Source organism: Typha latifolia, chromosome 2 (assembly GCF_019914945.1).
Source record: "Typha latifolia isolate L0001 chromosome 2, TyphaL0001v2, whole genome shotgun sequence".
NCBI classification, from domain to species: domain Eukaryota; kingdom Viridiplantae; phylum Streptophyta; class Magnoliopsida; order Poales; family Typhaceae; genus Typha; species Typha latifolia.
The window spans coordinates 7,481,974-7,626,152 of NC_133087.1; the positions used below are offsets into that span (position 1 = coordinate 7,481,974).

Below are 144,179 nucleotides of genomic sequence, written 5' to 3' on the forward strand. Positions count from 1 at the left end.
CCATCATGTTTGATGACACCTTGCTAGCGAAGCAAGACACCCACTGTGTCAACTCGACTAGTAAGGAAGCCAAAGATGACCAACAGACTAGCTAGACCCAGTTGGGAGAGGGGAGAGCTATCGGTGATCCCAGCCATCAGTAATCCTAGCCAACCCTACCGACACCCTCCCTTCGACAAGTAGAAGCTAGTTGAGGGGGAGTCTACTTACCAGAGGCGGCCTACAGCGAGAACCACGCTTGCTAAGGTTAGCAGCCAAGGCAAAGGGCCACCCGATGGCTCTGACCATGAGGGCCCAAATATAGGCACCCCATAGAGACTCCTCATGAAGAGGAAAGCTCCCAACCAACCGAGGGGAGGAGACGATGACGGCGATGGATGAAAACCCCTTCGAAAGCTGATGGAAAAAGGCTACCTACTGCGGCCTTTCTAAGAGGTGATGAGAGCCCACGAATGGCCACAACCGAGAGAGCTTCATGAGGGGAAGCTCCCCAGACCAGCACGCTGAAGACACAAGGTCGTCGGTTGGTCAACACCTCCGAGGAAGGTCAAAGCAAAACAAAAAGGTATGGAAGATTCTACTAGCCATTAAAATTCAATTGAATAAAAAAAGGAAATAGAGGATTCAACCCCAGCGCAGTTCATGAGGTCATTGAGCTTTGGCGGTGATCCGGTGTGGCGAGAAGAAGAATGGGGGAAAATGAGTTATCGCGGGGAGAAGGAAAGAAAAGAAAAAGAAAAGAAAAGGAATGAGAGGGAAGGAAGAAAAGAGAGAGGAAAGGAAAGAGAAAAGGGGTGCACATGCCTCGCACGTGCGCGCCCTAAGTCACACCGCGCATGCTGGTCACATGTACCAGTTTTTTTTATGGGGTGTTACATTTCTACATTATTTCAATTATATCTTTACACCTTGACCTCAAAATCATGTTATTTTAAAGCCAAAAGATCCCTAACTCTCTATGCTACGACCCGTAAAAATATCAGAATTTTATTACGAATAGCGGTTTGTAATTAAAATTTATAAATTAATAGTAAAATACGGTCAAAAAAAGAAAAAAGATGAGAAGGAACAAGAGAGATACTAATTCAAATTTTTTTGACAGTTAATAAACATTAATACCTTGCTAATATACTCTTCTTCTTCTTATTCTTTTATCTCTTTGCCTTTTTTCACTTTGAATAATTTTATATAAGTCTCTCATATAAGAAAAATGTTGTCGTAGCACTTGTGTTCAATATATCATTTTCTAAGTTTATCTATTTGAGATATTTTATATAACTCTATAATCCACTCTCCTACTTTTTTATTTTTCATTTCATTGCTACCTTATACTTTTAAATACATTTCACAATTACTAAGTTTGTCGAAGAAAACTTTAAAGTGTGAGTTAACTATCACTAAGCTTTCCTTTTTAGAGGAAACAAACCAATTCGAATTAAGTATACTAACTATAACATAGATTTGCAACATCCATAAATAAATGTAAGCTTCCCTCGCAAAGCTTCAATTCCTATTCCATCTACCATTAGAATTATTAGATGAAAGAGCAAAGAAGAAGAAGAAGAAGAAGAAGAGGAGGAGGAGGAGGAGCGAGTTAACTATTTCAAAAATGCTATTGCTAATTTTTATAAAATATTTATATAATATTCCTAAAAAATAGGCAGTTAAATTCAACAAATGCATGTAAATAACTAAAATATCCTTCTTTCTTAAAGTTTAGGGTGTAAATACTTTTCAATATATTTTTACCTCGCATAAAATAATAGATTTATTTTCTTGTGTTACAACACTGGGTAACATTAGATAGCTATTGAACCATTTTAACAATTTATAAAAGTGTTATAAGCTAGTTCAATTTTAGTCGATCAGTTATATTTAACTAATGGGATGACATTTATGAAATAGCAGAGCAATTATGATATTTATAATAATGTAGTGGCTATTAGATTATTTTAAAAGTTCTCGTGCAATTATGTAAAAATTTAAAATATAAATTGCTTATATCCTTTTGGCTCCCGTTGGTCTTAGGATTGACTTCTATGGTGAAAGATTTCAGATCAAGAACCTAATGAATCTTGCTTAAGAAATTGTACGTAAAATGAAAGAATCCAATCTATATTAAATATTTTGTATTTTTCATGCTTCATGGTCATGCATGAACGCATAGGGTGGATCCGATAATCTTTTAACACATTTAGGTTTAGCAGGTGGAGTAGTGATTTGAATGCATGGTTGTGGTTAGTCTGTTACCCATGCATCAGATGGTGAATAAATCTCAGCAAGCCTATTTGTCAATTAGCATGTAAAATTATCACCCATTTAGTTTGAAAATCAATGGGTTGGACCTATTAACGTCCTACAAACCTATGGATGAAGGTGAAAAGGATGAAAATTAACTATTTTCTAATAGCTTAAGTTTCTAAGTCAATTAATTATCTAATATGGTACCAAAGCAAGTTTTTTGTTTAAAATATTATTCATTCAATCCTAATTAACTATTATTTTATCTTATCTATTTTCATGCGGTGGGGAGGGTCGTAAAAATCATCTTATCTATTGTTTAGCCGTACACATAAGAGCGTCGTCGAGTTACACATTCTTTTTATCTATAATTTATTCATTCGCAAGATACAAAAGATTGCAAATTGTGACTCAAGAGTTTTCGAGGAATGGTAGATATGAATTACCTTTCTTTCACTATTATAGGCATGTGATTTTGATTATCTAGCCTTGGAAATTCATATGGCTATGCTACTAGATCGTGATGGAGCTATATGTTGACGCAAGACTCACTATGCTTATGAATCTATTGGTTTATGCTATGGTTATTCTTCATCAATATTTTCTTGGTGTCCTTAGGCTTGATGCATTGGTTTTATTTGTTCTTCTGCTTAGTGTAGTCAACTGTGGAACTTGTATCAAAGAAGTATCACTCTATGTAATCTCTTATGTATGTATCATACACTCATTGTAATTATTTGGATCTTAATAAAAATTCTACAAAGCCAATGGTGGCCAACAGGCTTTCCCTAAAACTATAGAAACTATTGTTATAAGAGTCTCTATTCTTACTTTTAAGTTATGAGTGGATGAGAAATAGAAGTCTCAATTCATGTTTTTTATAATTAGGGTGGACGAGATTTCTTTGTAAAATTGATCTCAACCAGACAATTATCACACAACTTAGCTATATGAACTCATTGAAGCTTGTAGTTTTGAGAACAAAAATGATAATTTTTATAAATTGTGGGAATTTATTAAGTTCCAATTAACCATAAATCATTACTGAGGTGAGTTAAACTTTTGGCCTCTCATATAGAACTACATGTCTTAACTACTGTGATTACGAGTGAAAATGAGTCGAATTTTATGATTTTGTCATATATGAGTTATAGTTGTTCTATACGTCTTGATATTCGAATTTATATCCGTTTCCAAATAGTTTATATAGATAAAATATGGTTTGAAAAATAATATCAGAATCACAATCTGTATATCATTTAATTTAAAATATTATAAAAGTGGTGATATAAAAGATTATTTATACTTTATATGAACCTCTAATCTTAATTTTGTATATATTTTTTTATTTCCATATATCTCAATAATTATATCATAATTTCTTATAAATTCAAAAAAAAAAAGAATATGGACATATCTGAAATCTGATCCATTTTAGTGATTGTAATTAAGAAATATGTTAACTAAATTTATTATTCACTTTGGATCCGTATCAATATTTGAAAAATATTATTTGTATCTTTCTTTTATTATTGACGATATGAATTACCACTATCCTATCTGATTTCACCCCTAATTTGTGATAATTGTAAATTACAATTTAGGGCTAATTTTACTTAATTATAATCTCTATTAATTTATTTTAAAGTCTATAAACAAATAAAATATTTCTAATATTTCGAAACTTTTTTTATGCATGAGCATTTGAGATTAGATATTGGAATATAATGGCACAGAAGTAATACTTTCATAAATCTAGCATATCACATATCACATATCACATATGCAAAACTTCCACATTCAAAAAAGGAAAGGTGCTTTGGATAGTAGAAAGCTTTGCTATTGTTCGAAGTTGGAAGTTGGAAGTTGGAAGTTGGAAGTTGGAACTAGTATACAAATATTCCCTGGAATGTGGTAATTTTGAGGAGAAATATAATATTATGAAAAACATTCGAATAAACTATTATATGTTAAGACCTTTCAGTAGCAATAATGTAAGTAGTCCTAATACATGGAGACAAGACGAATATATCGTTTTCTTTGTTTCCACCTCTCGTCCTATCAATTATACTTCCATTTTCCTTAGGAGCTGTGAAAAAGTCAAAACAATTGCCTACGTTCTGATCAAATTATCTACTAGTTGAGAACAATCAATTGAAATTTCAACATCAGATTGTTCCAGCTTGTCCAAAGTGAACAGTAATATAAAACTCAAAAAGCCCCTTGGGCCCTTATCCATGGGAAGTTTAAAGGTACACCATTAGAAAGAAAGCTGGTTGAACATGGATCTATTTTTTCAAGAGAAGATTTTGAATAGTTAATCATCTGAGCACAATCACACACTTCTCATATAACATGGAACTGAGACACTAAAAGAGACAGACATTACTACTAGGCTAGGAAATTAAGTTTTTTTTTTTTTTTGGGTTAATCTGATTGACCACTAATAAATATGTGAAGCCAAAGTGGTAGTGCCATGTCCAACATGACAAAAGGATAACACCACAGTATCATCCCATAGACACTAGCCACCATTCACATAAAAGGAGCAAGTAAAGCAAAGTACAAAGCCACACACTACAACATCCAAACCCCTTGGCAACTGCAGGGTCCACCACAACAGAACCAAAAAGAAAAGGAGAAAAAAGAAAAACAAAGGAAAGAAAGAAAATTAAAGTGAGCATCCACCCTTTTGTACTGCTCCTTTGCCCCCACTTCCAATCCTTCTTTCTTTCTTTCTTTTCTAGTAGACAAGCACGATTCTTCCTTCCTACCATGCCTTCATCATGGAGCATAAAGCCACAAACAAATGTGGGGGCAAAAAAGGGTTGCACCAAATCATCACACTGCACCATAGCAACAGTTCGAGCTATCCAAATATAGAAGATGGCTTCTTTTGCTTTATGGAAAGTTCTTGCCTAACTAAAAACTCCCCCCCAGTTCACTTATGATGCTCTGATCACTAGTTTCAGCTGTCGGAGTTATTATGTACCCCTAGCTTCTTCACCTCTACTTTCAGTGATTTGAGGTATCTAACAGCTTCATCTAGAACAGCAGGAGTATCCATTTGGTCTCCTCCCGGGATAATTCCTTTAAGCGTTCTTACCATCTTCTTCATTCTCTCCTTTTTTCTCTCGCTCGACTTTGATTTGCTACCTCTTGACGAGCATGATGAGGAATCGCCGTTGCTGTCCCAGTATCCTGGAGTGCGTGCCGTGCTCACGACGTCGTCTTCTTCTCCTTCTTCTGAGCTCAACAACGCATCGATCTCTTCTGTATCCTCTTTGAATCGGCTTGAATATCCTTCGTTGTAATCATAACCTCGATCTGCGCTTGTGCCAGCTTCATGAGCTTGAGTTCCATAGATGTTAAAGTTAGGGGAGCTCAACTTGTGGGCCAATGAGGGGTGGAACATGACTCTGCTTTTGCTGTATGTCTGGTCAAAGATTACAAAGTTCTTTGGGCATGTATCAAAGGGCTGGAACTCTATTTCGTTAAGTGGACCGGGAAACTCATGATGCTTCCTGCCAATCAGTGAATCATCAAAGGTAGGGGCTGCAGGGGCACCATTAGTATAAAGAGCTCCTTCAAGCGAGTCGATGGCGTAACTGCCCTGTTCGTGCCCGTTACCCCTTCCAGCGAAGAATCTCGAGTCCCTCTGCATTAGTTTTCCTAATCTTTGAACTTTTCAATGTTGTTAATGCGAATGACTAGAGAAAGTTGACTGGAGAAAGTGCTGATCCTTTTATGTTCTCATATCACGCGAATTCCCCCTTTGGTTCTAATTGGAGGGAAGAAAAAGCTTGTCTACCACGCCCGCTCCTATCGTTTTCAAGACTTCGTCTCCTCTATATTTTTCTTGTAATAAGATCAAAGTGTGAAACCAAAAATTGATATGGTATATGACTTTGATGTAAATTGACTTAGGTCAACCTACGTAACAGGCTTAAGCAGCTGACGGAAGTATTCAGCCTACAATTATGAAGTAGATAAAAATGCTTAGTCAAACTTTCAAATAAGAAGGTAATATTATAACTATGCTTTTATATAACATACAGATGTAGATATATATACATACATATCAAAAGCAACTAATAAGTGGATAGTGTACATAAGCTTCTATCCTATATGCACATTGAGTTGCAGATATCTGCCCTTCCATTCTATCTGTTATTCTCAGCTTGTTTGTTTGGCAAAAAGGGAATGTCCTTGTTTGGCCTTATCCACTTCATTTAAAATGAGAGCATGCTCTGAAATTACATGAGCTATCAACCATATAAACACAGCACAAAAACCCATCTTTAGCCCATCAAACCCATAAGCTTGTGACCACTAAAATAAATCTATTTCAACTGTTTTCATTTACAGATACTATAAAGGCTGCCCTGCCTGCCCTGGAAAAAAGGGTTTTAAATAAGTGAATGAAATTTAGACTTGTCTGATATGCAGAGAGTTGAGTAAATATTCCAACAACCTCAACTTGGATAACTACTGTAGATAAAAGAATAAGCAGAAGTATGCTTGTCATGACTTCCATCTGAAAACAGAGTACCTAGAAGCAATCCAAGATAACAACAAAATATAAATCATCTAAGACCAAAACTCTGACCCAGCAGTTTCATACTAGATGTTTACCCATTTCGTCTACAGTTAGTCTACTTAGCAGCAAGAAGACACATATAATTGGATCAATTCATAAGGCACACACAAGGAAAAAGGACATCTTTGGAATAGATTCTTAGCAAAGTTGATATATTAATTAGTCTGAATCTAACTCAGGCAATAACAGAAACAGTGAGAAGAACATCAAAAGCATGCATTGAATTCTATTCTATCTCTGTACTATTCTCTAGCTATGGATGAGGTGACTTTGTTTGTAATTGTAAAGTTAGATAGAGTAGAACTACCAGAGTTGCTTACCTGACACACTTGCATTAACTGGTGATAAGCGATGACTCTAGTGCTCATTACAATCTCCCCAACTGACCTCACTCTGCGGTATTTTTGCAGATTGACCCCAATGTACATTCTCTTCCTCCCTCAGACCACCAAACCCAAAACAGGCAACTCCCAAGGCAATTCAAAATCACCCAACTCACCTGCAAAAGAAGATAATAATAATAAATCCATCCAATATAAGCCTCCATTGATAAATACATCCCACAACAAAAGTACAGAATCGAATCACGAAAGAAGCCCAAGATTAAGGGAGTGGAGCAAAGATCTCACAGAATGACACGGAAGAACACTACCAATCGAACACACTTCCCGTAGTAGCTTCCAAACGACCAGGCCAACGGCATATTGGGTGATCTTAATATCTTCAATCTCCAATTCTACAAACAGTAATGAATCAAGAATTGAGAGAGAGGCGAAGAAATAAGATACGATTCATGGACTATATATGAGATTCTTACGACTGAGCTGCTGCCAGAACCAAACGAAGACCAAGGAAGGGGAGAAACAACAGTGGAATAATAAGAGGGAGGGGAGGAATAGTTGGGCCTTGGAGTGGTGGCTCCAATAAGAACGCCTCGGAGGCTATAAAAAGAGTGCATATTTTTTGTCGAGGAAAAATAAAAAAAAGAAAAGTTCTTGCACGTAATGATTTATTTTTGCTTTTAATAAATGGGGGATAATTAATGAAGGCGTGGGCAGTGGATCATGGGTTTCGGAACGCGTGCCCCTACTGCACGAGAGAGAGAGAGAGAGAGAGAGAGAGAGAGGGAATCGAAATCCCCGGTCGCCGTCCGATCTCACGCCTCGGAATTCGAGATCACCGTCGGTCGGGGATTGGAGGACAGCCGTCGGATCGAGTGCGCGCGTGCCGAAGGATTCGCCACGTTGGGCCCCGCGTGATTCTCATGTGCCGCTGTCGGAGAGAGAGAGAGGAAGCGGGCATTAGAAGAGGCGAAGCCATCATCATCATCATATATCGTCATGATTATATCATCCTCGCGTTGAGATAAAGAGAAAGACAGAGAGAGAGAGAGAGAGAGAGAGAGAGAGAGAGAGAGAGAGAGAGAGAGAGAGAGAGAGAGAGAGAGAGGGGATTAAAGGGATTAAAAAAAAAGAAATTAAGTTGCTGGATACGGGAAGGCTACGGAGGGACAGCGAAGCCCACGAAGCACGCGCGGGCGCTTCCGTTTATAGAAACTGACTGACCGCACCAATTGATGGTCATCATGGCTGGCTCTCGATATTATGATTCCGAGCACAGGAGGAGTGCTCGTCGCTGCGCGCGATCTCTCTCTCTCTCTCTCTCTCTCTCTCTCTCGTCGCCTTTGCTGGATAAAATCTCTCGACTTCACGGATATCTTCTAAACTCCAATAAAGAAAGCAATTGGGTGGCAACTTCCGAGATCATAATTGAAAGTAAAGGAGAAGCGGAATGATGTCGAACGAGCTGGCTTTCCCTTCGAACAAGGCAGTCAGTCAGGCAGGCAGGCAGCGAAAAAGGGGAGGAAAAGGGATTATAGTCTATCTAACCATGTTTCAATTCGACCCTTCGATTCTGTTCCTTATGTCCAGAGATGAAGGAACAACTCGATTTCTTAACAAATTAAACAAGCCGACCATTATTATTCACTGGTCGGGTTATACCAAATTTATGAGACAAATTAATTACTTAATTAATGTCGGGGATGATATTAATTTGCTAAACCTTTTTCCTTTTCTTTTCTTTTTACATAAATGCTATATTCTCATCAAAGATTTTGATGGAGTACATTGTTTGAAAAGTGATATTTGCCTTCACCAATTTGGAGAACCAAAATCAAACCCAAACAGGATAAAGCTATTGTGTTTTTCAAGCCTCTTGGAGACTCTTCTACAAGGTATATATAGAAGGATTTAAGGTTTAAGTGTCTTTAATTGCATGGAAAGATGTGGTTTTTTTTTCTTCTTAAAAAGTCATTTAATTAAACTATCACCTCGGTAGTCACCTTTCTTGAATAGCCACGATCGATTTACATCTTTGTTGGGTGCTTGTTATTCTATAGCTTTGGCCACAAAATCGACAGCAGGTGACTTTTATTATAAATGTATTTCCTTTTTTATTCTTTCTAATAGAAGACTAATAAAGGATTTGTTTTTAATAGGAGACAAATCTTATAAGATTTATATAATAGTTTAATTTTGAGAAACCTTCCACTTGTTTAAATAATCAAACCAAGATGATAAATATTTTGCAAATTATATTGTCAAACATATGAATCGATCCGATTTGAGATTGTTTATGGTCCTAAATTGCTTAACCATCAACTTTTACTATTTATGGGAAGTTTTGACAAACCATAAATCAAAACTCATGAAATGTAAATGAGGTGACGTGGACTTTTGCATCATGAGACTTTTTTTTTCCAACTGAATATCGTTTTTTATAGAAATTTATGAGAAACATGGTGAGTTTTGTTTTAATTATCATTCACATTCTATAGGTATTTATAACTAATTTGATAGCTGCATTTTAGTTCCTCGAAAACACATTGACATTAGTTTTAATATTTAATATCCGCCCACAATCCAAGACATGTTATGTGCCCACATGGCACGCATGACGCACATGATATGACAGACAAGCGTTAAAATAGAAACATACGTGTACTTAAGATAATCTATTATAAAGATAAATTATATTATGAATAATTTTCTTTTCACCCCCTGAACTACCACTTTATATTTGGATACACAATGACTTCTTGAACTGTCAAAAATATCTTACATCACTCGTTCCTTTTAGGTTTTTATTAACTATTTTCATCCATAAGTTATCATGTGATAGTCATATGACAAAAATATGACATATTTATCCCCCATATTTGCAAGTCACATGCAACTCAAGAGATAATTTTATGTTGACCAAAATAGAGTGGTAATTTAGTTATTTCCTTAATTCTGTCTATGATATTAAAAAGGTGAGGTATTTTTGATAATAAAGGAGCGAAAAGATAATTATTTTTTCATATTATAATCCAAGTAGACCTTTTAGCATAAGAATTCACATTTATTTATCAGAGTAATACTAATCAATTATAAAGTCTAGTAGGACCCACACAAGCTAAATAAGCCATTAAGTCTATGGCTACTATATAGGGGTGAAAACAAGTCGAATTAAGTTTAACCCGACCTAGTATAACACTCACAACCCTAAACACGTGCATGGCACGAGCTCACATGGCACGTATGTGGCACTTGACCATTTGCTTAGTTACTACCAATCAAATAAACTTATATCAACATCATAAATTTATTCACAACATCTAAACTAAGAATAACAAAAGTTTAACTGTCAACAACACACGGATAACCCTACTTTGGCCCCACAGAGGCCATAACACATCATCAAAAACTTTTCATCACAACATATACACAACGATGGTATATACATAATTATACAAGTACAAAGTCACCAGCTAGAATATAAGACAAGGATAAAAACACACTTTGGAGGATGTCTATTAATACATCAAATAAGATAACTCATTTAGCGCATAACACTAACCACACACTACTCTTCACCCACTAGCAAGATCTCTAAAGGAGTATCATGCTCCACTCGTTCACTTGGGTTTTTGGAAAGGAGGAAACAAAGAGAGTCATGAGCTAAAGGCTTAGTGAATAGACCTTATCTCGAATTAGTGATGCCAAATAGAGAGTAAATCATGTACTAAATAATATGAATCAAAAAGCAGTATGATGCCATATATGAGCATGTATATACGTATCATCAACGACAGATATATGAATAAAGTCAATTCTCATGAATGAGCATATTATATCCTCAACCAAAAATATATCACATGATGAAATTACCATATAACATTACTGAATATAACAACATATCATGTATAACAATTATGATCCAATGATACTCACATCAATGATGATGCATGATGCATGCCAACCACTAGATAATCGTATATGTCAGAGAAGATATAATTAACATATTTCTCACTATCACAATCATTCGTTTCAACTCTAAATATCATCCACCCTATTGGACTACGGTACCCGACCCCAAACTCGATACACATCATGTTACAAGCTCAGAACATACTCTGTCATACACTAAGAGTATCTCTGTAGATAAATCATATTCTGTCATACGCTAAGGGTATCTCAGTAGATAAATCATACCCTTGTACCCTATCATACGCTAAGAGTACAACCATCAGCCATCACCATACTCTGCCATATGCTAAAAGTATATCTAGTACCAGTCCGAACTAGATACCGTTCTAGCCATCACATCATATACACATGTACTTTTATGATTTCCTATACATGATAGATCATATGCATATATCCAGTACTATAATAGATTATGCAACTTAGGAATTTAGGTGATAAAGAAGCCAAGAGAAAACTGATGTAATGCAGACTCCAACCATGTATCTAACATATGCGTACTCCTGCTAATCCATCACATGCACACTCATGATAGAGATCATCCCGATATAAACCCATAACAGTATAATCATCTCCAATCATCTCTATATATCTCCAATGTACTCAAATCCCAGATTAGCCTAATCAAAATGCACGATAAAATATGTTTGACTGAAATCATCTCTATATAAAGTCATATAATCATGTAGAAGGCCAAAATATGCATGTACATAATATGACATATTTATTCTAATTTGAAAAAAACGTCTAGGGGATAAGATTACTCACCACCACTGCAAATACCAAACAACCACTCGTTCACGTTGCTACGACAATGATCAAGCCTCAATAGCTAGGTCCACAGGGTCTTGAACAGGGGGGTCGGGATCTGAAATTATTTATAACAAATAATGTCAGTCTTTCTATTCATTAAAATTAACCCGGCTAAAAGATAATTTCTTGTTGTAATCATGTACTCTTCATTTCTATATTTATTTTGTTATTTATTAACCATAATTATATTATTTGATAGTGTATTAAAAATATAATTACCTGCATATTATTCTCTTTGATAATTAAGAAAAAAATAAGAATTAAGTTACTGCAATTAATTATGCAGGAATATATGTACATAACCCTAATAATTATTATTACTTACCTAGGATTAATATAGTAATTTATGTTGCAGGTATTTTATTAAACATGATATAATTCAATTTATTTACTAACTATGGCATAATTAGATTTAATTAATTTATATAAATTAAATACATTAGATTAACTAAACTAATTAAATAATTAATAACATAATCAAATATCATTAAAATAGTATCAATAATATGCATATAGTGAGAAAGAATGTTTGAGAGAGAGAGAGAAAGAAAGAATGCTTGAGAGAGAGAGAGAAAGAGAGAAAAATGAGAGAGAGACCGAAAGAAAAAGAGAGAGAGAGAGAGAGAGAGAGAGAGAGAGAGAGAGAGAGAGAGAGAGAGAGAGAGAGAGAGAATTAAAAGGGAGAGAGATGGTGGGGAGGGAGGTCGCGACGACGGCGACGGGGCCTACCACGCCAGCTGGCCCGACCAAGTTGGCCAGGCCGATGCTTGGGGCGCGTGGCGCATTCCCCAGCTACCACTAATGGCACGAAGCTATCGTGCCATGTAGTGAAGAAGTGTTTTTTTTTGGGTTGTTACACCCGGTACCCGATCCTAATTCAGATATGTATACAGATAGTCTTTTAGAAAAAATTCGGATCCAGATACGGATATGGGTATAGCTAATTTATCAGATATGGATTCGGATAATGGATATCCATTTATTTGCTTATATAAATACCCAAACCCAACTCATCCTAGCCCTACCCTCTCCATCTCTAATCTCTCCTAATTCCCAAATGCTTGTAGCCGCCTCCAACTTTAAAATCCCTCCTCACCATCATTGATCACTAAACTTTTGTGTTTGCCATCGTCTTTTTCACGCTTTATTTTCCGCATATTATTATCGATAGCGTGTTAATAGATCTCATCTCTTAGTGCGTTTCCTACATTTTTCAATTGGTATAATGATATTGCCATTGAACTGATGAGGCTCTTTATGAAATTAATTAAGTTTTATTCAAAAATTCTAAATATGAAAGGAGAAGACCTAGAAGCAATTATCAAGAAAGAGTAATTCAATGTTATGAATGCCAAGGTTATGGGCATATCACTCATGAATGCCATAATCACTTTAAGAAAAAGGTAAGACTTTGTAGGCCATTTGGGATGATACTGATGATAATGACTCTGAATCCGAAAAAGAAAATTATATCACTTTCACTACTTCTTTGTTATCTGTCGAACTTTCTAATAAATCTTTGAGTGCAGATGAACAAGATCCATATATGACAGATAATGAAGATAATTCAGAATTACAAAGAGTTTACAATAAATTTTACAAAAGCAAAAAGATTAATCTACTTGTAGGACAACTCAAATTGGCGAAAGAAGAAAAAGCTAAGATGACAGAGAATCATGTGAAAATGTTGAAAGATATGTTGTGTCTCAAAGAAGAAAACCTAAAGCTCCAAAAAAAAAAAAAATTGGATAACACTATTTTAATCTCAAACTCTTTAATTTCTAAAAATTCTTCTTTATATGATAAAATTAAATTTTTGGAGGTTAATTTGCATGAGAAAGTTTCATTTAGAGAAAGTTTATCTAAAAAGGTTAAGGTTCTTGAGATCAAATTAAAAAAAGCGCTAAGATCTCATTTGATAAATTTTATGTAGGGTCCAAAAATTTGAACGAACTCCTTAGAGCACAAAGGAAGGGAAAAGAGAAGGAAGAGTTAGGATAGATGCTAAAGGATCAAATACCTCTACTCCAAAAGTGCAATGTAATGTATATTCTTCTTCTTTTGTTCAATCATCTTGTCATTACATTAATACTTCTCATATTAATTATAAGACAAATGTTAAGAAATATAATAAGTGTAACATATAGGAATGGATCAAATGGTAGAATTTATATTCCTATTTGTCATCATTGTTGACTTAAATGATATATTAGGTCACATTGTAAGTTTTTGCAAAAACCTAAATATGTTCTTTTATTATGGACTGAAAACTAAGCAAGTTTGGGTTAGGCAAAAATATATTTTGACACCTCTTCGAGGTGGTGCTTTTGAGTGATCTCTTAGTGGGATATGCTAGCTAGAGAGAGTTTGATTGCTTATTGATATTCCATAGCTATATGTTTTTGTGTATATATATCATATTTTTAAGTTTTAGATATTTTTTGGATTGGTTGATAATTTGTGAGTTTTAGGATTTTGTTTTTGTTTATGGTTTCTGATTTTTGTTTTTATTTTGGATTGTAGTTGACTTTCTTTAAAAATAAAAACATGAGAAAATTAAAAACTTTAATGCACTTATTGAATAAGAGTAATTATTATGACATGAAGTAGTCTTATTATAGAGTTATGATTAGATTTATAGTCATTTGTGTTACCATTTGGTATATTATCTCTAAGTGGGAGAGTGATATATAATAGTTAGTCATTTCGATTGATATTGATTGCTTAATTTGTTTTTATAATCTCATATGTATTTCACTTGATATGAGGGTTGAAGTTGTGCGGAATATTTGATAGTAAAAAAATAAAACTCGTGCTATGCTTTATTATGATGTATACATTGTTATACGTGGATACTTTGTGTTTTAGAAAATCATGTTGTCACAAATTGTCAAAGGAAGAGATTGTTAGATTTATTTGTACTTATATAGGTAATAAATTATATTTTAAAACATAATTTATATTCATGTAATGTGTCTAGATTTCATGTCGGAGCATATACATAATGTATGAGATATTTGATGAAGAATATTGAAGTGGAAGATTAATTTTAAATTCAAAGTATTCAAAATAATTTTAGAATTATTATTGAAGTGCTTAAACGATATCATGATGGTTGAAGAAGTATGAAATTTTACTTAAAGTCATAGAAACAGACACTCTACATCTAACTATTTAGTCTGCCTTTTGAACAGGGTGTTCGAACGCACTCTGGTCCCTTTCGAACGCACTCTTTAGCTGTTCACACCATGTGTTCACACATACAAAGAGCTTGTTTTGGTCGATCGAACATACCTTGCAGGTTCACATATATAGTGGTGGCGTTCACATATACAGAGGTTCATATTTGGTCGTTCGAAGCGTGTTCACACTTCAAGTCATCGTATTCGAACACACTCGAGCCGCGTTCAAACACACTGATGTAATTTGCGATTTCTGGAGTTAGATGACACCTGATTTGACTTAGATTTATTTTATCTCTAAGAGATATTTATTTTATCTCTAAGAATATAAAAGGGTTTAATCTAACCTTAGGATTGATTGCTGTCAAGTATTAAATTAGAGATCATATTTTAGAAAAGCTCGTCATACATGATATTGAGATCATCTTTTGGAGGCCATTAGAGATTAATTCTCAGCTTTAGGTGGAACGTGTTTAATCGTTCTCATCTCAATGCATCTACATTCGACTTAGAAGAATTACGTCTCGAGGGTCACTGAGATAAAAGGATTAGGGTCACTAAGACGGAAGGATTAGGGTCACGAGAAGCAGTGTGTCGCGGGATCTAGTGAGTAAGGTTGGTATAGATTGAGTCGTGGGAATCGATAGGTGATCTGTAAGCTTCTTGTTAACTGCTATAGGTTTAGTGATTGGTTTCGATCCAAGTTTGGTTTTGTAGTTTTTTACCCAATTTTGGGTATTTCCACGTAAAAACTTTTGCTTTTGCAATCATCTTTTTCATGCTTTATATTTCCATATTATTATCGATAGCGTGTGATAGATCTCATCTCCTAATGCATTTCTTATATTTTTTAATTGGTATAAGAGCATACCTAAGTATTCACGTAAATTTCAGTTTTTAAGAGAAAAAGGGTGAAAAAGTAAAAGAGCACTTGTGCGCACGCTTTAGATTTTTTTTACTTTTTAAATTTTTTTGCGGGTTGTTACAATACCCTCGCTAAAAAGAAAATTTTGTCCTCGAAATTAAAAGGTATACCACAACCGATGCTAGATTGATCGACAAAATCCAAAATCAGAGTCTTAATAACTGACGTCTCGAGTTGAAGATTTAACCAGCTTATCACTATTAACACACTGTTTAGGACAAAAGGCAAAAATTAAATATACCAAAAATTTGATTCTTAGGCTATAGATGACCTCAAGGATACGAACAAAAATTATAAACTCTCTAAACTAGGACCTTAATTGAAAAATCGCTCCCTAGCTTGAGATACTACGCCACAAGTTATTAAACTAAACTTTGGATATAAGATCCAACTCGAACTCTACTAATCAAACATACTTAATCATCTACTAGGGATAAAATCTAAGGACCCAGAGTATCAAACCAACTAGATATCACAAGGAGCTGCAGTCACTCACTACCATCCAAAATTAATGTCATAAAATAAAATTGTACATTTCCCTCCACGCTTCAAGTGATCAAACTATTTGCAAACCTTGATTTCCACTTTTCTAACTTGCTTCTATCTATCTGCCTACTAACAACATCAAATTACTTTTAACATGTCCTCAATATTGTAAAACTTTTAAATAACAGTCCACTAAACTTTCAACAAAAGAAAGATTCTACTAACTACAATGAATTAAGAAAGAAGGGTACACTAATAATAAAATGATGGCCTTATAATAAGATAACAACATACAATGAGCACTTAAATCAAAAAGTTTCACTTCACCAAGATTAAAACTTGCATATATATCATCGCTCATGTTATTTCTAAACTCTTAATTTTCCACACGGTATTACTCCAATAACCTAAGCATTCCCAAAATTAATAGCGTAATGGTATTAATTTTCTATTATGATCTCTATGTCCACTACTATAGTCATTAGCCATATAAGAATCTGTAAAGTAACTCTATCACCACTAACAAAATGAAAATTCACTAGCAGTCACATAATTCTGAGATAACTAAGTCTCTAAATGAAAGATCAAACTTATGATATCAATCTTCATTCACCTCCATGATTATTCAAATGAATTACACAATTTTTTTAAGAAAAATAAAATAAAACAAATTTAGAAGGCATCGCTAAAATAAATATGGTGCACCATGAAATATTAGACAATTGACATTTGTGCCAACAATCAATTTACCACCTAATTTCTTTTACTCCGATCAACTCATCCCACAAACAAGATAATTCGCACAACTCAATAATTGAGATACTCACTAAACCTCCAATTAAAAAAAGTAAATGCATCAAAACATAACAAGGTTTAGATACATGATATGACAAATGAAATAATAATTTTATCAACGGAACTCAAGAATCTGGTTGCTAATCTACTCATCGAACCCCAATTACGCATCACACTAACACGAGGTAATTAGATCCACTTATTATAGAATAGAATTAGTATAGAGTAAGGTCGTCACCCTATTGAGGAACTCATAATAGCAACACATATGAAGAGCAAATGTAAACATTATTAATTCACAATTTTTTTAAAACAATTATTAGATCTCAGCATAAAGCTCGATATCATTTTTTACATAAATCACTGCGCATGAAAGACGAAATATAAATGATTCACTTTTACTTTCTTGCCCATTACACATATGCTTCCCTAGTGGTAACATAGTTAGCAAGCAAATTACCCGATTTAAATACATGACACCATATTAAGCTTACCAACAAAAAATTTCTAAGTTATTCAATCACCTTATGAATTTAAAAAGTAAAACATAGATGTCGCTAACGTAAATCACATCCAGTTATGTGCAGTCTCTAAGTTTTCCTACACGCAACTCATATGGATATTATTTTAGAAAGCTCGTCGAATTATTTGGTGAAACATGGGCTCTGAAAAAATGTAGTAACACTTTCCACTAAACACATGTGCCCCGCAAGTGGGTGAAACCCATGTAATTTTCATGTGACTTGCTGATCTATATTTCTACATAATAAACAAAAAAAAGCCTAGTATTTTAATAAATAATACAGATAAAAAAAAGCTTACAACACCATAAGTCACAAAAAGCCCAAAAATATATATTCATAAATAGATAAAAATGTCCATATAGGGGCTACAAGCCCTCTAGCTTAATTTAAATAAATAAATAAATAAAATATATTATTAAACAAATCTTCACCAACTTCTCTACAAACTCAAGCTCATTTATAAATCTAAAAATATTTGTACTAAAAAGTGGTAAGCATAAAACTCAACAAATATCCACTTCTATAGTCTAAAAATAGTGTAAAAAAAAGATACAACAATGTGATAAATATTAATATGTCTATGATGATCATAATCAATGCATCAATACCATATACTCATTATATTCATATTTAATGCGCATATGCATTAGCAATTTATAACATAACATGCATCAATACGGCTATCATGTCCTCAAACTCAAGCTCTCATAGAGCTCTACTCATAGGCCATGTCAACACGATATAATAAGATATGTATCAGTTCAGACTATTAAGTTTTTAACTTAGGCTCATGTAGAGCCATGCTCAAAAGCCGCATCAGCACTCAACCTCTGCCATACAAACACCCCCAAAAGAGGATAGATCATAGTGGTAACTCGCCCACCCATTGCCAAGTGAACAACATGACTAATAGTCTATCATCATAGATTGAGGATCTCAGTCGTAAGCCTATCATATGAGTTAATATTGCACATCGATACTACCATCTGAGCCCTCAACTCTATACCAGTGCACTATCGTATGAAAAATTATGAGTCTATCACTTAAGGATGCCCTAACCCTGCGATATTGGGTACCACTAGGTCTATATCATCATATCCTTCGCTCTCTAACTTAAATACCCTAAAGAGTTTAACTCTCATCGATCGATAATAAATCGCCCAATGAAATGACTGCTTAATTATCGAGGATCAATATATTGGAACCTCAAGCGTAAGCCTTAATATATAAATTTAATAATATCCCCCGTCCCTTTCCTTAGTTCGAGAGGTGTCGAGTATTGTCAAAACTTAGAAGTCACTCTCTTTTTGATAGTAAATATGTGATGGTAGCATGATATTATATAGCACAAATAAGCATAATGGAATACACATCATTATCATATATTATATGATATCATACATAATCATACGCATGTCCACATTTGCGGTTAGCTGAACGGGTGTTGCGTTCCATCCTCATCTACCCTTTCTCTCCCCCACTCATCACCCCATGAGTTATGATAAGTGTAATTATGTCATAAAATATGTAAGTTAACATGTATTACTAGCATTAATAATAATAAATAAATATTTGCATTTGTGTGATATTAATGTGATGATGCCATAAAGTAAGGCATTGCATTCTCTAATCTACTCCTAGGATATGAAAGTTTTACTTGCCTAATATTGCTTCCTAGATAACTAATTGCAACTGTGTCATAAGCTCATCCTTGCTTGGTATAAAATTCACCTCAATAATAGAGTAATAAAAATATAAGCATAAGATTTCTATCACAGTTTAATTAAATACTCTTGCTGACATTTACTATAGGCTTGGGTAAATTCATCTAATAATTTTTATATTTATTAATTAGGTAGAGTTAGTATAGCTGTACCAAGGTCTAAGACATTATTAAAAGTAATTAAAATAATTTATCTCAAATTATTAATCTACTAATTAATGCCGGTAAGCAACTAGTAGTGGCACTCTCATACATAGTCTTATTTAATAATCTTGATTTATAATAATTATTATAATTAACAATGATATCTTCTAAATATGATTAATATTAAGGCTCAAGTTTAATTTAATTGACTTAAAAAATTAATGTAAATTAAAATAGATTAAAGAACAATTAATCTACTTCGATCAGCCCAAGGCCTAAAGCAATGGGTAGGAATGCAACCAACCAAAAGACCACTATAAAACTCACCAAAGTTGGGCCTAAAGCCCAAACTCAAAATAAGTCAAACAAGCCACTTGGGCTGGGCCGCAGCGCAATCCACCACACCATGGCCTATGCCGCACCCAACTTGGGCTAGGCTAATAGTAGCCCAGCCCACTAGACATTGGGCTAGCTACACCCAACCCAAGCCAGACTTGGGTTAGGCCGATCGCGTAGAAAACTCTCTCACACACACACAAACCACACAAGATGGCGCATGGCTGGCCGAGGTGGCCAACAACAAGAAAATCCATCACCAAGGCTGGCGACCAAAGTGAGAAGCCACTCGACAACTTTGACCATGAGGGCACTACTAGAGGCCACTGAGAGCATCCATGCGAGGAGGTAAGGTTTCCCACTGATCAAGGAAGGGTGATGTTGGTAGGGACGGACGAAAAATGGATCGAAAGCGAATGAGGGGAGGCTGCCACGTGTAGCCTCCACTAGAGCACGGACAATCCATAAGGGGCACCAACAGTATGGGGATGACGAAGGAAAGCTTTCGGGTGGTGCAAGAAGGCACGAGGCTACCGGTTGGTCGGTCAACCAGCAGTACTGAAAGGAGGAAAAAGGAATAGGGGAAGGTTAAAAAATAAATTAAACACTAATTAGCTTTACAAAGTTGTAGAGGATTCACTGGCGGTGCAGGCACAGGGTCGGCGAGCTCCAGCGGCACTTCAACGCATCGAGAAGAGAAAGGGGGAAAGAGAGAGCTGTAGGGGAGAAAAGAGAGAAAATAGAGAAGATAGAGGGGGGAGAAAGAGTAAAGCAGTGAGAAGACAAAGAGGGGAGAAAGAGTAAAGTAGTGCATGTGCCTAGCACGTGCGCTCGCTTTTATTTTTTTTTCTATGGGATGTTACAGTGCAAGGTTATAACCCTGCATTATGAGAAAAAGTCTGCATCTTTCCACATAGCCTTATTTCACAAATTCAACAAAAAATATGCAATATAATAAAAATCAATAGTTCATTTACTTGCTTCAACTTGGCATTTTCTTGTGACTTTGGTTGGGTTATTCAAGCTTCAAGCATTGCAAGAGCAAAACAATCAAAAGGAGAAAGACTTCAAAGAGTTTAATGGGCAATGATTGCAATAACTGTAAAGAGATAACTATCAACTGCAATGCACTAGCCGTAACTAAATATAGGGTATTTCAAATGTCATTGATCGTGTGCAATGATTGAGATCCAGGGATGATGATAATTTCGACAAGACAACTACAACGGTGGCGAGGTTGTTGAATGGGTTGTGGGTGATGCGGGCAACTTGGTTTGGTGATGCAGGAATGTGAATTTACTTTTTTTACGGAAGAGAAATGATGTAATTTTCATGTATAGGTACTCAGAAATGTAGGTAAGTGATGCCAGTGTAGGAAAGTTTGTAAGAGTAAGTGTAAAGATGGTATTATGTTGGGGCGGAGAAAATTTAGAATCAATTTTATTTGCCTGTAATGTAGGGATGCTAGGAAATGTGAGAAGGTTTCTCTTTATAACCATGTAGTGCGGGTATATAAAGAATTTAGTTTGCACTTCTAATATAAATATTGCAATTATAGATAAATACTACTACTACTTTAAATCCCATGAAAGGTATTTGGTGATTTATATAAAGCATCACCGATTCATAATATAACATTCATACTCTTTAATATTTTAATATTATTTTTATATTATATAAAATGTAATTATTACTCCTTATACTATTATTTAATTAAATATTACAATAGTTTATATAAGCATTACCTCTTTTCTTCCGGTATTAGAAATTATAATTCTTTTTTTTTTACAATTGGCCTTATTCGAGTTCGAGGGGAGGGGGCAGAGAGAGAGAGAGAGAGTACTACAGCTGTAATGGACTCCAATGCTGGCGGAGCTAGCGACGACGTTGAAGAAGGAAGAAGAGAAGAACAAGAACAAGAAAAGAAGAAGAAAAAGATAGGAGGAAAAAAAGAAGGAAAAAAAGTTGTTGCTATAGTACGCTCAACACTGTAGTAGCAGCAGACTAAAGGCTAGCCTAAGGCTAAGGGTTTAAGAGAGAGAAGAAAAAAAGATTAAAGAAGAAGATTGCGTCGGTAGTTAAATTGTTGGAATAAGCGTGAGAGACAGGTTTTCTTGTTTATATTTTCTTTTATCAATTTAGAAAACTAGTAGTAATTTTTTAATTAGATAAAATCTATTAAAAGAATGCTTAAATGTTCTATACGTGAGTTTTATTGGTTTTACAAAATAGTGACATCATGACTTTCACGTCAAATGCTTTATTAATTTATTACTAGAGTAAATTATTAAAAATCAGAAAGATAATATAAGAATGAATCTTTTAGATACTCTGATAGATTTGATTATTCAATACTTATCTTATTTTTTCAAATAAATAAAATATAGAGTTGAGGGCTCACATCCATAGAGAACGTATTTTGTGCGTTCGAACGCAGTCGACCCTATTCGAACGCGATCGGCGAGAGTCCACTATTATTAGGGTTAATAATTATTATTTTGGCTTGTTGGTTAGCCTCTTAAAATGTGTGGATGACAATCAAAATTATTATGATGAATGAATATTAGTTTTTATCTTCCTCTATCCTCTCTCTAGTCTCTCTACCCTAATCTCCCTCCTCCCTCTTCACCAACCTGCCACATTCGTTTGTTGATTCCTCCCTCCTCCTTGGGATCTCACCCAGTTCTCCCCCTTCATCCTTATCTCTTAAACTACATCAACCATCTAGCCTCATCTACATTATCATCCATAACCCTATCATCATCTCTACCTGTCACCACCACCCTACTCTTGCATATTTTCTCCCCAGTTGTAGTTCGAATCTGTGAAGGGCATAAATATAAAAAACGTAAGTCAGGAAGTTACGGATCGACCACCCTAATTTTATAATTTTCTGACTATGCGAGAATATTTGATGAATATTTTTCCTTAGTTATGTGAACTATTTTTCTGCAACCGATCTAGATATTGAAGGGAACGTTCCGTGCTTATCATATTGTATTTTATAAGTTCAAAATCATTTGTTTCAAGAGGTGTTGACATCTACCAATTAATTTAGTTTATGCATAATAAACTCTTTTGTAAAATTAAGAATCTAAATGTTAAATGGTCATAACTTCATAATAGAATGACTCAGTATGACTTATACTGGTGAAAGTATATCCGAAACCCAATTCAAAAGATAAGTCTAGGAAAAAAATTCTTAGAATATAAAATTACGACGTGATACCAATTAACTCTCATTGGATTAGGGAAAAGATCATCGAATTTTCATCGACTTCAATCTTACTCAAGAACTACTCAAAAAATTACTAGGGCACTACAAAGGAAGTCACTATGGCTCTAGATGGATCAGCTATCTAAAAAGTTGCGGACATTAATAATAACTAGTAGTGAGATGGGGCCACGGGTTAGAGTACCCAATAAGGAGAATATGATATTTTTATTATTTTGATGATATCCAAGATATTGATTTCAATATAAATTCTATTTTTAGAGTGATTTATTCAGATATGCAAGTTAATTTAATATTCATAATTTATCCAGTTTGTTATGAATAGCATTGGAAAATCCAAAAACGATGTACTAGTTTGAGAAAAGGTCATATATGAGTTATGATCCATTTATACACTATATTATATATATTAATTAGTGATTTTTCTATCATTAGACATATCTATGAATATAGTGGCATTATTTGTTGAGCATCGAGCTCACTAAACATCTTCCTTTTTTCAAGAACAGATCAAAATATTTTAAAATTAGAATCTGGAGATCAAGCTCAAGAATGAAATCCTCCACATAAGAGTATATGGATTAGTTTTAGTTTATTTAAAATGTTATTATTGTCAGATTAATGGTTGTTAAACCTTATAAATTATTTGGACATTACTTTAGTTGAATTATTATTTAAATTAGAATTATTGACTTTATTTTAGTTATAATAAATTTTGTTATTATTGACTCATTTCTCTCGAAATTATAATTTCTTGAGTTACATGACGCATCATTACTCCAAGTGGGGCGTGACATACACCACTACAATCTAAAAACAGTATAATACATAATGCAACAGGATATATAGGTCACACTTAAAGGATAAAATAATAAATTGTAATTACAATAGCGATAGTTCATCATTTAAATATGAAAGTGAGATCATACATCAATATACTCTCTTGAAGCTTCAAGATAATCACATCATCATATGCTCTCCGAGGTGCCTCAAAATTATAATAAATAATAACATCACATGCTCTCCCAGAGTATTAAACAATGAAAGGAGATAGACATCTAGCGGTTATATTGCCTGCATATGCCTAGTGACTTTGCACATAACCAGTTATTTGTGGCTATTAGACTAAGGTTCTCAATCGTTAGCCCATCCTCACACTCTTCTCTGCATCCTATGTGGGAAATCATGAGCCCGTAGCTTGAAAGATGCCCTAATCCTAGGACATTACGTATCACTAGAGCAATATTCATGCTTATGCAAACCCGACAAATAGTTGTCCTCTCAAGAATAACAATCTTAGGCGTAGACCAACATTTATATAAATACTATATATACACTCTACCGTTAATCTTAGCTAAGTGAGTAAAATGATACTACTTAGACAAGATCTAACTACTTGGTAATACGTATGCATGGTTTAACATCATACATGGTATGATCAACGTACTTGAAATGCATATTTGTATGAAGTATGTATTTAATTATCATGAAGTAATAACACATAAATACTCATTATAAAATCATGAAAATGAATGTTTAAATATTATTACACTACTTGAATGCTAGCATCATCATAGTATGTCTACATTACCTTTACATTACAAAGGAGCTATTTGCTTGAAGTGTATCTAACTATTGCAATTGCTCTTTAGTTATCTTGTTCCTCCAATGTCTCAAGATGCTCCTCGTATGTTAAGGGATCGACAAGTTGCAAGAGGTTCAACGGGGTCCAAGGGTGCTCAGGTTACAAACTCGGCGTGACAAACACATTGTCGAAGAAAAATGAGAAGGGTTGAGGGCGACGGCTAAATGATTTAAAGGATGGGAGAAAGAGAGAGAGCATGAGATCAAATAACTTGAATACTTTTAAGGTTAGAAAAATTTCTCACCCACCATCTGGTGGTAAGTCCTCTCCGAATACAATTAGAAAAGATAGAGAGGAGGGAGAGGGAAGGGGGAGGGGGGAGATAGAGGGGCAAAGAGTACTGAAATATATAAAAAAAAATTTCAGTTGTTGCACCATTAAACTGAGATATAAATATAGATTATCAAAAAATAGTAATTCTTTTGTTTATAATTTATACTAAGTTGACTATGATGGAGGATATAAAAATTTATTGTCTTTTGCATGCAAAGCTATCGAGGATTATATTAGTATTATATACACTTAGTAACTCCTTACATTAGCAATAATATTATCATAATATTTTAAGGATCTCAACTAGACCTACTCAAAACTTATAACAATGATGCCTAACTTGATTGGCTAGTTAGATCCAAGTAGACATAACCACCATGTTTTGTTAAATTTATTATTTTGATAGATATGTTATTGTACCAAGAAAATCACAGAGATACAAGAGAAGCTAAATGACTACGAAGTGATTCCCGGTAAGTGAATCCTTTGTAATCCAAAGGTCCTGTAGTTATAATGTGATGATGCTATTATCTTAACATTGTAAAAATATTGTGACATTCATAATTATGCATCTTTTATTGTTAGCATTTATGAGTTGTTATTTTATGATGATAGAATACATACTTTATATATTGTATGCACTTTAAATATGTCGATCTTGTCATATATGATATTAGATACTGCACTACTTGCACGTAATACTAAGTAATTAGATTTCATCTCAACAACATCCTTTTACACACTTAGCCAGGGTTAGGGAGAGTGTACGTGTGTGTGTATAAATATCGACTTATACTTGAGGTTGTTAATCCTAAAAGGACAATTAGGTAAATTATACATCGAGTTTGACTAGGCATCATTACTACCAAACATGGACGCCCAACACTTGATGATATTAAAAATGATGATTGTGAGTCGTGAGATAAGCTTTATAACTCTAACTATACTCAATGAGTAGGGTTAGAGCACCTTTTCTTAGTTGGGGGCTCGTGTACGCACACACAATGCAATGGTGGTGAAATGAGTATAGACTTACGGTCAAGGTTCTTAGTCTAATGGTTATAGATAACTTGTCATACGTAGTATTGTCATACATATATAGGTAATATTAGCACTAGGTTTTGATCCCTCCTCATTATTTAATGCTTTGAGAGAGCATGTAATGTTATTATGTTTATGCTCTGAAAAGGTATGTGATGTTTGCTATTAGGGCATTGGGAAAGCATGCAATGTTATAATTTTGAAGCTCTAGGAGAGCATATGATGTGATATATGATTTATCTTTCATTATTAAAATAATAAACCATGATTATATTTATGAGCTTAGTATATTATCATCTAAGCATGATATATTGTTGTTGCATTATGTGTTACACTGTGTTTAGATTGCAGATGTGTATATTTGCTGAGATTTATGTTCACCATAATTTAGTGGAACATATTTTTAGATCAATAAACAACATTGAGATCATAGAGGAGCCGGTGAAAATTAGTTAGATTTTAGTTTAGCCTTCTTTTTTTATTAAATTTGTTTAGTTATGTTACCCCTGCATTGATATTTTATACTTTTGGTTTTGATATAGACATGTATTTTAGAGGTTTATTGCGGCCTATGATACTTTAGATATTCTTTGCTTAGATTATTTTTTAATAAAATTTGGCTTCTATCTTAAATACTATGTGAAAATATTAACAAATCAGTCATGTAATAACCACTTGTATTTGGTGGTGGGAATTTCAATTTGGTATCAAATTCAGGTTCGCCAAATAATATAGCAAGTCATTCATAATACATCCCATTCAGGTTGGTGTAGAAGATTTAGAGGAAAATTAATGACTTTGGGTTGTGATTTACATTACTGTGTGACATCAACTCAATCTGCTGTGATATGCTTAACGATATTGGACAAATTTAGAGAATTCAGCTAGAAAATTGTACTTTGGAGGACAAAAATACTCATATTTGATTAGGTGATCCACGGATAATTAATCTAAATATCTTAGTCTTTTGAAAGAACTTAGTAACTAATAACTTTAGTTATGAGACTTCCTGGTTAGCTGTTTCGCAATACAAGTAACTCTAGTTTTTTAGATATTGAAGAGCGGTTGGTATAATTTGGTACAAATATTTTGAGAATTTTTCAACTGAGAATCATATATTGGTAGAAATGGTTTTGCTATGTAAATTGCTTTAATTATGTAAGTGGTATTTCACTAGTTTTTTGGACTCGAAATGATGACAATACTATTCTCTGATAAGTATATAGATTCTGTAATACTTAAAAACTACTACATTTCTCACAGTGAAGAAAATAAAGCTCAAATAATTATTCGTGAACACACTTACTTCTATCCTCGATAATGGTCGAACAGCACTAACGAAATGCTTTTTCCATGAAGAAGATAACATATTCAATACTAGTTTTACTCTCTTAACAATTGTCTTCAAGCTGGTGCAGAATAATATGAGCTCCATATTGTGGCTGCACAGTTATAACAGTATAAGGAGCATGAGCATACGAAGGAGATAGCTGAAAAGAGAAATTTTGGAGAATAGAAGCCAAAGCCATCTTTGCTTCAATGATAGCAAAACTCTGGCCCAAGCAATGCATTCATTCGGAACTACTTTCGACGCCTTGGAAATGCCTTCCGAAAACCTCTCTGGGTTGAACTCTTCAGAATCTTCGCCCCATAATTCTCGATCATGATGGATAAAAATTGTGGGCAGCAAGATGTCAATGCTGGCAGGAAGAGTAAACTCTCCCAATTTAGTCTTCTTCGTAGTTTGTCGAACCAAACAGATTACCGGTGGGTACAATCTTAGAACATCATTCAGTATATGTATATATGTATCATAGTAATTTTAGCTTCAAAACGACATAGGGTTAATGAAAATCTAAAAATTGTAACTACTGAGAATTTCTACTCATATACTACCCCTTTGTTTGTTTCTATTTTTTCATGGATTTGATCCAGATTGATCGAAAACTATCCAAAGTTAGTGGAGTACTTGAAGTTACCAGTTTCAGATGGCTGTCAGACAGATCATGGCTAAAATCTATCTAACCTGGATTCAAAATGAATCGCTTTCGACCAAAATGATCCATTTCAGCCAAACCTCAAACCCATCAGGAATAGAGCCTACTAACTTGCCCAAGATAAGCTTGTAAGCGTCCTTTTGCCATAAATTCATCATATTATCTATCATATTTTTTGATTATTTACAAGCCAAAAGCCAACTCTCCATGGAGGAGCTCTTTTCCTTTTGAAACAGCCAACGTTCAAGTACCCCAAATAAATATTTCTATCCTGTTGTAAGGTGATGACATTTCTGACTCTGAATGCCCAGGTTGTAGGTGTGTAGATTTATTCACTAATAGAATGATTTACATCTCCAAAAAAAAATAAGGCTCAACTCAGATGTATAAATAATTTGCCAAAACAAACAGAATTAATACCAAGCCTGCAAAATTAACGATACAAAGTGTCAGGTTTAATTATCTACATTGCTACTAGCACAAAAATTTGATAAAATATCTAATCTGAATCTGAATCTGGTTCACCAACAACGATATCTGGTAATGAATCCAGTGACTCAGAGTCAGAATCATGCACCTTTCCCTGGCTGAAGGCAGTAGAGCTTTTTGAAGCATATCCTGAACCATCTTTAAAGTCAGACGTATTGAGTGATGGAATGGCATCTTCAGCTGAAGTTACCGACTTAGAAGGAAAATCACCATCATCTAGGCCTTTGGATGTATCAATCTTATTGCTGAGACCGCTCGGATTGTTTGTGACCAAGTTATGCACCATCTCATCCTCACAAACTGCTGCAGCAGCAGCTGAATTGGTGTTCTCCAGCTTATTCAACTTGACGATATTTTCTTTTCCCTCAATGCTTGGAGATGGCATTTCCACATCATCATTGTCCAAAGGCTGCTCAGTGCCTCCTACTTCATCATGATCCTTGAGCATGTCAGCTCCTGCATGCCTTCCTGCCTTGGAATTCTTCGTTAAGCTACCAACAGTTTGATCCTCTTCACCAGGGTCCAAAAAGTACATAAAATCATCCTCAGCATCATCTGTGGCTCCCAGGTCAGCACTTAAAGGGGGGATCAAGTAAGGTTTCTGATTGCCAAAGACTGTACCCTCTGGGACTTTATTGATGAATCCTTCAACAGATGTATGGCTCTTGGCATTAGGCAAGTCCATTAGTGAGAGGGCCCGAGGATGGATAAGAACATCCAAAGCCAATAATGCATGTGCAGAAAATGCTGCAAGCTGTGTTCCAGTTTCTAATTTACCTGTATAAGTAAAAATAGCAAACAATTTACAATAGAAACTAGGAACTGGTCTAGCAAAAGTAGTTTATTTAAGAAGCAATCTGCAGAAGATTGAATTCTAGACTTCAAGAAAATATCAGAATCTATTAATCATGAGCAGGACTTTCCATCTCATAAAAGGTGATGGAATTGCAACTGTGCTGCCATCTCCCAGCTCAAGTAATTATGTGCATGCATTCATACTTGAAATAGGAAAATTCGTGCTTTTGATTGTCTAAATGTTAAAGATGCAATTAGTACTTCCTCCAAGACATATCACCAATAATTTTCTGAAACAAGAAGACAAATATATAACTCCATCGCATGATTTTTAAGAGAAAAATCCAAACATGAGGAAGATGCCTCCCTTTCTTGGGGACCTTAGGAATGCAACAGAGGTGGAAATAAACGTTTTGTGCTTATACAAATGTATAGTTTAAAAGATAGACACAGGTTTCAAGGTTCTGGAGTAAGACCTAACTGAAATGTAATGCACAGCAAGGATAGGTGGCCCTAGATAGTTGAACGCTTATGCAAGGTACTATACACCTATTACCCTCAGCAATCTAAGCACAACTGAAGCTAGTTCCCATGTAGCCAAAAAGCATGAACTACTTCACAAAATATAATACCTGAAAAGAAAAATAAGTAACAAGAATATGATCCCTTCATTCCAAAAAGGGCAACACTTAAGAAATGGATATACTTTACTATTTATCTGTGCATGTCAGTTTCAGAAATGCAAATCTATTTGATAAAAGAGGAAACATGTTTTAAGCATATCTTGGACTGTTGCAATTAATCTGTTGGCTTTTCATTCATCCTTTATCCCAGTGAAAATTTAAAAACTTATAGATGTGTGCTACTAGTGTTACCTCTACGAAAAAGCTCAAGGCCTTGTGATAAATAAGGGCCGTGATGATCAGAGGATGAGAGCAGAGATGCTAGTAGGGCCTGTAATGCTGCAAGCTGAAAATCTACTTGGGAGACAGCTGGTTCCTCTGAAATGGCAGATTTTCTATCATAGCTCCAACCCGCATCAAAGGCATTAGTTGCAACATTTATCAAAAGGAGGTCCACATCTGACCTCCCTCTTTCCAGCTTTAAGGACCCACCCTGAGCAATAAGAAATGAGTCAATTGTTTTCACCGCCTCAAAAGAAACTAAATTCATGCAACAAAGCGCAGAAGGAAGAATAAAGTCCAATGTAACAATGAATAACTCAAAATTTCTGGCTGTGCAAGATTATACCAATGTTGCATCTAAATAATGTTAGGGCATGAGGAGAAATTAAAACAAATTAGTGTCTTCACAAACATGTCCTACGAAGAACCATCAAGAATTACATAAGACGCTAGCTACAATGATGTAAAGGAAGGATGAAAAATATTTGAATTTTAACCATACCACAGTTAAAAGAGTTTCCAATGCATTCAGTGCAGCTATCTTGACAGATAGTGGAGTTGTTGGTTTTCTGCTAACAGCCATTGTTTCAAGATTAACACCATTTTGTATCTGTGATGAGGAAACACGCTTCCTCTTCCTAGAGCACCTCTGCAGTGATGCCTCATTTACTACTTTTAGTGAGTATGTACTCGGAGACTTTGAATCGCTTCCAAAACCATCATCCAGATCAGCAGAGACATTGATCATTATTTCTTGAGCTACATATAAAGCCATCCCTGGTCAAGAGCCCAACCCTATGAATTAGTAACAAAACAATTTAAGTGCAAAGAGAGATACATGAGGAGAGAGATACGAGGAAAATAAAAATATCCGAGATACATAGCACGATGGAATATCCATAGATGCAAGGATTGTTGTGCCAGAGGCATGTCGTTCTTGGCTCAGCACATTACGTATTGTTGGCACATGCCATGCCAAACCGGCGTGTGCGAACTAGATAACTTTGGCATGCCCAAAGAAAAATCTATAAACCTCTATAGGCCTTAAAATAGGTTTTAGGGGCTAATTTAATGTCCTTAAGCACTAAACACATAAAATTAGATTCTAGTCTCATAAATTTTCCCATTTTAGGGCAAATAACTTTGTGAAAACTAAAAAGTTCCTTTGATTTCTAAATTTGAAGTGTAATTTGTATCGGTCAAGCACTAAAAATCAATCAAAAGATATGGAAAAGACTCCAAATTGGGTTTGTTTAAAGAATATGTTTTATTTTAGCAGCATGAGTAGACATGGGTGGACAGCCATAATAGAGTATCAATGTTGCTACTTTGCCTGATCCATATCTATTCATACCAATTGGCATGATGACATAATAGAGGATAAAGGAAATTGCCGTATTCATATACAAGAATGTGAATTGAAGGACAAATATACAAAATTACAGACTTTCTGAAGCACCATAACAATAGTCCTGAACAACGATTTAGAGTGAAATGACAATGTCCTCTAAATTTGGCAAAATTAGAGGCACAGGCTATAATTGGAAAACATAACTATGGTGACCAGAGGTTCAGGTGGTTGACAAGAATAATAGAATCTATTTTTAATGTAGGAAGTCCATTAGAACTTTCTAAGATTTCATTCAAAAAAGTGTGCATTGCTTAGCTACAATTCATATCATTCCATATCTGGCTTGAGAAAGCACGGCTACCAAGGATGCATTTCAAGCATGAAGTCAGCTATCACACCAACATTTTAAGCAAACTATGGTAACATCTAATGCCAACAAATGGCACGGAATATTGTCTTGTACTTCTTTATTTCCTCATTTCTTCTCTTTTTTCTTTCCTTTTCCTTTTTTTCTTTTTGGCATAATCGATAGCATCCTTGAATTACACTTTTCCATGTCACTAATGACAACAAGACGCTAGCAATCTAAATGTTTAGCTGGGTAATAATTTCCTTTAGAGCGTGTTTGGTTGATAAAAAATGGCAAAATAAAGTGGTAAAAGTTTCTAGTGAAGTCACTTCTAGTAAATCACCATGACTTACAATGTTTGATAAAAATTGAAAGATTTTGATGAAAGTGAATAATTGTAATAATTAATGATGACATACAAAAAAAATAAAAATGTGAAAAGTCACTCTCCCGTGTTTACAAGATGAAGTGAAATGAGCCATCAGTGGACATGTTTAGTTGCAAAGAAGGGACGGGAAGTGGATAGTTTCAAAAATTACCCCACTTTCTATTGTTTAACAGCAAGAAGTGGGTAAGGAAGTGATTTTTCTAACTTTCCCTAAATTAACGGACTTCTATAATTTTAGCCAAATCTAGTTTCTCTCTTGAGCAGGGGAGTCACACTTCCTAACTCTAATTCCCTGATCATTAAGTTCCCCATCTTAAGCCACCACTTTCCTAATTTATAATCTCTTCATCTTCCTCTTCAAGAATAAAATCCATCAAAAAAGATAGGAAAGAATCATACTACTGTTAATTGCAAGTAATATTTGACTAAAATTTTATTTTAATTAGCTATCATCATTAAAAAAAATTTAAATAGAATCATGGTACTTCTGACATTTTTTAAAGTAACTTTTTTTTCTTTTATTACTTGACATGTATTACTCATCATTTTAGATGTATAAACACTTTTCCTAAAATATTTTAGATCCACAAAGGTGCACCCTAATCATTGTCCTTTTTCTTTCTACAAATAATGATGATTCTAATGTCAGATCCAAGATTCCAAGTATCCGAATCGGGATCGAAATCGGGCGTCTGAAAAAACGATACGTATCGGTCGTATCGGCAGTATCGGCCTGTATTTTAAAATAATTTTTAAAATACAGAAAAATTCTTAATTTTTTAGAAAAATAATAAGATATAAATAAAAATTATTCATATATAAAGTCTAAAAACTAAAAAATAAATATTATGTTCTCAATTTCTATTTCTCTCCCTTTCTACTACTCACTCTCTCTCCCACACAAATTAAAAATAATTCTTACTCTCCCATTAATTCTCTCTCACTCTCTCTTATCAAACTCTATCTCTCTAACTCTCTCTTATCAAACTCTCTCCCTAATTAACTCTCTCTTCCACTAACTCTCTCTCTCCTACTAACTCTCTCCCTTTAAAAAACCCTCCCTCTCCCTCACCGACTACCATCTCTTTCCCTCTTTAACATAGTTTTTTAATTTTTATTTTTTTCTCCGCGTCTCTCTTCTCTTCCCCCTCTCTTCTTCCCTCTCCCTCTTACTGCTGCAACCCACAAACTCTCTTTCTCCCTCTCTCTCTCTCTCTCCCTCTCTTTTTCCCTCTCTTTCCCTCTCTCTTGCTCCATCTCTTTCTCTCTTTCCCTCTCTCTTTCTCTCTCTTTCTCTCTCTTTCCCTCTCTCTCTTCCCCCCTCTCTTTCCCTCTCTTGCTCCCTCTCTTTCTCTCTCTCTTTCCCCTTTCTTTCTCTCTTACCCATGCTCGTCTCGAGCGGGATCGGCCAATACGGTCAATCCCGACCCGAAACAAATCGGGTATCGGTCAATCCGTCCGATACCCAACCAAAACCAATCAATAGATTGGTTTCGGCCCGAGATCGGGATCGGCCCCGATCCCTATCTGTTTCGACCGATCCTACTTCGGATCGGCCAAAACTAGGAACCATGGTCAGATCTACATTTTCCTAAAGAACTTTTTATTTCTAAAGTACATTTACTTGTCATTTTCTCTCAAGTACTTCATATTTACATTTAGCCCAAAATCATTGTCCTTTTTCCTTTTATTCGAATCATCATTTTTAGTTTTAAGATATTTTCTCATTAATATCTCCTTACTTTCAATTTTCTTGTTTTCAAACTAAACACCAAAAAGTGAGAAAGTCTACTTTCAGTTTTTACTGCCCTCAACCAAACAATAAAAAGTAAGAAACTCTAAGTTTCAATCTTACACTTTTTGGTCTCACCAAACAATAGAAAGTGGTAAGTTTTTGTTGGGAAGTAAGTTCCCTAAGAACTTCTACTTCTTGAGACCACTTTACTTCCCCCACTTCTTGACAACCAAACATGACCTTTAAGAAAGTGATGAAATTCAATTACTACATTTTTTTCATCCAAACACTTAAAAGTGATAGATTACTATAAAATTTTCACTTTCTTTTTCTACTTCCCAGCAACTAAACACATTTTAAAGATAAATAAGAAAAATAAGACAAATAGGAAAAAGAATAACCTACCAACACCCATTGAGATCAGCAATAACTGAACGACAGAATAGACTTTAACCCTCAGGGAGGGCAATTTAGCTCTCTTAAAGTATTCTCTTAGGAGTTGCACAACATTAGCAGCATGAGGTAAGAGTTGGCTGCAGGAAAATGAGAAACATAATGAGAATATGCTTAAGTATGTCAAACTATACTACACACTACACAACTACATAATCAAGATTAAACCAAAGTTGACAAGAAGGTTAGGATTGATAGGTCAACATAAACTGTTCAACACAACATCAAAATACGAAGTCCCAAAATACTTTTGGAGAAAGAGTAGGTACAAAAAGACTATTCAATATGAATAACTCAAATAATCAATAAGCAGACCTTCACAAAAAGAAAATATGAAGGAGAGAAAACTAGTTCTACAGTATCATGGAAAGAAGAAGATAAGTATGTCAACATAGAATCACAGTGTTTGGTCCCACTAGAAGATTAATCATCTCACCTCTTCAACCCTTTAATAATTGCAATCAAAAGATCCAAGCAGTCCATATGAAATGAAGGAAGTACTGAACAGAGAAGTTCTTGATGCATGGAGGTTGTGAAAGGCAATAGGGCTGTGTGCAAGGAACCATCTAACAAGAGGACCCTTCCTACCAAAGCAAGCAAAGGGCGAACAGGAACAGTTACCTATTGGCCAATAGACATGTAAAAGTTAAATTAGTAGCATCCAGAAGACCAAAGACCAATAATAGGTATTCTGTAGGTATCCACAATATTTCAATAAAGTATACGATTGGACAATCTCTGACATAAAATAAAATAGATAAATGACCAACCTGAACAGGGTAAGGGTTTGTCAGCATATCACAACAGCAATAAATAAGAGTAGACACCATTGGGACAACAGACCCATGAAGGCTTCTGGTTGCATGGTCAGGTTCTTCTCCATACCTTAACTGACCTCCAAATAGTGGAGGGGGGTCTTTTCCTGGGGGAACTAATAACTTCATAACCTCAGAACGTTTATTTTCTGCAGTGCACAAGTGTTACTAACTGTTAAACCCCAAGAAGACTAGAAGAAGAGAGAATATTGAATACACCAAAATTTATCCAGCATGATTACCTTCCTCTAGTCCCTCGAAAGCATCATTAAGAAGCATAACTATAAATATCAGTATCTTTTGCATCATCAAGGACCAACTATCTTCATCACCTCTCACCTGAGGTAGTAGTGCCAAACTTCTGGCAAATTTCTGAAGCAATAACAGAATATACCATCATTCTCTTTAAAAAATAATATGCTAACAAAGAAAGATGGAGATGAGCACATAGCCAAGAGCTTGTCTGCTTCATATTTCAATCAACAAATAAATAAGAGTGGTGCTCAAGTTAAAGGAATCTCTTCACCTTACCTTTGATATATGCACATTGCATTTTGTGTACATAACTTTTGATGAAAGACCAAATTCAACCTGCCATGTATTTATATTGAGTTAGCGTCTCATTTTAGTCTTAAATAAAGTCAAAGGTTAACAAAATTTGTAATATTTATCATTTTCACATGAACATCCAGATCAAATTATTAAATACTATGAAAGGTCAGATAAATCACCAATTCCACTGCATGGCTATTGAAAATATTGAAGAAGTATTAGCTGTTCCCCATTTTTCTTTATTTTAAAACTCAAGTACTTCAAATAAGTATCTGATATGCGTCTTTGAAATACATGACAACTATTTTATCTGCTACCAACACTGACACACAGAACATGAAAATATCCATGCTTCCTGATTTGCAGGGTTATATTTGCCCCAGTATCTTCATGAGAAGATATAGAAAGAAAATGCAGAATTAATCATCTGTGGCCATTATGATCTTAAACATCTTGAGGGCGATTGAATAGAGAACAAAGGCCAAAGAAGGTATTGAATCCTAAAGTTCTTGCCATTGGTATACTTCTACTTAAGTTTAACTAGCAAAGTAAAGCAAGAAAGACAGGACCTTACCTGATTATATTTTCCAGGTTATGTTAGTACACAGGCAGATATTATCTTAATTCTACTTAGTTTAAAATTTTATAACTTATATGTTGCTTCTAAGATGCATTTACACTTTTTAACATTTAATGACTCTTGCTCATCTGAAGATTCCACCTCACAGACAACTCAATACCATGACATTTGCAGTCAACAAAGTTAAAATTGCATTAAGATTCTTGAGAAAAGTTCAATCAAAGAGGATAAAATAAAATATTTTTTAAAATCTGAGGGTTGTAGCACTTTTCTTTTGTAAATGTCAATCACATAAAAGTGCACAAAATATTGCAACAGAATGCATTAAAAAAAGACAGACAAATGAAATGGTAGAGTTACTTTCAGCAAGAACAAAATGAGGGCCGAAAAGCAATCTCACATTGTCATAGTACCGATTGATAGATGATGGATAAAATTTCATAAGCACACATAATAAATCAACTGCTCCTTCCTGGATGGATAAACAATAAGATTCTTAAAGTTGTAGTCAGTAACAACCAGGAAGCAACATAAAGAAAGTTTCTTGAGAAACGAAACAAACCCATATAGCCACTTGACCATTCTCATTTAGCAACTGGAGCACTGGTTGGACAAGCCTCCCAGCAAGAGACGTCGTATCTTTCTTCAAATACAAAAGACCAGCCAACCTGATCACAAGAAAGAATACCTGGGAATATAATATTTAAAAAAATAAGCATAAAAAAGTAGCACCATCAATTTATCATTCCCTGTAGAAATATTGCATTAGAATATGGTACTGATATGGCAGCTAAAATTTGGCATAATACAGTGGTGTAATGTATGTACTGTGTGTAATAACCCAAATAAAAATAAATAAATAAATAAATAGTAATAATAATAGCAATAAATAATCATAATAATAATAATAATATATCAATTAAATTAAATGTATTAAAAAAATAGACAAAAAGAAAAAGAAAGAAAAGAAAATAATAATAATAATAATGAATTAAATTAGTGTTGCATGGCACGAGCTCATGCCATGCAGGTTGTGGGCGCGCAATGATCGCGCCCACAATCGCCGGCCCGGCCAACAAGGCCGGGCCAGCTGGCTGCGGCGGCGCCGGGGCCGCCGCAGCCATCGCCTCTCTCTCTCTCCCTCTAAATTTCTCTTCCTCCATTTCTCTCTCTTATGGTCTTACGCACTCTATCTCTCTCTCTCTTGCCGACACCGGGCCTACTGCCGCCGGACCCCCCCCCCCCTCACCGTCTCTCTCTAGGACTCTCGTTCTCTCTCCCAATCACCTCTCTCTCTCTCTTTCGGTCTTACTCACTCACTCTCTCTCTCTCTTGCCAACGCCGGCCTACCGCCGCCGCAACTCCCCTCACCGTCTCTCTCTATAACTCTCTCTCTCTCTCTCTCTCTCTAAGACTCTTGTTCTCTCTCTCTCTCTCTCCCAATCACCTCTCTCTCTCTCGAGCTCTCTCTTTCTCTTATTCTCTTATCGACGCCAGCCTACCACTGTCGTCGCCGCCGCCGAAGTGAGCCTCCGTCCCTTCCCTTCTCTTCTTTTTCTTCTTTTTCTTTTCCTCTACTTCTTCCTCCCGTAATTTTACCTCTTCTCCAGCAACACCTATCTAAATTACTTATTTTATTTAATTAATCTAAATAAGTTTTTTAAGATATTTAAAATTTTTCAAGAGTATATATATATATATTTAATAACATGGTTATTAGATAAGTGTGATTAGTGTAATTCAGTTAATTATAATTATAGATATTTGTATATAAATATACCTTTAACTTCATATATTTTTATTATATATATATACAACTTATTATACATTATTATGCATGTAATAGAATAGTAGGCTTACTTAATGTTTATATTATATGATTAAGTAAAGATTATTTTATATGCAATTCTTAATTGGTTTAGTAAGAGTAGTAGTCACAAAATAATTAAAGTATAATTATATAATATATGTACTTGTATTTTAAATTGTATTATTGTATATGTAGCTCTTTTATTTTTTTTGTTATCAAAAGAGATTAACTATTATATACTTAATATATAATTAGCAAACTAAGATTTTATAAATAAATCTAAAATTAGAATATTAACATATTAATATTATTACAATTAAATATATGATATAAATCAAATCATTTAATAAGAACAAAGAAGAAATTCTAAACCTAATAAATCATCATATGTTACACAAATAAATCTTAATTGGATAAATAACTAACTTTATATTTACCTAAACATTTTCAGATCTGAAACCCCTTATTTGAGACTCTATAGACCCAACTGGTGATGAGTTGGCACTCGATTGACAGATGTGAGGGATACGTGGTTTGTGTTTTCTGATCAAACTATGAGTAATCTTATCCCCTACACGTCTTTCTCAAATTATGATATATTATATATTATGTACATGCATGTTTTAGCCTCTAGTATGATTATATGACCTTATCTAGAGATGATTTCAATCAAGCATATTATATCATGCATTTGATTAGATTGATCTGTGATATGAGTATGCTGGTGATATATAGAGATGATTGGAGATAATTATACTGTTATAATTTTATGTCCAGTTGATCTGTAGCATGAGTATGCATGTGTTGACTAAATGGTTGGAGGCTACATTGCATCATTTTTATCTTGATTCTTGTTCCATCTAAATTCCTGTTATGCATTGACTTGTTATCGTACTAGTTATATACATATGATATGTCATTTAGAACGACAACATAAAATGTGATTGATAGGATAGTTGATAGAAAGCATGAGGATACCCGAGTGGGCCCGAGGGCTAGGACGCGCTTGGTGAATGATTGATCACTCGACATAGTCGCAATCCTGTGACCTTACGTCTGAGGTCGTTAGTCTGTGTGACCAGCAGACATTCGGACACATGTCGTTTGCTAGGGCATATATGGCGAGTTATCCTCATGAGGTTTCTATCAGCTAGAAGGGTGCCCATTTTGGATGGATGTTGACACTCTAGCGGGTGGTAAGATATGATTATATTTGAGATACTACTTGCGGGTGGTAGAGTATGCTCTGAGTACTAGGTGTTGACTATATACAGTGGTCTAGTATGATGATGACATATAGAGCTGACATTGATGACTGAGATATTGAAAAATGTATATGATTTTATTATCATCTAATTACCTAATTATCGAGTGATCAATATACATCATATATGGTTGCATTTGGTATAATAGCATGGTCATAGTCGGCATGCATCATGTGTCATATTTGAGAGAGAGTTATGATGATAGTATGACATAGTGATCTGTTTATTTATTGTCGAGGATTATATACTTTTATCAGTTATGATATGTTATCTACTTGTCATTTATATATTATTGAGGGTACATTCATATACTCATTCATGACATGATGCTCTTTCTGATTCATATTATCCAGTACATGATTTACTCTCTGTTTAGTATCACTGATTCGAGATAAGGTTTATTCACTGTGCCTTTTGCTCATGACTCTTTTTATTTCTTTTTTAACCCTCTCAGATATGTGTACATGATAGCGACTTGAGATATCTTGAGGAGATATTTTAAAGCGATAATGAAGTGAGCTATAAATGCGAGACGGTATAGATGATAGTTTATATAAAAATTGAGTTGTACCAGTATTTGATATTTGTACTCCTTTGTATTAGACGATTTGTATAATATAGGTCAAATCATAGTGTTCTCTTGTATTAATTATTTTAGTTGTATCTTGATGGTTTGTCGTGGCTTGTGTAGGTCATGCCAGATTATATAACTGTCTAATATGGTTGTTGTGGACTTGGGCATTCATATGCTAACAGGTTTATTTGGTTGATAGTATGATTGACCTCTGAGATGGATTATGTTGAGTGTGGATTTATTTGGTAATAGATTATGTGAACATGGATATGTTAACATATTTTATTTGATGACGTCATGATTATATGTGCACAGGAGTATATCTGTGCGTGATGGGCCCTGCCCATCCTGCCGCGTGAGCCCCGCATACCATGTGAGCATGTGAGCGTGCACGTGCCTATACCGGGCGGGGGCATTACACTGTGACTGCCTTACGTGATTGGTACAACCTAAACAATGTACCAAACAAACCATTGCTGCCAAAATTTCTTGTCTAATGGAATTCCAATAGCATTAATTTCATATAGATCTTCAAAAAATTTGGGTGACAAACACCAACGTGGTACATAATCTTGTCTAGAAATGAACATGTTAGTAACAAACTGAAAGAAGAGGAAATAATAAGTTAAGAAATAAGTCTAAGAACTGAAAAGATATCAATGTTTTGTCTTTTAAGGAAGACAGAAATTTTCCGAAAGTGACAAAAACTGAAAATTCATGCTGAAAAGGAGTGGCTCATTAACAAGGAGCCAATATCATACAACTATAAGAGTATGTTTCGATATCTACAACTTCTTGGTTGTACATGCAAAATATAGAATATGTTCAATCATGAAATACGCCAAACTATTGACTGAAAACTAGTCAAACAAAACATACATAAGGTTAAACAATTATGAATACCAAGAACCATCAGACTGATATGCATTAGTTTGCCAATTTATACAATTCATATATATCTAAATTATTTTCAGAATTAAAAGCATGAGTTTACTTAATATAGACAAATCACTCTAATCATCTCATCATTAATAGTATCTTGTCTCACAATATTAGAGAAAGTTATGCTCTGTTGCCACCTAAGTTGGAAATCCCCTGCATACTGTATGTTAACTTAGTTCAACCCAAAAATCAGGAAAAGGATTGGTATAAGGTGCAGGATTGAATCAGCATTTTCATAAGTTAAATAAATTTGTTAATTAGCACATATTAGAGCATCTCCAATGCTTGCTCCATATTTGGAGCCTTTGGGCTCCAAATATGGAGCCAAAAATGGAGCAAGAGCCGGTGCACTCCAATGCACCGGGCTCCATATATATTATAATAATAATATGATATATATTATTATATTAACTATTTTAAATTGCTTAATAGATCATCTTAGCATTATTATTTTTTATTAAAAAATATATGGTTAGAAAACTCTCATCGAGATCTTTAAAATAAGATAATATTCAATAGTTTTAGAATTAATTTTAAATTACTAATTTTTTAATTAATCGCATCGAAATAATTTAATATTAGACTCATTTTTATAAATAATAAAAAAATTAAAATTAAAATTAATTCAAAAATAATTTAATATTAGACTCATTTTAAAGGTCTCAATGAGACCTTTCTAATGGTATTATTTTTATTAAAAATCGATTAGTAAAACTAATTATATACTCAGTTTAACTAACTAAATTATTTAACAAAGGATACAAATGGAATTAAAATTATTGAATATAACACTTATTGGGCAATTTTGGCATTTTCAAAAAGTTGATATGACAAATGGAGCCCGGCTCCATTTTCACGGTGGGGCTCCAAATTTGGAGCCCCACTATTCATGGCTCCAAATTTTTAGCCCCATTTAAAGCTCGGTTGGAGCTCCACCGGGCTCCAAATTTGGAGTTTTGGAGCCCGGTTGGAGATGCTCATAAAAGAATATCGAAGAGGGTTCTGGCAGATGGCTCAACCACACAACTATTATTGTGAGCATTAATTTAATATTGAGAAATATTATTTCTAGTACAGAAAAATCTTTAATGTACCATATTCAACAAACCTTGTGAAAAGATCAGCAAAGGAAGCACAAGAAGCCACTTTTACATAATAGGTACTGGATGGCAGCTGCTAATAGAAAACAAATTATCGTTAATACAAGGCACCTCAAATATTGCACAACACTATTTGCAATATAATAAAAAGATTTCAGCAAGAATATTGCATCATGGATCAAATATACTGATATATAGATGTCAAAACATGTCAAATTTTCTAGATAAGATGGACAGTATGGTGGCATCTCTCTGTTAATCTTCTAAATCCTGTATCAAAGTTAATGCTGAAGCATGAAGTAGCACAGCTCATCCAAGCTGCTATTCTATTGAGAATCCAGTGTTTTAAACGGCATTCATGATGGCTGCCAGCTCACGCTGCATATGGTATATGCAAACCAAGAATGTGGTTGGGCCACATATGGACCGTATTGTCAGTCCTCTGTGAGAATGGTGCCTCCTTTAGCCGAGTTAAATTGAAGGAGACTATTACCTTTCATTTCTTATCAAATCTAGAAGGTTCTCTTTGTGAAAAGAGTTAGTTTGCCTGCCCATGTAATGATCTATATCAGGAAATCATATTGCATTGGTCAATTACTTATGATTTATAGATTAAATGCTTATTTATCTTACATCTTAGTAAATATTAGACTGTTTGTTATGAATTTTTACTTCCTCAATTAAGAAAATGCAAGTACATAAGTACACCGATATATATGTGTAGACATAAATATTTACATGTATACATAGTTATTAGAATCAGACCAAACTAGGTGATTGGACTAATAAACGAGTGAATCATGCCCATTCCACTATAAAACTGGAAAAGGAGTCGACCCAGTAAAACCCAAAGCTTTAATCGATGCCCTAGTGACCGAGCATTGTTGAACCAATGAGTTCAGAATTTATACAAAAGTACCTAACAGTCCTAACATTTAATTATTATTTACCCTAAGGGTAATTTAGTCCTAAAATTAAACAAAATTGTAAATATTCTATCTTAGATGATAATAGAGAATAGCAATCAACACAGTGAATTTGATTCTTATCATAGAGATGAGCAAGATAATCTTAGTAGAATTAGAGTGGAGAATGTAAATGTATTAAAAGCTTTTGGGAATACATTTAACCATGGTCCCAAAATCAGCCAATCTCTAGTTGGATCGACCATGACCAATTTCGATCCTGACTAGAAACCAATCTAGTGATTAGTTTTGATCAGGATCGGCTAGTTTTGGCCGTATCGACTGATTTGTCTCGACCGTATTGGCCGATCTATCACGACCGTATTGGCCAATCTGTCGTGACCGTATTGGTTGATCTGTCTTGATCATATTAGCCAAAACTATTTTTTTTTAATTCAAGTTGAATCTAAAATATATCTATCCTAAGAGGCATGAGTAATCGATATCATTAGTTGCCTTCTTTTCAAGTTTTCAACTTTTATCATATCTCTCACACACACTCTCCTACCTCTCACACTTTACCAAGTTCATCCGATGACCAATCCAGTGAGCCCTCTAGCTACTCTGCACTCTAATAAACTCAAGTGAGCATTTTCTTTTCTTTTCTTTTCTTTTCTCTTTTCTCTCTCATCCACTCTTTAACTCCTCTATTTTTACTATTGTAGAACAACAATGAGAAAGCAATCTCCCTCTTCACTGTTGTTCTGCAATAATAATTTACAAATATACAAATTTGTCAATTTCAAATCGAAATTCATTATGGTTTTGAGTGTGTTTTTTTTTTAATTTTTAGGCTTCATATTGATAAATTTTTATTTTTTATTTTTAATATTTTTCTAAATTTAAAAAATTCTTGTGCTTTTTTAAATTTATTTAGAATTTTAAGTAATTAAAAATAATCCAATCCGATACGACGACTAAACATGATCATCGTGCTGGCCAGGTCGAGTTTAGGTTGAGCATTTCGAGCCAACCGGGCTTAAGTATTTGTTTACAGCCCAACCCACTAATCACTCAGGCTAAGCCAAATCCAGGTCGGGCTAGAATAGTCTAGCTAGTTACCGCCTGTCAACTCGTAAGAGATCGAGCGAGCTAGCCAGGCCGACTCGACCTAACCCACCTTTTAGCTATTCTTAGAAATTTTTTACCTGTTAGCTTTTTTAAAAAAAAAAATATTTATGTTCCTCCATTTAAAAATATAATAATAAATTAAAAAATTTTAAAGGTGTGCTTAAAAAACTTGTAAAACGGTACGACCAAACCAAAATTTTCATTGGTTTTCACTATAGCAAAACGGGCAGGCCAAACGAGCAGACTTCCGGGCCGAATCGGGCGAGCAAAGGATAGCCCGTGCTGCCCATGGGTAGTTCGGGCTCAGGCCAAGCCGGGCCTAAACCAGGTCTGGGCCGGGCTTAGCCTGGTCCAAACTGGGCTGGGTCGAGCTAGGCATGGGCGGGCTGGGCCGTTTGATTAAGTCTAATGACGGCTGATACGATTGATACATATCGTTTTTTCTATCAGTCGATCTCAATTCTGATATCAAGTTTTTGATGAGATAGATAATAGCAACCAAATTACCTATTTAGAGATTTGCACGAATTGGATTAAATGGAATAGGAGCACTCAATAAGTTAACCGAATGATAGTTGATAGATCTAATATGATATAGTTCTATTATAAGCCATAGCCTTCGAGACAGCTAAATTCTACTATGTTTTGAAATTTTGTGAACATCAATTTTATCAAATGAAGTAGCCTTTATCTCATTTCTTGTTAACAACTACAATTATGTGTGGAATATGTTTAGTTAGTAACATACTATTGTTTTATTATTCAGAAATTGATTGATATGTAGCTTGCTTTTGATGTATTTATACATGTAAGGATTAGTCAAAAAAAGGTTAAACAATAGAAGACCTATGATTATATTACTTTTATAGATACTTTTTGGGTTTTTAGAATTAGTTAGAACTATGTATACATTTTTTAAATATTAAATTATTTTAGATAAATCGATAGTCCAATTGGGTAACCCATGGGTTGAAGCTTTAAGACACAAGCTCTTACCGAGTCAAATGTCCAATTTGATTATGATAAATATGCATGTATGAGCTATGTATCCTAAGCATATTCCATCCTTACTTTCAACATCTATCGTATGGTGTTCTATATTGTGTTGCAACCATTATCCCTTATCTATATCTGTATCCATACTTCGTAGCAGTTGACGTACCAAGAAAGAATGTTAGTGATGTTTAGTCTCTAGCTCCTGGATAAGAATGGTCTACTCTCAAGATCCCAAAGTCCGCAGCTAAGGGAATCCCTAATCTTTCCTCCCATTGGAGAAGCGTAAGAAGTATAGCCCCTTGGAACTATATTTATAGTCATGATCATAGAAGAAAGTTAAGAAGAGAATGCATGCCCCTAAATCTCCCTTTCTAAGGACAATTTACCTGAAGATTAATACTTTTGATGTAGTGGAGTCAAGGGAGTGCCCTAAAAATATAAGTTGACCTTTTAGCATATAGGGCTACATATAACAAAAATACCAGTTCTCTAGTGTTTATAAAAGGGGGATTATAAAAAGTAACAGATGATATGCACCTTAAAGAACTTAAACCTCCATGAGGCAGTAAGGAACCAAATATTCAACATCATATAATTCATACAAGCATTCTTCTTGTGGTTTTGGAAAAAAAAGATTACAACAGAAGCCAATGGGAGATGCCTCTAAGAAGCATTCATTCTTCCCAGAACAGGGAGATAACTATATAGCATAGATAGGCATGGGACCCCGGAAATTAATATAACCTATACATTTGATTTGAGACTCTGAGGAAACATGAAAAACAATCTAGCAAGAAGATTCCACTGAAAGAGAGCATCTAAAGCACAACAGTCAATATAAATAACCTGAATAATTGGCAGAAGTCTCTCAAACCAAAGAGAATATGATGCTGCCAGACGATCAGTGCTGCACTCTGCAATGGTCACGCCTAGTAAACAAGTGCCCGCCCAACATTTGTCTGGCTAGATCATTTAAAATGACAAAAGATCACAAAAGATGGCATAAATCTTTTACTCTAAAGAAGTTGAACAAAACATAACAAAGAGCATACAAGTGAATATTCGCAATAAAATCTCCTTGCTCAGGTGTTAGACAGCATATACATGGCATAATTTCCACAAGAAACTCTAGAAAGCAATTCACCTGTCCTTTTCCGAACAAATATCAATTGTCAAACATATAAAATTTCCCGAGTCATCTTAAAACTCTTTTTTTTTCTTCGCACATGAACATATGAGAATAGCAAGGTCAAAACCCAGCTGAAAGGTCGAGTCTTGCATTTATCAAGGGATGCAAAATAAGAGAAGAAAAAACTCAAGAAAGGAGATATTTTTCTACCTATTTCAAATTTTCCTAGGTCAAAATCATACTCAGAAAACTAAAAGACACTCTATATATGATTTAAAAAAAAAATCAACTACCATTGCACTGGAGACAAGCGAGAGGACGCGATCAACCCAGGCGTCGAAGGCAGACCGCCACGCCTCGGCCAACTTCTCATTGGGCGGGTCAGGGATATCCTCCGAGAGAAAGCCGTGGGTTTTGATTGAGGCGAGAATAGAGGAAAGCTCCGATAGGTTCGGAAAAGGGTGCTTCTCGTCGGCGCCGGGGAGGCGATCTCTCACCAGAGAACGAAGAAGGCGAGGCTTGAGACGTATGTCGTTTATCCCGCCGAAGAAGTCAGACGCCGCCATTGGAGGAGGACCTCTCTGGCCGATTATAAAAAGGGGAGAGACGGGGTTTAGTACTCTCCGATGGGTGATGGTGATGCAAAATATGGCGGAGAAACAAGAAGCGAAGGAATGTTTCACACCTCCACCCTAACAAATAGTTTCACACCAAAATTCTCTAAAAAATAAATCACATAAACTTTCATTAAGTTCCAAAGAAAATATAACGAGTCTAAACCTACAATGAAATTAAGCAAAAAACACCCTACATAAGAAATAAATAAAAGAAACACTAAATAAATCAAAATCAGAACCAGATCTCTATAGGAGGGATCATTAACTGTCGGTGCCCCCTGCGCTGGTACACACGCCATCGTGTCCTATCAGTGATGCCCGCATCATTCTCCCCGGGTGGGAGAGAAGTCGACTCCGTCGAGTGTGCTGCTCTGCTGCTCTCATACTACTCTAAGGTATCAGGGTGATGCACCTCCAAATTGTGACGATCAAACCATGTGTCATCAGGTGTAGGCCGTCCTTTCCAACGTACTAGATACCGTTGGGATCCACCTTCTCTAGTTACAATAATTTCATCATCTAAAATTTTATCAATTTCATCTGCTGTGTTAGGTGGAATATTGGGAAGTGGAGGTAAAAAGGGTCTCTTATAAAGAGGCTCATGGGTAGGCTCAGTATCTAGTGGGTTATCTGGAGTAAAATCTGGACCTTTATAAGCTACTAGATCCTCAATATTAAAAGTAAAACTGATGCTGAAATCACTAGGGAGATCTAGAACATAAGCATTATCATTAATTTTCTTGAGAATTTTAAAAAGTCCGGCACTTCGTGCATGCAACTTTTTGACAGTTCCAGGTGGAAATTGTTCCGGACGTATCCGGACCATCACAAAGTCTCCAACATTAAATTATTTGAATCTCTTTCTTAGATCAGCTCGAATTTTATAATTAGTATTATTTTAAGCAATTATGTTACTAATTTCTTTATGCAAGTCATGAATATGTGATGCGAATGCAGATACAGACTCACACAACCTATGATAATGGGACATAGGAATGAGATCTATAGGTTGTCTAGGTTTGTAACCATATACTACCTCAGTTGGACTCAGACCTATGGATCTATTAACAGAATTATTATATGCAAATTCAGCAGTTGGCAGTTTTTGAACCCAGTCCCTTAGATTCTCGCCGATAAGAGTTCTTAGTAAGTTACCTAAGCTCCTATTGACTACTTCAGTTTTCTCGTCAGTTTGTGGGTGGCAAGCAGTTGAATACTGAAGCTTAGTTCCCATCTTATGTCATAGAGTTTTCCAAAAAATAGCTAGTGAATTTTACATCCCTATCTGATACAATAGTTTTTGGTAGCCCGTGCAACTTAACAATTTCGTTAAAATAGATTTTAGCAACTCGAGAGACGTCAAAAGTTCGGGAATAGGGTATAAAGTGGGCCATCTTTGAAAATCGATCCACCACCACAAGAACGGAATCATGCTTTCAGGTAGTCTTTGGAAGTCTAAGTACGAAGTCCATACTAACATCTTACTAGGGGCAATTAGAAACAGGTAAAGGCGTGTACAATCCTGTATTTTGCTTTCGCTGCTTAGCGAGTTGACATGCATGACATCGACTGATAAGTCTTATAACATCTCTCTTTAAGCTTGGCCAGAAAAAATCGATATTTCGTAGCTTCAATAGTTTTTGCGTGCCCAAAATGTCCAGCTAAACCCCCAGCATGCAATTCCCAAATTAAAAATTCCCTTAACGAGGTGCTGGGAATGCATAACCTTCAAGACTTAAATAGATAGCCATCCTGCAAGATGAAACCATCTATTTCTTGAGTCGCTCCATCGCTTAATAAATTGTAAACTTAATGAAAATCCGGACATGATTCATATTCAGTTTTGATTTTATCAAATCCTATTATTCTGCGTTCATCCTTGAAAGAAGAATCATACGACGACTTAGTGCATCAGCCGCTTTATTGTCTGTTCCAAACTTGTGTCGCAAGGTGTACGTATAGTCCTGGAGAAATTCGACCCACCTGTCATGTCTAGCATTAAGCTTCTTCTGAGAGTTAAGGTAGCGAAGAGCTTCATGGTCAGAGAAGATTATGAATTCTTGAGGAAGCAAATAATGTCTCCAGTGGCGAAGAGAATGAACCACAGCATAAAATTCCTTATCGTAAGTGGTATATCGTTCTAGTTTCATTCAACTTTTCACTAAAGTAGGCAATCGAATGGCCCTCTTGGCTCAGGAATCCTCCTATACCAACTCCAGAAGCGTCACAAGTGACCTCAAAAACTTTAGTAAAATCAGAGAGTCGCATGACAGGGGCTTCGACCATTTTCTTTTTTGATTTCAGTGAAAGCTTTAGTAGCACTTGCTGACCACTTAAATTCAACTTTCTTGAGGCATTCTGTTATGGGAGCCATAATGGTACTAAACCCTTTGATGAACCGATGATAGAGGGTAGCAAGTCTATGAAAGCTTCTCACGTCTCTTATGGTACGAGGTTCAGGTCATTCTTTAACAGCTTTGACCTTATCAGGGTCAGCAAACACTCCTTCAGATGAAACAATGAAACCCAAGAAAACAACTTTGTTTGTCAGAAATGTACATTTCTTAGGGTTTGCATACAGTTGCTTTCTCCTCAAGACAGCGTAGACTTGACGAAGATGATCTATATGTTGCTCCCGAGATCGACTATAGATAAGGATGTCATCAAAATATATGACTAAAAATTGTCCCATAAAATGTCGTAATATTTGAGTCATCACTCTCATGAAAGTACTCGGAGCATTAGTCAAGCCAAAAGGCATAACTGTCCATTCATATAACCCATCTTTTGTTTTAAACGCAGTCTTCCATTCATCGCCAGGGCGTATACGAATTTGGTGATAGCCACTTTTTAAATCTATCTTTGAAAAGATCGTGGCCCCTGTCATCATATCCAGCATGTCATCCAAACGAGGAATGGGGAAACGGTATTTTACCGTTATTTGATTAATAGCACGGATGTCGACGCACATGCACCGGGTTCCATCTTTCTTTGGCGTTAACAATGCAGGAACTGCGCAAGGACTTAGGCTTTCCTTCAGAAAGCCTTTTCTCAATAACTCGTCAACTTGCCGTTTGAGTTCAGCGTGTTCAGTTGAGTTAAGTCTGTAATGAGGCAAGTTAAGAAGAGATGCACCCGGGACGAAATCGATAGCATGTTGAATATCTCTCATTGGTGGCAATTCATCCGGGAGATCCTCTGGAAAGACATCCGAGAATTCCTCAATCACAGCAGTGGCTTCAAAAGGAATCAATTCACTAGGCTCATTCAAAATTTCTCGAACAGCAAGAATCAGAATAGGAGTTCTTTTACTCATCTCGCCTTCAATTGTTCGAGTGGATGGGATCAGACTTCTTTTCCATCTTACCACATCTAGGCTACGATGGAAGAATCTTGATTTTCTTACCCTCGTATTCAAACATGTAGATATTTGAACGACCATAAATATGCACATCATTATCAAATAGCCAAGGTCTTCCAAGGATAATTTGGCCCACATCCATGGTCAATACATAACACCATAAATTATCCTTATAAGTCATGAATTCAATTGGAACCAAACAATGCTCTTTTATTTCCAACGTGGTTGAATTGATCCACGAAACCTTGTAAGGATTAGGATGGGAAACCGCTCTCAGGTTTAGTTTTAAAATAATGATGGAAGACACGGCATTTATACAGCTGCCACTATCCACAATTACTTTACAATTTTTACCTCTAATTTTCGTGAACGTGTGGAAAATGGAGCTGCGCCTCCAATCATCATTGAATTTAGGTTGAGAGAGGGCACATCTAACAACATGTAACTTGGTGGAGTCTATGTGCCTCAAGCATCCTAGGGTATTTTCTTCCTCTTTATCCTCAAAATCTCCTTCTTCACCGTCTACATTGTGAACATATCCATCAAAATCTTGTTCGGAGTCTTCTTCGAAGTGTTCCTCAATTAAACTTATTTTATACGGGCTCGCGCAATTTGCAGCAACATGTTCATAGCCTTGACACTTGTAGCATTTGACCCGAGGATTAACCTTAGAAAAGTCATTCTTGACGCTCTTACCCTTGTATTCTACCCTGAATTGTGAAGGGCTAGGGGTAGATCAGTTAAAAGATTGATCGGTAGTTTTGGATTGGTGAGGACCTGTGGAGGATTTATGGATTTTGTGGTTTTGTTTCAAAATTTCTTGAGTTGTGGTTAGGTCTAGACTCCTCTAAGTCTTGAACTAAGTTGTAGGCATTTTCCAAAGTATCAATATTACGGGTAAAAAGTTCGCTTCTCAATTCTTCACGTAGGCCAGCCCTAAATCTGAACAAGATTTGCATAGGGGTTTCTGATTCGATAACGCTACACCTAACAAGCAATTCATCAAAGGCCGCAACGTAATCCTTAGCTGACTTACTCCCTTGGGTAAGTCGGTTCCATCTATCTAGAAATTTAGGGTAATAAGAAGGTGGGAGATATTTACGTTTTAGTTCATTTTTCATGTCAACCCAAGTTTCAATTGGAATCTCACCCCTAATATCTCGAAGAGTCTCAACGTTGGTCCAGTATTGATTTGCTTTCCCAATTAATTTTATGGCAGCAAATCTGACTTTACGGACTTCCGACATATCATACCATTTAAAGTAACGGTCCATGTCTTTGATCTAGTCCAAGAAGTGCTGCGGATCTAGACGACCACCAAACATCGGAGCATCAATTTTTATGCTTCGAAGGTACTGTTCATCAGGATCTCGCTCATTCCCTTGAAAGTGTTGACGAGGTAAAGGAGTGGGAGATTCACCACGCTCAAGGTCGAGGCGGTGATTATTTTGAGGAGCAGTGTGCTCTCGGGATCTTTCTACCCTATATAGTCGTTCATCGGTCACCCATTGATTATCCTGAGTATCCCTGACTTGTTGAGCTAAGATACCTAGTTGTCCCATAATATCGTCGAGCTTCTTAATAAGTTCGAGATCCATACTGCTACTACTAGACTCACTAAGGAGATAAACCTTACCTCTACATGTTGGCATACACTAATATGCAATGAGTGAGTTAGGTATTGCTTTATTTATTTATTTATTTATTTTATATTTAATATATATATATAGTTTTTATCTTTTTAATTCTATGCTTGCTAATTTAAACAAAATTAAATAGTGTTCTAACCTAATGGAATGCAGATGTCTCCTAAATTTAATATAATACCAATGTCTTGATCTAAATGATATGAGATGATATGTTATGCTGTCAAGAAAATCTTAAAAATGAATACTTAATTGAATTTAGATTTTCTATTTAGGAGATTCAAAGACTAATGTCAAGATTTAATGGTTTTTAAACAAAAGTCACATTACATAAATGCCAAACCCATTAAATTTCTTTCCAAAAATTAACATAATACTAATATTCTATTCGGCACAGTTCATATCTTAATATTAGGACTAAAGCATATAAGGTTTCTATGTAATCTCTCCCTCACTATATGTGGAGTGCAGGAATTGATAAAAGTTTAGAGATGATACTAGAAAAGAATGGCCCAAAAATATTTAATACATTGAAAAGAGCATGTACCTGACCATCTGAGGAAAAAAAGAATTGAAATTAATTAATTTGTTTTCACCCTTCTTCTTCCTCCCCTCTTCATCCACAATGTGTTGTTGTACATATCCTTCCCGTCAGCACCAGGGAGTGGTCAGCAGCAATATCGACGATGTTGGCAGCAAAGTCCAAGGCAGTGGAGAGATCGGACGGTCTAGCAGTGATGGTCGCAGTTAGAGCTATGGCAGGGAACGAAGCACGGAAGATCACTACACGGGCGTCGGCGTCGAGGCAGGGCAGAATCGGGGTGGCGTTAGGGTAGCAACGACGGGAAAGGGCTAGGGCTTGGTGTGAGGTGAGGGGGAGGTTGGGGATGAAGTTGGGTAACGGGTTGTGGGTTTAGTCTAACAGGGTTTGAGTTTTTGACTAAAGGATTTGGAGTTGATTTGAAGGGGTTGGTTTCAAGTTAGGAAGGGAATTCAAAAATTAGAAATATTGGACGGAGAAGAATTAGGAAAGATAGGATTTGTTGGGATGTTGAGAAGAAATAGGAAATTTGGTAGGAAGTTTAGGAAATATAGGATTTGTTGGGATGTTGATAAAAAATAGGAAATTTGGTACGAAGTTTAGGAAAGATAGAATTTGTTAGGATGTTGAAAAGAAATAGAAATTTGGTAGGAAGTTTAGGAAAAGAAGGAATTGGTTGGGATTTAATAGAAATTAAGAGCCAAAAATGAAAATTTTTGAAAATTTGAAACACTGAATTTTTTTTTCTCTCTCTCTTTTTTACAGCAAAAGAGACGTATTGTTTTATCTCTTTTCTTCTTTTTCAATCTAAAAAATATAAAAATAAAGATGAAACAGTAGATCACTAAATAATGCAACAATAATTACTTTTTGAAGGATTTGGGATCTTACGCGGTGGTGATTCCGCGATGACAACAGATTCTTTTTGTTCCTCGTCAACGGTAATTTCCTTGCTCGTCGTACGCCGAATTTCTTGACGTTCCGGTGTTCGTGGAGCGATTGGTCATGGCGAAGAATAAATGTGGAGATCCCGGGAGGAGGGACGTCCATAAACTAGGATCCTTCACTCTGATACCAAAATGATGCAAAACGTGGTGGAGAAAGATGAAATAGGGAAATAAGAACAAAAGGAATGGGGTTTCACACCAAAATCTTCTAAAGAATAAATCACATAAACTTTCATTAAGGTTCAAAGAAAATATAACGGGTCTATATATAGACCTGCAATGGAATTAAGCAAAAAACACCCTACATAAGAAATAAACAAAAGACACCCTAAATAAATCAAAATTAGAACCAGATCTCTATAGGAGGGATCATCATGCTGGTACACACGCCATTGTGTCCTATCAATAATGTCCGCATCATATGGGTTTGGAGCATATCTTTTTTATGATATCTATCTCTTCTGTATATATCCTTATTAAATAATCTAATTAATTTAATTAAATATATAATTGATTTTGATAATTAATTTTTAATAAAGATAATATTATTAGAATACTTAATCAAGATCTTTAAAATGAGTATAATATTAAATTATTTAAGTTATTTTAAATATTTTATTTTTATTTTGTGTAATATAATTTTGATATTTTTAATTAAAAAATAGTAATTTAAAATTACTTCTAAAACTATTGAATATTAATAAGAGTTTTCTAACCGTATATCTTTTATTAAAAAATAATAATATTAAAATGACTTATTAAATCATTTAAAATATAATATATATATATATATATATATTAATTAAATAATACATATAGAGCGCTCTGGCACACTTCGGCCTCTCCCAGTGGAGTAAGAATAGATTTATTCTTGTATAATAAATAAACAACAATCGTAAGCATATATTAGTACAATAATACGTACTCTGTTCCCTCTAATATTTGTATATTTATCAATTATTATTTTATCATTTTTATCTACTATCATTTCAACTTTCTACTACATCAAGTATAAATATTACACATAATACTTCTAATATACAACTAAATATTAGAATAGTTTAAACCAATATAAGCTCTTCTATACTAATATAAAAAATTGAAATAACTATACTCTATCGGCTTCATTCCAAAAGTGCTTTTTATACCAAAAACGTTTTAGCTGGCCCTGGTTCCTTACAGGTCCACTGGATGCCAAGGTATACATCCAGAAATCCAGCCCAGAACCTGCAGCAACTGACACCAACTTCCTGCTCGCAAGGGTTCAACGAGGATGCTCGCTGGAAGTGCACATCCTGCCCCCTGCCGGAGCAGGAAGAGCTTTCCCACCTGAACCCTCCATCTTAGGATTAGAGGAAGGGATGCTAAATTTGAATTGTTAGACACAAGAGTTAGGCATCAAGTTGAGATCTCAATCTCCTTGCCCAAAGTCAATAAAATGTTTTGAGGATTCCTTACAAAGTTACAGCTAGAATTTCTAGTACTACATGGAACAACAGGAGTTGAAAACGGAATGAGAAATGCCAACAGAAAATATTCTTGTGTTACCAAGGGGCATACCATTTTCTTTCCTATTTTTTCTTTCTTTTTTTTTTCTTTTTTTTGTACATGTCCTCCAGAGATCTTCCTTCTCATTTCCTTGCTATTCGGTCGGTCGAAAAGCAACACCCTTCAAGAATTATAGCACATATTATTTGCAGCTAATACATCTCTGACATGCCACACTGCATTGTTGAAACCTGCCCATGAGCAGCAGAAGCTGCAATAGAAATCCCATCATAAGTCGACACCGCCTGCAGAAGGCTTGCATCTGAAGTTCTGTCGTCAGCTAGAGCAGAGTTAGCTCCATGGGACAGGTAGAAAGGATGGATTTGCATGTCTATAGATACATCCGGTACCATATTACCAGGCACATGTTGGTTTGGGGATGGTATGTGCCCCAATGAGCCGCTGTTTGCCTCCATTAGGTTCCTCTCCGAGCTCCGTAGATTTACTGCGTTCCTATTAAATTGGTGCATCCCAGGCTGTGGTGGGAGAACAGAATGTTTTATCAACCTCCTAGGATCGTAGAAGTCCTTAAGATTTCCATTTTCATAGGGCATTACAGGACCTGCCGCTCTCCCAGATTTTGCTGAAACCCAAGATGTCAGGTTGTTAGCACTGATTCATTATCTTGACTAGGAAAAACCTAGAAGGATTAAAATGTAAACAAATAAACACAATAAATCTATCGGAGAGTGAAGTACCGAAAGAAATCCTCTGAGAAATCTGTGAAGCCGCTGCCATGTGTCCAGGAATCCTTTCAATATATTTTGGGTTCTTCGGCACCTCATCTGTGACATACTTCTCTCTGGATGATACCAATGTATTCTGCTCCTTCGGAGGAATTGTAGCAGAATGCACCACTGTAGATCTACACAAATTTTCAGTTAAAAATATTAGAAATTGCGGAACATATAACATAGAAATACTACTTAAATGATTGAATAAGCAACTGGGAACCTACCTAGCTAGAGAATCAAAGTTGAACATGTGGAGTGTTATCAAGAAACTAATATAACTTATTCGTGGCACAAAAGTACAGTTAGGATGTCTGCTTTGCTTTAAAATTAAAACATAAATACGTAGGAAGGAACAAATAGACGGCCCAGGTGCACTAAGGTATAAAACCATTGATTAAGGATAGATGCTTTATTTTGTATCTGTAGCCTGTTGGTTCATGAAATGTGAACAAGTGAAAAGACAAAGCAATATGAAAAGATAAAAGAGTCAGCTACTAGCTGACTTTAGTGACGTGGGATCAGCCAATATGTCCCAATTCCTTGGAAGGTAAAAAACACATGAATGTATTCATCTTTACATTTTTTTGGAGTAAAATGATGGCAAATCTCTCCATGCAGAACTGTTTCATTAATTTGGACTATTTATCGCACTAGGAAGAAAAGATCCATGAACTTTAATCTAAATTCACAATTGACCAAAACATCAGGTTTCGAATTTCATGTGCTTCCACAATCAAGCATTGTTAATATTCCTGTATTTCCTCTCGTAGGTTAGAAACAAAATCACTTAACAAAATTAAATCAGACAGAGGTTTCTAATCATAAACTCACCATCTTCCTAAACAAATAAGTACAACCTTAAGGCATATATACTGATTTCTCATGTCCAAGCTACCCATGAGGAAGTCCTCTAGACATGTTACCATTAGTACAGCCCAGATAAAGATAGGAAGGTTGCAGATTTTAATTTTATGACTTGTATTAAGTGAAGAAAATTTTAATAAAGATAGGAAGTTTACAGCTTTTGATATCACGACTTGTATTAGGTCAAGGAAATCTTAAGGGTATGAATAACCTCTTAACTAAAATAAGAACATTCAAGGAGGTAGGCACTGCTGCATCAGTGCATCCTCTTCTGTATAGTGTCAGCCATATATTGCTCATTTTCCAAACTAATTCAAGGAAATTGAACCTACTGGATTCTACTCTTGTCCAGATTCAAACCTATTTTCATCTAAGATGGTGAGTAACTACTCCTACAAATGCAGTATCTGCCTGCAAGTCACCAATCTATAGTCCAACTAAATAATGTCAACAATGATTTCTGATGTTCGCAAAATTTATTGCCATATGGACAACAATAGGAGAGATCTTCACAAACTAATTCAATACGTGGTGCAATAGTTCACAAACTAGAACTCAACAAAAGTAATTAATTTGCTGCTTTACAGAAATCTATCTATCCTTTCAAAAGAGAGAAGTCGACATAAAGCATGATTACAGAAACAAGGATATTCTCAGAACTGTTATCAAGGAAATGAGTAGAAAAATGACATTAGGAAGACTATTGGATGAGAAATAGCATACTATTTTGAATTGTAAGTACTTCCAACAAACTAACTAAGAAATAGCTGACACATCGGTCAACTAGAAATTAATTTTGTATTAAAGAGAATTATATATATAAAGAAGCAAAACAAGTTTCATTCATCACAAGGTTATCAGTTCATTATGCCCATGAACAACAAAATCCTGCATCTTCTAACTACGAGTTCAAGATTTATCAAATCTATGTGGAAGCTTCATATTCCACTGAAATTGAACCTACAAGGCAAGATGAAGAACTCTTTCAGAGATTTCTTAATTGGTGTCCCTTTAAGCATTCCATAGTTAAGAGGCACAAACAAGCAACAATAAAGCTTGATGATGACTAGTCTCAAGAGAAGTGGCATTCTATTCCCTTCTAAATGAATAGTTAAGTGTGAAAGAGACCTAATTTGAATAAAGAGCACAAGATGAAGCAACCTGTAGTAGCTTTTGGAAGGATGAATAGAATAGAAACAGATCTAAAGAAGTGAAAGAACAGAATATGGTGCAAAACAAATGAAATGAACATTGTCAAGACAAGGATCAATATAGGAAGCTTTTTAGTCTTTCATCTCCTAAGTACAGAGAACACCTGCCTTTTACAAATAGCATTATCACAGTTAAATATACAAAGTAGATACTTCCAAATGTCCGAAGAATTATTAGTTATAAAAGCTATCAGTCAGAAACTGCAGTTTCCACTAGAAAACGTTATCACAAATATGCTGAATAGGTATCTATATTACTTTTTTCCAACATTAGTCTCTTCGTTTATAAGCAGCAGTACAAGATTCATTAGAGGAACTACCTACCAGAATAATTATCTGTTATAAAAGAATATAAGGGGAGAAGAATATGAAAATAATGTCTATCAACTTAAGTTACATTAACAAGAATATCGATGCTAATCCTAGTTGTTTTCACTCAAGACGAGGTAGTGGATGTCAAATAAAACACCATTCAGAAGGATTATTTGAAGCTATCAAAAGATCAAGCAGAGCATATGTTCAGAAAATCCTTGAAGGCTATGAATCCAGCTTCAGAACAGTGGCACTTCACATAAAACATGGGGATCATGTGTCTGCACCTTCAATTCCAGTTTACTTCATTTCCAGGATATATTAAATAAATACTTGGTATCTTTTCCATATTTTTCAGGACATAATCTATTGAAACAGAATATGTTGGTATTCTTAAACCAAGGATTTCACCTAATATTAGAAATATGGAACCCCCAAACCCGTAAGAAAATTGCTTCCCCTTGGATAGGGAAATGATCTGAGGAATAAACAAAGGTTTACACATTGACATCTAAGGCAAAAGACAATTTCTACACTCAAGTTATAAAGAATGACACTGATAAGAATCATCATCGTTGTCACCAGAGCAGTAGCACTGAAGCATTTTCATACTAATAATGTTGGGAAGGCTCAATGAGTGAATTGACAGATTCAGAACAAAAGTTATTTATTATGCATAATGCCATCTTCCTCCCACATAAAAGCTAATTCAATGTCCAGAGAAAATTACACATCTGAATGTAGGGAAAGAGCCTAAACTATACCACAAAAATAGATAAATTTGTCCGCTGCTCACCCTTGATGTTTTCATGGCAAGCCACTGAATCATCTAATTTTTCTTCAGCCAGATCAAAGAAAATTCCAGAGGCTTGATCTCAGGTTAATAGCCAATAATTAATACCTTCAAATTCACGTTAAGCTTTCTCATCTTTCAATTCTTATCCTACCCCATATCATTGAGATAAGACTTCAATTAGGCTGATAACTGTAACACCCTTAAAAAATAATAAGAATAATAAAATAAATAAATGGTGAGAGAGGTGTGAGCACCTAATTCCTCTCTCTACCCGATGTTTTGAAATCCTTGTTTTACATTTCAAAATTCCAAAACCAGGATTTTGCATAATGGATGCTGGGATAGCCGTCTGTTCACCAATCCACCGCTAACCTAAACCCTAACTTCTCCCTCCCTATTTATAATCTCTCTCATGTCCGACAGAGACTGCAAATGGCTGGGGTTTCACCACATCCAGTGAAGCACATTGTTTCATCCACCGGAAAGTGCTCTATCTCCCTTCCTGTTGGATTTTAGTTTTGTTGAGTTGTTTGCAAATCGCCACCGTTTTTCCATTTTACCTTCGTCAACAACAGTGAATGCCAGTGACATACATTTTTTTTCTTCGTCCCTCCCTTTTCTATTAATTTTACTAGCTCTTACTAGTTTGTTCCTATCCATCTCTCTTTAACTCTCTCACGATTCAAGAAGTGATCGAGCTTTTAATCTAAGAAGATTATGTGAGATCAGACCTTAAAAAAGGTAAAAAAAAAACAATCCAAGAAAAGCAAGGAAGCAGAACTGGATTTCTTCCTTAAAAAATATTTCCTTTTTCAATTAAGATGGGATGACTCCTTGAATCAAAGAATGATCAATAATATCAAGGTCTATTGCCTCTTACTTAGACTGATAAATCCAAAGGAAATTGCTATATCCTCGATTCAAAGAGGAGAGATGCATCTGGATGTAATGCTGATTCAGAAAGATCTAGCTCTTCCACAATTAATAAAAAAAGGAATATTGATTATCGAACCAATTCGTCTATCTATAAAAAGGGATGGAAAATTTCTTCTCTATCAAACAATAAGTATCTCAAGCAAGAAGTCCCAAGCATCATCTTTGAATCATGCCGAGGAAGTGTTTGGTGATACACTGATATATCCAAAGAGAGATCAAGTTGTGAATCAGGTATTACTCCTATAATTTTTTCCCTCATAGTGTAGATGAACTTTGGTGCCCTATTTGGCCAATATAAGTCTTTCAAAGACCCATACTTGGGCACACCTTGCCATTATCATAGGCCCCTGGCCAAGCATCAAGTAAGGAAGATTAGCTTGCACAGCTAGTGTCTCAACAGGCCAAGTGAAAACCACGTGGGTTTAGGACATGTGAAATTAGTCGCAGGTGTTTTAATAACAATGAAAATAGCAGTACATAATAGTAGACAGATAATAGAGAACAGGGAAGAACTGAATAATAATTAATAAAAAAAACTACCTTGGAAGAGAAGCATGTTTCCTCTCTAATGGAATTACTGACCCGTTTTTACCACCATTCTCCTCAAGGTGTGCAAATTGTTTCCTAAACTGATCAACAGCACTGCAGAAGGGGAGTTAGGAAAGATAATGAAAAAGTAAAATAGGATAACCAGGTAAGTGCAATTGCAACCTTAAATGAAGGAAGTTTGGCCGTTCTGTTCCAGTGGTATACTCTTTGAGAAGTAAAGGATGGTACTCCAAAATCTCTCGGAAGATGAGTTCCTTGATGTCCTCTTTTGTCACTCTACGCCGCTCAAACTCAAATTCCATCTTTGAAATTGGCTGGCAAGAAGGCTCTCTCTCTATTTTGCCAAGACCGCTAAAGTACGGGTCAGCCAATGCCTGATAAACACAACAAACATCAGGATTACTGGTGAAAAAAATAGAAGCAAGTTATTTAAAATCTATAGGCTGAAGAAAGTATAAATGATAAAAAAAGTGCATTGAGGACAAGACATGCCTCTTCAGCAGTTGGGCGATCCTTAGGATCAAAAGCCAAAAGCCTCTCAAGCAATTTTAGTGCTAAAGGATCTGTATTTAGAAATTTCTGTGAAAATGGCACAGGTTGTTTTTTCCTCATGCTGCTCAAGTATTTCCTTGCCTTCTCATTTCGCACCTGGACTTAGAAAGAACAAAATAGCAAATATAGACATCTATATTAGTGAGAACCCCAGCAGAATGTGGAATATGGATGCAAATGAAATTATACAAATTTAAACGATAAATTTCCATACCCGAGAAATAGTATCTAAGCAAGGTGTCCCTAGAAGATCAGTCATCAAATCCAACTGGTGAACCACATTTTTACCAGGGAAAAGTGGCTTTCCAGTCAAAACTTCAGCAAAGATGCAACCAATGCTCCAAATATCAATAGCTGGGGTGTACTGCAATCAAATAAGAAACGAAGTATAATAGTTACATCATGGAAGCAGATGATATGGCAGAAAAATGAAGTATGTCGGTATATCCTAAAGTATCATCAGATAAGAATCAAATCCAGTTTAGATTTTTAAGAAAACAAAGATGATTTTCGTTATTACTAAAGGGCAATGACCTTCCAACATGAAGAAAAAGCCTTCAAGTAGAGTAACTAAGCAAGTAAAAAACAACCCTTGAAGCAACAAGAATTCTCAGCTATTCTAGATGTTATAAAAGTTGTAGACAAGATGGTCTTGCAAACTTAAAGATCCAGTATGACAGGTATAGAAAGAGAAAGATGACAATCCATGAGATAAGATGAATTTCCAAATGAATTATGAAAGATGAGTACCATATCTTATTCTCAAAATAGTACTCTGTCCGACAGAGCATTCTGTTAGATCTAGCGAAAATTTTCAAAATGATGAACTAAAATCCTGGTTCATCAATCCCAGGTAAAACTCTAAACAGTCGCAACATATAATCAAAACTCTTCTCTTTAGTAACATTGAAATATCTTTTCAGTCTCAAAAGGGCATCACGCCTCCAAATTTCCATAAAAATAATGCTGAATTTCCAATTCTTCAGAAAAAATTATAAGAAACAAAAAATGGTTTAGCTTATCAAATTAGTTATTATATTTTAGAAACCCTGGTTCTCCTAATGGACCAACATAACAAGAAGATGTTTTATTTCTAAGCATTAAATGCCCAAAAAATTAGAAGATGCCAGTATAGTAAACATAGTAAGTTAGTAACAGACAAACCATACCTTAGAATAAAATGATCCACAAAGTTCAGGGGCTCTATACCATCTGGTTGCAACATAATCCTGAAACATTCGATTTTTGCTTAAAAATGCTGTTGTTTGATAGTATATCCATAGATCGAAAGAATTACAGCAAAGCTATTAGATACCAAAGATCTTTAGACAAAATGGTTAACTATATGGTTCTGTATGAGAAGAAAATAAGAAGGTAGCATAACATGATGAGAGGTTTCTCTCATATTGCTTACTGTCCAGAAAATTGTAGTGGGAGTGTCCGTAAATGCTACTCTCGCTAACCCGAAGTCACATATTTTGAGCTTGCAGTTTGCATTAGCTAGTATATTTTTGGGCTTTAGATCCCGGTGATATACATTAGCTGCAGACATATATGTTAAATATTAGATAACTTACCAATAAATGAAGTACCAGTCATGTTATAGATACAGACAAAAGAATGAAGGCATTAAAAAAGTCTCCTGTAAAGTCATTCTATTGCAAAGAGTATGTCGGATGCATCAACAACAAAACTAAGGTTTAAAAGATGGTTTTCTGCAAGTATCACATTCTATGATTTACCTGAGAAAGAAAGTTGATGGAATTTTCCTCCAATCAATGAATACAAGGTACTTATCAAAGTATGTAAAAAAAATTATAAAAGAAACTAAGAATGATAACATGGATGTGCAGAATTTTCTGAGAAATAAAAACCATATGGAGGAGCAAAGGAACCACTAATTTGCACTTTAAGGTGATTGTCGCATATTCATATAGGAAAAGTAATTCTATAATAAATATATGAAAGGCAAATAGGAACTGAAGTAAACAAAAGCATCTAGCAATATGTATATTAGATCTATTTGAGGGCACACATTTAGATATATGCCAAGGAACAGTATAGGCATAACTCTGCATGAGTGGGTACAAAGGCGCAATATAGATGCAAGTTGCAGATATGAGTGAACTACAGAAGAGATGAAAAAGTTAAGGCACTAAAGGTTGCACAAGAGCAAACTAGAGAATAGAAAACCAGAATTACCGAAGAGGCTTACATGTTACTGAAGTGCATCATAATGAGTTAATGACAATGTGTATATCAGTATATGTATTGGTCAGTATCTTGTACAAATATTAAAGCAGTAAAGGTACAGGTGCAAAAGGAAAAGAAACCCGAACTCCAAGAGCCTTAAATTCTATCTGTTTCAGAGTGTCAAGGTGGCATAACGAGAGTGTCCACATGTACTATTAAGTAGCTTATACAAATACTAATCAAGAGCACAAATATAGTATATAATAGACAACATCAAAACATGGCTTTCACTAAGGCTATGTCTACTATAGGAGTTCAACAATCTAATGGAACAGCTCATAAACTGGTATTACAAGCAAAAATTTCAAGGTAAAGTGAAAGAATAAAAGTTTGGATTTTGATATAATAGTCTCAAAGGAAGATTTTATGAAAATACTAGGATTTCGTTAATCAAGGTTACACCTATGCAATAACAAAAAAAAAGTTTCTGAGACAAAAACGTAGATAGTGTTCGATGAATACTTAAAAGAAAATTTGAACAATAAGATATTGTTATACAGACAAGTTTAAGTAAGAAATGTGACACATATACTAGAAACCATGATTGGGAATGTATTTCTGATCATAATACATATAATGGCTCTTGAACAAACAGATCATTGTAATTTGTAAGTACACACGCTAAGCAATATATGAATACTTTTCAATGTGACAAAAACTGGAATGGTGAAAAGTGCATTTGAGTTCAGCATTTGCACTCAAAGAAAACCTTTGAGTTGCATCTGTGAAAATATGCATCATGGTATAGGATGGAAATAACAGTTCTACATAAAACCATACAAGCTGAGGCAAGTGACAACTAATAAACTATTGAACAGTGCCTTCCTGGTGCATCTACCAAGAAGTTATGACACAAAAGAGGACTCAAAATGATGTATAAGCATCTAGAAAGTAAAAACCACAAATAGTTACTTCTCCAGCATAAACTCCAACATTGGACACCATCAAATCTATTGCCTACAACCATATGAGAACATGTCTATTCTAGTTATATCATAAATTCCAATAATGGATAATTTCAAGTCTTTTGACCACAATGATACATTTGTGTATACTCAAAGGTTGACAGCTTACATGGCAATTAATAAATACCATCATCTAAAAGGAGTTACTATATCCTTAAAAAGCTAATAGAGTGAGATAACCTTTACTCCAATAATTCTCAAAGGGCTCACAGCCATTAGTATTATCATCAACAGAGGGAAGAGTGGCAACAAGTTACTTGTGCAACAATAACCTTCCCGTAGAAATATCTAATAAGTTTACTGAAACAATCCAACATGTATCCTTATTATTTTATTCTTCATTGAGAAAAGATAATCCCTCAACCTTCTGAAATTTCTTCAAAACAAGGGCTTATTCCCTCCACAAAATTCAACCTACAAATATTTAATAGCAGATAGTCAGTCCTCTTCTAAAGTCAAATGTAGGCTGAGATTTACATGTTTCCAAATCCTGACAGTCCTAAACTGAAAAGTTTTGACAAATTATACAACAGATATCCATCAATTGCAAAGAGGCATTAATATTTACAAACCCAAAAGAGGTGTTGACAATCATACTGTCGTAACCATGCTTTATTAAAGTGATTTTTTTTAGGATCTCAAAACACAGAGAGCTGTTATACCATAATTTTCTGTGCAAACAAAACAGTGATAACAAAAAAGACTACTAGCCAGAGAATATGCTGGGCAATGCTAACACTTAAAGCAGTAAAAGGGTAGTGCGCTTTTCTGAGAAGCAAGTTAAGCATGTTGGAAGTGTAGCATAAAGAATCTTATAGATGATGTTACAGTATTCAGAATCACTAGAATGGTTGAATACTATAAGAAATATACAACCTGTATGGATATATTTCAGAGCACGTAGCATCTGATAAAGAAAAAATTGGTAGTGCTCCTTGGTTAAATCATCATTAGCCTTTATGACTTGGTGGAGATCTGACTCCATGAGCTCGAAAACAACATAAATATCTTTGAAGTCTTTCTTTGATGGAGGCAGCATAATGTGCTTAATCTCCACAATGTCAGGATGTCTTAGAAGCCTGAGAAGCTTGATCTCCCGAAGGATCCTGGCAGCATCAGAGATGTGCTCAAAGATATCATGTATCTTCTTTATTGCAACTTTTTCTCCATTCTGAACATCAATGGCAGAACATACAAGTCCATAACTTCCTTTGCCTATGACCTCCTGGATTTTGTATCTATTGGCATCCCCATACTCCATGAAGAAATCCATCTCAAGTGTGTTCTGCAAACAGTGGACTAACAGTCAACTATTTAAGAACATTCTGAAAAGCAGATTTTATACCAATATGTTACAATATCAAGAGAAGTTAGGGTATCATGCAATAGCCCATTTATCCGCCGATGTTACAAGTTTAATAATGATAAATATATCAGCCTCAGGAAAGATAGAATCAAGATGCAATTCAAACAGTCAATGCAGCTTGCAGAATTACAATAGATGTGAAGAAACGCTGCTTAGGGCAATAAATTAGATGTTATTAATAAATCTATAAACTGCATATACACAAACACACATGAATATACACACCAGAGACACACTAATGTCTGTATATCTATATACACACACACATCGATGCACAAAAAGATACATATAATATCCACATATAAATGATTCGTTACCTATGAATCATGCAAATTTAGCTTATATATAAATGTAAAGATGTACTTATACATATAGAGAATATATATATATATATGTTACAGAGACCACTGAAAGCACTCACCTAAGTGCATTCAGGCTATTCAGCACCTCACTCACTCTGTATTTACATGTGGCACCCTTAAAAGGTGAACTCTCTTTAGAAAGTTAAATTCAGATGGGTAAGGAAACTGGCACCAACCAGTTCACTCCTTATTCCCTTCATCTAAAACCTCTACTGCAACAATGAACCTCCATAGGGCAGTTTATAATGCTCTCATTGACAATGGCACCATCGGCTAGCCTAGCGATGGCAAAAGCCCATTGATAGTAGTAAATATCAACAAGCCTATTAGTGCAATTATATATTGATGGCAAATTCATAAACAAAAAATACTTGTATCAAGTTGCACAATCTAGGATCATGTAGATAGTCAAGACACAACACTAACAGAGATCCAATTCAAGTGAAGAAGACAGAACTCAGAATTTGTAACACACCAGTTCAGCAGCTGTATCAAATCATGCTTGAACAGCACCAGAGTGCATTCGGATGCTGGTTATTCTATTGGTTTTATAATGTCTAAACGACGTTTGAACATCCTTTAAACGGTGTTTCTAGAATGTTCAGGCCAGCTTTTGAAGAGAGTTTAAACATCGTATAGCAAAATAATAGAGAATTCAATAAAGCATTTGAGCACTCACTAGCATAAGAATTGCGAAGTCCATTTAACGACTTCGGATAGAATGATGGCACTCCAATGGTATGCCCAAAATAAATTTTGGAAGGCTACTATTTCAATTTTGGATAGGATTTTCTTTTGGTGATTTCACTGGTTCGAACTAGTGATGTTACTCCTCACCTATATAAGGATCCTAGCAGAATTCTCAGGACATCTCTTGAGTCTAAAGAATGAGAATTCTCTAAGGAATATTTTATGAGGAGATCATAGTACAAGATTGAGTCTACTTTGGCACTTCGTGTTTGCATTCCAGAGGAGCTTCGTCGACTACCTTTGTTGTGGTATATTCAGCATCTCGACGTCGCAAGACGTGCGTGATCCATGTTCGACGACTTCAACTGGAGTCAACGTACTTGCATGGGAGTGGTACATTGTGGGGTCTAGCAAGCAAGAAGCTCTTCAATCAAATAGCTATGAGTGTCTAGCAGTGGGGCTAGTAAGTCTTCTCATGACTGTAATTTATCGCAATTAGATCAATCTGTCTGATTGAATTTGTAATTTTTTCTTCTCTATCAAGAGGGAGATTCTTCCACTTCATAAAAAAAATTGTTGGTCTCTGTTTTTAATTGCTTTCCATATCTAGAGAGTGGAAGTTATATTGGATCTCCCACATCGCAAAATTTCAAAACTTGTTGTCAGTAGCAAATTATAATCTTTCTCGCAAGTCACTGGGAGATCAAGGAGGCCCTCTATGAGTAACATTATCCTTCATAGGAAAGAACTTGACAGCAATGAGGATATCATATGCTGCAGTGGTTGCCATAAATTATAAGGAGGCTTATTTCTAGAATATTAGACTGTTTTAGTCTCACAACTAGTGCCGACATAGAGACTTGCAAGCATCGGCCATATTTTTCTAAAGATCTTTTTTCTCATTTAATGTACAAAGATCTACTACGAGATTGTCCACATGCTCGCATTTTAGATCTCATCTCTGCCATCACTACAGAGTGTGCATCATGACAAGCGACATCCAGATCTTCTCAAGCACAAAACTCCCTCCATGTGTTTGCTGACCAAGCTCAAAAAAATTGAAACCTCCCTAAACATTCCTGTTTTCAAGAATTCAAGTCACAAAGAAGCATTGGCCTTCATTGCACTCATGCTCTTCAACTTGCTAATGCACCACTTCAAATGTTCTCTCTTCTACCATAAATTTAAGATTTGTTACATATTGCCAATGTGATTAACATTTGTTCTAGAGTACTAGAATATAAAAAATATTCACAATCTGTTTAACCACTGACATTAGTTTTTTTAGATGATGCGGTGAAAACTATACCCTTCCTTTTTAACTTCTCTTCTTTTAATAACATCATCATCTAGAGGAAGTTAACAGGGCTCAGTATCTAGAGTACCGAGTTGCTTGCTATTCGTGTCCTATTCAGCTATTCTTGTTACAGAACTTTTAAAGCAGAATTAATTTGTTCAAAAAAGAAAAAAAAAATCAAGCGGCAAAAGTAACAACAAAGAATAGACAATGCAAACCTTTTTCCGACGATCTTTCTGCATTTGCCGTCAAAATTCCACACACAGAACTCCAAGATTTTTCAATATTTTTTTTTCCTTTTTTCCTTCTTTCCACTCTTTCTTCCCTCACCACACTCAACCACTGTCCTTTGCCGATCCCAACCACAGATTCAGAACAAATTCAAAAGAATGTAGCACCAAATCAGCCCCCAAACAGAACTCAGCCGCATTTGCCCCATCTCCCCCTACTCCGGATCACAAGCTCGCAGTCCCTTCCTCTACTCCTCGAATCCCTCACCAAGCAATGAGATCGGAGTCGCTTTCTCATGCACTCAGAAACCCTAACCTCAACACCGCCGACAACCGCCGCTGCCGCTGCCGCAATCATAGAAATCTAACACACAGCATAGTTACCGCCTAGATCCAATCGCCCGACAGTATCCGTTTAGAATCGATCACTTCCCCTAATAAATTAGCACAGCCTCCACTTTCAATGCCGCCCTCGAAGTAATCGAAGGAGATCGAACAATAAATAGAAGAAAATCAAAAAGAAATCTAGGCTTTTAACGGCTGGCTCTCTCTCTCTCTCTCTCTCTCTCTCTCTATCTTTTCTAATTCTTCTGTTTTTTTTCCTCCTCCTCCTTGGATTTAGATCTATCTTTTTAAGGACAGAGATGGATTGGGATTGCGGAAGGAAGGTGCTGGTTGGCGTTTTGCAGTCCTAAAGTATGTAGCGTATGGATGCGGCAGCAGCAGTGGCAGTATTTTGTAATTTTCTAGAGTATATGGCTGATTCATGTACCGAGAATTAATTTATTGGCGAGTTTTTTAGACCATGCCTAGACATTATTGGGCGGGTCGGGCCGGGCTTTTCAGACTTATGGGACTTAAATATTTATTCACGGTTCGACCCAGGCTAGAATAGTCTAGTCTGTTACCGCTCGTAGGGCCGTGAGAGATCGAGGCCAGGCCAGGCCGAGTTCTGCCTCATAATGGAGATTTTCTTATTGAGATGGATTTTCAACAGCGAGTTCTCCTTCTTGTTCGCAAAGAAGAAATTTTTTGGCTTGAGATCACGGTGGATCACGCCATGTTGGTGGCAGAGCTGCACAACCTCGACGATGGTCCTCGTGACGGCGACGGCGGCTCTCTTGGTGTAATGGCCCCTCGCCACGATCCGTTCAAAGAGCTCACCGCTCTCATAGAGCTCCATGACCAAATGCACCGCGCTCTCATCCTCACATGCCTTCACAATGCTAGGGTTCCAAGGCAAATGGCACATGATGGCGACCTCGTGGCGCACATCCTCGACGTCGATGGCAGTGCGCAGCTTGCGCTTCGAGATCGACTTGCTAACTAGGAGCCCCTTCGTGTCGTGATCTATGCAAAGGTAGGTCACGCTAAACTCACCGCTGTCGACCTTGTGGTCAAGCAAGTACTTGTTGTCAATCCCACCAGGAAAGTCTCTGACGCCATTCTTGAGCACAACTAGCCGCTTCAAGTGGTGGTGGTGGTTCTTTCCTCCTCCAGCACCAGCTCCAGCATCGCCACCGCTGTCGTGGTGGTGGTGGAAGGAGTTGACATTTTCCTTGGCAACAACTATCGCGGAGCGGCAATAGTTTCTCATCTCTAGCGATGGAACCCTAGTGCAGCTTTTGGATTCGAGCAGTGACTCGGATATAGATTTTTAATTGGTTAAGCAGTGTTGTTTGTTGGCCTTTGAGTAACTGAGTACTTACTACTTGAATTTTTTGTGGATTTTGATTGAGTACTTACTACTTGGCCTTTGAGTTGATTGGTTAGGCATTGATTGCTCTCTAGATTGGTGGGGCTAAGATAGGGAATTTTTAAAAGGTTTACAAAAAACACCCTATATTTGACCATTATTATTATTCATCCAAATTTGAACACTATAACTCTTAACAAAAGAATAAATAAAGTAAATAAAAAATTGGAAATAAAATAAATGAAAGTAAATGAGCTGATATAAAAAAATAGTTAAACAAATGAGTAAATAAAAATATTTTTATAATTAAACAAATAGTTACACCAAAATAAATGAGGAACTTTTTTTTTTGCATCGCACATCCCAACTAGGTTGGTAGCTATCCATCATTTGCATAATCCATCCATGAATTATAAAAAATAATATAAAATTATGTTAGTCATTGAAATTTAAAAACTCAAATCCTATATTTTCTATTATAAAATGGTTGTCCATTTGCGATTAAAATTGGACAGCATACTAATGTTGTAGTCACATCAAAGCTTCAATTATTTATTTTCCCAAACATAATCTGCTTTGATCAATCAACCGCCCACTTATATTGAAAGTAGATTATGAAGCTACAGTAGACATAGGAATTATCAATATATCATGAGCCATGGCAGCAACAATTAAAAATATTATCTCATTTGTCTTCCATTATGCTAAAATATTTATTTCATCATCACTTATAAAATGGTTTAGTAATTCTCCCTAATATTGATAAAAAAGTTTTCATTTTAAGTCGGGTAAGCAATGACTTCTTAATACTATCACTTTCAAATTGAATAATAGAAGGTGATGACATAGAAAAAAAAAAAAGAATCACATATAATAGAATAATTATTAAAAAGCCTTTCAAAATAACTTTTAATAGTTACAGTATAAGAAATATATTCATTTTGTTTATCGATATAAACCATTAAAAATATAAAAAAGATTAGTCTATTTAAGTTAAGGTTCTAATAAAATGCCAAAACTAATAAGTAAAGGAAAATGTTTAAAATATTTAGCATATTTAGTTTTTATTTTTTTATAAAACATTATATAAAAACTAGCTAATTTTAAAAGCAACAAAAAATTAAATAATATTGACAAGTTGCGTACCAACGATTGTAACTGTAGGAGAATAAGAGCTTGGCAACATATTAGTCACATCAAAAATATTTTTAAAAAATCTTTTACTTTTTCTGTAATTTCCCATTTTAAATCAGTAGGACATTCTAGTTTATTATTAATATCTAAAAAAACATAAGAAATTATAGCTTTTTAAAATTCTGAGTACTAATTCTAACATTTCATAAGTAAAATTTTATCTATGTTGTACATCTAATTAAAGTTTTTTAGCTTTTAATCCACACCTTTTACACATTTACAAATGTTCTTGCTCTTTTATCATTAGAAATAATATAATGCATAATTTATCTAATTTTATGAGTTATCTTAAAAAAATATTTTAGACTACTTTGTATAATTAAATTTATAATATGACATATGCATCTATTATGTAATAATTCACCATTACAAAGTAAAAAAAACATCAAATATTAGAAATTATAGAATCATTATTAGAAGTATTATGAAGAGCGAGAGAGAAAACCTTATTTTGGATATTATAACTTGTTAACTCTTAAATAATAATATGAGAAAAATATTCACCAATATGACTCTCATCAAGTTTTCGAAAAGAAATTATTTATTTTTATATTTTTCAAACTATCATTAATAAAATGGGCAGTTATACACATAAAAAACTAATGTTGGCATAAATTCCAAATATGACTAGTAAAAGAAATTCTAGATTTTAATTTTTCAAAATCTAAAATTAATTTTTTTCCTTAAGCAAAATATTTTAAAACATCTCTTCTAATTGTGTGACGAGAAATTCTTTTAAAAGATGGATTAAACGCTCTTTGTAAACAACTTTCAAGTTCCAGATCATCACTCATAAGAAAATGTTTATTTCTATGAATAATATATTTAACAATTTTTTTACGAGTATTTTCATAGTTCCATTGAAAATTAGATAGATTTTCGGAAACACCTTAATTAAGCAACATTTGACCAATATTAAGTTGATCTTTTTTATGCTTCTCTTTAATATGCCTTATTAGGTGAGTAATGTCATTCTTAATTAATGCAGAAAAATCTTGATTACATTGAAGACATTTAGCTCTATAATAAAAAAAATTACTTTGGCCATCTTTCGTCTCAATCCTTTTGAAATACTTTCAAAACTCGCCCTCCGGTTGTGATTATATATGATCATCAAAGGAACCCATATTGGAGAGAATTTGTTAATTGGAAGACTAAAAATCTTGAAACTTTTAATTTGAAAAGAACTTGAGAGATTAGAAAATTTATTATCTATTTATAAGTATGAGAAAAAGTTAAAATTACCAAAATACCCCTATAAACTAGTTATTTATTTCTATTAAAATTTTAAAACAGTAAAAAAAATCGAAGTCCTAATTTTATAATTTTTAGAATTTTTTAGCTATTTTTAGGAAAAAATGAGCGTTAGCTTATTTTTTAAAGACATTTATGTTCCTCCATTTTTAAAAAATAAATAATATATTAAAAAAATTTAAACAGTACAAAGAGTACCGTACAGGGTTGATCATCGATTCCATAGGTGTGTTAAAAAAATATAAAATAATACAGTACCAAAATTCATGTTGGTATTCACTGTAGCAAACATGCATGCTACTGTAGCAAAATGGGCGGGCTTCTAAGCCTAGTCGTGCAGGCAAACGGCTAGCTCGTGCCACTCATGGGTAGTTCGGGCTCGAGTTGGGCCAGGCATGGGCGGGCTGGGCCGAGCCTTTGATTAGGTCTAACCTTGCTAAATCTCCGGCAATTGTTTTATAATTGAGTTTGAAACTTAAATATAAATACAGAAGTGTGTGTGTGTGAGTTTTGCCGTAGCCACCCAGCAAAATTAGTAAATCACTTACTCAATTAGCGAGTTATATAAAAAAATATTTAAAAAATATTCTATCAATAAATTGATGATTAGATGAGTGATTTATTTTATAATTAAAAGCAACAACAAGAAGAATGAAAAAAAAATCTTAGGGACTTGCTCTTATATAAATAAATTGTTAAGCAGCTTAATAATTATAGAGCACATTGATTGAGACAACGACTTATTGAGGAAAGAAATTTGCATATAAATCATTACCGGGTAAGGAGATTACTCACCTACTTTCGTATTGAAATTTCAAAGTCAACTATATGCATAAAAAACAAGGGCGAGAGATTTAGTACAGTCAAAAACGCTTCGCTGCTCTAAAATTTTTGGTAAGGAGTCAACATGGCAAAATAAAATATTATAGATATGGCCACCAACTATTTATTTGCACCAAAAACTTTACAAAGTTTTGGTAAATATAAAATTGGGCTTTAGAAGAGTTTTTGACAATATTAAGTCTTCCAACTTTCTTTATATGCGTAGTTAAGTTCGAAAGTTAAATATGAAATTAGTTGTGTTTCTATATATGTCGGATTTGAAGTCATCTAGTTAGCAAGGTCGCTGAACCAAATGATGATTTCATTAGTAAACTGCTTATCCTATCAGTGATTTATATGCAAATTTTATTCTCAATAAATCATTGTCTATATCAACATTGTTCTATAAATTGCTAAACCGCTCAACAATTTGCTTATATAAGAGTGACTCCCTTAGTCATGTTTTATTCTTCTTGTTATTGTTTTTACTTATAAAATAAATCAGTTATCCAATCAGCGACTTATTGAGGAAAGTAATTTCCAGAGAAAATTGTACCTTACCTCCAATCCATGTGCAATTGCATAAAACCCCTTATGCACTTTCAATTTAAGTACTTAAGTACTAGGTGGTCCAAACTAAAGTATAACTATTAGTCCGCCATTAAAAGAATGATAAAATGATAATTTTGCTTCTATTGAGAGATTTCGGGGGAGATAGAGGAAACCTAAACCAAATTAGTATAGAGGATATAGAAAGTCAAACCTCGAGTCAAAGTTAATTAAATCCAAATCAACTAGGAAAGCCTAATTTTATTAGGTATAGAAAACCATTATGAATCGAATGTTGGAAACCAAAAACAAGAAGCAGATAAAAAAAAACTTGAATACTAATCGGATTAAGTAATTTGAATCATTATAGGACTAGAAAAATAGAATATTACTCAGTTCATGAAAATAAACCAAATTTAAGTCAGATTGTGAAAATTAAGTAAGAGTAGGAAAGGTAAACAAAGAATGAATAGGAAAAGTAAAAGCACGATAAATACAATGACATGATTTGTAAAATAAAAATTCTCCTATAGAAGAAAAACCAGAGATTTGATGTGAACAAGACGTGGTCGAGTTACATCGGAGGACATTGGGCTCGATAGATTGAGTTTATTTATCTTATTTTATTATTCAGCCTAATTAGAGTCCTAGTTGGTTTAGTTATTTACTTATTTGCATTAGCTAGTCCTAGTTTGAGTCTAAGTCGAGTGAACCTCTATAAATATGTGGAAAGCATCCCTTTCGGATCATTATGCAAGTATTGATCAATTTAACCTAACCCTAGTTCTCTATCTCTCCCCTATAATTCCTCCTAGATGACCTCTACCTTATGATTTCAACCACCTCTATCCTTCAACCATCGTTCCCCATAGTTCCTTAAGGTTGGCTACCTTCTCTCCCATCTTCCCTTCTACTACTCGATCAGACTCCACTAACATGTGCACCCTGCATTGATGTGCACCATGCACAGCTGGTGTGCATAGTTTCCAATCCTATATGAGAAATTAGCCTCAATGCACACCCCTCAAGCTCGGTATGCATGCCCAAGAGCAACCCAAGCATCTATTAGAGTGGGTGCGCACTCCTTCCGGTCAACAAAAGGGATTATCCTTGTGATACACTTAGTTTGAGTTTTTTCTTATTGCATTAGTTATTTATTTTCATTAAAATAAATTTTTTGTAAGTCGCGTTTGAATGCATTTGTGAACGCCTGCATCGGGTTTGTAAAAACAGAGAACGCGAAATACGTGTTCGAATGCAATTGGGCGCGTTCGAACGCCTACATCGCATTCGCATTGACAGAGAATGACCTTTGTGTGTTCGAACGTGATTGGACACATTCGAACGCGATTGGACACGTTTGAACGTGATCGGCAGAAATCTTCTAGAATTAGGGTTAATCATTGTTATTTTGGCTTGTTGGCTAGCCTCTATAAAGGTGTGGATGGCAGCCAAAATCATTATGCTATTGGATTATTGGTTTCTTGCCTCCTATCTTCTCTTTATCTTTTCTACCCTAATCTCCCTCCTCTGTCTTCACCAACCTACCACCTCTACTATTAGCAAGGTCTCTCATAACTTCTAATCTCCCTCGTCTGTCGAGTTTTCCCTTTTCCTTGGGATCTCAACTACTTTTTCTCCTTCGTCTTTATCACCTAAACAGCATCACTCATCCACCCTCATTTCCATTATCATCCATAACTAGGGGTGAAAACGGGTCGGATTAAGTCCGACCCGACCCGCTATCCGATCCGGATCGGATCGGATACGGATAGGAAAATCCTATCCAATCCGGATTCGGATACGGATACGGATAGCTATTTCCAAAAATATTCGGATACGGATAGCCTTTTAGAAAAAAATCCGGATCCGGATACGGATACGGGTTTAGTTGATTTTATCGGATACGGATTCGGATAACGGATATCCGTTTACCCGCTTAATAAATACCCAACTAAAGTTAAACCCTACCTCTATCTCTCATCTACTCACCATCTCCTCCCCCAAATCTCCATCGACCGCACTGCTACTCGCGGCGCCGCCCTCACTGCTAGCCCTCACGGCCTCACCGGCTCACCCATTTTCACCGCCTCCCTCCTCCGGCCCTTCCTCGTCGACCTCGGCTCTCCTCCACCGGCCCTCCCTCATCGACCTCAGCGCTCCTCCACCGGCCTCACTCCACGGACCACGGGTCCTCGATCTAGTCGCCTCCAGCCAAATCTCCATCGCCCTCACAGCCTCACTGCTAGCCACGGCGCCGCCTCCATCTAAGGTGAGGTACTCATGCTTTTATGTACTCATGCTTCTAGTCTCTTGAGACTCTTGCTGTTACTAGCACAATTGAAGATTCAGAGACTAACTTCAAGTGGAAGGCCAAAGAATAGATTGAATAATGCTGATGTTGGTTGTTTCAATATCAAGAAAAGAAGGCTGAGTAAACAAATCTTTGCCAGTAGCGTAAAGATGTAAAGCATGGACGATAGCGTGTATGAGTTTCTTACAAACAACTTTGATGTGGAAGATCACTTTGAAGTTGGTCGTTTTTTGGATGTTGATGTTGATGTTGATCCATTTTCAAAAATAATTTCAATCTATAACCCATCGAGAGTAGTTACGGGTCAATATTTGTTATATATCGATCGTCATACTTTGATTTCTTCCTATCATTCACTCAGATCATCCATATATGATAATGATGCAAACAAGTGAGACTACCATTTAATTTCTTAACATGAAGTACTAGACAAGTAATCCACGAAACATATTACTTCATTATTCAATTTTTACTTAAATTATTGCAAAAAATAAAGGTTAATATACCTCTCCTGACAAGACTATTCCTGTTACTTATCTAAGTAGACCTACTATTAGCATGTCCGAGTTCATAACAAACTAGTATATTTAACTTTTATCTAGTTTCTAGGTAACCTAAGCAAAAAACAGGGCATTGTTGATTTCAACCGAGCTTTTCAATCTAATAGCACTCTTTCAGAATAGAAGAACAATAGACTTTCGCCTATCAATATTTCATTTTAAGGAAATCAAAGGGACAAGATTTGTTCAAGAGAAAATAGATTTAAAAATCTTTGTAAACCCTACAACCATTTGTCTCACATGTATAATTGAAGATTGTTACACATCAAACTTGAAGATTTACCTTATCAATGTATTTGTATCATGTCTTATCCATCAAACTTGAAGATTGTTACACATCAAACTTGAAGATTGTTACATATTCTCTTATAGTAGAAGTATTACATTAATAATGACATGTTTTACATGCATGGCATTTATGTTTTACATGCTTGACTAAATTGCCTCTGTTTGCATATTTTGCAGCTAGTTATTTTCTCTCCTCTCTTGTCTGATATTTTTGCAATTTGGTCCAAATTATTTGGAAGAATAATTAGTTTTCAAAAATTATTAGACTGGTAAGAATATTTGTATTTAATGTATTCTCTCTTTTATGCTTTGATCTTTAATGTTTTAGCTGTAATTAGTTTTAATATCTATGTTTAGGAGTCAATGGCATCTACAAGTGCATCAGTTCAAGGTGACACCTCAAGTAGTGTTTTTAATGATGATAGAACAAAGAAGAAGAAGTTGACATCGGATGTCCTGGAATAATTTTGAGAAAATTGAAGAGACGAAGTAATTGATGGAAAAATAATTCGCAAGTACAAGGCAATATGTAAATATTGTCGAAAGCAATTTAGTGGGGAAAGTTCTATGGGAACATCACACTTGAGGAACCATTATAAGAACAAGCATAATAGAGATAGAGGGCAAATGGTACTCAATCTCACAAAAGTTGGAGAAGATGGAATGTTAGAGTCATACAAATATAATGAAGAAACAAGTCAAAGAAAACTTATCATGGCAATAGTAATGCATGAATATCCTTTCTCTATTGTAGAGCATGAGTATTTTATTGAATTTATAAAATCTCTACTACCGCTTTTCCAACAAAGTCACGGATTACTATCAAAAAAGAGATCTTGGAACTATATGTTGAGCAAAAGAAGATTTTGTATGATATGTTTACTTCACTTTCATGCCGTATGAGTGCTACCATGGATCTCTGGACTTCTAGACAAAATAAAGGATATTTGTGTGTTACAATACATTTCATTGATGATGAATGGAGTATTCGTAAAAGAATCATAAATTTTATGCATTTAGAAGGAAGACATACGGGGTTGAATCTCTGTCAAGCATTTCTAAAGAATATGATTGATTGGAATATTGACATGAAGCTCTTTTCATTAACTTTAGATAATGATCGAGCTAATGATGTTTGTGTTAGAGATGTGGTTACTCTATTTGAATGGGCAACAAGCTCTTGTTTGTGATGGCATATTTTTTCATGTTAGATGTGCCACACATATTATTAATTTAGTTGTGCAAGATGGTTTGAAGAAAATAAAAGATGCAGTGGAGAATATTCGTCATATTATTATAATTCTCAAAAATTCACCTTTACAATGGGAGGAGTTTCTCAAAAGAGCAAGAGAATGCAATTTAGATACCAATAAGTCTCTTTCAATTGATGTATCTACAAGATGGAATTCTACATATTTGATGCTTAAAGATGCTATATATTATAGCAATGCATTTAAGAGACTTTATTGTGCTGATCCAATTAAATTTGCTGTATGTCCAACAAATGAGCAATGGGATAAAGCAGCAGTGTTATGCAAATGTTTGAAAACATTCCATACGATTACTGAATTGCTTTCAGGAACTTCATATCCGAATTGTGCTATTCAGTTGCAAATTAAAGAATGGTGCAAAAGTTTTGATGAACTTGTTCTTTCTATGGCAACATCAATGCAAGACAAATTTGATAAATATTGGAAGCAATGCAATCTTATACTAGCAGTGGCTTCATTTTTGGATCCTCGGTATAAGATGAAACTTATGGTGTATTACTTTCCTAAAATTTATCCTCTTGGTGGTGTTAAGGAACTTGAGGAAGTTCATGAAGTCATAAGGAATTTGTATAATAAATATGCATCCAAATTTTCTTCCCCGTCTGATCCGGATGTGAATATAAATAATAGCCAAGTATTGCAGAGTGGTAGAGTTGATTTTGATGTTGATGAAGATTTAGAGCAATTTTTAAGTGAGGAATGTCAACAACAATCTATTAAGACAGATTTGGATCAATATATTGATGATGCCTCACTTTTATGGCAACGTAATGACAATAAATTTGATTTATTATCTTGGTGGAAGACAGAAGGTAGTGGAAAGTATCATATATTATCACGAGTTGCCCGTGATGTATTAGCAATTCCAGTCGCCACAGTTGCATCTGAATCTGCATTTAGTACAGGTGGCCGAGTAGTTGATGCTTATCGTAGCAAGTTGGATCCCGAATCAGTGGAAGCTTTAGTATGCACTCAAGATTGGATAAGATCTATAAGAAAAGGTAATGATTATAATATTCGATAGTATTTTATAAAATAGTATTGTTTACTAATGTTCATATACTTTTTTCTTATTAGGACAAATAGCATCAATTATTCAGGATGTTGAACAATCTGAAGATGTTGATTTAAATGGGGAGTAATCATATTGTAAGTATTTTTCACTTTATATTTTAAGTTGATTAATCTAGTTTCTTTATATTACTTTTAAGTTGGTTAATTTAGTTTCATTTATTTTGCAGATGCACTTGAAGAGGAGGATTGTTTGAATGGTTGGATGTTTTGATGTTTTGTTCCTCTAACTTTGGGATGTTGATACTTTTTAAACTTAGTTAATTTTATTTGTTGAAGTTCATATAAACTTGTGTCAACCCTAAACTTTATTTTGATGGATATTTTAATTGCTTTTGTGGTTGATAATGTGAACTTGTGTTGGGATAATTTATTTACTTTTATGGTTAACAATGTGAACTTGTGTTAGGATAATTTATTTACTTTTATGATTGACAATGTGAACTTGTGTTAGGATAATTTATTTACTTTTATGGTTGACAATGTGAACTTGTGCAACAATGTTATATTTGCTTTTATGGTTGACAATATGAACTTGTGCAAAAATATTTTACTTGTTTTTATGGTTGACAAAGTTAGAATCTCATTACTGTTGTTGTTGTAATTTTTTGATCAAGGTTTAGATCATTAGTTTATGCACATTATGTTTGTTTAAAGTTTATAATTTCTTTTGTTTTTTCTTTTTGCACCGTTACTATCTTTTTGCCGATGAATCAGTTCTCAAATACTTTAAGTTTTGTTCAAATTGTATTTGAATGGTTTTAGACTTGATTGATATTCGTAGTAAGTTCATATTAATTTGGTTAAAATTTGATACGTATTTGTTTAAGATCCGAAAATTTATCCGAACACTATCCGATCCGTATCCGAAACTATCCGATCCGTATCCGAAAACTATCCGATCCGTATCCGAAAATTATCCGTATCCGTTTTCTTAGGATATGGTTTTAATTTTTGCTATCCGTCAAATATCCGTATCCGAATCCGTATCCGGATAAAAAATATGGATCCGGATATGGGTTGAGTACTATCCGAGCCGTATCCGATCCGTTTTCACCCCTACCATAACCCTAACATCCACTCCATCCGTCATCACCACCATCATCCACGCTAAATCATAATTTTGTCTCAGTTGTAGTTCGAATATGCAAATGGCATAAATACAAAAACGTAGTTCAGGGAATTATAGATCGATTCCACTTAGTTTCGTAATTTTCTGACTATGAGAGAATATTCATTTGATAAATATTTTATATCGGTTGCGCGGACTACTTCCTATAATAAATCCAAATCTTGAAGGAATTGTTCTGTAGCCTATCACCTTGCTACCTAGGGCTAATTGTATTGTGATAGTTGGTCAGCCCCAAGCCGAATCAGATTAGCTAGTCATGAAGGCATTCAATAATGCCCAATGTAACGGGTGTCGAGGAGATGGGACTAATCCACACTCCACTCATGACATCGCCTTTTTTATCTCAAGGGAAGTTGGAGATGGGCCAGATGTTCATCATGATGTTGGAATGCAAAGATTGATACAAGCTTCCATCAAGACGTTAACCCAAGCCATTATCGGATCGTGGCCTCAAGGCATTGCAGCGGAGGCTTCCCTTCACAACATAACTCCTCCACCCCCTTCGACATAGAGGCATTGTCCACCACTAAAAGAATTCGTAGGAGAATCCCTAGTGCCCACACCAGCAGTTAGGAAGCCTAAAATGGATTTGGGCTTCTATCGACATTGAATTAGCTTGTTGCTTGAAGACTAGGAGATTTGGGATGATTTTGAAGAGCCAATGCCTTGACAACCCTACCCTATGATCATTGATGCTCCTTCTCATGTTCGAGGAGATCAGAGATGCGCAAAATTGTATGATATGGGGATTCAAGATCAAACAATGTGGCTTCAGTTTCTTAAGTTTAGTGACGGGGATCCACTCGATTGGATCTATCACATCGAGCAATTCTTCAATACATAGGGTGAGTTCACTAGTGCACTATGCATACAGTTCATACTAACTAAATACGAGAATTTCTAGGCCATACTGACCATGCTGACCCAAAAGATGATATTCGAGCCTACCAAGAAGAATTCAGGCCTATCAAAAGGAGTTCGAGTAGGTGCACAACCAAATTTGTGATTGGAAAGACTCGGTTTTAAAAAGCATATTAACTAGTAGTCTTCGCCATGACATATAAGTCCAGGTGAAGGCCAGCCAACCTTGGAGTTTGTTGGAGGTGTTCGCCAGGACCTAGATATGAAGGAGAAGATTAGAGAGTTGTGGAGCACCACATGGAGCAACTTGGCTACTATAGAGATGAGGCGCCCTCATTGGCCAACCACAATAAGGCTGTTGTGAACAATAGACACTTAGGCCTTCATGAGGCCCATTCTAGAGGCTATGGAATGGTTGAGGACCCTACGCAATGTATAATACAAGCCTAGGTGGAGGAAACAAAGAACAAAGGGGCCGTGTTTCTATTACAATAAGCTCTACATACAATAGCACAAATGTGCTCGACTAGCGACCATAATGATTCTATTTGGTCAAATAGAGGAAGATGGAAGATGATAGAAATGTGGGGGATGATGAAATCGATGACCCGCTAGAGGATAGCGAGGAAGTCCATATCAAGATCTCCTTGTATACCTATTTTATTCCACCACCCTTAAAACACTTAGGGTCAATGAAATCGTAAAAAAACATGCAACGCAGATACTCATTGACACTAGGAGTGTGCACAACTTCTTAGATAAGTGACTAGTCTAAAGGATTTATTGACATTAGAGTTGACCCTAGGCTTCGATATGGCGATGGAGAATGAACTAAACTGAAATTAACTCTAGATAAGTGACTAGTCTAAAGGATTTATTGACATTAGAGTTGACCCTAGGCTTCGATATGGCGATGGAGAATGAACTAAACTGAAATTAACTCTACATGGCAATAGAGGACCCACCAGTGAGCATCTTCGCGATGAGGACAAGCTTCGTCCCGGTCAGGAGATAAAGGGGGAAAGAGGGAAACGACTGTGGGAAGGGAGGGAAGGAAAGAAGGAAAAGAAAAAAATGCGCTCAATATTTTTAATTTTTTATAGGATATTACAAAATTGTTCAACAACAAATTTGCTATCTAAAAAATAGGATTCTAATAAATTTCATTGTGATCAAAATTAAAATAGAATACAATATAAATAAGGGCACACACTCTTGAGTTCCCAATATCACTACAGGATACAAGTCTTTTTTCATACAAAGACATGTAAATCGATGATGAGATTGACTACTCATTATTATATTGATAAACCTTGTTAGAGTCTTTTTTTATTGCATTAGTTGTTTATTTTTATTAAAATAAAATTCCTGTAGATCACGTTTGAACGTAGGAGGGGTCGCGTTCGAATGCCCTTGTGAACGCCTATATTAGGTTCGCAAATATAGACGATGCGAAAAGCGCGTTCAAACGTAATCAGGCGCGTTCGAACAGTGCGTTTGAACGTCTGCATCACGATCGCACATATAGAGAACGTCTTTTGTGCATTTGAACGCGATCGAACGCGTTCGAACGCGATCGAGCGCATTCGAACGCGATCAGCGAATTTGCACTAGGATTAGGGTTAATTACTGTATTAGGGCTTATTGGCTAGCCTCAATAAAGGTGTGGATGGAAGCCAAATTTATTATGTTATTAGATTATTAATTTCTTGCCTCCTATCTTCTCTATCCCTCCTCCCTCCTCACTAACCTTCCACATCAACCGTTGGCAAGGTCTCTCCTAACTTCTAATCTCCCCTGTCTATTGAATCCTCCCTTTTTTGGGATCTCAACCACTTCTTCTCCTTCGTCTATATCCCTTAACCACATCCACCATCCACCTTTATCTCCATAATCATTCATAACCCTAACATCCACTCCACCCGTCACCACCACCATCACCCGCATTCTTTTGTGTTTTCGTCCCTTTTTCAGTTCGAATCTATGAAGGGAGTAAATACAAAAATTATAGATCAAGAAGTTACAAATCTAATCCACTTAGTTTTGTAATTTTATGACTACCAAAGAATATTTGGAGAATATTTTTCCATGATTGCGTGGATTGATTTATGTAATAAATTCAGATCTTGAATGGATCGTTCTGTAGCCTATCTTTTGGTACTATAAACCATCAATTTGGTATTAGAGCCAGGCGAAACTCAGACCTTCATTAATGGTTGAAACAAAGAAGATGACATTGACAATAAGACTAATGGGTTCTTAAACCAAAAGGTCGACTATGGAACAATTCCCTTAAGATATGTATTTATTGCAGAAAACAGTCCATGCAACTGTGAGAAAATATTCGTCACATATTCTGTAGTAGTCAGAATATTACAAAATAAGTGAATTAGATTATTAACTTTCTGATCTACAACTTTCGTATTTACGCCCTTCGCAAATTCAAACTGCAGCTTGGACAAAAATATAAAATAATACGAGTGATGGTGGTGGTGACGGGTGGAGTAGATGTTAGGGTTATTGATTAGTATGGAGGTGAAGATGGATGGTGGATGTGATTAAGGAATATAGATAAAGGGAACAAAGTTGTTGAGATCCCAAAGAAGAGGGGTAGCTCGACAGTCGAGGGAGATTAGAAGTTAGGAAGGATGGTGAAGAGGGAGGAGGGAGATTAGGGTTGATAGATAATAGAGAGGCAAGAAATCAATATTCCAATTCCATAATGAATATGGCTGCCATTCACATACTTATAGAGGCTAGTCAACAAGTCCTAGTAACAATAAGTAACCCTAATTCTAGAGGATTCCCGTCGATCGCGTTCGAACGCGCCCGACTGCGTTTGAATGCACAAAAGACGTTCTCTATATGTGCGAACGCGATGCAGGTGTTTGAACTCGCCCGACCGCGTTTGAACGCACTTTCGCGTCCTCCTGTATTTGCAAACCTAATGCAGGCATTTGTAAAGGCATTCGAACGCGACCCCTCCTGCGTTCGAAGGCGACATATAGGAATTTTATTTTAATAAAATTAATCAACTTATGCAATAAGAAAAGATCCTAACTACATGTATTAGCCACATCAGCACTTACGCCTGAATGAAACATTAACACTCTTGCCCAACCACACAAACACCCCAAATAAGAATAGACCCTAGCGGTAATTGTAACGCCCCCGCCTAGCACGGGCACGTGCACGCACACACGCCCACACGGCACGTGCGGCGCACGCAACTGTTCGGGCGGGGCCCGCCACGCACAGATAGACTCCTATGCACATATAATCATGACATCATCAAATAAAACCTGCTAACCTATCCATGATCACATAATCCATCACCAAATAAATCATACTATTAACCAAATAAACCTGTTAACATATGAATATCCTAGTCCATAATAATATACATTAGACCACTACATAATCTGGCAGGACCCACACAGGCCACAACAAACCATCAAGATACAACTAAAATAACTAATACAAGAGTACACTATGATTCGACCTGTAATATCCAAATCATCGTCTAATACAAAAGAGTACAAATATCAAATACTAGTACAACTCAATATCTGGTTAAACTATCATCTATACCATCTCGCATCTATAGCTCACCTCATCATCGTTCTAAAATATCTTCTCAAGATATCTCAAGTCGCTATCACGTACTATATATTTGAGAGGGTTAGAAAAGAAATAAAGAGAGTCATAAGCAAAATGATCAGTGAATAGACCTTACCCTGAATCAGTGATGTCAAACAGAGAATAAATCATGTACTGGATAATATGAATTAGAAAGCAGCATGATGCCATATATGAACATGTATATATGTATCCTCAATGACATATATATGAATAAAATCAATTCTCATGAATGAGCATATTATATCCTCAACTAAAAATATATCACATGATAAAATTACCATATAACATCACCGAATATAACGACATATCATATATAACAATTATGATCCAATGATATTAGTCACATCAATGACGATGCATGATGCATGCCAACCACTAGATAATCGTATATGTCAGAGCCAGATATAATCCACATATCTCTCACTATCATAATCATCCGTCTCAACTCTGAATATCGTCCACCATGTTGGACTACGGTACCCGGCCCCAAACTCGATACACATCATGTCACAAGCTCAGAGCATACTCTGTCATACACTAAGAGTCTCTCTGTAGATAAATCATACCCTGCCAAACGCTAAGGGTATCTCAGAAGAAAGTAATCATATCCTGCCATACGCTAAGGGTATATAAATGATAGTTGTACCCTGTCATACACTAAGAGTACAACCATCAACCATCACCATACTCTGCCATACACTAAGAGTATGTCCAGTACTAGTCCGGACCAGATATCGTTCCAGCTATCACATCATATCACATCACATACACATATACTTTTATGATTTCCTATACATGATAAATCATATGCATATATATCCAGTACGACAACAGATCATGCAACTTAGGAATTTAGGTGGTAAAGAAGCTAAGAGAAAAATGATGCAATGCTGACTCTAACCATATATCTAACACATGTATACTCTTGCTAGTCTATCACATGTATACTCATGATAGAGATCATCCCGACATAAAAACCATAACAATATAATCATCTCTATATATCACCAATGTACTCATATCTCAAATCAGCCTAATCAAATGCATGATAAAATATGCTTGACTGAAATCATCTCTAGATAAAATCATATAATCATGCTCGAGGCCAAAATATCCATGACACTCATCGCTAGCAAAGTCCACGGGGTCTCAAATAAGGGGGTTCGAGATCTGAAATATTTAAGTAGTATGATGTTAGTCGTTTATCTAATTAGAATTAATTCAGTTAAAATATAAAGGTTTATTAGGTTTAGAATCACTTTTCTTTATTTTTTATTACATAACTAGGTCTATAATATAGATACGATTCAAATATTATAATTCTATTATTATTATAAAATATTAGTTATAACATAAGGAGAAAATGCCTCTTTCCTTTTATATGAGAGTATTTCTAAATATATAATTATAAAATAAAATAAAATAAAATAAAATAAAAGGCTAAATAAGTATAGACAATGTCTAATTATAATTAATTTTATAATTCATACACTATCTTGATTAATTAGAGACAATGCAGTCTTTACTCGATAAATAATAAATAAATAACTAAATACGCTTAGAATTTTGCAGAATAATCATAAAATTAATAGAAATACTTAAAATAATATGATGAGGGTATTAGAATATAAATCTAATAATTATAATTTACAAATCTATCTATTAATCTAATAGATATATAAATAAATAAATATAAGTATTACCTATATTTATACCTAATTAATCATTAATTATAAAAATTATCATTAATAAAATTATATTGAAGAATATATAATATTATTAAAATAGTTAATGTCTAAATAATCTATTTGCATTAATTAAGAAGAAAAATACCTAAATAAATAACATAAATAAAATCATTAATTAATAAATAAATTAAATCTGCCATCAGTGCTGGGCTCGGCCCAGCACTGTCTGCTATAGTGTTGGGCCGAGCCCAACACTATGCAGAAAGAAAGAGAAGGAGTTGAGGAAGAAAGAAAGAAAGAAAGAAAGAAAGAAGAAGAAGAAGAAGAAGAAGAAGAAGAAGAAGAAGAGAAGAGGAAGAGAAGAAAGAGAGGAGGTGATGGAGGAGGTTGCGGACCCATGCCGGCGGGGAGGGCACCGACCGTTGCTGGCCAGCCAGCGGCCGGCCTCTCGCCGGCGGCTCGGCTCCGACGAGCCCAACCTCGGGCGAGAGAGAGAGAGAGAGAGAGAGAGAGAGAGAGAGAGAGAGAGAGAGAGAGAGAGAGAGAGATTTAAAGAGAGAGAGAAGGTGGTGGAAGAGGAGTAGTGGTGGCGCCGGGGCTCGCCGCGGCCAGCTGGCCACAACCGGTTGGCTGCGGCAGCGGCCTGTGGGCACGTGGCGCTCCACCATGCAAGTTGCATGGGCACGAGGCCGGCCATAGTGTGGCCAGTTGCGTCATGCCCATAATTAATTAATTTTTTTTAAAGATTGGGTTGTTACAATAACTCGTCAGCCCATCACTCGATGGATAGCGTGACATATTATCCACCACTACAGACTATGGACCTTAGTTGTAAGCCTATCACATAAGACAATATTGCACATCGATACTATTATCTAAGCCTTGACTCCACATCATCGCACCATCGTGCAAAAACTTATGAGTCATCGCTCAAGGATGTCATCACCCTACGTCATTGGGTATTGCTAGGTCTACATCATCATATCATTTTTCTCTCTAAGGCCCCGCAAAATGACTGTTTGATTGTTTATAATCAACAAACTAGGAGCATGGGCCGTAATATATATAAGTATAATAATATCCCCTGCACCTAACAATAACTGATGTCAAGTACTGTCGAGACACAAAAGCCACTTCTTTTATGTTTGTGCATATGTATAAGTGGCATGTGTTCTACTGCATAAATAAGCATAATTGAATACATATCATTATCATATTTTATATGCTATCATAGATAATCATGCCCAAGGATATGCATAGAAATCATGATAGGCGTAATCTTGCCGAACAACAAATAAAATTAGCATGTACTACTTGCATTACTAATTATAAATTAAAGTACGCACACATGTCATACGAAAGACAATGCATTCTCTATGTTACTCCTAGATTATAAAAGTTTTACTTGCCTAACATTGCTTTTCGAATAACTTGCTAAAGCTGTGCCATGGGATCATCCTCGCATAGTGTTAAATCCACCTCAACAATAAAGGTAATAAAACATAAGCACCATATTCCTAACACTGATTATTAATTAAATAACCCTATTGACGTCTTCTATAGGCTTGGGAAGGTTTATTTAAGAATTCTTATATTCATTAACTAGTTAGCCATTCACCCCAATGATACACTTATTTAGGATCTTTTCTTATTGCATTAGTTGTTTATTTTCATTAAAATAAAATTTCTGTAGGTCACATTTGAATGCAGGAGGGTTGCGTTCGAACGCCCTTGCGAATGCCTGCATCAGGTTTGCAAATACAGAGAACACATATTTTACGTTCAAACACAGTCGGGCGAGTTTGAACGCTCGCGTTTGAACGCTTGCATCGCGTTCGCACATACAGAGAATATCTTTTGTGCGTTCGAACACAATCGGGTGTGTTCGAACTCGATCGACAGGAATCCTCAAGAATTAGGGTTACTTATTGTTTTAGGACTTGTTGGCTAGCCTCTATAAATATGTGGATGGCAGCCAAATTCATTATGCTATTGGATTATTGATTTCTTGCCTCCTATTTTCTCTCTAGACTCTCTTCCTCCTCCCTCTTCACCATCCTTCCACCTCTACCGTTGACAAGGTTTCTCCTAACTTCTAATCTCCCTTGACTATTGAGCCACCCCTCTTCTTTGGAATCTCAACCACTTCGTTCCCTTCGTCTATATCCCTTAATCACATCCACCATCCATCTTCATCTCCATACCCATCCATAACCCTAACATCCACTCCACCCGTCACTACCACCATCACCCGCATTATTTCATATTTTCGTCTCAATTGTAGTTCGAATCTACGAAGGGCATAAATATGAAAGTTGTAAATCAGGAAGTGTCAAATCTAATCCACTTAGTTTCGTAATTTTCTGAGCACATAAAAATATTTGACGAATATTTTCCCACGGTTACACGCACTGCTTCTTGCAATAAATTCATCTTTAGGAATTATTCTGTAGCCGACCTTTTGGTACAAGAACCCATCACTCTATTTATCCGTTCAAATCATTATTATCAATTTACAATAAATCACATTGACAATATTTAGTTAATCAACTTCGTTAAATTAGACAATCCGCTTAATACCATTTTCCTATATTGATCTGTATTAATTCTCTCAATAGGAGGAATTAATATAAATACACTTCGACCACTGACTTCTTTTACTAAAATTGGTTTAACCAATATTATGATCACCAAGCTATCTTTTAAAGATGATTAATATTTAAGGTTTAGATTGATATGGATAAATAAGTGACAAGACTAAAGTTAACAAAATAAAATAAAAACTTATAAATCTATTTGGGCCTGCCTAAGGACCAAAGCAATAAGCTAGGCTACAACTTCTCAAAGGCCACAAATCAACTCAGCAAGCTTGTGCCCAAAGCCCACTAAGTAAGCTATTTAGGTTGGGCTACAGCCCAACCCACAACAACATGAATTAGGCCACATCCCAATCTATAACCACACACCACGGGTTAGGCTGCACCCAACCTAAACCCAACATGGGCTGGGCTGACAATAGCCCAACCCAAGCCCGAGCTGGGCTAAGCAACCTAGCTCAACAACACCCCTATCACACCACGACGAGGGGGGAGGGAGGAGGGAGGGGGGAGGTAGGGTCACTACCTCCAACAAACCTAGCTGATTGCACCAAATCCGCCCACACAATAAACAAGTCTTCACACAAGGTGGCACATAGCTAACTAAGGCATGCAACGATGATCAAGTCCCACACCATGATCGACAGCCAAGGGGATGAGTCATTCGACAAACCCGACCATGAGGGCACCAAAAGATGACACTAGAAGCTTCATTTCATGAAGAGGAATACTTTTGACCAATCAAAGCGAGGATATGATGGCGACATTGGCCTAGAATCAACCTTGGAAGCTAATGGGAAGAGTCCACTTTGTGTGGCCTCTCCCAAAGGTGAGAAGAGTCCGCAGAGGGCCACCATCAAGAGAGCTTCACAAGGAGAAGCTCCCAGACTAGCGTGGCATTGACTCAAGGTCGCTAGCAAGTCGATTGCTTGAGGAGACCAAAAAAGGACCCAAAGCCCAAGCTCCGTCTCTCTAAAATATGGACCCAGAGCCCACAATATCCACCAAGCCACATGGACCAAGCTATAACCACAATTTCGGGCTAGGCTGTCTACATCACAAGCTTGAGCTAGGCTGCTTGCGGCCCCAAAACCATCACACACTTGGGTTGGGCCATAAGTAGCCCAACCCATCCTAAGCTCAAGCTGGGTTGTATCCAGCCTAGCCTAGCCTGACACACGAGTTGCGCCGCGCCCAAATCTAGCCCGACACTCGGGCTAGGCAGCGCCCAAACTAGCACACGGGCTATAGGGCACATGAGCCTTGGGTTGGGCCGCACTCGGCCTAGTCCGACACGCGGGCTTCGGGTTGGGCCGCACTTGACCCGGCCCAAAACGGGGTCCCCCGAGCTAGACTACACTCAGCCCAGCCCAACATGCTAGCCCCGGGCTAGATCACACCTGACATGGCCTGACTGGACGCTCAGGCTGGCTATAGCCAGCCTGATCACCCCCTTCTTCCTCACCTCAACTAAAAGGAGGGAGGAGGGTAGGCTACTAGCTAACCCAATTGCCGGCAACTTGACGGAATGCACCGACACGTAGCAAAAGCTAGTCGAGGGGAAGCCAAGCCGTTAGAGGTGGCCGACGGTGAGCACCCACCTCGCCTTGGCCGCTGGCCAAGATGAGGGGCCACCCAATGGCATAGGCCACGAGGGTGTCAAAAGGAGCCACCAGGGGTATCCTCACGAAGAGGGAGCTCACCGGACCAGCACGACAAGGCACAAGGCCGCCAGCCGGATCATGGCGAGATCGAGAAGGAAAAGTTTCGGAGAGAAAACTCAAAATAATTAATTAATTATAGATATGACTTTCCGGGTGGGGGAGGTAGCTCTGACGCTTTGATCCACTGGGTCAACAGTGCCGGCGGTGCTTCGACGCGATGGGAAGGAGATGGGGAGAGAGTCAATTGGCAGGGAGAAGAAGGAAGAAAGAAAAAAAAGAAAATGAGGAAGGAGAAGAAGAAAAGAGAGAGGGAAGGAAAAAGGAGGAAAGCAGCGCATGTGCCCCGCATGTGTGCGCCCTTAAGTCAGCGCACGTGCTGAGCATGTGCGTGCCCAATTTATTTATTTATTTAATTTTTTTTTCTTTGGTTGTTACATATACTGTAGCTAAGTAGAGTGCTAGCCAAGATATAGTTGCGGACTATGTTGATTCACCACTTCCATGACACACCTATGGCATGTCACAATGAGATCTTCTAGACATATAAGCGGTTGAACCAATGTTGCACATGGGTCAGGTTGAAGAAAGAAGTCAAAGACTATGTATAAGCATGTGAGATGTGCCAACACGTCAAGGCCGATTTGACCAAGCCGGCAGGATGATGCAACCCGTATTACAGACCAAATCTAGGAGGAAGTGGCCATGAACATCATTGAGGGGCTGCCCATATTTAGAGAATGCTTGGTCATCATGGTGGTGGTCAATCATTACCCTACTATGCTCACTTTTTAGCCTTGTTGCACTCGTATACCACAAAGAAGATGGCAAATTTTTTTGTGAATGGTGTGGCTCGATTGCATGGCTTGTCATGATTGATTGTGTCAGATTGTGTCCCGATATTTGTGAGCCAATTTTGGCTAGAGTTCTTTCATCAGCAAGGGACTACCTTCAACATAAGCTTAGCTTACCACTTTCAAATTGATAGGGAAACCAAGGTGCTTAATCGGTGCCCCAAGCTGTACTTATGGTGTACTTTGTGAGAGATCCTCCCAAGGCATAACTTACATGCTTACCATGGGTTGAATTGTAACTTTCCCACCTTGCACGGGCACGTGGACCCTCATGCGCCCACACAACATGTGATAGGACAGACGAGATCATCACACAACGATATACCTGTGCTCATATAATCCATCTTAAGATAAATCATGCTATCATCTAAATAAATATGTTAATATATCAATATCAAAATCCACAAAAATCATCCTAGACTACTACGTAATATAGTAGGACCCACCCAGGCCACGACAAACCATTAAGATACAACAAATACAACTAATACAATACTGCCCAACTGTACAATATTTCCTATTATACAAAACATGATATAATATAATGGAATACAAAAATTTACATCGGTACAACTTAATTTCTAAAAGCTACCTTATATACTATCTTATGTCTAGTTCACCTTATTTTTCCTCTAAAATATCTCTTCATGATATCTTAAATTGTTATCAGATGCCTCACATCTAGGGGCTAGAAAAAATAAATAAAGAGAGTTATAAGCTAAAGGTTCAGTGAATAGACCTTACTCTGAATTAGCGATACCAAACTGAGAGTAAATTATGTATTAAATAATATGAATTAGGAAGGAGCATGTATATATATCCTCAATAATATGTATAAATGTAATTAGTATTATTTCATGAATGGAAATATTATATTCTCAATCAAATATATATCCTATGACAAAACCATGATATAACATCATAAAATATAACAACATATGATGCATAATAATTATGATCAAAAGATAATCATCTTAACAGTAATGATGCATGACAACCACTCGGCAATCATGTATGTCAGAATTAGATATAATTCACATATATCTCACTAGCATAATCATCAGTTTCAATAGTGAATATCATCCACCATATTGGACCATAGTACCTAGCTCGAAAATCGATATCTATCCTGCCATCGTGGCATAAGCTCAAAGTATATCTTACGATATATTAAGGGTATCTCTAGAAATAATTATACCATAATATACACTGAGGGTATCTCAGTAATAATCATATCCTATTATACGCTAAGAGTACAACTATCAGCTACTACCATATTTTGCCATACGCTGAGAGTATGTCAACTACAATCTAGACCGATATTGTTTTAACAATCACATCACGTATGCATATATTTTTATAATTTTTTTATACATGATAGATCATATACATATATCTAGTACTATAACAAGTCATGAACATTAGGAATTTAGATAGTAAAGAAACTAACAGAAATATGATGCAACTTAATCTCGAACCATATATCCATCACATGTCTACTCATGCTATAAATTAGACCAATAAAATATGCACAAGATCCATCTCTAATCATTTCTAAATAATCTACATACTCGTGCTCGAGATCAATTGAATAAATAAATAATAAAAATATACTCAATTATTATAAGATCATATACTCATGTTGGAGATCAAAATAGAATGCGTGCATATAAATATATAATATATCCTAATTTGAGAAAGACATCTAGAGGTAAGACTATTCATAATTTGAATAGAAAACACAAATCACATATCTCTAATGTCTGTCAATCGAGTATCAATTCATTACCAAGAGGGTTATAAGGTCTCAAATAGGATGGTTCGCGATCAGAAATTTTTTAAGTAGTATGATGTTAATATTAAATATTATATATATATATAATATTTAATATTAATATGTTGTTATTATAAACTATATTTGTTTATAAGGACTCTAGTTTCCTAATCATATATTACACATGTAATAATTAATCTCTTTTGATATAAACATAAAAACCAAATATATAATGATATAATTAAAAATATAGTACATACAATAACTAAGTATAATTAAATTATTTTGTGACTATTACACTTAATTAATCACATATTGTACATAAATAATTATTATCCGATTATATAAAAATAATCAGCGGTGGTAGTAGTTAGAGAGAGGGAGAAAGAGAGTTTCAGAGAGAGAGGTGAGTGAGAGAGAGACCGAAAGGGAGAGAGCGGAGAGAAGTAAAAGAGAAAGTGAGAGAGGCGGTGGGGAGAGGAAAGTCGGTGGTGGCGGTAGGGTGGGGCTCGTTGCGGCTAGCTAGCCTAGCCTAGCTAGTCGGGCAAGCAACACATGGTGCCCCCATGCAGCGTCAAGCTGCATGGGTGGCGCTGCATGGGCACAACTTATCAAATGGCTTGCCAAGCCACTCAACTAGAATTTGCATCTCCAATCTGGTACAATGTCGTCGTCGACGCCTAGCAAGTACATGAACTGGCTCTACGATCTTTGTCTCCTCCAATGGCTCTAGTAGAATTGTTCCAACGACCTTATGATCTCCAATTCACTCCCTCAGCAAAGATACATGGAAGACAGGATGCACTCTCGACCTCTCTGATAGCTCCAAATGATATGCAACCGGTCTAATAAGCTCTAACACCCGAAACATACCAAAGTAGCAACGAGCTAACTTTTGATTATGCATCAGACACAAGGTCACCTATCGATATGGTTGCACCCTCACAAACACCCAACTACCGATGTCAAACTCCTGCTCCCTATGGCTGCGATCATAAACTTACTTTATGCGGTTTTGAGCAAGTTTAAGATGGGCATGCAACCTCCTCAATGTGGCGTCCCTATCCATCAACGCTAAGTCCACCTCCGTCCGATCTACCAATGCCACTGGATCATAAGCGCATAACGTCGAAGCCGTGCGTCCATACACCACCTCAAATGGAGTCATGCCATTGTTGCTATGGTAGGCGGAGTTGTAGGACCACTCTGCCCATGGTAAGAACTCTAACCATCGTCTCGACATCTCTCCAACAAAGCACCTCAAGTACTGCTCAATGCCTCGATTGTTTTATACAAAAATAATATATGATAATAACATGCTAAAATATTTATATATATAATATAAACATGAATATAGGATTATTATCCTTATAACTATATATATTAATTTTTTTCGCTATGTATAATCTTTAGATATATTTATATGCAATTATTTGTAGTTATAATAATCAATTATTATACTTATTATACTAACATAATAATCATATTAGAGAGTATAAATTATACAAATAGTTACTGGCTAAAATAAGCTAATTTAGCTTGTCTTTAGAAAATAACTACATAACTACAGAAGAGAAAGAGGGAAATTTGTATTATAGTATAGGAGGTGGGAAGAGGAGGAGAAGAAGAAGAAGAAGAAGAAGAAAGGAAGAGGAAGAAAGAAGAAAGAAGAAGAGAAGAGAAAAAGGAGAAAGAAGGGGCTCGCCTGCTACTCGTGGGTCTCTTGCCGGTGGCTCGGGTCCTACTAACCAGAGAGAGAGAGAGAGAGAGAGAGAGAGAGAGAGATATATATATATATATATATATATAAAGATAAGAGAGGAGGGTCTAGCAAACTCAAGAGAGAGAAAGAGGAGAGAGAGCTCACCTCGGTGGTGGTGGTAGCGACAAGTCAGTGTTGACAAGAATGAGAGAGAAAGAGAGAGTTCAAGAGAGAGGGAGAGACCAAGAGAGAGGGATTTAGAGATAGAGGGAGAGGTTGTGGGAAGGAGGCTATCGCAACAACAGGGCCTCCCCCACGTAGCGCGAAGCTACATCGGCATGAGACCGGCCACACTATGGCTGATCACTCATGCTCATAATATATATTTTATTTTTATTATTTTTAGGTCAGATTGCTACATGAATGGTCATAAAACATGGCACACTATACGACCATTTGTATGATTATCAACCCCCTCACACATCGGTCACCATCTAGCCTAGAGCCTCACCACCATCAACTATCCTCCTTTCCATTCCTTGCTCGCCCACCTATCCACTAGGTACATATCAATGGTATCAAAGCCACTTTTCCTCGGCCACATGCCAATGACCAAATCTATGGCGGTTGATCTGAATGCGGGACACGAATTGAGGCCTATGACACCATAGGTCTCACTAACGCGATAAGCTAAATCTCAGCTGGCTTTTCAACAAGTATTAGGAGATTTTTTGACCGTGCTCACAATGATGCAAATGACGTTTCTCGACATTCGTGACATCCTTGTTGTTGTGGACCGAATCTCGGAGGGTAGGTCTAATGTGATTGTAGAAATGCGATATGGCAGTCTAGGAAGAATAGGTTATCTTTGTAACCTCCCTATAAATATTTTTTATATTTAGGATTTTTTTGATTCAGACTATATTGAGTTTAATCTCGATGAAGGGCCAATGATGGTGTTGGTGGCGGGTGGAGGTGATTGTTGTTTAGATGGCAGCAATGGTGGATCAACTTGCAGATAGGGATGATAACATTGATGTAGATGGCCGTAGAGGTGGGTCTGATACTTAGAGGGGAAGAGGAGGGAGTAGGTTCGAGTCCTAAAGTGAAGGCGGGGAGGAAGGAGGAGGGCTGACCAAGGTGGTGGCGGCAACTTGGGTTTGAGGAGAGGGCTGCGGTTAAGGAGAAGAGCGAGAGATCGAGAGAAAGAAAAATCATTTCAATTCTTTTATAATCTTCTCAAGTTGCACTCCGCATTATCTAAAGGAGGCTAACCTAACTGGACTCAAGTTAATCTAACTTAACTAGATTAAGACTCATACTCTTACTAGTTTACTTGATTAAACCAACTAGAATAGAAATTTACTTTATTATATGATCAAATATCCTTGATTTTTTTTTTCTTCCTCCACATGTTTAAACTAAATTGAAATCCTTCTTCCTTCTCAATCCCAATAAAAATATTTTGTCCTCCTCTAACCCTAAGATAAACCCTTCTTCCTTCCCAGCTCCAACCCAAACCCAAATCCAAACAATAGAATCTAATTTATCTAGGTGATCTAAGATTATAATCTAGTTGATACCTTACCAAAATTCTTAATGGATACAAAATTAGCAAAAGCAAAATCAAATAGGCAACATGAAATTCTGACTAACATATTATTGTATTTCAGATTTTAGGAGCAAATATATATGCTATTATCTATTTGATAATAGAAGTATCAAAATGAATCGGAGAAATAAACCGGAGCAAGAAGGCCAATATCAACTTCATAGTCAGAGAAAGAAGGGCCATCTAAGACAGAGATGCAGAGCGGGAACAAATTCAAAGTCAGAGAAGAATTCCGACAAACCTAAAATTTTTGTTGATGATCACAAGTTAGCCATTATTCATCGACTTTCGTTGAAGATACTCATACATTAAATATCAATATTCTAATTCACTTGCAATGCTTTGTTAACTTCAAACATCATGCATGCCTCTTAATTAAGCCAATAATTTGCACTTCTCATTGGATTATCGAATATCAGATATTGCTTCCCTTCCATTGCGCAGATCCTCAAATGCAGTACAAGATCTATAGTCCATGCAGCTTACCTTTCAACATTAATTATAATAAACACTAGGCATTGATGAACTTTAACACTCTTCATGACATAGCATGAATATAAGAAGATCCCTAATACATTTGTAGGAAAGCTTAATAAACCAATATCTGCTTGATAGGAAGGCCAAGTGTATTGAGTGTGCTAGCGACCTCTGGAAACTTATTGATCGATCTCTCAACTAATCCCATACTTTGACCAGCTATAGTGAAAAGATCCCCAAAAGAGTTTTTTTTTTATCATGATAGATTGATTGCGCATGTTAACCCTAGAGAATTTGCATAAGACTTCCACAAACTCATCCCATGACTGAAATGGATGCGCTTACTATGCCACTTGGTACTAGCAGATGGCCATCTCTTCAAGTGGAAACAGGCCGAAAGGACTTTGTGGGTCTCTAGTTTTCACTGGTATACAGAAATTTGTTCAGTGCAGTAGATCCATTCAACTATATCTCTCCAATTGAACTTTGAAAAATTTAGTCACATGGTTCTTTCTTCATGTAGATCTGCATTTTGGCCTCTATAATATTCGCCAAAAACTCTTAGTTGTGGCCATCAAGGTCCTGGATCCTTAAGATTCGCCCACATTTTATCTTCCACAAAGTGCAGTATTACTAGAGATCGATATTGGTTTGCCGCTGCTATTGCTCTTCTTAGTGTGGGCGTGGGCAAGATAGGCCTTCTTAGACATGGGTCTAGCGTCTGATCTAGATCCTCTTCAAAGTTCAGCAGTGGCTGTGTGGGGAAACCGCTGCACGGACCGAGTCAACCTGCTCTAGCTGTTGTCCTTTGGCCAGTGTTGGTCGTTGCCTCCTTATAGTGCCTTTAGAAGCGTTCGAGACATATCCTCGAGTGATATAAACCAAGTTAACTCGGATGACATCAGGGGCATTAGATGCATTGGGTCAAGCCTACTTATTTTAGCTTAGACATTTACTATTTTTAGAACTTACTATTTAAAAGATTTCAAAATCATCACAAACCTCCCTTTGCACTCGAATTGTTAAATTGATTAATTAGTCTAGCTAAGCTGATTAGTTGGTTTAATCAAGTAAACTAGTGTAGTAGGAGTTTGAGTCTTAAGCTGATTAGTTGGTTTAATCAAGTAAACTAGTGTAGTAGGAGTTTGAGTCTTAAGCTGATTAGTTGGTTTAATCAAGTAAACTAGTGTAGTAGGAGTTTGAGTCTTAAGCTGATTAGTTGGTTTAATCAAGTAAACCAGTGTATTAGGAGTATGAGTCTTAAGCTGATTAGTTGGTTTAATCAAGTAAACTAGTGTATTAGGAGTATGTCTTAAGCCGATTAGTTGGTTTAATCAAATAAACTAGTGTAGCTAAAACCTCTCATGTGCATCATATACGATCATTTTGGATCAAAAAGTAGAACGGAGGTATAAAGAAAGGGCATTAATTTAGGTGATCTATTTGTGTTTCAAAACTTTAAGGAGTTACTTTGATATTAGACTCTAGTTCAAAAGATGTAAATATAACTACAACCTAATAATGAGTGCAAGTAGCTGTTGAGCTTTTCAAGGAAGATATAGTTCCAATCTCTTTCAATGGAATAGCAGCAGATTGACAACTAAAAAAGATAGTAAAAGAAATAGTTTGCTTAAGAGGGTCATCAAGTTTCCCACGGACCTACAGGGAAGTCATGGGTTTCACATGACAAAGTAAGAAGGAAGTTTACTTTCTGTGGCCATGTCCAAGTTCCATCAAGTGTAATTAGCTATCTAATAGGCATCCTATTGCAAAGCAAGTAAACCAAAATTGCATTATGCTATCAAACACCCATATTTCAATACATTTCAATTGAACAAACAATGGAAAACAAAAGAAAAGGAAACAATGCTATATAGATTCTTCAAGAAGGGGAAAAAAAGGAGAGGACAAGAACAAGTATCCTAAATTGAGCATCCCAGCATCAACATATAAGACTTTGGAAGTAGTTCAACTATTCCATTTAAGAGCAGCACCTGCAGTATTATGCTAACTCTTCCATTTCACCCCCCCAAATATCCAAGAGATGATTGGAATTAACAACAATAAAAGAATCCAAGGTACATCTTGTAAGAAGCAAGAATCAGAATGGCATATACAAAAGAAGGTGTCCCCAATTTACAACAACAACAACAGCAAAACCATCTAAATCACTTTAACAAGTTTTTTTTTAAAGATTATTCACCTCCTCCAGAATAACAAAGGCATCATCAGTTTTCCGATGGCGGCGCCGCCGCAATAGTCGCCGCTGAGAGCGCGTCGGCGAGCGCGCGCATCGCCTTCACCTGCATCTCCAGAGCCGCCAGGTAATCCGCCGTCTCCTCCAGCAAGCTCGTTGCCGGCAGCTTCCGACACCCCGGCACCAGCCGCGCCAACACCCGGAGCCGCTCCCTCACCTTCTTATCCCTCGACGCCACCGGATCCGCGGCCAACTTCTCGCCGGGGCGCGGCCTCCTACGGCGACGGATGCAGCCGCCGGCCTTGAGGAGGACCTTTCGGCGCCGGCAGCGGCTGAAGAGGATGGCGCGGCTCCAGCGCGACTGGCCGCGGGCGGTGAGGGCGAGGGCGGAGTCAGCGGCAGCCTTGACTGCGCCAGCTCCGGAGCCGGCGGCGGGGAGTGATTCGAGGAGGCGGCGGCCGTAGAGGCGCTCCTGGGCCACCGTCCGCCACTTGATCGGGGCTGGGGTTTTCGGATCGGACCGCAGCTTTTTCCGTGCGTCGGGTCCGTTGGACGAAGACGACGGAGTGGAGGAGGAGACGGAGATCATGATGGATTTGGCCGCGGTGATAGAGAGAAAAATCCCAGCAAAATGAAGGTGGAACGGGGAACGGGGAACGGGGGGAAAGGGAAATGCGATGATATATTATGGCAAAAGTCGGGTTGGTGCTTTATTATATGAAGTTATTACACATCACCACCTACATTTTGGTCTTATTGCATTTTATCAAAAAGGCTAAATGCAGAAAGACCCACTTCCCATAAAGGATAGTGGGAGGTGAGATTTTTGGATTAGTTTAGAGCATGTTTCTTCCATGTTTGAGAGGAAAGAATATAATTAATTGGAAGCATGAACTGTTGTTTGATGGGGGCATGTGAATGGAGTGGAGGTCAAGTAGTGGCTCAGTTGGTACCTTAATTAACATAAATATAAATAAATAAATAATATATATATCTTGCTCATATTTCTCTTGTGGTTTTTACCCTTCTTACATTTGGTTGTTATCTTTTGGTTTCACCGTATGCTAATGGTATGGTTGAAATATAGAGATGCTTGTTTTTTGGTGTAATTTATTTTTCATACTATATTAACCCAAAATTTGTGAATCAACTGCACAAAATGTGGGTGATGCTAAGGAGTAAGAGCCAAGCAACAGTAGACATATTAACAACTTACACACACACACACACACATATATGTATATATATATAACTAAGACATAGAAAATAAAAGTATACTTAAGAAGATGGCAAGAATGCCAATCTAAAGTAACAAACCAACCAATGATTTGGATGATTAATAAACCCATATCTATTTGTTGGTTCATACATATTTATATCTTTTATTTAAAAAGGGATTACTTAACTGCCAAGGAAAAAAAAGTAAAAAAAATAAAACTTATTTAATATTGGAGCTCAAAAAATTGCAAAAGATGTACCATATACGGATAGAACCAAACTCTGGAGCTAGATTGATTACCTTCTTCTAAACATATATAGGGAAAACTTTATGTTATTGGTAATGCCCCAAGCTTGGGTCTCTATTTAGGAATCTAATAATTTTTAACCTGGGGGGGTGAATTAGGAAAGAAGCCATCTATCTGTATTTAAGTTAATGAATGTGAGATAGTGCGGATCCCGCCTAATATCAACACAAGTGAGGAGTAGCCATCAATAAAGAAGACAAATATACAAATGGGAGGGTTTGCTTTTGTCACATGAAGCAGACGCCAATGCCCGACAAACCCTCGCGTCTCTCGGCTTTGGTTTTTCCAATCACTTCAGTGCGAGGTGAGCCCTACCATGTTTCTCTCTCTCTCTCTCTCTCTCTCTCTCTCTCTCTCTTACTTCCTCTTTCTCCTTTGGCGGTCGCTTTACAGAGATTTTTAAATGGTGTTATATTGCCAAAGTAGTTCGAGTCCTTGCTGTTGTGTTGATGCTGTTGATGTGCTGCAATAGTTTTTTTTTTTTATTATAATTTTATACGATGGAGATTAAAGGGATTGAGGGGGCCACAGTGGGGTTGGATTATGTTTGGTGGGGCGAATGTATGTTGCCATTGACTGGATAAGAACGGATGTTATATCGTCCAAGAATGTTAATAAGGATTGAGTTTACCTGTTCTTGATTTTGTAAGTCTTTTCTTTTTTCTTTTTCAAAATTGTTAGAAAAATTTGTAACAAAAATACAAATACGAGAGGTTTTTGTTTTTGTTATTTAGGCCTGTTTTTAGTTTTCTTTATGGATGAGACATTTTTTTTTTGTTTTAAGTTTGTCCTTCTACTATTTTAGTGCTCATTAAATACTAATTAGACAATATAATAATAAAGAGAGATGACTCATACTTTTTTCAATTCTTCTTTTACTGTTTCTTCTTCTTTCTTCTTCTTTATTTTCTTTTCCATTGTTGCTTTTTTCTTTTCTTCTTTCTCTTCTTTCTTTCTATCTTCTACTTTTCTTTCTATTCTATATATAAGTATTTCTAATTGTTCTATAATTAATAAAGTAAGAGACTAATTTGAGATACTAGTGAGATAATTAGAATTAACTAAATAACCAAAAGTTTTATCATCAATCTTTTAAAGAAAGATAATTGCTTAATTCAAAATTTTTGGTTTCGTCTAAAAAATATTTAATATATGTTGCAAATAAATTACAGTGGCTAATATGAATAATATAAATTAGCAAGATATTATGTTATAAATATCTCTTAGAGATATAAAAAGTCAAAGCTCGAGTCAAAAATGAAAAATTGAACCTAAATTGGTTTAAGAAAAATCGAATCCTACTAGCTCTAGAAAAAAATTGAATAAGAATTGAACTAGGAAGCTGCTGAAATCAATTAGAAAATCTTGAATCTTACTCTAATAATGAAAAACGAACTTTAAGTCAGTTTGTAGAAAACTAAATAAAAGTAGAAAACTAAACACCAAATACAAATAAGAAAAATAAAAATGGTACAAGACATGTTTTTTTAAGCATAGAAAACCCTCTCACATAGAGAGGAGAAAACCATGGACCGACCCAAAACCGGTCAATCTTATTTCACCGAGAAATAAAAATAAAACTTAGTTACAATTTCTCCGGATACTATAATGTGGTAATATTTAAATAACCTTTTGAACATAAACTGCTTGATTAACTATTTTTGTGAAGAAAGAATTTTCTTTCTTTGATTAGCATTCTAAAGCACGTGTTGTTGTGCTTGATTTCGGCAAATGTTTAGGTTCTTCTCAGCAGATTATTCAACCTGTGACTTTTAGTATTTTAAATAGAGATCATAAACATTCTTGATTTATGCTAAGACAAGCTACCAAATGACTCTCCAAAACTATTTTTAAATAAGAAATTTTCTTTGTTCAAAATGCCACTTAAGTTATCTTAAGTGATGCATTATAGCCGTTAGGATATCTTTGACCCCATTCGGATGCGTTTCTAAAACCTGTAGCTTCAATCATTTTTTTTTATAATCTAATTTGATTTCTTTGCATGATCAGATCTTTTATGAGCTATGTGGCTTGACCATACACATAAATTTAGTTTGTACAATACAAATAAATATGACTTTATTTATGAATTTACTATTATAAAATATCGCTCTTACAACTTCCTATTTAGCAATTTCATGATAATACATAATTTAAAAATAATTCTCTAGAATTTATAATTTGTTTAAAGGTCAAGACATAAGAGCTTACTTTAGATTTGTTAATAAATCCATACGAACAATGTATGTCTTAATAAATTGAATAATATTGATATCACAAGGCAAATTTAAAAATATGCAATAAGCTCGTAGCATATCAAGTCTATGATCAATAAGCTTAATATGCAAGAGTAATATAAGTTAAGGTAAAAATAGACAATCATGAATCTAAGCAATGTACTACTATTCCCTCCAAGTCCTAGAGAGAGAGTATAAATGTACTCGGTACTCCCCATTTTTGTTAGAAATTAACAAGGAATACCTAAATTTTCCTTGGACAAATGAGGGAAGAAAATTAATAAACTATTGAGTAGTAAATGTCTCAGCCAAGCAAATGCCATCTGCACAGGTGTATCAACTAAAATTCAAGGCTGGAGAAGTGTTGTATCGTCACAAAATTTAGAATTCCTAAAGATCAACTTTTCAAACTTTTTAACCCTAATTTTTTAAACAAATCCAAGACTAGAAACCTATGGAAATCACATCGAATCACACAAAATAAAATATATCAAGCTAAATCCAATACTTGAAATTAAACTTTTTCAATTTTTGTTAATTTCAAACATTTTAATATGATTCGATCCATATTGGCTCTACGCGTGACATTGGGTTCATGGGAATGAGCTTATTTATCTAGTTGAGTAAGTAGAATCAATAAAATCTATTTTTGCTAGGGTACATTCGAACGCAAGGACTGCATTCGAACAAGGTGGCACAAACCTTGTTGGAGATCAAAGTCACCCTTGCGGATAGGAATGAATACCCTTCGACGCGTACACCTGAGCATCATTGAAGACATGAAGAACCCTCCTTACCTAGAGAGGGGAACCGACGAGGACTGATCCTAGAGGCACTTTGGAGACAACGCGATGAGCCGCAGGGGCGCTGCGCTGACTTACCTCCCTTTCACTTGAGGGAACGTGTGGCCCCACACCCAGAGAAGGAGCCTTGGGATGAGTGGGAGGAACTCCCTCATCAGCCAAGGGCTCAACATTAAGGGCCGCTTTGTCGAGGACGTGAGAACGAGCATGACCAAATGTTACAACCCCGCACCGTTCGAATTGATTTTCCTAAGTTTAGGGGTGGGGACCCGTTGGATTGGATTTATAGAGTGGAACAATTCTTCGCATATCAAGGGACATCTAATCATCAAAAGGTATTATTGGTCTCATTCCACCTTGAAGATGTAGCGATGAGGTGGTATCAAACAACACATCGAGCTCGTCCCTTCGCTACTTGGGAGGAGTTCGCCGATGCGCTTTGTGTGCACTTCGGACCATCGAACTATAAAGACTTCCAAGCCACCTTAACAAAGCTAACCCAAAAAACTTCAGTAAGAGCCTATCAAGAGGAGTTTGAAAGGATAAGCAATAGAGTCCATGGATGGTCGGACTCGGCCTTTAAAAGTACTTTCATCTCCGGGCTTTGTTGTGATATCCAAGCGGAAGTCAAGGCTACCCGCCCTACATCCTTACTAGAGGCCTTCTTAGTGGCCCAAATGATGGAAGAAAAGATAAGGGAATTGAAGGCTACTCACTAGCCCAATTGGAGCATTTCAGTCCCGCGTGTTAACACCAGACCGTTGGTTTTATGAGTGGCACATTCGGGGTGGGCTCAGCCTAACCCTCCACGTACAAGCCTTGACTCTCGGGGATAGCTGAGGGTGATAGGGCGATGCCTCACACCAGCAGAGGTTGAAGATCGGCGTTCGAAGGGCTTATGCTTCTATTGCGATGAGCGCTTCATACCAGGCCACAAATGTGCCAAACGGCTGCAAGCCATCATGCTCATGGAAGAGATGATTGAGGAAGATCCTATTGAAGATCTTGAAGGGCAACAAGTGGAAGAAATGAATCACATTGAGGAAGACAACTTGCTAGAAGTTCAAGCTGAACTCTCCCTCCATTCACTTGCCGGCGAGTCGACTCTGAAAACCCTTCAGGTCAAAGGTATGATTAAGAAGAAAAAGGTGCTAATTCTTATTGACTCAGGAAGCACCCACAACTTTGTGGATCTACGAATGGTTAGTCGGTCGGGTCTAGAATCGGAGCCTTTTAATGGCTTTGATGCAATCATCGGGGATGACACCGTGTTGAGGACTAAGGGAATATGCCGCAAGGTACAACAACAAATTTAAGGCCACACCTTCCGAATTGACTTCTACCCGTTGGCTCTTCAAGGGGCCGACATGGTGCTTGGGGTGCAATGACTATAGAATCTTGGCTGGTCACCTTCAATTTCACCACCATGGCGATGCAGTTTAGATATGAAGACAACTCGATCCTATTAACGGCAGCATCAAACAAGGAACATTTTGGAGCACTACAATCCCTAGAAGGGTTGCCGAAACCCGAGTGCCGCAGGTTCCTCATGCAACTCATTGAGGGGACCCAAAACATGGAGAATTCAATATCCTTACCCGCTGACTTAAATGTTGTTTTGTAGTAATTCAAAGATGTGTTCTAGCAACCTCATGGACTACCATCACCTAGAGTGCAAGACCATCACATCGAGATCTTGCCAGGGGTGGGTCCAGCAAATATGAGGCCATACCGATACCCATTCATCCAAAAGGAGGCTATATTAAAGATGGTCTAAGAGATATTGTCCAGCGGGGTGATAAGGCCAAGTAGAAGCTCTTATTTTTCACCGGTCTTACTTGTGATGAAGGATGGGTTATGGCGGTTTTGTATGGACTATCGAGCTCTCAATTCCATCACCGTCAAGGATCGGTACCCTATTCCAGTGATTGAAGAGTTGTTGGATGAACTAGTTGGTGCATGTTATTTTTTAAATCTAGATTTGAGGGCTGGATACCATCAAATCAGAGTTGAACCATTTGACATGCACAAGACAGCGTTTAGAAATCATGATGGACACTATAAGTTCTTGGTCATGCCTTTCGGTCTTATCAATGCCCCAACCACTTTCTAGAGCTTGATGAATGATATCTTTAGGCCCCACCTAAGGCAATATGCTGATATTCTTTGATGATATATTGGTATACAACTGCACATGGGAGGAACATTTGAGACATCTTAGGATGGTTCTTAGACTACTTCGGCAGCATGAGCTAAAAGCAAAGGACTCCAAGTGTTCATAGGGGGCAGCAAAGGGTCGACTACCTGGGTCACATCATAACAAAAGATGGAGTGGAAGCAGACTCTAAGAAGATCCAAAACATGGTGGATTGGCTGTTACCTAAGATTACTAAGGAACTATGTGGTTTCCTTAGTTTAACTGGCTACTATCGCCAATTTGTAGAGAACTACAGCAAGGTGGTAGCTCCCCTCACGGCCTTGCTATGAAAGGGAGCATTCTCGTGGACGGACAAAGCCAGGGAAGCAATTGAAGCCTTGAAGAAGGCAATGGACTCAGCCCTGGTCCTTGCCTTAGTAGATTTTACTAAACTGTTCACCATTGAGTGCGGTGCATTCATAGTTGGTGTGGGGGCGGTTTTAAGCAAGAAGGAAGGCATGTAGCCTACATGAGCAAGGCACTTTTCGAGCCTTCACAGCTGCTATCAACCTATGAAAGAGAGATGCTCGCCATCATCCATGCTATTACCAAATGGAGGCCTTATCTCATATGGCGGCACTTCACGATCCGCACGGATCAAAAGAGTTTACCATATTTTCTTGGGCAGCGCATTCACACACCAGCCCAACAAAGGTGGGTGTCTAAGTTGCTCGAATATGACTACGAGATCGTGTACAAAAGGGGGACTGAAAACAGCGTCGCCGACGCCTTATCCAGATGCCCAAACCTAGCAGAGTTAGCAGCCATTTCAGCACCAATTTTTTCCTTTTTTCAGCAGCTGCGGGAGGCCTAAAAGAATGATCCGGAAGCCAAGAAGATGATAGACGACCTTGCTGCAGATCCTAATTGTAAATAAGGGGTGTTGATGAGGGATGGACTCTTATTAGACAAGGGGAAGATTATTGTTCCAACTGACCGTCAATTGCGCTTGGAGTTGATGCGCCACTTCCATAACTCTCCTATGGCTGGACATGATGGGGTGTTACGCACGTACAAAAGGCTGAGTCAGAGTTGCATATGGGTTGGGATGAAGAAGGATATGCAGGCCTAAATCAAGCCTTGTGAAGTGTGCCAAAGGACAAAGACGGAGTCGACCAAACCTGCTGGATTGCTTCAACCGCTTCCATTCCAACCAAAGTTTGGGAGGATGTCGCCATAGATTTCATTGATGGCCTACCCAAGACCAAGGGATATTCTGTTATATTAGTGGTGATTGATCGCCTCTCCAAGTATGCGCATTTTTCAGCCTTAGCGCATCCTTACACGGCGAAAAGAGTGGCTGAGGTTTATGTGCGCGACGTGGCTAAGATGCATGGTATGTCAAAATCAATTATTTCAGATTGTGATCCTATATTTGTGAGTCAATTTTGGCAGGTTTTCTTTGCATTCCAAGGGACTACCTTTCAGATGAGTTCAGCCTATCATTCTCAAACGGACGGGCAATTCGAAGTGCTGAACCATTGCTTAGAATAATATTTGAGGTATTTTGTGGGCGAGCGACCATGATCATGGATATCTTATTTGCCATGGGCGGAATGGTCGTACAATACAGCTTTTCATTCGGCCATTGGCATGACTCCGTTTGAGGCCATTTATGAACCTCCCCCTCCTACCTTGCAGACATACTTGCCATCAACCCGAACGGAGCAAACCGAGGTAGATGCTGTTTTGAGAGACCATGATGAGGCATTGAGGAGACTCAAAATACAATTGACGGTGACCCAAAATAGGATGAAACAAGTTTATGACCAGAGGCACCAAGAAAGGTCTTTCTCGATTGGGGATTGGGTCTTCATCAAGCTCCAACCATATCGGCAAAGTTCGGTTAGACCAATTCCCAATCAGAACTTAGCTCCAAAATTTTATGGACCATACCAGGTGATCGAGAGGATTGGACCGGTAGTCTATCACCTTGACTTACCAGAGGAGGCGCGGATACACCCAGTATTTCATGTTTCAAATCTCAAGGCTCAAGTTCCCTCTACCGAGCCCATCGGAGGAGTTCCCCGAACCAACGACGATGGAGGCCAAAGAGTCTGAATCTGAACCAAGTACCCCTACACCAGTTCAGGTCCTAGCTCGCCGACACACTCGAGTTCAGGACGAGTGGATGACTGAGATTTTGGTGGAGCGGCAAGGACGCCCAGTGGATGAGGCGACATGGATACCTGAAGCTGACTTCATGGACTGTTACCCTAAGCTGACACCTTAAGACCAAGGTGCACGAAAGCGTGGTGGAGTGATACGATTCGATCCATATTGGCTTCACGCATGATATTGGGTTCATGGGAATGAGCATATTTACCTAGTTGAGTAAGTAGAATCAATAAAATCTATTTTTGCCAGGGTGCATTCGAACGCAAGGACCGCGTTAAAACGAGGTGGTTCGAACGCCTACATCACATTCGCATCGAAAGAGAATGGAATTGGCACATTCAAACGGAAACGGGCGCATTCGAACACAGTCATTCAAACGCCTGCATCACGTTCGCATCGACAGAGAATAAAAATTCCACGTTCGAACGCAATCAGGCGCGTTCGAACGCACCATGGTGAAAGTGTGGGTTAAGTTACAGATTGTTACGATAGTTTGGAATGTTTTTATGTTAATTATGGAATTCTTAGGGTGAGCCTTTATATATATGTGGAGGAAACCCTAATTGAGATTTTTTATCTAGATTGGAATTGGCTTTAGCTTTATCTCCTTCTCTCTTGTCTCTAGCCATTGGCGCCCTCTCCCACCTCCCTTCTTTTACCGCCCAAGTCTTTGGTCGTTTTCTTCCAGCCTCGAACCTCCTTTTTCCACAACATCTTCTCCCCTTTCACACCACGAATTAACCCTAGCATTTATATAGCCATTGGAGGGCTATCAAGCTAGGATCTAAGTTTTAGAACCATTGCAGATCGGATTAGGCTGATTCGTAACACATTTCAAATTTCATCAAAGATACTTTAAGTTAAATAGTTAAATAGAAACATATTAGACTTCATATTTTAAAAATCAATTAAAGTATCTACAGACGAGCACTTTCCTATTACGCATGACAGTAAGTACTAAATTTAAAATATATCATATAACGCTCTACTATGTAAACATTGGTCGATAAATAATTAATCTAGGAGTCAAGCCACTAACATTATGCAATCTAAGTTGACATTAATGATAATTTAAGTGAATTTTAAATTTACTATGCATGCATTCTAGTACACTTGCTTCAAACATACAATAATAAAATATGAGTCTCTATCCACGAGAGTAATATATAACTTATTTAAGAAAAGCACACTGATCAAATATATAGGTAATCAATGTGACCCAAAAAGGTATGTTTCCATCATTTTTCTTTTCATATTTTTAATTTTTCTAAAAAATAGAGATCAAAAGGAGACAGAAAAGAAAACTAACCACATTATATGATAATAAAATCTGCCGAATTAAAAATAAATTAAACCCATTGAAATCCACAAAAATCCAACCAAGGGCCAAATTATGAAAACAATAAAAATTGCACAAAATTGATAGCTGGAGATAAATAATTTTCAAAAAACTCCCTCATGCTGAAGTAATCCAAGAGTGGATCACTCATGTGTACTACTTCGAAACGGTGCGATGAGGACTCCTTCTAATTCATGCAGTTCGAATCCTCAACTTTCAATTATTCATAAAGATAATTCTAGGAATATTCGACTTAGGATAAATGAATGTACTGTCATATGAACCCCTCCTAGTTTTAGCTTTGTTTTTTTTTCCGAGACACTTGAGAAGTAGCAAGTATATTATCAAGAAAATATATATGTCATGCAAATCAAAAGATGTGTCACATGTGCTAGGTGGAGGGAATCTAAATCTAATGTGATCTTTAATGCCGCACCTATGACAAATAGGAAAAAAGAAATTCTATAAATATTCTTCCTCGATGTAGAAGATATATCTAAGGAGGTGTTTTCGATGTAGTCATGCCCTTTTTTCCTCCATCCTGTTTTAGCACTAGGTGATCTCTTGCCTCACTTGGAATTTCATTTTTTAGTCAAAGAAGAAATGGATGTAGATGTATCACTTTGATAATTCAATCATTATTTTTTCTCTCTGCATTCTCTCGGTTGATCTTCAATAAACCTGTAGAGAATTTTTAGAGAGATAGATCAGCTTTTAATAAATCAAACTCTAATTCCGTAACTCTCTTATCTATATTTCTTTCCGAGATTTTACAAGTTCATGAATAATATATTCCAAAAATTTAAATTTTATCTAAGGAAACTTTTTCGAAAAGTAAATCTTGAGAGAGAGAGATAAGGAGTTACTCAAATCCCTTTGAAGCATTTGTTTTTCTTCTTTGAGTTGCTTCGCTTTATTAGTCAAATTTGCTAGTCGTTTCTTCATCTCATCATTTTCGGTTTTCACGCACTTTTTCCTACAAGTTTCAAGATCACCTTTTCAATTTGTAAATCTCCTTAAATAAGGCATTGTAGGTAGCTTAAAGATTCATGTTCGTGTTCTCACCATCCTCTCTCTAAATCTATCAATCTATATAAGATATCTCACAAAAATTATGAGTAGATAACAAGAATCTAGAGTTACATATTCTTGGAATCCATATATAATACTTGAAAAAAATAATAAGCAAACAAATATAAAATAAATCAAATTAAGCAAGTAAATTATCCCTGACAATGATCACACCCTCTTTAATCACAAGTCAATATGATTAATTTGAGGGTGACCCACTTTGATACCAATTGAAAATTTTTGTGGGAGAGAGATAAGAGTCCTAAACTGATTAGGTTTAGATGGATTGTGTCATAGATCACAACTCATGATTTATATTTTAATGAATTAGAAATTTTGTAACAATGAAATGCAAAATAAAAAATGTATAGTAAGGACCCACATGGTTCTCACATGACATGTTGATCCATATTTCCACATAATACTCAAATAGATAAACCAAAATTTACCAAAATAACATAAATAAAAATAAATCTGTCCCAATATCCGTAAGCAACACAACAAGCATCAGAATACATGTTCATACTTTTACAAATATTCACAACCTGCATAGGGGAAAAATAATAATCAATGTAATAAATAGATAATTAATGTAAAATCTATTTATCCTCCTTTTTCTTTTGAAAGAAGGTCCGTAGACCAGACTTCATTATTGGGTGGAGTTACAGATTGCCATTAGCTGCTCTCCATTCCAGCGACCTAAAGTCTTGGAACATTTAGCGAGATGGGTGAGATAATGAGTGGAAAAATTGTTATATTTGTTGGTAAAGTCCAATTTAACCCAAGGGTTACTAGAGAGAATGAGCTTACAATCAAGCACCATGTGATAGATACGCTAATCCATGTCATCAACTTGATAGTTAATCCATCTAACCATGGCTTGGCTATCACTAAATAGCCAAGTCCCATCCCTAGTTGGAAGTTTGCAGAGCTCCTTAAGGCCAAACAGAATAGCTAGAGCTCCCTTAGGAGGAGACAAACAATTACTGAAAAATATAGATTTTCCCTATGGAGGAGCAGCCGATGCGGGTGGAAAGAAAAGATTTTCCTTCACTATTATGACAATGTCCCAAGTCTAAAAAATGTGCCATAAAAAACAGTGAGCATGATAGACTCTAGTACCAAATTGATGAGTTCTTGTACCGAAAGGTCGACTACGGAATCATTCTTTAAGATCTGAATTTATTACAAGAATCAGTTCTCACAATCGTGGGAAAATATTCATCAGCTATTCTCCTGTAGTTAGAAAATTACCAAACTAAGTGGATTAGATTCATAACTTCCTGATCTACAACTTTTGTATTTACACCCTTCACAGATTCAAATTGTAATTGGGATGAAAATACGGAATAACGTGGGTGATGGTGGTGGTGACGGTTGGAGTAGATGTTAGGGTTATGGATGGGTATGGAGGTGAAGGTGGATGGTGGATGTAATTAAAGGGTATAGATGAAGGGAACAAAGTGGTCAAGATCCCAAAGAAGAGGGGTGGCTCGATAGTCGAGGGAGATTAGAAGTTAGGAGAAATTTTGCAAACGGTAGAGGTGGATGTATCAGCCCACCACCCTTCCCCCACCTTGCCCTCAAGGTGAAAAGTCGAGGAAACACTCCAAAATATCAGTCTCCAATGCCCATGTCACCTTATCGGATGGCTTACTAAGCCACTCAACTAGAATCTCCATCTCCAATCTGGTACCATGTCGTCATTGGCGTCTAGCAAGTACTCTAACTGGCTCTACGATCTCTGTCTCCTCCAATGGCTCTAGTAGAGATGATCCAACGATCTCATGATCTCCAATCCACTCCCTCAACAATGAAACATGAAAGACAGGATACACTCTCAACCTCTCCGGTAGCTCCAAATGATATGCAACCGGACCAATACGCTTTAACACCCGAAACAGACCAAAGTAATGATGAGCTAACTTTTGGTTATGTATCGAACACAAGGTCACCTATCGATACGACTGTATTCGCACAAACACCCAACTGCCGATGTCGAACTCCTGCTCCATATGGATGCGATCATAAATTGCTTCATGTGGTTTTGAGCAAGTTTAAGATGAGCACGCAACATCCTCAATGTGGCGTCTCTATCCATCAAGGCTAAGTCCACCTCCGTCCGATCTACAGATGCCATTGGATCATAAGCGCGTAACATCAGAGTCGTGAGTTCATACACCACCTCAAATGGAGTCATGCCAATGCTGCTATAGTAGACGGTATTGTAGGACCACTCCACCCATGGTAAGAACTCCAACCATCATCTCGACATCTCTCCAACAAAGCACCTCAAGTATTGCTCAATGTCTTGATTAACCACCTTGGTTTGGCCGTCTGTCTACGGATGGTAGGCCGAACTAAAGTTCAATTGAGTCCCCTACAATCTGAGAAACTTAATCCAAAAGTCACTCATAAATACATGATCACAATCCAAGACAATCGTGCATGACATGCCATATAACCGAGCAATATCTCTAAGACTTAGCTGAAAATGGGTGCGACAATGCTGAAAAGTACGCATACTTGTTCAATCTGTCAACCACCACAAAGATAACAGAATAACCACGTACCAGTGGAAGACCCTCTATGAAATCCATAGAAATGTCTTTCCAAACACGGTTCGGTATATGTAAAGGCTGTAGTAATCCAGCCGGTTTCAATGTGGTTGCCTTAGCCCTTTGACAAATTTTGCAAGCACAGACAAAACTCCTCACATCCCATCTCAATCCTAGCCACGACTAGTATTTTTCATTCTCTTCTTATATTGTATGTCATAATCATACCCCAATAATTTTGTGACCCATCTCTGCTGTGCCGGAGTGTATATAAGCTTTCCAATAAAGTATGAAAGACTCCTTTGATCAGTTCGTATAATAAATCGCCTTACTAAGAAAGGCTATGGGACGTCCTCCTTGCATAATTATAGCTCCTATGCCAACACCCGATGCATCACATTCCATAATGAACTCTTTGGTGAAGTCCGGTAGCGCTAGAATGAGTGCCGTCGTCATTGCTGTTTTTAGTTTTTCAAAGGCTGAAGTGGCTTCATCCGTCCATCTAAAAGAGTCCTTCTTCAACAAAGAAATGAGAGGAGCAGCGATCTTGCCATATCTGGCGATGAAGCGTCGATAATATCCGGTCAGCCCCAAAAATCCTCTCAATCCGGTGGTAGTAGGAATAGGCCAAGCGGTCATGCATGCAATCTTTTGAGGATCCGCCACTACATCATCCGCTGAAATGATGTGGCCTAAATACTCCACTTGTGGTGCTCCTTATAGGCACTTGGACTTTTTAATCTTCTATTGGTTTTGCTTTAACAAATTCAATATATCCTCCAAATATTTCCAATGCTCCAATTTAGTCCTACTATACACCAAAATATCGTTAAGATATACCAAGACATACCTTCGCAAGAGAGGCCGAAATATATCATTCATGAGGCCTTGAAAGTTAGCTGGAGCATTGGTGAGACCAAAAGGCATCACCTAGAACTCGTAATGCCTATTCGGAGTTCGAAATGCAGTTTTGTGCACATTCGTCGAGTGAACTCTAATTTGATGATACCCGGCCCTCAAGTCAAGCTTGCTGAATATAGTCACCACTAGAAGCTCGTTCAGTAGCTCCTCTATGATCAGAATAGGATACCGATCATTGACGGTAATAGCATTTAGTGCCCGATAGTCAACACAAAAATGTCATGTCCCGTTCTTTTTTTGCACCAATAGCACGGGGGATGAGTATGAGCTATGACTTGGTTGAATGAGAACTTGCTCCAACATCTCGGCTACCATCTTTGAGATAATTTCTTTTTGCACATGTAGATACTGACATGGCCTCACGTTCGTCGGTGTAGCCCCGGGTACAATCTCTATGTGATGGTTAGCTGCTTTCCTCGGTGGCAACTCCTATGGCTCCTCAAATAGTCCAAAAAAATTATGTAGTACTTGAACTCGTTTGAGGCTAATCTCCTGTTGGTCATAACTAAAGAAGATAGGCCAAATCATACGCATAAAGCAGCCCCACCATAGGCTGCATCGTAGGAATCGGCGAAGACCGAACACCATCCAGCCGCACATCTTTGTTTCCTTATTTAAATTTCATCCACATGCTTCGAAAATCAAATGTGACGGGTCCCAAACTCTGTAACCACTGAGTACCAAGGACAATGTCTACTCCTCGCAGCGCCAACGGATACAAGTCCATAATAATGTCGTGTCTTTGCACCCGTATACCGATCCGGCGACATAAGCTCTCCACATTAAGCTTCGTGCCGTCTCCAATAGCAACGCCAAATCCCGTGGTCGGTTCGGCATCTAAATCCAATCTCCTCATTAACCTCTCGTCTAGAAATTTGTGTGTACTCCCCGAATCGATGAGGATGTGCACACAATTCTTTCTAATGAGTCCGTCTACTCGTAACATTCTCAACGCGGAAGTACCCAAATATGCATGCATCGATATTTCAGCTTGGATATCCTCTTCCGCACCTACCTCAATAGCCTCCTCGTGGGCCTCCTCTAGACACTCTTCATCATCAACAACCTCATCATCCTCCTCGAGACCATCGATGAGCATCACACTCCTGATCGGTTTGGAACACCGATGACCTGGGGTGAAATGCTCATCACATCGAAAGCAAAGGCCCTTCGCTCTTCGCTCCTCCACCTGGGCAGGTGTGAGAGTTCGAACGGGGGGTCTTGTGCCTCCTCTAACATCAGAAGAAGGTCTCAAAGATGATTGTGGTCTAGTACTAGCAGCTACTATCCTTGAACCTATAGAATTTCTAGCCGGCATTCTAGGTGCAAACCACCCATCTCAGTTACTCTAATTAGTTTTTGCTGCCATCTTTAGAGCCTTATGCTTTTGCTCCATCCTCACGGCCTTCTCAAAGGCCTCCTCAAGAGTAGTAGGACAAAGAGCATGAACATCTGCTTGAATCTCATCCTGCAACCCTGAAATAAATGTGCTCATTAATGTCGGTTCGGGCCAGGGTGGTTCACAACAACTACTAATCTTTCAAACTCAGCTTGGTACTCCAATACGGTCGTTCTCTGAACCATCTTGCTTAATGTGGCAGCAAAATTTTCATATGCCGCTGTCCCAAATCTGCGTGTAATCCTCCTACAAAAATTAGTTCATCCGGTAAATCCTCCACCATGAATAATCGATCTATACTAATGCAATGCCGTTCTTTGGAGGTGAGAGCTTGCCATCTGGACCTTTGCATCTTCTACTGTACCTTGACAATCAAATATTATTCAACTTGAAACACCCAATCCGTTGGATCACCTCCTTGGAATTTTGGGAAATCCAAGCATGCGGTTCTCCCCCGAGTTGCATTGTCGGGTTCGCGAAAGATTCTTGGTTCAGGTCTAAACCTTTGTGCAAGTTGATCCCCTTCTCTAAATCTTCGAGCACGTCCATCACCATCTTCAAAGGGATCAACCTCATCCTCAAAGTGTCAATCCTCCTCATCGACGGAGCGCACTAGTGCCGCACGCCTCTCGGGTTCCACAACCGTCGGGCTTGGGTTTTGCAACGGAGGTGGAGAATGATATGTAGGTATAGGTAAGAGGGGATCATTAACACTCACATGACGCACCTGGACCTGTGGGGTATCAGTTCGATTTGGTCCCACCGGTGGTCTTTCTTGAAACTCTAATCGTCGTCGAGGAGATGATGAATCAAATCGATTCATGACATATTCATTGAAATCATTGTGATCCTTTTGAATTGAGTCAACTCTATGCATCAATGTATGGAATGTGCCCCTAAGTTCATCCATATTCGCACTCATGGATGTTGGTTGACTCGGTCCTGCCGTGGTCGTTCCAAAGGAATCGACGTCATGGTTAGGGTCATCGTGGATTTAGTCTTTCCTTGTCAGTGTGCTCTCCATAGGTCTCCTTGTTGATGTCATCTTCCTTGTTTCAACCTTTAATGGAGGTATGAGGTTCTCCCGCTCTGATACCAATTGATAGACTCTAATACTAAATTGATGAGTTTTTGTACCAAAAGATCGACTACGAAGCAATTCCTTAAGATCTAAATTTATTACAAGAATTAGTCCGCGCAATCATAGAAAAATATTCGTCAAATATTCCCCTGTAGTAAATTACTAAACCAAGTGGATTAGATTTGTAACTTCTGATCTATAACTTTTGTATTTATGCCCTTCACAGATTTGAACTAAAACTAGGACTAAAACACAGAATAACGTGGGTGATTGTGGTGGTGACAGATGGAGTGAATGTTAGGGTTATGGATGGGTATGGAGGTGAAGGTGGAAGGTGGATGTGATTAAGGGAAGTAGATAAAGGGAACAAAGTGGTCGAGATCCCAAAGATGAGGGGTGGCTCGACAGACGAGGGAGATTAGATGTAACGCCCCCGCCTGGCACGGGCACGTGCACGCCCACGCGCCCACACGGCACGCGCGGCGCACGCGACAGGTCGGGCGGGGCTCGTCACACCCAGATACTCTCCTGTGCACATATAATTATGACATTATCAAATAAAACATGCTAACCTATCCATGATCACATAATCCATCACCAAATAAATCATACTCTTAACCAAATAAACCTGTTAACATATAAATATCAAAGTCCACAATAATATACACTAGACCGCTACATAATCTAGCAGGACCCACACAGGCCACAACAAACCATCAAGATACAACTAAAATAACTAATACAAGAGTACACTATGATTCGACCAGTATTATACAAATCATCGTCTAATACAAAAGAGTACAAGTATTAGATACTGGTACAACTCAATTTCTATATAAACTATCATCTATACCATCTCGCATCTATAGCTTACCTCATCATTACTCTAAAATATCTTCTCAAGTCGTTATCACGTACCACATATCTGAGGGGATTAGAAAAGAAATAAAGAGAGTTATGAGCAAAAGGCTCAGTGAATAAACCTTAACTCGAATCAGTGATGCCAAACAGAAAGTAAATCATATACTGGATAATATGAATTAGCAAAAGTATCATGCCATGAATGAGTATATGAATGTATCGTCAATAATATATAAATAAAAAGTAGATAACATGTCATAACTGATAAAAGTATATATAATCCTCGACCATGAGTAAACAAATCTCCGTATCATACTATCATCATAACTCTCTCTCAAATATGACACATGATGCATGCCGACAGTGACCACATTATGATATCAAATGCAATCATATATGATGAATATTGACCACTCGATAATCAGGTAATCAAATTATAATAAAATCATATGCATTTCTCAACATCATAATCATCACCGACATCTCAGTATAATATCGACATACTAGACCACTATGCACAGTCAATACCCGGTACCCGGTCTCAACATCATGTCTAAAGGCTCAGAGCATACTCCGCCACCCGCAATAATATCTCTAATATAACCATACCCTGCCACCCACTAGGGTATCAACATCCATCCGGACCGAGCACCCACATAGTTGATAGAAACCTCGTGAGGATAACTCGCCACATATGCCCTGGCGAACGGCATGTGTCCGAATGTCTACTGCCCACACAGACTAACGACCTCAGACGTAAGGCCAACAGGATCGCGACCATGTCGAGCGATCAATCATCCACCAAGCGCGTCCTAACCCTCGCGCCCACTCGGGTATCCTCATGCTTTCTATCAACTATCATATCAATCACATTTCATGCTTTCCTTCTAAATGACAAATCATATGCATATATCCAATACGATAACAAGTCAATGCATAACAGGAATTTAGGTGGAATAGGAATCAAGAGAAAATGATGCAATGTAGTCTCCAACTGTATCGTCAACACATGCATACTCATGCTAATCTATTACATGCATAATAAAGTTGGCTGCCATATATATATATATATATATATATTTATAGAGGCTAGCCAACAAGTCCTAAAAAATTATGTAACCCTAATTCTAGAGGATTCTCGCAAATCGTGTTCGAACGCGCCCGATCGTATTCGAACACACCAAAAGACGTTCTCTGTATGTTCGAAGGTGATGCAGGCGTTCGAACGTGGGCGTTCAAAATCGCCCGACCGCTTTCGAACGCACAATATGCGTTCTCTGTATTTGCGAACCTGATATAGGCATTCGCAAGGGCTTTCGAACATGACCCTTCCTGCGTTCGAACGCGACTTATAGGAATTTTATTTTAATGAAAATAAACAACCAATACAGTAAGAAAAGATCATAACTAAATATATCAAAGCAAAAGCCTAGTAAATATAATCCATAATAGTTTAATGTAATACAAAGTGAAATTAAATAAAATATACTTAGGTAATCAAAATTTATTCATAATGATAGCAAATGATTCTCAATATGATATTTGAAAGGTATATGTTATATCCCATTATATGCTCACTTAGAGTCTCAAGAGAATATCACATCAATAAGATGTTCTCTCAGAGCTCAAACATTATAGAATGGATATACAACTAGTCATAATGTCACCAACATATGCCCTGCATTGCTGCATGACTAATAACCTGTGGACAATCAGACTAAGGACCCTAGTCACAACTCATATGTAACGCCCCTGCCCGGCACAGGCACATGTATGCCCATGTGCCCACACGACACGCGCGGCTCACACGATAGGTCGGGCGGTGCCCGTCATGCATAGATATACTCTTGTGCACATATAATCATGACATCATCAAATAATACCTGCTAACATATTCATACTCATATAATCCAATACCAAATAAATCATATTATCAATTAAATAATTCTATTAACATATGAATATCTAAGTCTACAATAATATACATTAGACCACTACCTAATCCGGCCGGACCCACATAAGCCACAATAAACCATCAAGATACAACTAAACAACTGATACACGAGTGCACTATAATCTGACATGTACTATATAAATCATCGTCTGATACAATAAAGTATAAATATAATAAACAATGATACAACTCAATATCTGATTAAACTATCTCTATACCACTTCACGTTTATAGCTCACCTCATCTTTGCTCTAAAATATCTCATTAGGATTTCTCAAGTCGGTATCACGTACCATAATATTTGTGGGAGTTTAAAAAGAAATAAAGAGAGTCATGAGCAAAAGGCTCAGTAAAATAGACCTTGCCCCGAATTAGTGATGCCAAACAAAGAGTAAATCATGTACTGAATAATATAAATCAGAAAGAGTATCATATCATGAATGAGTATATGAATGTATCCTCAATAATATATAAATAAAAAGTAGATAACGTCATAACTGATAAAAGTATATAATCCTCGACAATGAGTAAACAGATCTCCATGTCATACTATTATCACAACTCTCTCTCAAATATGATATATGATTCATGCCAACTATGACCATGCTATGATATCAAATGCAACAATATATAATGTATATTGATCACTCGATAATCAGGTAATCAAATAATAATAAAATTATATGTATTTCTCAACATCTCAGTCATCAATATTAACTTTATATGTCATCATCATACTAGACCACTGTGCACAGTCAACACCGGTACTCAATCTCAGCATCATGTTCAAAGGATCAGAGCATGCTTCGCCACTCGCAAGAGTATCTCAAATATAACCATACCCCACCACCCGCTAGGGTATCAACATCCATCCAGACTGGGCACCCTTCCTAGTTGATAGAAACCTAGTGAGGAAAGCTCGCCACATATACCCTGGCGAACGACATGTGTTCGAATGTCTGCTACGCACACAAACTAACAACCTCAGATGTAAGGCCAATAAGATCGTGACTATGTCGAGCGATCAATCATCTCTAGGCATGCCCTAACCCTCGCGCCCAGTCGGGTATCCTCACGCTTTCTATCAACTATCCTATCAATCACATTTTATGCTTTCTTTCTAAATAACAGATCATATGCATATATCTAGTACGATAACAAGTCAGTGCATAACAAAAATTTAGGTGGAATAGGAATCAAAAGAAAAATGATACAATATAGTCTCCAACTATGTAATCAACACATGCATACTCATAGTAATCTATTATATACATACTCATGCTACAGATCAACTAGACATAACCTTACAATAGTATAATCATCTCTCATCATCTCTACTTATCAGCCTCATACTCATATCCAAGATCAGCATAATTATATGCATGATAAAATAAGCTCGACTGTAATCATCTCTAGATAAAATCATATAATCATACTAGAGGCCAAAACATACATGTACATAATATATAATATGACCTAATTTGAGAAAGGCGTCTAGGGGATAAGACTACTCACCATCTAATCAAAAGACACGAACTACGCATCTCTCACGTCCGTCCGTCAAAGTTCAATTCATCGTTAGGGTCTACGAGGTCTCACATAAGGGGGTTTGGGGTCTGAAAATATTTAAGTACCATGAAGTTAGTCGTTTATCTAATTAGAATTAATTCAAGTAAAATATAACTATTTAGTAGGCTTAGAATCACTTCTCTTCTATTTTTGATTACATAACTAGGTCTATATTACAGATAGGATTCAAATACTATAATTATATTATTATCATAGAATGCTAGTTATAACATAAGGAGAAATGTTTGTTTCTTTTTTATTTATAATATTCTAAATATATAATTATAAAGTAAAAGCTAAATAATTATAAATAAGATATAAGTATAGATAAGATCTATTTTATAATAAATTTATAATTCTTAGTCTAATTTGATTAATCAGAAATTATATATAGTATTTACTTAATTATGCAAAATAATAAATAAATAAATAAATTAACAAGACTAAGTATCTTATTCTACACACAATATTATACAATAAATTGTTAAAATTACATAAATGCATAAATCTAATATAAATAAATAAATAAATAAAAGTATTACCTATATTTATGCGTAATAGTTATAACCTAATTAATCATTAATTATACTAATTAAAATTAATAATCATCATGTTGAAGAATGTATATATTATTATGAATATAATTAATGTCTAAATAATTTATCTGTATTAATTAAGAAATTAATACCTAATTAAATAAATAAACAAACATAAAATAAAGTAGATAATAAAAACAATGGCCCAACACTGTTCAGTGTTGGGCCGAGCCCCAGAATTGTTGCAAAAGTAGAAGAAGGAGCTAAGAGAGAAGAAGAATGGAAGAAAGAAGAAAGAAAAGAAGAAAGAGAAAGAAGAAAGAAGGAAGAAGAAGAAAAAGAGGAGAGGAAGAAAGGGAGTGAGGGGACTCGGCCGACGAGGAGGGGTTCGGCCGTTGTTGGTCAGCTTCTCGTCGGCGGCTCTATTCCAACGAACCCAAGAGATAGAGAGAAAGGGGGGGAGAGAGAGAGAGAAAGAGAGGAGAGAGAGAGAGAAGGAGGAAAGAGGCTCACCGGCGTTAGTGGAGGTGGCGGTGGCGGCGGTAGTAGATAGAGAGAGAGAGAGGAAAGTGAGAGAGAGATTGAAGAGAGAGAGAGAGGCGGTGGGGAGGGAGGGAGGTCGTGGCGGCGGTGGCGACGGGGCCCACCGTGCCAGCTGGCACGTCGCGCCCTCCCCATCTGCCACTACATGGCACGAGGCCGGTCATGTCGTGCTATGTAATAAAGTTTTTTTTTTAAAGTTGGGTTGTTACATCATAAGTCCCATACTCATATATATAGCACACTTTTGGAGGATTACAAGCCTCTACCTCAAAAAGACGTCATAACCCTACATCATCGGTTACTACTAGATGTATACCCTAACCTCACAATCCTATGTACAATTTGTCTTATTGTTCTCCCTGGAATAATGACCTCAGCTTAAGCCAATAATATATCTAGTATAAATATACACTCTAGTTCTAACCCTAACTGGGAGAGTAACAATATGGAAACAAGATTAATGACTTAATGATTTATCATATCGTGCAATATTTTTAATCATAATAGCCTGACATGATTAACATGATCAAAGGACACATATAATGAATAGAGCATGAAGTTATATCATAATTAAATTAAGGAATGCATAAATGAGGTAATCATAAATTGTATATAAACAAATTTTATGTCTATAGATAACAACTAATATACTCATTTTAACTTCATTTTCGTTAATTTGGTACACTACTCTTAGACTATAGAAAATTCACATATCTAAATTGGTAAGCACTTGTTTGTTAAGCTCTTCATCCTCCTTGAACAATAATGGATCTTCTCATTCTTATTCCACCATCTTTTTCTTTTTTGCTATCTTGATGAGAGCAGCTGGAAAGATTATAATTTTTAGACCTATAATCTTGCCGAACCTTCTAATTAATATGGTAAAGATAAAAGATTTAGTAATTATATCATCTTTCCAGAGAATCAAGAATCAAATCAATTGGAGATTATTTGGGGAATCCATGATCAAAATATCGTTGTACTATCAAGTAGACAGTTGGAGATGATTCTACTTTTTATTATATCCTTCTCAATTTTCAGACCCTAATACAAATAATAAAATAAACGATGACTACATAAATTGTACATCACCAAATAACCTTTCTAGGATAAGAAAAATTACATTGTTTCTATGTTACAGCCAAAAGTTATGGCCAAAAACACCCATCAATTATCATAAAAGATGTTCAAGATATCCTTAAATATTCACTAATACTTCTCCTAACTAAAATTTGTAAATATGTAACTTAGCTTTTGTAACACCCACCATCAAATACACGTGCCCCTCACGTGGATAGAACCCACGTGGTTACCATGTGACTTGCTAATTAATATTTCAATACAAAATATAAGAAAAAACCTACATTTGCATAAATAATATAGACAAAAAAAATAAGCCCTTAACACTAAAGGCCACAACAATTCTCAAAATACATATCCATAAATAAATCATAATGCCCACGCAGGGGCTACAAGCCATCTATCTTACTTTATAAGAACAACTAAATAATAGAATTACAAGCAATTATTCACTAGCTCCTCTATGGACTCAAGGTTATCTATAAATCTGAAAATATTTTCACCAAATGGTGGTAAGCATAAAACTCAGCAAGTATCTATTTCTATAGTCTAAAAGTAGTATAAATAAGGATTCAATAATAGGTAAATACGAATATGCACATCATGATCAAATCAATACATTAGTGCCACATACTCACATATTCTTGTAATGCGTATAAGCATTAGCAATCAATAAAATAGCATGCATCAATTTGGACTATCAAGTCCTAAACTTGAGCTCAGACCAAGTTCCGCCCATGTCAACACTTCACCACATTATATGCATCATCTTAGACTATTAAGTCTATAACTCAGGCTCATGTAGAGCTATTCCCGTAAGCCACATCAACACTCACATCTGACTACAGAATACCCACAAAGAAGGATAGATTCTAATAGTAACTCGCCAGCCCATCATCTGCTAAACAGCATGACCCATTGTTCGCCACCGCAGACTATGAATCTTAGTTGTAAGCCCATCAGATATGTCAATATCGCACATCAATACTACCATCCAAGCTCTTGACTCCACATCATTACACCATCATGCAAAAATCATGAGCTATTGCTCACTGATGCCCTCACCCTGCGTTATCGAGTATCGCTAAGCCTACATCATTCTACCATTCAATATCTAAGTTAAATAACATAAAGGGTTTGACTCTTATTAATCAATAGTAAATTGTCTATTGCTTAGCGAAATGGTTGCATGATTGTCTATGATTAACAAACTGAGACCTCAAGCTTGAACCCTAATATATAAGTATAATAATATCTTCCACCCCTAATCCTAGCTAGGGAGGTGTCAAGTACTATCAAGACATATAAGTCACCCCTTTTATGATTGTGTATGTGTGCAAGTGGCATATTATTATATAGCACAATGAGCATAAAAAAATACACATCATTATCATGTATTACATGTTACCACATATGATCATGCCTAATAGATATGCATAAAAATTATAATACGCATAATTTTACTGAACATTAAATATAATTAATATGCACGACATGCATTACTAATAGTAAAAGAATGTATGCTGCAGCCTAATGTGCCACCAACTTGGGCCCAACCCATCCCCACCAGCAACATGGGTTGGCTTGTGGCCCAACCCATCCCCACCTTGGGTTGGGTTGCATCTAGCACTCAACCCAACCCAAGCCCCACAAGGGTTGGGTTGTAACCCACCCCGTCAACCCAACCTAGCTAAGGAGGAGGGAAGGGGGCTGCCGACGTGCACTATTGCTGGCAATTGAGCTAGCACGCTGGCCAAAGAAGGCACCCATGGTGTCGACTAGCCGGTGGAGAGGCCAACAACCACCCACAACCCACCAAACCACTCGTCGATAGGGTGAGGGAATTGCCGATGATGCCAACCACCGGTAGTCCCAACCGACCGTACCTAAACCTTCCCCTCAGCAAGCTGAAGCTAGTTAAGGTGAAGCCCACATGCTAGGGATGATCAACGATGAGGATCATCCCTGCTCAAAGGAAGCCACCGAGGGCATATATGCAAGGAGGGGAAGATTTTCCACTACTTGGGGAAGAGCTACGCTAGCCGAGATGGTCAACAACTAGCTCAAAAATTGTTGAGGGCACCATCAGTAAGAAGGGGGAAGAGGAAGCTAATGGGGCTGGCACAGTGGGGTCGGCTGAAATTTTAGCAAAATTGAGAGAAAGAAGACACTAGTGAAAAACCCAAATAAAATAACAAATTTTAAATCAAACTTACCTGGAGAATTAAGGAGCTTCAACGCTATGGCGAGATGGGATCCCAAAATGGGGAAATGGCAGTTGTGGGTAAGAGAGAAGAGAAAGAAGAAGAAAAGCCACAGCGCATGTGCGCTCTATTTTTATTTTTATTTTTTTAGGAATGTTACAACTATCCAAAGAATGAAAAATCAGTAAAGGTCAAGTAGACGGTCGAAGACACCTAACTCGAGATCTTCTTGCTTCTAGGGTTTTGAGAATGAAAAAGATGTATTTTTTAGGAGTGCTTAAACTCAAATTTTGGATATTATAATTGCTACCGTATATTATTAAAAATATCAAAACTGCTAGCACAATACTTTGTTTTTTTTTTCTTTGAAATGGTCACTCAGTTTGTTTAATTTAACTAATCATAATTAAAACTTAAGTAACTAGGATGAGAAAAACATTATTTTGCTATTCCAAAAATGATTGAAAAACTGTAAAATATATGATGTTATATGATATTATAGTACAAGCTAGAGGATCTATATCAGAATCTTAAGGATGTACTCTTGAGGTTCAGACAAGTGAGAATTTAATGGTGTTTCACAAAATACCAATGCCTCTAAGATTTAAACTCAAGTGTCCTCGTACAACTAAAAATCTCGTTAATTAACTGAGCTCTTTTGAATGTACTTGAGAGCATATAGGTTGTGATTTCTTCTACTCGCCAAACAACTCTCTAGCTGTGGGACAAAACATTACAAAAATAAAAAAGTGGTAGCTTTCGGATCGATTGATATCTCTGTTTCATCTGCCCCATTAAACTATTTGCATTCTCTAAGACGACAACCAGCAATGTTCCATGTGCCAACTAAGTAAGTACCAACCAAGCTGCTATCACGGTCGATCTCCCTCTCAAAAGGGTTAGTTCGTAAAGCTCTATCATGCAAATCTTGTATTCACGAATGGACAATTATGCCTTGAAGTGTGAGTGGTTGTCAATCACTTTTTCTTTTTCTTTTTTTTTCTTTTTCTATTCAAGGAAGAAGAAAAGGAAGCCGAAGCGGAAGCCAATGGGATAGTGCTAATTAAGTTGGTTGAAAGAGCTCATGCATGCTGTATGAGTTAATTTAATAAAAGAAAAAAGAAGAAGAAATGAAGCATGAGGAATAAGAATCTATAGGTGAGAAATTACGATAGAAATTAAATGGGTTTTGATGATTATTTTTTATGTGATTTATGCAATTATGAGGGAATGATAGAAGACATTGGAGGCCCACTGGGATTCTCCTATCATTAATGAAATTTAAGAAATGCCTTAGCAATTAACAAAAGAAGGTTATTGATGTGATTTATGCTATTACGAGGGAATGATAGAAGACATTGGAGGCCCACTAGGATTCTCCTATCGTTAATCCAATTTAAGTGATGCCTCAGCAATTAACTACAGAAGGCAGGCCTTGTTGACATGGGCAAAGGACTCGAAGGTCAATATATAAATCATGTTCGTTCACTCAATGGAATAAGACCAATTTTAGAAAAAAGTATTCTAATTTTTAATACCAAAATATAAGGGAGTATAAGCTATTCTATTATTAAGTTGAATACTAATAAGTGATAATTATATTTTTGATGTGACATAAAATTGATATTAAATAATAATGAACAATAAATTTCTATTGAGAATTGATGATATTTTAAACCAAATGATAAAAATATCCTTGATTGAATATAAATGAAAAGATTCAGACTTCATCGATGTCCTCTCAAGCATGCATACACTCTAGGGGTATCTTTGTTTCTTGTTTTAGTGTTTAATTATTAAAAAAATAAGTTTTCTGTATATTGCGTTCGAACGCACTTGTGAACGCCTACATCAGGTTCGCATATCCAGAGAGTGTGAAATGTGCATTCGAACGCCGCGTTCGAACGTGTCTGTGAACGCTTGCATCGTGTTTGCAAATACAGAGAACGCAAAATGTGCGTTAGCGTTCGAACGTGGTCGGTGAAAATCTACTATTTTAGGGTTAATAATTACCACTTTTGAATTATTTGGTTAGCCTCTAAAGGTATGGAGGGCAACCCTGGAATCATTATTGAATGAATTGAGTTTTGCCCTAGCCTCCTTCATCTTTTTCTCTCTTATTCTCTCGTTCCCCGGCGTTGCTGCTTCTAACTCCCCTCGACCGGCCACTCACCCTAGCCCTTGGGGCGGCCCACTCCTCCCCCTTCTTCCAATCTATCTATAACCTTACCCTAACCCCCTTCTATCATCCATAACCTTCCACTTCCACTTATTCACTGGTGCCACCCCATTATCGCCGGTCCACCATCCTCCACCATCATCAAGGATCTCATGCCTCCATCCACAGATCCAAAGATGGAGTCCTTGACGTTCATCTACTGATTGGATGGTATCTCGAGATCCCACCGTTCGATTCGTCTAAAACTTAATTTGTTGAAAAGTTCTTTTCTAGAGCTACAACATTTCAAAATTTCATGACAATTCGACGGCTGACTTTTTCTGGATGTATTTTCAAAGTTCTGTGTCAGATTCTGTCTAGATCTGAAAATCAGAATAGATCGAGCCTTGGCCAAAAGGGGAGATCGTATCAAGCTGGTATCAAAACAGAGATCATATCAAGTTGGTATTAGAGCAAAGATCGTATTAAGTTGGTATCAGAGCAGAGATCGTATCACGTTGGTATCAGAGCAGAGATCGTATCAAGCTGGTATTAGAGCCACCGTTTCTTGGACACGCGCTTCCTATGACGACAACCAGAGCCATGGCTGCACGGCGAGATGAGGAAGAAGAGATTCTCCTAATAGAGGAGGGGGAAACGGTTGGGGGGACTTCTATCCGCAAAATGGCCCGACCAAATCTGAATACGGAAGAGCCTAGCGTTCAAGCCATGTTTGAGTCTCTTTCTGAACAAATGGCCATCAACAACCAGATGATGATGGAGATGATGCGGGAATTACGGGAGACAAGGAAAGCTATGGTGAACGGGAATGCACCCTCGACCCCACGACGCAAGTCTACCCCTACTGTTACCCACCGCCACCGGTTTAGAATTTGCAACCACAAGAGCCTTTGCTGCCACCACCCTATGGGCAAAGATAAACAAAGATGATTCCACCCAGCCCAATTGCGGGTGAGCCCATCCGACAAGCGAACCACTATGGAGATCGCCTTGGAGATCGGGATCCATGGGCGGGGTAATACGAATTGGAATCGCATTGAGTTAATCAATATCAAAGGAGGGATCATCAACCATTCATGGTGCATCCTCCTCTGGTTAGACAAGGACTGGGATATGATCCGGATTGAGACAACGGTATCCGTGGGCAAATCGTTCGTCTTGAATTTCCCAAGCTCAAAGGTGGCGATCCGATCGATTGGTTGTATAGGGCGGAACAATTCTTCGCATACCAGGGTATAGCGGAAAAATATAAGGTGACGCTTATGAGCATCGACCTTGAAGATGCGGCGCTTCGTTGGTTTCGAGTAGCCAATGCCCATGAGGCTATTGAAACTTTGAGGCAATTGAAACTTGGGCCGACTTTTGCGCCGATATCACACGGCGATTTGGAGCGTCGGGATATGAAGACTTCGATGCTCTCCTCTCAAAGACGGTACAAAAGACCACGATTGGGGCATACCAAGAAGAATTTGAGAAGATAAGTAGCCGATGCCAACCCCCATGGATGGATCATCAACTTTGCAGCACCTTCATATCCGGGCTGCGGGGATACATACAAGCCGACGTGAGGGCTTTAAGGCCTAGAACCTTAAAGGAGGCCATCGAAGATGCAGTGCTCATGGAAGACAAATATCGAGCCATGAAGTTACACTTGAAATAGAACTAGACAAGCCAAGGAAGCCAAAATCAAGCTTAACCAATCAAAGCGGCAGGAAATATTGCTGGCATACCAAGAATCGTTGCTGCAATGGTGCCTCCTCGGACACCCTTGAAGCCCTCCCAAGATATGAAGTGCATGCCTAGAGATCCGGGACGAGCACTCACACCTGCTCAAGTGGAGGAACGAAGAGCCAAAGGTCTATGCTTTCGTTGTGATGAGAAGATTGTATCCGGGCATCGCTGCGCTAAACTGATTGGATCGGTGATGCTAATCGACAGATTGGAGGAGGCTGAGGATGAGATGACAGCTGAAGATGAAGGGGTGGCTGGACAGCAAGGAGGAGTAGCTGAGGAGCAACACGTACGGAAGGGTTCGATGTGACGATTGGACATGACACCACATTGTGGGCATATTTTATTTGTAGAGGTGTGGAATTGAAGGTGCAAGGCCAAATTTTCACATTGGATCTTTATCCGTTGCCTTGCGAGGTGCCGACATTGTCTTGGGACCCAATGGCTTCAAAGCTTGGGTCCCGTAACAATTGATTTTTTAAACCTCACACGTACATTTCGGAGGAATGGTCGAAGAGTGCTGCTGGATGGAAACCAACCGCGGGAAGGGCTAACATTGCAACCACTTTTCGAACTTCCATGTGGAGGGGACCGAGCTCTACTATTGCAAATGGCTGTTGCTGAACCAGAAAACCCACCATCAAGGAAATTGCTACTGACATGCAAGAGCTGCTGTAGGAATTCATGGATCTCTTCGAGGAACCCCGAGGACTGCTGCCAACCCGTCGGCACGACCATCACATCCAGATCATTCTAGAGGCTGAACCAGCAAATGTTTGACCCTATCGGTACCCGCACGTCCAAAAGGAAGAGATCAGCAAATAGGTGATGGAGATGCTAGAACAAGGGATATTTCAACCGAGTAGAAGTGCCTACTCATTGTCGATGCTGCTAGTTCGAAAGAAAGACGGGAGTTAGCGATTTTGTGTCGACTACCGAGCCTTGAATGAGATCACCGTCAAAGACTAGTATCCAATACCAGTGATTGAGGAGTTGCTGGATGAACTTACAGGGTCGGCTTACTTCAGCAAACTTGACTTAAGAGCGGGGTACTATCAAATTCGTGTCGATCCAGAAGATGTGCACAAAACGGCATTTTGTATTCACGATGGCCACTATGAGTTTCGAGTCATGTCGTTTGGGCTCACCAATGCACTAGCTACCTTCTAAGGGATGATGAATGACCTTTTCTGCCCACTCTTGCGTCGGTACGTGCTTGTCTTCTTTGACGACATTCTAGTGTATAACATGAATTAGAGCGAGCACTTACAGCATGTGCATGAGGTGTTGAATATCTTGCGACAAAACCAGTTAAAAGTCAAGATGAGCAAGTGCCTTTGTGGAGAGCCATGAGTGGAGTACTTGGGACATATAATCTCAGCGAGAGGAGTGGAAGCCAATCCAAGCAAGATCAAGAATATGGTGGACTGGCCGATTCCCACTAACCAGCGGGAATTGAGAGGATTCCTTGGGTTGACGGGGTACTACCGGCGATTCATTGCCAATTACGGCAAGATTGCTGCCCCGCTGACGTCCTTACTCAGAAAAGGAGGGTTTTAATGGACAGGCAAGGCGATGGAGGCCTTCGAAGCATCAAAGACAACCATGTCTACTGCACCGGTTCTAGCACTATCGAAATTCAGCAAGCCCTTTGTGGTGGAATGCGGCGCTTCGGGTGAGGGCATTGGAGTTGTTTTGATGCAAGAGGGTAGGCCCGTGGCATATATGAGCAAGGCATTGTCAAATCGGTCGTGACAGTTGTCCACCTACGAGCGCGAAATCCTAGCAATTCTACACGCCGTCACCAAATGGCGACCCTACTTGATTGGCCAACGGTTTACTATTTGCACGGACCAGTGTAGCTTAACCTACTTCATGGAGCAATGTGTGCACACCCCAGCACAGCAACGGTGGGTCATGAAACTCCTTGGGTATGACTACGAACTAGTCTACAAAAAGAGGATCGAGAACCGAGCAGCCGATGCTCTTTCCTGCCAACCGAACACAAGTGAACACGCCTCCTTTTCAGCACCAACCCTTACTCTATTTTCAGATATGTGGGGAACCATTGTAGAGGATCAAATCATGGAGGAGCTTGAGTCAGTCTGCAAAGATCGCTTCCCTAATTACAAACCTTGAGGACAAGGTTGCGGAAGCGTGGTGGATTGGTATGATTCGAACTTCACCGATGTCATCCCGAGCATGGATACAGTATAGGGGTGTTTCTATTTCTTGTTTTAGTGTTTAATTTTTAAAAAATAAGTTTTCTGTATGTCGTGTTCGCACGCAGGTGGAGTGCATTCGAACGCGCTTATGAATGCCTGTATCAGGTTTGCACATCCAGAGAGTACAAAATGTGCGTTCGAACACTGCGTTTGAATGCGCCTGCGAACGCCTGCATCGTGTTCGCGCATACAGAGAATGCAAAATGTGTGTTCAAATGCGGTCGGCAAAAATCTACTATTTTAGGGTTAATAACTGACATTTTTGAATTGTTTGGTTTGCCTCCAAAGGTGTGGATGGCAACCCTGGAATCACCATTGAATGAATTGAGTTTTGCCCTAGCCTCCTCCATCTTCTTCTATCTCGTCCTCTCGTTTCCCGTCGTCGTCGCTTTTAGACCCCCTTGACTGGCCACTCATCCTAGTCCCTTAGGGGTGGCCCATTCCTCCCCTTTCTTCCAATCTATCTATCACCTTACCCTAACCCCTTCGATCATCCATAACCTTCCACCTCCACTTACTCATCGATGCCACCCCATTATTGTCGGTCCACTATCATCAAGGATTTCGTGCCTCCACCCACGGATCCAAAGATGGACTCCCTAACATTCGTCTATTGATTGGAAGATATCTCAAGATCCCATCGTCGGATTCACTTGAAACTTGATTTGTTGGAAAGTTCTTTTCTAGAGCTATAATATTTCAAAATTTCACGGCAATTCGATGATAGAATATTTCGGGATCTATTTTCAAATTCTATGTCAGATCTCTAGATCTGAAAATCAGAATAAATCAAGCCTTCGCCAAAAGAGGAGATCGTATCAAGTTGGTATCAGAGCAGAGATCGTATCAAGTTGGTATCAGAGCAGAGATCGTATGAAGCTAGTATCAGAGCCACCGTTTCTCAGACATGTGCTTCTTATGGCGAGAATGAGAGACATGGCTACACGGCGAGATGAGGAAGAAGAGATTCTCACAATAGAGGAGGGGGAAACGGTTGCGGGGACTTCCACCCGCAGAATGGCCCGACCAAATCTGAATACGGAAGAGCCTAGCGTTCAAGCCATGTTTGGGTCTCTTTCTGAACAAATGGCCATCAACAACTAGATGATAATAGAGATGATGCGGGAATTACAAGCGACAAGGGAAGCCATGGCGAACGAGAATGCACCCTTGACCCCACGACGCAAGTCTACTGCTATTGTTACCCACCGCCACCAGTTTAGAATTTGCAACCACAAGAGCCTTTACTGCCACCACCTATGGGCAAAGACAAGCAAGGATGATTCCACCAAGCCTAGTTGCAAGTGAGCCCATCCGACGAATGAACCACTATGGAGATCGCCTTGGAGATCTAGATCCATGGGCGGGGTAATACGAACCATAACCACGTCAAGTTAATCAAAATCAAAGGAGGGATCATTAACCATTCGTGGTGCATCCTCCTCCGGTTAGACAAGGACTGGGATATGATCCAGATCGAGACAACAATATTCATGGGCAAATCGTGCATCTCGAATTTCCCAAGTTCAAAGGTGGCGATCCGATCGATTGGTTGTATAGGGCGGAGCAATTTTTTGCATACTAGGGTACAACAGAAGAATATAAGGTGATGCTTGCGAGCTTCCACCATGAAGATGCGACGCTTCATTAGTTTCAAGCAAGCAATGCCCATGAGGCTATTAAAACTTGGGCCTACTTTTGCGTCGATATCACGCGACGATTTGGAGCGTTGGGGTATGAAGACTTCGATGCTCTCCTCTCAAAGACGGTGCAAAGGACTTTGGTTGGGGCATACCAAGAAGAATTTGAGAGGATAAGTAGCTGATGCCAACCCCCATGGACGGATCAGCAACTTCACAGCACCTTCATCTCCGGACTACAGGAAGACATATAAGCCAACGTGAGGGCTTTAAGGCCAAGAACCTTAAAGGAGGCCTTCGAAGATCCGGTGCTCATGGAAAACAAACATAGAGCCGTGAAGTTACACCTGAAACAGAACTGGACAAGCCAAGGAAGCCGCAATCAAGCTCAACCAACCATAGCGGTAGAAAATGTTACCGACATACCAAGAATCGTTGTTGCAATAGTGCCTCCTTGAGCACCCCTGAAGCCCTCCCAAGATGTGAAGTACACACCTAGAGGTCTGATATAAGCACTCACACCTGCTCAAGTGGAGGAAAGAAGAGCTAAAGGCCTATGCTTTCATTGTGATGAGAAGTTTGTACCCGGGCATCGCTGCGCTAAACCGATGGGATCAGTGATGCTAATCGATAGATTGGAGGAGGCTGAGGATGAGATGGCAGCTAAAGATGAAGGGGTGGCTGGATAGCAAGGAGGAGTAACTGAGGAGCAACATGTGTAGGACATGATAGCCGAAATTTCCCTCCATGCCTATTTAGGGACAGCCGCGCCAAAGACTTTGCGGGTGAACATTGTAGTCAAGAAAACCACTGTGAAAATCTTGATTGACACCGGGTCCACCTATAACTTCATTGACAAGAGGTTCCTTAGGAAGATTAGGCTCGAGTCCGAACCCACGAAAGGATTTGATGTGACGATTGGAGATTGCACCATATTGCGGGCAGATTTTATTTGTGGAGGTGTGGAATTGAAGGTGCAAGGCCAAACTTTCACATTGGATCTTTATCTGTTGGCCTTGCGAGGTGCCGACATTGTCTTGGGGACCCAATTGCTTCAAAGCTTGGGGCTCGTATCATTTAATTTTTCAAACCTCACACTTACATTTCGGAGGAATGATCAAAGAGTGCTGCTGGATGGAAACCAACTGATATGATCTCCCTTTCTAGCCAAATGCTCGATCTGTTTCAATTTTCAGATCTCGATAGGATCTAACAGGGAACTCTAGAAATAGATCTCTAAGGATGCTGCCATTGGATCGACGTGAGATTTTGATATGTTGTAGCTCTAGAAAGGAGCTTTCCAAATAATCAAATTTTAGTTGAATCGAATATCAAGATCTCAAGATATCATCCAATTAGTGGACAAACATCGGGTAGTCTGTCTTAGGATCTATAGATATAGGCACGAGATCCTAGATGATGGTGGATGGTGGAGGACTGGCATTAATCGGGTGGCACTCGTGAATAAGTGGTGGTGGAAGGGTTATAGGTGATCGCAGGAATATGGCAAGTGATGGATAGATTGAAAGAAGGGGGAGGAGAGGGCCACCCCTAAGGGACTAGGGTGATTGGCCGGTCGAGGGAGGTTAGAAGCGGCATCGCCGGGGAATGAGAGAACGGGAGAGAAGAACACGAAGGAGGCAGGGCAAAACCTCAATTCGTCAATAATCACTCCATGGTTGCCATCCACACCTTTAGAGGCTAACCAAATAATTCAAAAATAACCCTAAATAGTACCTTTTCGCCGACCGCGTTCGAACGCGCCCGTTTGCGTTCAAATGCACATTTTTCGCACTTCTCTGGATTTGTGAACACGATGCAGGCGTTCACAGGCGCGTTCGAACGCACAATTCGCACTCTCTGGATGTGCGAACCTAATGCAGGCGTTCACAACCGCGTTTGAACGCACTCTACCAGCGTTTGAATGCGACATACAGAAAACTAATTTTTTTAAGAATTAAATACTAAAACAAGAAATAAAGACCTCCTAAAGTGTACCCATGCTCGAGATGACATCGGTGAAGTTCGAATTGTATCAATCCACCACGCTTCCGCAACCTTGTCATCAAGGTTTAAAATTAGGGAAGCGATCCATGATATCTGACTCTAGCTCCCAAGTAGACTCGTCAGTGGGCTTGCTTAGCCACTCAATCAGCACTTTGGTCTCCAATCTGGATCCATGGCGTCTTCTCCTGCGGCCTAAGACTCGGACCGGTTTCGTTGGGTCTTCTTCCTCCATTGGTTTGGCCAAGGCCGAACCCACCACATGGTTAGGCCCGATCTGGGCCTTCAAGACTAGATGGATCCTGGTCCCCTCAGGTTGGTCCAACCGGTAAGGTACCGGACCAATTCATTTTAGCACTCGGTACGGACCATAGTGCTTGTGACCTAGCTTCTGGTTCAGAATTGGCCACAATATGGATTGCTGGTACGGTTGAGCTCGAACAAACACCCATTGATCCACCTCAAACTCTCTCTCAGGCCGACCTTTGTCATGAGTCAGCTTCATGAGGTTTTGGGTTGTTGCTAGGTGAAGCTTGAGACATCTCAAAGTTCCATCTCTATCAGCAAGTTTCAAGTCGAGCTCGGTCCTATCCGCCACCGCAAGTCTATCGTAGGTACGCAAGACATGGGGAGTGTGCCCATAAACCACCTCAAAAGGGGTCATGTCGATGATAGAATGATGAGCGGTATTGTATGACCACTCGGCCCATGGAAGGAATTTGACCCAATCCTTTAGTCGGTCCGCCACAAAGCATCACAAGTATTGCTCCAGTCATCGTTTCACCTCCTCAGTTTGGCCATCCATCTCGGTGTGATAAGCTGAACTAAAGTTGATTCGAATCCCTTGCAATTTGAAAAGCTCAGACCAAAACTTGCTGATGAAGATGTGATCCCAGTCTGACACGATCGTTCGAGGCATCCCATGCAAGCGCGCCACTTTTCGAACAAAAAGTTCAACAACCTTTTTTGCAGAAAACGAGTGCGACAATGCTATGAAATGAGCATATTTGCTCAGCCTATCCACCACAACGAACACCACCAATTGTCCTCGGACCTCCAGCAGCCCCTCGATGAAGTCCATGGAGATGTCCTCCCAAATATGCTCCGGTATAGGTAGTGGTTGCAACAGCCCGCTGGGATTGAACGTCTCTGATTTGACTCGTTGGCAGATTTGGCATTCACCTACATATTTCTTCACGTCCGACTTCATCGTTGTCCATGTATAATTTTGGGCCAACCGCTTGTAGGTACATAAGACCCCTTCATGGCCTACTATAGGAGTATCATGGAAGTGTGCCATCAATAGTCTCTGTAGCTCTTCGTCCGCGGGTATCTTAATCCGCCCGTGCTCGAGTACCAACCCGTCGCGGTCCTCATGATCGGGGTGGCTTGATGGGTTCTCTCTCATCTCCTCCATGAGTCAGACCAGATCACTATCCCCTGCGCTGCCTCTCCGCAGATCTAAGAAAAAAAAGAAACGTGGGTGTTGAGAAAGAAACGAGCTCACTTGTGACCCCTATGCTTGGAAGTTCAATCAGCGGTTGATTTCCTTCCAGCAACACTCTTTGGTCATTCCTCCAAAATATCAATAAGAGGTTTGTAAAGTCAAATATCACGGGCCCCAAGCTTCGAAGCCATTGAGTCCCCAAAATAATGTCGGCACCTCACAAGGCCAATGGATAAAGATCCAATGTGAAACATTAGCCTTGCACCTCCAACTCCACATCTCCACAAATAAAATTTGCTAGCACGGAGATGAAGGTGCTGTGAAGTTGGTGATCCGTCCATGGGGGTTGGCATCGGCTACTTATCCTCTCAAATTCTTCTTGATATGCCCCAACCGTGGTCTTTTGCACCGTCTTTGAGAGGAGAGCATCGAAGTTGTCATACCACGACGCTCCAAATCGCCGCGTGATATCGGCGCAAAAGTCAGCCCAAGTTTCGATAACCTCATTGGCATTGGCTGCTTGAAGATGGAAGCTCGCAATGAAGCGTCGCATTTTTAAGGTGGAATCTCGCAAGCGTCACCTTGTATTCTTTTGTTGTACCCTAGTATTCGAAGAATTGCTCCGCCCTATACAACCAATCGATCAGATCGCCACCTTTGAACTTGGGGAATTCGAAACGCACGATTTGCCCACGGATGTCGTTGCCTCGATCCAGATCATGTCCAAGTCCTTGTATAACCAAAGGAGGATGCACCATGAACGGTTGATGATCCCTCCTTTGATTTTGATTAACTCGTTGTGGTTCTGCTTCGTATTGCCCAGCCCACGGATGCTGTTGTCTCGATGGTGCATTCCCGTTCGCCATGGCTTCCCTTGTCGCCCGTAATTCTCGCATCATCTTCATTATCATCTGATTATTGATGGCCATTTGTTTGAAAGAGACCCCAACACGGCTTGAACACTAGGTTCTTCCATATTCCGATTTGATCGGGTGGTACCGCGGGTGGATTACGAAGAATTGCTCCGCCATATCTAAGTGTATCAAGTTCACCCGATGAATTTGCACAAAACTCCATTGCGGACTCCGGACGGGCATTATGAGGTTTGGGTGATGCCTTTTGGTCTCACCAATGCTCCAGCTACCTTTTAAGGCCTCATGAATGATATATTTCAGCCTCGTTTGCGAAGGTATGTCTTGGTATTTTTTAACGATATTTTGGTTTATAATAGGACTGAATTGGAGCATTTGTGGCATTTGGAGGATGTGCTAAATTTGTTGAAGCAAAACCAATTGAAGATCAAGATCCAAGTGCCTATGGGGAGTACCACAAGTGGAGTATTTAGGCCACATCATTTCAGCGGATGGTGTAGCGGCGGATCCTCAAAAGGTTGAATGTATGACTGCTTGGCCTATTCCTACTACTACCATCGGATTGAGAGGATTTTTGGAGCTGACCGAATATTATCAACGCTTCATCACCGGATATGGCAAGATCACTGCTCCTCTCACTTCTTTGTTGAAGAATGACTCTTTTAGATGTATGGATAAAGCCACTTCAGCCTTTAAAAAACAGAAAATAGTAATGACGATGCCACTCGTTCTAACGCTACCGGATTTCATGAAAGAGTTCATTGTGAAATATGATGCGTCAGGTGTTGGCATAGGAGCTGTACTAATGCAAGGAGGACGTCCCATAGCTTTCTTAGTAAGGCTATGTCACCAAAATTTCAGCAATTATCGACTTATGAGAGAGAGATGTTAGCAATTCTACATGCGGTGACAAAATGGAGGCCTTATTTGACGATAGATGATTCATTATCTGAACTTATCAAAGAAGCCTTTCATACTTTATGGGACAGCACATACACACTCCGACACAACAGCAATAGGTCAAAAAATTGCTGGGATATGATTACAAAATCTAATACAAGAAGAGAACGAAAAATAGAGTGGCGGATGCACTATCGCGCCTACCCGATACTGCCGAGCTTGCAGCCTATTCATCTCCTACCTTTCCCTTCCTTCACGAGCTAAGGTATGCATGTACATCTGACCCAGATATTTTGAGATTGTTACAGGAGGTGATGGATGATCCAGAGTGCCATTCAGAGTTGGAAAATCGAGGCAGGTTGCTGCTCGACTGCGGATGCATTCAAGTGCCCGCAAATGATGGATTGCGGCAGAAATTATTGGAGCACTTCCACCACACTCCAAAGGCTGGTCATGAGGGTGTCTTGAGGACTTATAAGAGGATATCTCAGAGTTTCATACGGCCGGGACTTAATTGAACTTCAATTCGGCCTACCATCCGCAGACGGACGGCCAAACCGAGGTGGTCAATCGAGGCATTTAGTAGTAGTTGAGGTGCTTCGTTAGAGAGATGCCGAAACGATGGTTGGAGTTCTTACCATGGGCGGAGTGGTCCTACAACACCGCCTACCATAGCAGCATTGGCATGACTTTATTTGAGGTGGTGTATGGACGCACGGCTCCGACGTTACGCGCTTATGATCCAGTGGGATATGCAGATTGTATGGAGGTGGACCTAGGTTTGGTGGATAGAGACGCCACATTGAGGAGGTTGCGTGCTCATCTTAAACTTGCTCAAAATCGTATGAAGCAAGTTTATAATCGTAGCCATAGGGAGTAGGAGTTCGACATCGACAGTTAGGTGTTTGTGAGATGCAGTCATATCGAAAAGTGACCTTACGTCTGATAGGTAACCAAGTTAGCACATTGCTACTTTGGTCCGTTTCGGGTGTTGGAGCGTATTGGTTCGGTTGCATATCGTTTGGAGCTACCAGAGGGGTCGAGAGTGCATCCTGTTTTTTATGTTTCATTATTGAGAGAGCGGATTGGAGATCATGAGATTGTTGGATCAGTTCTACCGGAGCCATTAGAGGAGATAGAGATCGTAGAGCCAGTTTGAGTACTTGCTAGACGCCGATAATGATATGGTACCAGATTGGAGATAGAGATTTTAGTTGAGTGGCTTGACAAGCCATCTGATGAGGTCATATGGGAGTTGGAGACTGATATCTTGGAGCATTTCTTCAACTTTTCACCTTATGGGCAAGGTAGGGGAAGCGTGGTGGGTTGATGCACTTAGATATGATCTTTTCTTATTGCATTAGGTGTTTATTTTTATTAAAATAAAATTTCAGTAGGTCATGTTCGAACGCCGGAGGGATCACGTTCGAACCCTTGTGAACGCCTGCATTAGGTTCGCAAATACAGCGAATGCATATTGTGCCCTAGCGAATGGCATGTGTCCGATTGTCTGTGCGCACAGACTCAACTAACCTCGAATATGGGCCATAAGATATCGCATATCAGCGACCATAATTGTAACGTCCCCGCCCGGCACAGCACGTGCACACCCACGCACCCACACGGCACGCACGGCGCACGCGACAAGTCGGGCGGGGCCCGTCACGCACAGATACTCTCCTGTGCACAAATAATCATGACATCATCAAATAAAACCTGCTAACCTATCCATGATCACATAATCCATCGCCAAATAAATCATACTCTTAACCAAATAAACCTGTTAACATATGAATATCAAAGACCACAATAATATACACTAGACCGCTACATAATCTGGCAGGGCCTACACAGGCCACAACAAACCATCAAGATACCATTAAACAACTGATACAAGAGTACACTATGATTCGACCTGTATTATACAAATCATCGTCTAATACAAAAGAGTACAAATATCAAATACTGGTACAACTCAATTTCTATATAAACCATCATATATATCATCTCGCATCTATAGCTCACCTCATCGTCACTCTAAAATATCTTCTCAAGATATCTCAGGTCGCTATCACGTACCACAAATATGAGGGGTTAGAAAAAAAATAAAGAGAGTCATGAGCAAAAGGCTCAGTGAATAGACCTTACCCCGAATCAGTGATGTCAAACAGAGAGTAAATCATGTACTGGATAATATGAATTAGAAAGCAACATCATGTCATGAATGAGTATATGAATGCATCCTCAATAATACATAATTGAAAAGTAGATAATATGTCATATTAATAAAAGTATACAATACTCGACAATAAATAAACAAATCTCCATGTCATATGATCATCATAACTCTCTATCAAATATGATATATGATGTATGCCGACCATGACCATGCTATGATATCAAATGCAACCATATATGATATATATTGACCACTCAATAATCAGGTATGTCAGATAAAAATGAAATCATATGCATTTCTCAACATCACGATCATCATCGACATCTCGGTATAATATCATCGGACTAGACCACTGTGCACAGTCAATACCCGGTACCGGTCTCAACATCATGTCCAACGGATCAGAGCATACTCCGCCACCCGCAAGAGTATCTCTAATATAATCATACCCCGCCACCCGCTAGGGTATCAACATCCATGCAGACCGGGCACCCACATAGTTGATAGAAACCTCGTGAGGATAACTCACCACATATGCCCTAGCGAACGGCATGTGTCCGAATGTCTGTTGCGCATACAGACTAACGACCTCGGACGTAAGGCCAACAGGATCGCGACCATGTCGAGCGATCAATCATCCACCGAGCGCGTCCTAACCCTCGCGCCCACTCGGGTATCCTCAAGCTTTCTATCAACTATTCTATCAATCACATTTCATGCTTTCCTTTTTAAATGACAAATCATATGCATATATCCAGTACAATAACAAGTCAATGCATAACAGGAATTTAGGTGGAATAGGAATCAAGAGCAAAATGATGTAATACAAACTCCAACCATATATCTAACACATACATACTCCTGCTAGTCTATCATATGCACACTCATGCTAGAGATCATCCCGGTATAAAATCAGAATAGTATAATCATCTCCAACCATCTTTATATATCACCAATGTATTCATATCCCAGATCAACCTAATCAAATGCATGATAAAGTATGCTCGACTGAAATCATCTCTAAATAAAGTCATATAATCATGCTGGAGGCCAAAACATGCATGTACATAATATATAATATAACCTAATTTGAGAAAGGGATCTAGGGGATAAGACTACTCACAGTCTGATCAGAAGACACGAACCACGCATCTCTCACGTCCGTCAGTCAAACATCAACTCATCGTCAGGATCCACGGGGTCTCACATAAGGGGTTCGGGGTCTGAAAATATTTAAATGATATGATGTTAGCCGTTTATCCCATTTAGAATTCATTGGTGTAAAATATAATAAATTATTTGATTTTACTAAATAACTTGATATACATTATATATATATAATTATGATAACCTTATTCAATTATTTGGCAATTATTACTTTTACTTAACTAGTTACTAATCATACACATATTAATCATTATTCATAAATACAAAAGTAATTATCTGAGCTCAGCATTTTATTGCATAGAAAATAATATATAATAATAATAAGGGGCTAGAAACACATTGTATACTCAAATGTATTAAATATATGCATGTATAAGCATACATAAACATTAATAAAAACTTATAAAATTTAATTATTTTTAATAAAACTAACTATATAAAATATAAGATTATTATCAATATGATTACATGTATTAATCTAATAAACAGTGGCAAAACTATATATAATCATATGCAAGTACTTATAACTATAATTAATAAATTATTATACTAATAATACTTAGCTAATACTTATGTTAGTGAGTATAAATTATCAAAATAATCTATCATCTAGATAACTGATTTACCTATATTTTAGAAACTAAATCATATGATTAATATAAACAAATTAAAAGGAGCAATCCCTTGTCACAAGTGTTGGGGCTCAAGATCGTCATGCGCTTCTGATGATGGGCCGAGCCCAGCACTATTGCAGAAGGGAAAAAAAACTAAGGAAGATGAAGAAGAAGAAAGAAGAAGAAGAAAGAAAGGAAGAAGAAGAAGAAGAGAAGAGAAGAGAAGAAAAGAGAATAAGGGAAGAAGGAGAAGGGAGGTGCGGACCCGGGCCGACGGGGAGGGCACCGGCGGTGGTGGTGGCCAGCCCACCGCCGCCTCTCGGGCGGGCGGCTCCGACGGCCCGAGCCCAAGGTAAGAAAAAAAGGAGAAAAGAGAGAGAGAGAGAGAGAGAGAGATAGTGAGAGAGAGAGAGAAGAAGAGAGAAGAAGAGAGAGGAGGAGAAAGAGCTCACCGGCGCTCGTGGAGGTGGCGGCGACGGCGATAGTCCGGCCTCAGCGCGAGAGAGGGAGAGAGAGAGAGAGAGAGAAATTTAAAGAGAGAGAGGGAAGGTGGTGGGAGGTTGGCGGTAGGCTGCGGCGGGGGCCGCCCGCCGCCAGACGGCCGCAGCCGGTTGGCTGCGGCGACGCGAGGGGGGGGGGGGTGCGTGGCACCTCTCCCACGCGGCCCCACTGCATGGGCACGAGGCCGGTCACATTGTGGCCAGCCACGTCGTGCGCATGCAATTTTTTTTTTTTTTTGGGATTGGATTGTTACAATAATCATCACTCCAGGCATGTGCGTGAGGTGTTTAATATCTTGCGACAAAACCAGTTAAAAATCAAGATGAGCAGGTGCCTATGGGGTGAGCCATGAGTGGAGTTATTGGGTCATATAATCTCCGCAAGAGGAGTGGAAGCCGATCCAAGCAATATCAAAAATATGGTGGACTAGCCGACTCCTACTAATCAGCGGGAATTGAAGGGATTCTAGAGGATTCCCGCCGATCCAAGCAAGATCAAAAATATGGTGGACTGGCCGACTCCCACTAATCTACATATTTATAGAGGCTAGCCAACAAGTCCTAAAAAAATAAGTAACCCTAATTCTAGAGGATTCCCGCTGATCCCGTTCGAACGCGGCCGATCACGTTCGAACGCACCAAAAGACGTTCTCTATATGTGCGAACGTGATGTAGGCGTTCGAATGCACAATATGCATTCTCTGTATTTGTGAACCTGATGCAGGCATTCGAACGGGACCCTTCCTGCATTCAAACACGACTTACAAGAATTTTATCTTAATGAAAATAAATACTAATGCAATAAGAAAAGATCCTAACTAAGTGTATCAGCTTGCTGCCCTGCTGACCTCCTTACTCAGAAAAGGAGAGTTTCAATAGACAAGTAAGGTGACGGAGGCCTTTGAAGCATTGAAGACTGCTATGTCTACCGCATCAGTTTTGGTTTTGCCAAATTTCAGCAAGCCCTTCGTGGTGGAATGTGACGCTTCAAGCGAAGGCATTGGAGCTGTATTGATGCAAGAGGCCAGGCTCGTGGCTTATTGAGCAAGGTATTGTTGAACCAATCGCGACAGCTATCCACCTACGAGCACAAAATGCTAGCAATTCTACATGCCATCACCAAATGGCGACACTACTTGATTGGCCAACGGTTTACTATTCACACGGACTAGCGTAGTTTTCCCAACTTCATTGAGC

The 144,179-nt window shown here is 37.5% G+C and overlaps 5 protein-coding genes and 1 long non-coding RNA gene across 7 annotated transcripts; 1 reads left to right on the forward strand and 5 right to left on the reverse strand.

The window, feature by feature from the left end:
- Positions 1 to 4,696: 4,696 nt before the first annotated feature.
- On the reverse strand, positions 4,697 to 7,772 carry LOC140782675 (transcription factor bHLH144-like). The gene is made up of 4 exons (XM_073129374.1): positions 7,659 to 7,772; positions 7,471 to 7,577; positions 7,162 to 7,340; positions 4,697 to 6,213 (listed from the first exon to the last, which is right to left on the reverse strand). Exon 4 carries the CDS (start codon positions 5,903 to 5,905, stop codon positions 5,210 to 5,212), a length of 696 nt encoding a protein of 231 aa, XP_072985475.1. The 5' UTR covers positions 5,906 to 6,213; positions 7,162 to 7,340; positions 7,471 to 7,577; positions 7,659 to 7,772; the 3' UTR covers positions 4,697 to 5,209.
- A 20,892-nt stretch (positions 7,773 to 28,664) lies between these two features.
- LOC140782734 (uncharacterized) lies at positions 28,665 to 47,256 on the reverse strand. The gene is made up of 13 exons (XM_073129466.1): positions 46,828 to 47,256; positions 46,252 to 46,368; positions 42,382 to 42,446; positions 37,245 to 37,350; positions 37,083 to 37,154; positions 36,082 to 36,141; positions 35,793 to 35,922; positions 35,506 to 35,699; positions 35,172 to 35,356; positions 34,688 to 34,815; positions 30,962 to 31,236; positions 30,430 to 30,670; positions 28,665 to 29,536 (listed from the first exon to the last, which is right to left on the reverse strand). Exons 1-13 carry the CDS (start codon positions 47,098 to 47,100, stop codon positions 28,770 to 28,772), a joined length of 2,613 nt encoding a protein of 870 aa, XP_072985567.1. The 5' UTR covers positions 47,101 to 47,256; the 3' UTR covers positions 28,665 to 28,769.
- Positions 47,257 to 55,037: 7,781 nt separating this feature from the next.
- LOC140781696 (mitogen-activated protein kinase 10-like) lies at positions 55,038 to 68,983 on the reverse strand. Of its 2 annotated transcripts, XM_073127795.1 has the most exons (11): positions 68,300 to 68,917; positions 65,243 to 65,651; positions 62,563 to 62,690; positions 62,318 to 62,377; positions 61,363 to 61,512; positions 61,089 to 61,244; positions 60,759 to 60,970; positions 60,588 to 60,689; positions 55,893 to 56,059; positions 55,553 to 55,777; positions 55,038 to 55,464 (listed from the first exon to the last, which is right to left on the reverse strand). In XM_073127795.1, the coding sequence occupies exons 1-11, from the start codon at positions 68,321 to 68,323 to the stop codon at positions 55,337 to 55,339; spliced, it is 1,761 nt and encodes a 586-aa protein (XP_072983896.1). In that variant the 5' UTR covers positions 68,324 to 68,917; the 3' UTR covers positions 55,038 to 55,336. The 2 variants fall into 2 exon arrangements, with proteins under 2 accessions (XP_072983896.1, XP_072983895.1); XM_073127794.1 differs by having other exon boundaries at positions 55,038 to 55,777; positions 68,300 to 68,983.
- Positions 68,984 to 69,215: 232 nt separating this feature from the next.
- LOC140781452 (calcium-dependent protein kinase 3-like) lies at positions 69,216 to 69,908 on the reverse strand. Its single transcript, XM_073127412.1, has one exon. It carries the CDS (start codon positions 69,906 to 69,908, stop codon positions 69,216 to 69,218), a length of 693 nt encoding a protein of 230 aa, XP_072983513.1.
- Positions 69,909 to 99,172: 29,264 nt separating this feature from the next.
- On the reverse strand, positions 99,173 to 100,214 carry LOC140781142 (transcription factor bHLH149-like). Its single transcript, XM_073126960.1, has one exon. The coding sequence runs from the start codon at positions 100,114 to 100,116 to the stop codon at positions 99,559 to 99,561; it is 558 nt and encodes a 185-aa protein (XP_072983061.1). The 5' UTR covers positions 100,117 to 100,214; the 3' UTR covers positions 99,173 to 99,558.
- Positions 100,215 to 101,327: 1,113 nt separating this feature from the next.
- LOC140780917 (uncharacterized) lies at positions 101,328 to 101,708 on the forward strand. Its single transcript, XR_012107596.1, has 2 exons — positions 101,328 to 101,357; positions 101,447 to 101,708. It is a non-coding gene; the product is annotated as an uncharacterized lncRNA (long non-coding RNA).
- The last annotated feature ends 42,471 nt before the right edge of the window (positions 101,709 to 144,179 follow it).

Coding starts and splice junctions, on each gene's coding strand:
- LOC140781696 (XM_073127794.1), bottom strand. CDS start 68,323: ATGCAGAAAGATCGTCGGAAAAAG. Junction 65,652..68,299: donor AGAAAGATCGTCGGAAAAAG/GTTTGCATTGTC, acceptor CACTGTTTGCAG/AACACACTTGAGATGGATTT. Junction 60,971..61,088: donor ATCGCCCAACTGCTGAAGAG/GCATGTCTTGTC, acceptor TGTGTTTATCAG/GCATTGGCTGACCCGTACTT.
- LOC140782675 (XM_073129374.1), bottom strand. CDS start 5,905: ATGCAGAGGGACTCGAGATTCTTCGCTGGAAGGGGTAACGGGCACGAA.
- LOC140781142 (XM_073126960.1), bottom strand. CDS start 100,116: ATGATCTCCGTCTCCTCCTCCACTCCGTCGTCTTCGTCCAACGGACCC.
- LOC140781452 (XM_073127412.1), bottom strand. CDS start 69,908: ATGAGAAACTATTGCCGCTCCGCGATAGTTGTTGCCAAGGAAAATGTC.
- LOC140782734 (XM_073129466.1), bottom strand. CDS start 47,100: ATGGCGGCGTCTGACTTCTTCGGCGGGATAAACGACATACGTCTCAAG. Junction 37,155..37,244: donor ATGGTCAAGTGGCTATATGG/GTTTGTTTCGTT, acceptor TTATCCATCCAG/GAAGGAGCAGTTGATTTATT. Junction 34,816..35,171: donor ATTATTAAAGGGTTGAAGAG/GTGAGATGATTA, acceptor ATTTTCCTGCAG/CCAACTCTTACCTCATGCTG.